Source organism: Neofelis nebulosa, chromosome 3 (genome assembly GCF_028018385.1).
Source record: "Neofelis nebulosa isolate mNeoNeb1 chromosome 3, mNeoNeb1.pri, whole genome shotgun sequence".
Classification (NCBI taxonomy): Eukaryota; Metazoa; Chordata; class Mammalia; order Carnivora; family Felidae; genus Neofelis; species Neofelis nebulosa.
In genome coordinates this window covers 29,423,368-29,559,077 of record NC_080784.1, presented here as the reverse complement: position 1 = coordinate 29,559,077, position 135,710 = coordinate 29,423,368, and the positions used below count along the sequence as shown (strand labels likewise).

Below are 135,710 nucleotides of genomic sequence, written 5' to 3'. Positions count from 1 at the left end.
AAGAGACCAGGAAAGTCTTTGTAAGGAGGTGACCTTTAGGCTCTCTATCCCCCCCCAGAAACCACAGCATCTATCATGATGGAAGCAAATAAACCTTTTTTGGTGGTGGTCATGATAGCTCCTTTAAGAGCTAATCATTTACTGGACACTGTGGTTAAGTTGTCTTCTCCTCTGTCTCATAATCAAGACTTGAAGCAGCCAGAGGCAGATGCAACATAATACTCCCACTGTATCTCTGGTTGGGAAAAAAAATTAGTGACCTTGTGGGCTTCTGTGTTTATAAGTTTTAATCACAATTTTACCAAGGATTCCCGAGGCTGGAGCAATGTGTTCTACACCTCTGTTAACCTGTATATGCCCCTAGTTTTGTACCCAGCACAAGTATATATTGTAGAGGTATGTGTTCATATTATGTCATTATATACTTGTGTGCTTCCCCCACTAATTTGAAAGCCCAGGGAGAAAAACTGTGACTTATTCATCACTGTATGCCTCTTCCCTAACAAAATGCCTGGCATACAATAGGAGAACAGCATATCTTTGCTAATTAAATAAAAGTCATTTAGTTAAACTTGCTCTGTCCCTGTAAGTTCTCATTTTGGATAATTTCTAAGAGCTGAACTTTTTTTTTTTTCACATTTTAGCTCCTCTGTAATTGGAGTATATATATATATATATATATATATATATATATATATATATATAATATTTATGGTTTTTTTTGAAAGAGAGAGTATGAAAAGGGGAGGGGCAGAGAGAGAAGGAGAGAGAGAATTCCAAGCAGGATCCACACTGTCAGCGCAGAGCCCAATGCAGGGCTTGATCTCACAAAACTTGAGATTGTGACCTGAGCTGAATTCAAGAGTCAGATGTTCAACTAAGCCACCCAGGTGCCCCTAAGGGTTGAAATTTTTTAAAATTTTCTTTAGTTTATTTATTTTTTGAGAGAGAGAGAGGGGGTGAGAGAGAATCCCAAGCAGGCTCTGCGCTAGAAGTGTGGAGTCCGATGCAGAGCTGGAACTCATGAACCATGAGATCCTGACCTGAGCCCAAATCAAGAGTCAAACTCTCAACTGACTGAGCCACCCAGGATCCCTAAGTTGAACTTTTTTAAACTATGGTTATGTGTGCGGCCATCTAAGATGCCTGTAAATCAGGACTTAAACTGGATGGGTGCTCTTCTGGAGTTCCTGGACCCAATTCCAATGTGTTATGGGGGTGGGGAGCTTCCCATACACAACACCTAGACATTTTTTTGTTGTTTTAAGATTTTATTTTTAAGTAATCTCTGTACCCAACATGGGCTCAAACTCACAATCCCAAGATCAAGAATCACATGCTCTACCAACTAAGCCAGCCAGGTACCCAAAATAGCAATTCTTGAACACCAACAAAGCGTCCAAGAATTCAACTCAATTCTGACACTATCTACCTAGAGATAGAATCAGATTCCACAGGTTAAGGGTTCAGTTCTATGAGATGCCCTTCTCTAACCCCGATCTCAGACACCAGTCACAAGTTCCAGGCTGTTATCTGTGTCTCTGACCAACAGGCTACAGATGGAGTTTCCAGCAACCTCCTTCTTAGGTTCAACTAATTTTCTAGAGCAGCTCACAGAACTCAGGGAAATATGTTTACCAATTTATTAAACGATATGATAGAAGATATGAATCAACAGACCAGTCAAGAGATACATAGGGCAAGATCCTAAACAAAGAAGCTTCTGTCCTCATAGAGCCTGGGCCTGACTCAGAGGCATGTGGAAATGTTATGGTTCCTGAAACTCTCTGAAAAGGACCAAAAAGTTATTCTCTTGGGTTTTTATGGAAGCTTCATTACATAGTTGTGATTGACTAAGTCATTGGCCATTGGTTGATTCAACCCCCAGCCCCTCTCTCCTTCCCAGAGGTCTGGGAGTGGTGGGACTAAAAGTTTAATCACAGGGCACCTGGGTGGCTCAGTCGGTTAAGTGTGTGACTCTTGTCATGGTCTCACGATTCATGGGTTTGAGCTCCACATTGGGCTCTGTGCTGACAGTGTAGAGCCTGCTTGGGATCCTCGCTCTCCCTCTCTCTGCCCCTCCCCTGCTCTGTCTCCCTCTCTGTCTCTCTGTCTCTCAAAATTAATAAACTTTTTCTTAAAAATTCAAAAGGTTAATCACAACCTTTAATCATAAGGTTGGCTCTCCTCACTTCCAACCTCTAGCCTTGGTGAGCTCCAAAAGTCACCTTCATTAATAACAAGACACTCATTTCACCTTTATGGCTCTGAAGCATTTTCAAAAACTGTGGATGAAGACCAAATATATCTGAGAAATATATTTTGGTCATCTGAATGATCGAGTGTATGTATTCTTATAAATCATTATATCACAGGTACTCATTAATTCTCAGATCCACATCCTGCTGTTCTATTTGCTTTGTGTTCCTATAAATAGGTATCGTGTAGAAATTTATCCACAGTGAAACAAAGGACAAGAATAGCCACATCCTTCCTTTATACTACTGTCACTAATGTGGGCACATTAATCCTGATGGCAATTAAATGAGGAATACAAGCATGTGCCCAGAAGAAACCTGCTAGTTGAAGAGTCACAAGGCACACACATACATACACACAAGAGAGAATTCTCATCTCATCAATTCAATAAATAGTGTAAAGGATCTACTGGTTTGGCTATGGTGTTGTCCAAATGCCTGTGGTTTGCTCTCCTCTCTCACCCAGAGGTCAAACTGTTACGGAACCTGGTCTAGATCACCCAGGAGAAGAACTAAGCAGCACTCGGAGATCTTGGAAGGCAGGAGGTTTATTTCACACCGGCGGGCTCAGAGGAGATCACTCTCCAAAGGTCTGAGTCCTGAGTGTAAGCATGGGGGACAATTTATTGTCTGTTACTTCTGCATTAGTAGTAATTTAGCACGCAGGAGAGGCGGGGCAGAAAGAAGAACCCGGAAGGGGAGTTTTTGGGTGGGGACTGGAATTTCCCTATCAGTCCTGTGGGCCATCTCATAACATAATTTTTCCCTATCAAAACTACCCAGGTAATGAGGAAAACCTCTTGGAAGAACTAAAAGATATACCTCTATGCCTCTTTGATCAGTGTAGTGGACATTTTTGGGTTTGTACCCAGATTCTGTTCAGGTTCCTTGAGAACCTTCTATTCTGCAGAAGTGGCCTCAGTGTCCCTGGCCAGAAGATAGCAGCCCACCCCTTGCCTAAAGACTATAGAAGGCTTCATGGGGCTTCTGGGTGGCTCAGTCAGTTAAGTGCCCAACTCTTGATTTCAGCTCAGGTCATGAACTCATGGTTCATGAGTTCAAGCCCTACATCAGGCTCTGAGCTGACAGTGTGGAGTCTGCTTGAGATTCTCTCTGTCTCCCTTGCTCTCTGCCCTTCCCCAGCCAACATGTGCTCTCTCTCTCGAAGTAAAGAAATAAACTTTAAAAAATAAATAAATAAAAATAAAGACTACATAAGGCCTCAAATGAAGCAGATGTCCTGTGCTCTTCAGGACAAAATTTGCCCTCCTCCTCCAGTGTGGCACCCTCCTCCCCTCCTGGCCACACTAAACCAGGAACAAGGAACAAATCTCACTGCAGCCTGATTGGAGAGGTACTGGCCTTGCCACAAAGAATATTTACTGAAGGAGATTCAAGGCCTGGCTAACCTATCTGGGAGTGGATGTTGAGGGTGCCGGACCTGAGTGGGGGACAGTATACTAACCTGGAGAAGGAAGAGTTTAATATGAAGTACTATTATATCACTCAGGATTTAACACCCTGACAATGGAACCAGTTCTAATGTGCTGCTGAGATGGCTTTTAGAAGTTTATGGGGGAAAATGGCCCACATTAAAAGAAGTGGAGATGCCAGAAATGCCTTGGCAGAGTGTTAAGGAAGGCATTTAAAGGCTCAGAGATAAGAACATGTCAGAATGAATCAATTATTTAAAACTCAAGGACCCACTCTGTTCCTTGTGAGGGCCCAAAGGACACTCCTTTCACTTATGCAATGAGGAATGTTCTAATGAGAGGGACATAGCACTCCTGAGACCTCCTCAGTTGTGATGTCCTCCATTACTGAGGGCTGATGGTTCCAGATGCTGTTATAGAACCATTCTCCTTAATGACAATGGGGATGGAAGGATTCCAGAATAGTAGACGTTGGGGGACAGATCTTAACCACCAGAGACAAGGTGAGCTCACTTACTATAACGTTTGGTCAGGTTGGAATAGTTCATGGTTGGTCAGCTCATTGGAGCAAGCTACAAATGAAACAGGCTGCACTATAGCCCACCGCATGAAAAGTGTTCTCAAAAGACAGCGGTGAGGAGAAATCCATTTAAAGGCCTGAGTTTCAGGTAGTGTGCCTGGCCACCCGCTAGTATGGAGAGAAAGGGGTAAGGATATCATGGTATCTTGGACAGATACTGTTGGGAAATACCACGTTGTGGGGAGGGACAGTGGGAGCATTCCACCCCAGCATGGAGGAATAGTTTAATACCTACATTGCTTAGAATTGTCACTGCACAGTGATAATAAAAAGTGAACTGAATTTTAGGCATTTTTATTATTGTTTGAAATTGTCTGCCAACAACAGATACCCCTTTTGCCTGCACAGGAGCGGACCATTTTTGCCACTGTCTCCCTACTTCACCATTGCTCATAGGCTGTGGTGAATAATTTGGTTGGTCGGTCAGAGCTCTGGAAGGAATAAGACCGTGGATGTGACAGCCTGGGGGCCTATAGGAGTGGGCCAAAGTGTGATGCCCGTCAGAGTGGATCCATTGCAGAAGAGGCATTAAACAGCTAAGGACTTGCCCAAAATGTCGGACTTCTATCACCAGCCACCTGGTGCCTGAACAAAGACGGCCAAAATGGAGCCTAGCGGCATAGACTCCCTTTCACCAAGGCTGATTTAGCGATTGCGATTGCGGCTGCTAAATGTGTCTGGTCTATCACTAGCAAGGACTGCCACTGAGCCTGCAATATGGCATTTTCCCTCAACAAGGAAAATCAGTGCCATGGTGGCAAGTTAATTACATTAGATCCCTTCCACCCAGGAAGGAGCAGCCACTCTCCTCACTGGGATTGACACATTTTCTGAGTTTGACTTCTTTGCCTACAATATCTTGGGATCCCACATAACAAAGCCTCACTCTGCATACAAAGGGAACCAATTAACAGCAAAGAAGTCACAGGAAGGGCCAACGGCCACAAGATCTATTGGCCCAACCACAGATGCCATCACCTAAGTACAGCTTGCCTGATAAAGAGGTGGGATGCTTTTAAAAATGCTCTTAAAGATGCAGCAATGGCACCAGCTTAGAGAGGATTTGCTCCAAGTTCAGGCCACTGCCCTTAAGAATGTTATTATACCTTCAACTAACAGCCTTGAATATGGTGCTGTGCGCAGTGGCTTTGTTCACTATCACTTCTGGAGACCCACTTGGAGAATTTATCCTTCTTATCTCTATAAGTATAGGTTCATTCAGTCTACATATCCTGGCTGCCAGAGAGGAAACGCTTCTGCCTTGGGACACCCTAAGGGTTCTAACAAACTTATAGCTATAGCTGTCACATGGTCATTCCATGTTCATGCCATTCAAACAAAAGGCAAAAAAAGATGAGTTACTACACTGGCAGGGGCAGGTGTCCGTGTTCATTATGAGGAGATAGAGCTAATGCCATAGAATGGGGCAGGAGAGGTGCCCTTGGGACTCAGAGGACCCACTGGGGCAAGGCATGCTACCCTCGTGCTCAGTTTTAACTCAAAATGGGCCAATTGCAGCAGAAATGGCATAAGGGCCTGGGAACCAGGGGCTGAACTAGCAAGGATGAGGGTCTGGGTCACTTCAGTAGGTAAGCCCCCTGGGACCAGAAGAAATGCTTGCTAAGGATGAGACAAACTAGCATAGGTAGAGAAGGGAGATGATGAGTATCACTTGTGACCTCCAGACTGACTGTACCAATGGGGCTTTAGCTCACTTCACCAATGCTTTTTCGGTAAGTTCTGCCCAAGAAACGTGACCAGTCTCCGTCTTGAAGGAGCCAAGACAGGATGGAATGAACTTAAAGCGAGACCCAAGTAGATCTGGGTATTAGAATGAGTGGATGGCAGTGGCCACTGTTGGTACTTTACTGGATCCCCTATAATTCTGTAATTCTTCCTGTGTGCCCATCTCCCATTTTCTGGGCTCTTTTGTTTTTAATGGCTTGCACATGCAACTTTATACAACTGACTTTATACATGTCTTTATACAACAGACTGAGAGCTACTGGAGCCTCTGCCTATACTTGCTGGGAGCCCAAAATACCTGGGAGTTTGTATCCCCTGGAGACGGCTTAACCAGTAACCAATTGGTGAGAATATGAAAGTCAAGCTTCCTTGCCTCAAGTTTCCACAAACTCTGAATGTAATTCATACTCCAGAGCTCCCCATGGGATCATGCTAAGACTAGTGATATTGCCTGTGGTAGGCAGAATTCTAGGATGGCTGCCAATGACCCACACCCTTGTATAATCCCCCCCCCTCAAGTATATACAACACCTGTGAATATTGTGGACTATCGCTCCCATGGTCATATTGTATTACATGGCAAGGTGAAGGGATTTTGCAGTTGTAATTAAGGCCCTAAATCAGAGGACTTTGAATTAATATAAAAGGAGATCATCTGAAGTGAGCCTGATCTAATCAGGTGAGCCTTCCAAACAAAGCTTAAGCCTTTCCTGAGAAAGGGAGCCTTAGTGAGGAGGTGACTGCAGTGGTTCAGGCAGGAGTTGATGATGGCCGCTGGGCTAGAGAGAGGGTAAAGGGAAGCGCTCAGTTTACAGATAAACTTTAGAGGCAGAATGATCAGCTTGCTGATAGCTTAGATAGGAATTCTCTCAAGAGCATCCTCATATATCATTAGACAACTCTAATTCAACTAACAGCTGATAATTCACTTTTTGGACAGCTGTAATTAAGAGAACCTTCTTTTCTTTGGTGCACTAAGTCAGCCTCATAGGACTCTGCCATTTGGTCTAGCTCCCATGAAATGTAAGCATCTGACAGTTGATTTTTTTATTACAATGGAAGTACCTGACATTAAGCTTTTGATTGTTGAAGCATCTACTTCAAAGACTACTTTCTCAGGGCCTGGGTGGCTCAGTCGGTTAAGCGTCCAACTTCAGCTCAGGTTATGATCTTGCTTTTCCAAGTCTGAACCCCCATCAGGCTCTATGCTGACAGCTCAGAGCCTGGAGCCTGCTTCGGATTCTGTGTCTCCATCTCTCTCAGCCTCTCCCCCCACTTGTGCTCTCTCTCAGACATAAATAAAAACATTAAAAAGAAATTTAAAGACTACTTTCTCAAATAAACACATTGCCAGCTATAAGACTAAAGAGCCAGACAACCCCACCTCTGAAGTTTCCTTTGTTTTAGAGATCTCTGGCTGACTTAGCTGATCATTTAACCACTTGTTTTTCTTTTTCCACTCTTTAATCCCCATTCTTATGTTTAAAATTCACCAATAAGGAGGCAGGTGCCTGGGTGGCTCAGTCAGTTCAGCATCCGACTTCAGCTCAGTTCATGATCTCACAAATTGGAGCCCCGTGTCAGGTTTTGTGCTGACAGCTCAGAGCCTGGAGACTGCTTCGGATTCAGTCTCCTTCTCTCTGCCCCTCCCCCATTTATGTTCTGTCTCTCAAAAATAAACATTAAAAAAATTTTTTTTAATTAAAATAAAAAATGAAATTCACCAATAAGGAGCAAAATCCTTCTCTCTGCCCCTCCCCCGTTCATGTTCTGTCTGTCTCTCAAAAATAAACATTAAAAAAATTTTTTTAATTAAAATAAAAAATAAATTCACCAATAAGGAGCAAAATCCTAGGCCCTCAACCCCAATAAAAGCAGAACTCCAGGCCCATGTGTACTCTGTCCCTGAGAATTTTCTGTGTGGCCTTACGTGTGCCAAGGACCCTCCAGGACCTGTGAGAAAAAACCTTGTTTTTCTTTCCAAAATTCCCTGATAGTTGATGCTGAGATGTGTCTTATAATCATAACAAGAATCACAAAGGCCATTCCAGACACAACATTGGCTCTGAAAGGGGGAATGTCCAGTGGGATCTCACCTCTCAGGCCTAGGTGAGTACCCGCAGGCACTGGCTAAATATCAGCCACCACTGACTCAGGTTGTGCCCTTGGCAGGCTCAGCCCTACCCATGTTTTAAACCCATGAAAACCTAGTGTGGTAAGAAATGAGAAGCTCTCCCCAGGGGCAAGTAGTGGGGAAATGGAAATTACTGGTAAACCAAAGGTGAAGAGAGTGCTGGAAGTCTGTGTAAACCCTGAGCCAAGCCTGCCTACAATTTCCCACCCCCTCACAAACAGATACACTCACTCACTCACCATTTCCAAATATAGCCTGTGTGTCTGATTTGCCTTGTAGGGTTCTCTGCCCCCAAGCAGCTTCCTCACTGGAAATAAAGCTTGGCCCTGAATTCCAGCATGGCAAACCATATCCCAGATTTCCTGGATTTATTCTACCGTCTTTCTTCAGAACTCTTGTTATTCCTTGCAATGACTCTACTCTGAGTTTCCCCTGACTTGTGATTTGCAAATGCACCTGCACAGCACTGTTCCCACTGCTCTCAGAATCAGGTTTTCCCTCTTGAAGAGCACTGCTGATTTAGAGCCACCTGGAGTTTGCCACATCCCCATGGACTTGCTGTTTGATTGCACACCTCTTCCTCAGGCTGAGCTGATGCCCCTGGGGTTTCTCCACAGCACTGCCACTTTTTGGTCCTCGTTCCCTGATCCTGCTTGTTAGAATGTCCCAGCAGGCCATGCAGCTCGGACTGTGAATTATGACATATGACTGAAAGAATGTTAGAACTCAAAGGAATCTTACAGATCATCTTGCCTGGGGCCTCTCAAACTTTTCTCTGAACCACGCGTCTCAGGAAAAAAACACAAATAGCAGTGAATACCTTCTCTTTACAGACAAGAAAACAAGCTAAGTGCCTCACCAAAGATCTTACAGCCAGTTATGATTAAGAACTAATTACCTGAGGAGCACCCTGGTGGCTTAGTCAGTTGAGCATCCGACTCTTGATTTTGGCTCAGGTCAGGATCCCAGGGTTATGAGATCAAGCCCCACATCAGGCTCTGCATTGAACATGGAGCCTGCTTAGGATTCTCTCTCTCCCTCCACCCCTCACTCACACTCTTTCTCTCTCTAAAATAAAACAAACAAAAAACTAATTACCTGAAATGTAGTATATAGCATTTATGTATCATTAAGAGTCACATTGATTTGGATCTTTTTTCTGCCAACGTGGGTTTATCACCAACCTGTAAGAACTTTGGGGGGTAGTATGTGCACAATTTAACTTTAAAAACAGCCATTGAGAGGCACTTGGGTTAAGTGTCCAACTTTGGCTCAGGTCATGGTCTCATGGTTCCTGGGTTCAAGCCCCACATCTTCTTTATGCATTTGTCAATTGATGGACATTTGGGCTCTTTCCATAATTTGGCTATTGTTGATAGCTCTGCTATAAACATTGGGGTGCGTGTGCCCCTTCAAATCAGCATTTTTGTATCCTTTGAATAAACACCTAGCAGTGCTATTGCGGGCTCATAGGGCAGATCTATTGTTAATTTTTTGAGGAACCTCCATACTGTTTTCCAGAGTGGCTGCACCAGTTTGCATTCCCACCAGCAGTGAAAAGATACCCTCTTTCTCTGCATCCTCACCAACATCTGTCCTTGCCTGAGTTGTTAATGTTAGCCATTCTGACAGGTGTGAGGTGGTATCTCATTGTGGTTTTGATTTGTATTTCCCTGATAATGGGTGATGTTGAGCATCTTTTCGTGTGTCGGTTGGCCATCTGGATGTCTTTGGAGAAGTGTCTACTCGTGATTTTTGCCCATTTCTTCACTGGATTATTTGTTCTTTGGGTGTTGAGTTTGATACATTCTTTATAGATTTTGGATGTTAACCCTTTATCCGATATGTCATTTGCAATATCTTCTCCCATTCCATAAGTTGCCTTTTAGTTTTATTTATTGTTTCCTTTGCTCTGCAGAAGCTTCTTATCTTGATGAGGCCCAATAGTTCATTTTTGCTTTTATTCCCCTTGCCTCCAGAGACATGTCAAGTAAGAAGTTGCTGTGGCCAAGATCAAAAAGGTTGTTGCCTGTTTTCTCCTCAGGATTTTGATGGTTTCCTGTCTTACATTTAGGTCTTTCATCCACTTTGAGTTTATTTTTGTGTATGGGGTAAGAAAGTGGTCCAGTTTTATTCTTCTGCATGTCACTGTCCAGTTTTCCCAACATCATTTGTTGAAGAGACTGTCTTTTTTGCATTGGATACTCTTTCCTGCTTTGCCGAAGATTAGTTTGCTGTACATTTGTGGGTCCATTTGTGGGTTCTCTGTTCTTTTCCATTGATCTATGTGTGTATTTTTGTGCCACTACCGTGCTGTCTTGATGATTACAGCTTTGTAATACAGCTTAAAGTCTGGAATTGTGATGTCTCCAGCTTTGGTTTTCTTTTTCAACATTACTTTGGCTATTCGAAGTCTTTTCCGGTTCCATGCAAATTTTAGGATTGTTTGTTCTAGGTCTGTGAAGAATGCTGGTGGTTTTACGATAGAGATTGCATTGAATGTGTAGATTTCTTTGGGTAGTATAGACATTTTAACAATATTTGTGCTTGTAATACATGAGCATAGAATGTTTTTCCATTTCTTTGTGTCTTCTTCAATTTCTTTCATGAGTGTTCTTTAATTTTCAGCATATAGATCTTTTACCTCTTTGGTTAGGTTTATTCCTAGGTATTTTACATAAAAGAGTCTTGAAAAAAGATGGTGGGCACTATATTAAGTCGGCCAGGCCTGCCATAATGGAATATCACAGTCTGGTTGACTTAAACAACAGAAATATTGTTGTTTAAGATCAACAGAAGGATCAAGGTGCTAGCAAGATTGGTTTCTGCTGAGGCCTCTTTTCCTGGCTTGTGGACAGATGCCTTTCTCTGTGTCCTCACATGGCCTTTCCTTGGTGTTTTCACACACAGCCAGAGGGAGATCTCTGGTGTCTCTTACTTTTCTTTCTGTCTTTTTTTAAATGTTTATTTATTGGGGTGCCTCGGTGGCTCAGTCGGTTAAGTGTCCGACTTTGGCTCAGGTCATGATTTCACAGTTCTTGAGTTTGAGCCCCGCATCAGGCTCTGTGCTGACAGCTCAGAGCCTGGAGCCTGCTTCAGATTCTGTGTCTCCCTCTCTCTCTGCCCTTCCCCTGCTTGTGCTGTCTCTCTGTCTCTTTCTCAAAAATAAATTAATATTAAAAAATTTTTTTAATAATAAATGTTTATTTTTGAGAGAGAGAGAGAGAGAGCACATCAGCACGCACGCACTCCAGCATGGGAGGTGCAGAGAGCTACGAGGACAGAGGATCCAAAGCAGATTCTGCACTGACAGCAGCGAGCTGCATGTGGGGCTCAAACTCATGAACGGCAAGATCATGACCTGAGCCAAAGTTGGACGCTCAACTGAGTCACCCAGGCGCCCCCTGTTCTTTTTCTTAAAAGGACACCAGTCCTATCAAATTACGACCTCACCCTTACAACCTCATTTAACCTTTACTACACATTCCTAGAGGCTCTATCCCCAATACAGCCACACTGGAAGTTAGGGCTTCACTAGAATGCGGGAAGGACACAATTCAGTCCATTAAAAGGCACTTCCTCAAGCTTTTCTCAGTATTATGCACCAACTCACTCCTTTGCTTGAAAGTTATTTCATGTGTTTACAGAAGAGACACAAGAATTAGTGTTTGTCAGGGTAACAGCTTTGCCTTTGTGATACAATGTTTATTGTGTGAGTAATGGCTTATCTATCTCCAGAGAGCAAGCAATACCTGAATTCACCTCCTATTCCATGTAAATGCAACGATGTAAATGCAAGGCAGAAGATTTGGCCACTCTTCATCTTCCTGTCACAACCCACTCTGCACTGATCAAATCAATTATTAACAACTCCCAGCCTTCGTCTTAATTTTGTTCAGGCCTTTGCTGTCACTGGGTAGCTTAGTTTTTTCTTCTCTGGAAATACTGCCAGTTTTCTCCATATAGTTACACTGGCAGCATATATATTAAAACTGGTTCAATAAATTGTTGATACCTGATACAGCAGAAAAGGAAAATATTATGAAAGCCATAGGTAAGTGCTGGACTAAATTTCTCCCTTGAACTCTGAAGTTAATGGTAATAATAGTGCTGGTTAATTTTGTTAAACTCTTTAGGTAAAATGCTTTCCTTTATTTTTAAAAAATTTTTAAATGTTTTATTCATTTTTGAGACAGAGAGAGAGAGAGAGAGAGACAGAATTAGTGGGGGAGGGGCAGAGAGAGAGGGAGACACAGAATCTAAAGCAGGCTCCAGGCTCTGAGCTGTCAGCACAGAACCGGACCCGGGGCTCAAACCCACCAACCGTGAAATCATGACCTGAGCTGAAGTTGGACACTTATCCGACTGAGCCACCCAGGCACCCCTATTTTTTTCCATTTATTTTAGTTGCAAAAGCAATGTATAATGTTGTTTAAATTTTAAAAAACACCCAGGAGTATAAAGTAAAAAATTAAAATCTTACCCACCTGCCTTATTGTTACCCCACTCACTCATTCTCCCCACTAGGGATAATCGCCTAGTCTGATGTGTTTTTTTCTAGATCTCTTACTAAACACGCACGCACACACACCATGCACACGTACACATGTACACATGCACACAAACATACACACACACTCCCTCTCTTTCTGTGTGTGTTACTTTTAAAATAAAAATTGGATGATACTTTGTATTCATGCGTTTCACTCCTCAATGTATCACAAACAGAGAGATGAAATGAAAATTGCAGGAGACTGATAATTGTTGAATCTGGATAATGGATACATGGAGCTACATTATTCTCTTTATTTCTGGGCTAAAAAAAAATCACAAATATTCTTCAATGTGAGAAAAAAAGAAAAGAAAAGAAACGTCATAGAAAAAAAGATCAGATGTAGCAGAGGCAGGGGTAGAGGGTGGAAGACTTGGATGAAAGTATTCAAAAGGTACAATTCCAGGGGCGCCTGGGTGACTCAGTTGAGCGTCTGACTTCGGCTCAGGTCATGATCTCATGGTCTGTGAGTTCTAGCCCCGCGTCGGGCTCTGTGCTGACAGCTCACAGCCTGGAGCCTGCTTCGGATTCTGTGTCTCCCTGTCTCTCTGCCCCTCCCCTGTTCATGCTCTGTCTCTCTCTCTCTCTCTCTCTCTCTCTGTCAAAAATAAATAAACATCAAAAAAAAATTTTTTAAAGGTACAATTCCAGACATAGATAAATTAGTGCTGGGGATGTAATGTACAATATGATTACAGTTAATGCTGCTGTATGGTATATTTGCAAGTTAAGAGAATAAAATCTAAGACTTCTCATCATAAGGGGAAACAAAAACATTTTATTTCTTTCTTTTTGTATATATATGAGATGATGGATATTTATTAAACTTATTGTGGTAATCATTTCACAGTATATGTAAGTCAACTCATTATAATATACACCTTAAACTTAAACAGTGCTATATGCCAATTGTATTTCAGTAAAAAATTGAAAAAAATAAAGTTCCATTGTATAATTTCATATACAGAAGGAGACTGCCGATGAGAGAATTGAGTTTTCCGTATACTATGCCAAATTATGTCTAATATCTCCCCTTTCCGCCACCGACTCCCTACCGTAAACCAGGACATACTTCATCACTAAGGTCACTTCCAATCTTTGGAAGACACTGAAGGAGTTTGAACCCAAAAATGTTGAACTTGGTACCATCACATATACACTCTCACACTTCTCATACTTTGCCTGAATTACAGTGACTGGCATTCTTCTGCCTTGCTGCACATTGCTTAATTCTAATCTTGGTCACCTTTCCAGGTCCACAGTCTTTTTAGGATTGGAGACCTGAATTCTTCTCAGTTGTTGACTCCAGTGGTTGATCTCTTTGGCTACCTATTTTTTTTAAGTAGGGTCTGTGCCCAACATGGGGCTCGAACTCATGACCCCGAGATCAAGAGTGGCATGCTCTATCGACTGAGCCAGCCAGGCACCCCTGGCACCCCTGCTTATGTGAATCTCTGATTTCCATTGCCTCCAGAATTCACCTTTGTTTATTCCCCAAGCCTCTTAAAGCACTCCCTACCTTACCTGTGGACTACCTTGAGATCAATATTGTTGATTTTCCCGATCTCTCAAAAACTTTGTTCTACCTGTTGGTCTGGACTCACTCCCCACCTCCCAGGACATGCCGAATCTGTTCTGCATGGCCTATTCCACCTCGTAGGTCTAGTTCAGGGTCTGCATAATCCCCTGTGGAACTGTGCTCTGTGCCTATAATAAGACTCTTCAAATGCTCAAAAGACCATTTTCTACATACCTGAGAAATTTTCAGACATTTCTAGAAATGGAAAGAAAGTGTAAACAAAGAGTTATTCTGAAGAGAGAGAAGCCAGTAAGAATCAAATTATAACCGTTCAGGTGAAACTGGGAAAGACCTGTACTACGAATAGAGATTATGATGGTGTGAGTAATCTCATGAGGCTAGTGAAAGATGACTTATTTTAGAATAAAGGAAATTGCATAGAGATTAAGGGGTCATATTGTCAATAAATAATAAATTCTACAGGGGCGCCTGGGTGGCTCAGCCGGTTGGGCGTCTGACTTTGGCTCAGGTCATGATCTCACAGCTTGTGAGTTCGAGCCCTGAGTCTGGCTCTGTGCTGACAGCTCGGAGCCTGGAGCCTGCTTCGGATTCTGTGTGTCCCTCTCTCTCTGCCCTTCCCCTGCTCATGCTCTGTCTGTCTCTCTCTCAAGAATAAATAAACATTAAACAAAAATTTTAAATAAAAAAAATAATAAATTCTACAAAGTAGAAATCTCTGCCCAAAATAAAATAATAAATAGAAGCTATCAAGAAAAAGAAAACTTTTTAAAAAATCAATTGCTTGGAAATGTTAAATGAAACCTCTAAATAACTCTTAGGTAAAGAAGAAATTAAAACTGAAATTACACAATAAAACTGAAAAATTCTGAAATTATAGATTATTTACAATATAACAACTGTGTCACACTAGTGATCTGAACTTTTAGAATATAGTTTAAAATCCTATTTAGGGAGGAGTGTCTGGGTAGTTCAGTCAGTTAAGTATCTGACTTTGGCTCAGGTCATGATCTCGTGGTTTGTGGGTTCAAGCTCCACGTCTACATCAGGGTCTGTGCTGACAACTCAGAGCCTGGAGCCCACTTCGGATTCTGTGTCTCCCTCTCTCTCTGCCCCTCTACCACGAGCGCACACGTGCATGCTCTCTTTCTCTCTCTCTCTCTCTCAAAAATAAATAAACATTAAAAAAATCCTATTCAGGGAAAATTCAATGATGTTTAGTAGTTATATTAATAAGTACAGAACATTGGTCATTATACATTTATCTCAAGAAACAAAAAAAAGGGGGAAGCACCTGGCTGGCTCAGTCAGTAGAGAATGGGACTTTTGATCTCAGGGTTGTGATTTTGAGCCCTATGTTGAGTATAGAGATTACTTAGAAAAAACACAAACAAACAAACAAACAAAAAAGAAGGTAAAATAAAGGAATGTTCTCAGTAGTACACCAAAATCAGAAACTGAAGGAAAACATTGACAAGTTTAACTACAAAACTTATTCTTAAATTTCTAGAGCAAAATACACCATAAATAACAATAAAATGCAAATGACAAACTGGGAAAAATACATGCAACATATGGTAGAAATATATTTAATACATCTAGAATTAGTATATCTTTCAGATCAATAAAAATCAAGAAACACTTCAGTAGAACAATGAATGGGGATTCAACAAAATTTGCAGAAACAGAAGCTAAGATAGTATTACCCAGATAAAAAGATAGTAAATTCACAGACCATCAGAGAAATGCAAATCAAAGAAAAAGAAAATATTTTGAATCTATGAAGCTGAGAAAAATTTAAAGGATCAATTTTGCCCAGAACTAGTATGGGAATGGGAAACTGGCATATTTGTCTACTACTGATAGAAGTGTGAACCGGTGCAAATTTTATTTTGGAAGGTTGATTTTGACAATATGTTTTGTATTTAAAATTTGCATATTAACTTGATGGCCCAAGCAGTATGCTTATCTCTCACACCTGCCAAAATCTCATTGAAGTGATGGAAAATACATCAAGGGAAGTTCTTGGGCTGTCTGACTAGATGAGTTGGTAGAGCATGAAACTCTTGATCTCAGGGTTGTAAGTTCGAGCCCCACATTGGGATAGAGATTACTTAAAAATAAAAATTTGGGGGGAGTGCCTGGATGGCTTACTTGGTTAAGTGTCCAACTTTGGCTCAGGTCATGATCTCACGGTTCATGAGTTCGAGGCCCGCATTGACTCTGCTGACAACTCAGAGCCTGGTGCCTGCTTTGGATTCTGTGTCTCCCTCTCTCTCTGCTCCTCCCCCACCTGCACTCTGTCTCTCTCTCTCTTAAAAACAAATAAATATTAAAATTTTTTTAAAAATAAAATAAAATAATATTTTTTAAAGAAAAGGATGTTCTTTGCCTGGTGGGGAAACCATAAACTAAGAAACCTGAAGCCCAAAATAGAGTCCTCATACCCAGCTTTCACCAGTGGTTTCTAGGAAGAACTCAAGTTCACAGTGAGCTGCAAGATGTCCCCTAGAAGGCAAAAATGCCCTGGATTGAGAACCACTAATACAGATATAGACATTAGCATGGCCTTACCTATATCAAGGTCTTAACAATGATCTTTGTGGGATGAGAATACAGAGTTTGACTTCTGATATGTTATTTGAATATATCACACACACACACACACACACACACACACATTTCCTTACAGTCATTATTACTCTCACTAAAAAAATTCTGAGGAGATAAAAGGATGAGGCACACCATTTTGTACCCATTGAATAAAGCCTCGGAGTAAATAAAACCTGAATATCTTACTCTGAGTTTAGGGGGAAGAATCCAAACTCCAAGTGAGAGAAACTGGACTGGTCAAACCAAACTGCATTTTAGGAGAAGATCAGAAATAACTCCTGAGAAAATATCCTGTGGTATTTTGTGAGGGACTTGTTTTCTGAAGAATTTCAGTGTGAGGTCATCTTTGATATTCACCTTTAACTTGAAGAGTTTTGTACTGTAGGTGAGCTAGGTGATGCTTTACTGAGGAGCCAGTGAGAGGATACATCACTGAGTGTATGTGTTACCCTCTCGTAGATTTACATTTATTTCTCTAGTCTCTTCCTTTGTAGATATGAGGTCTGATACATTTCCAGTGACCTATAGGTTGGACTAGGAATTAGAGAATCGATCAATACAACAAAATGTCTATCAGAACTCTGGAAAACAAAAATCACTCAGCTGGCAGCACCCATGAAAGTAGGCCTCTTTCCAAAAAACAACGCTGGGAAAAAAGAAATCCCGTGCTAAAATTTTAATAAATCTCATGTATTACTTTACCATGGTATTATATTTAAAAGGATAACATGCCTCAGAATAAGAAATGACTAGAAATTTAATTTTTTCTGCCTGCTTTTAAATTGATTCACACACCATGAAATTTACCTATTTATTTATTTAATTAATTATTTATTTATTTATTAAGAGAGAGACAGAGGAAGGGGGCACCTGGGTGGCTCAGTCAGTTAAGCCACTGACTTTGGTTCAGGTCATGATCTCACAGTTCATGAGTTCCAGCCCCGCGTCAGGCTCTGTGCTGACAGCTCAGAGCCTGGAGCTTGCTTCAGATTCTGTGTCTCCCTCTCTCTCTGCCCCTTCCCTGCTCATGTTCTGTCTCTGTCTCTCCCCAAAATAAATAAACATTAAAAAAGAGAGAGAGAGAGCACAAGTTGGGGATACGGGCAGAGGGAAAGAGAATCTTCAGCAGGCTCCATGCTCAGCTCAGAGCCTGACCCAGTACTCAATCCTACTACCATAGTATCAGGACCTGAGCCAAGATCAAGAGTCAGGAGCTCAACTGACTGAGCCACCCAGGCACCCCTAAAATTTACCCTTTTATTCTGTACACTGCAGTGGCCTTTAGTATACTTACTATGTTGTGCAGCTAGCCTCAGCTGGTAATTCCAGAATATTTGTCACCACCCCCAAAAGAAACCCATATCCAGTAATAATCACTCACCCTCCCCCATATCTCCTGGCAACCACTAATCTACTTTCTGTCTCTATGGATTTGTCTATTTTGAACATTTCATATAAATGAGATCATACAGTATGTGACCTTCTGTTTATGGTTTCTTTCACTTAGTATGATGTTTTCCAGCCTCATCTGTGTTGTAGCATGAGTCAGAACTTCACTTCTTTTAGGGGTGCTTGGATGGCTCAATCAGTTAAGCAATAGACTCTTCATCTCAGCTGGGGTTTTGATCTCAAGGTCTTAATCTCAAGGTTGTGAGTTCAGGTCCTGCACTGGGTCCTCCCATTGAGTGTGAAACCTACTGAAAAAAATAAAAAGAACTTCACTTCTTTTGATGTCTGAATACTATTCTATTGTATGGATATGCTACATTTTGTTTAGCATTTATTAGTTGATGGATATTTGGGTTTCTACTTTTTGGCTATTATGAATAACGCTACTATGAACATTTATGTACAAGTTTTTACCTAGATGTATGTTTTCACTTCTTTTGGGTATGTACCTAGCAGTGGAAATCCTAGATCAAATGGTAAGCCTATATTTAACTTATTGAGGAATTGTGAGACCTTTTTCCACAACACCTGCACCATTTTACATTCTCACCAGGGAATGTATGTATGAGGGTTCTAATTCTTCATATCCTCACTAACACTTATTATTTCAATTTTTTACAAAGAAATTTAACCTTAAACCTGTTGGATATGAATTTAAGACGAAATCTGAAGATGTGTGCATTCAAATATTCTTCAGGTATATACCACATTGCTCATAAAGAGACAGGATTTAGAAATAATGAATCCAAGCTAGTTAGAAGAGGTAAGTTAAACCAATCTTCAAACTGACCTTGGGATTACAGATCTGCATTTGAACTCTGCAAGGTCTGCGACTTGAGAGAAATTGTTAATCTCCTGAAACTCAGTTTTACTTCCCTATTATGGTAATAATTCCTATTTCCAGAATAGAAGCCAGGATTTGGGGTCCTGAATCTTATATGGTTTTGAGGGCCCATGTTTAAGGAAAAGAATAAAAAATTATGAACACAAAATTAGGTATGAATAAGAAAAAAATATCATTAACAAAACACAGATGTAAGCAGTTGGAAAATACCACAACACCATGAGATTCAGGAAAATAACACGATATTTTATTAACTACCTGATACACCTCTAATATATGTTCTCTCCATGTTTAGTCTTCATTTTCTCTTAAAACCTCTTTGTGTGATATGAATGTTGTAGTGCCATTTTCAGTAGTGAGAAAAGGAAAATAATGTAGTCTTCCAGCTTGGTTGGATAATTTTTTTATTATTGATAGTTGGGATATTGAAATAATGTGAATTTAAACCTATATATTACTGTTTGAAGCTCTATTACAGGTTTGTGTCCTACAAACAGAAATTCTGGTAAATATTGGTGCTGAGCACAATAGAAAACATTTATTTATTTATTTATCCATTTATTCACAATTTTTTATTAAAATTTTGTTTAATGTTTATTTATCTTTGAGAAAGAGAGAGACAGAGTGGGAGTGGGAGAGGGGCAGAGAGAGGGGAAGACACAGAATCTGAAGCAGGCTCTAGCCTCTGGGTTGTCAGCACAGAGCCTGATGTGGGGCTCGAACCCATGAACTGTGGGATCATGACCTGAGCCAAAGTCAGATGCTCAACTGACTGAGCCACCCATGCACCCTGGAAACATTTAAATCATGATGCAACTTCTCAGCATATACACTAGACACAGAAATGGCTGTTAAATATAAAAATTTATGACACAAATTCAAATTAAATGTATCCCCAATTCAAGATCCCCACAGTCACATCCTAAAATTGCCCACAGCCCTTTGAACACCACCCTAAAGGAGAAGGGAAGTGGAAGAGGGAAATGAAGTTGAATCCATGGTCTTAACCAATTGCCATTAAAATATATTTTATAAATTTTAACCAAAACATACAGCCATGCAAAGACACTGCTGCAGCCTCTTTCAGGATTTTGGGAGGGGTCAGGCAAATGAGAATCTTGAAACTTACATTTATCTTTTTTTTAAGTTTATTTAGTTTTGAGAGAGAGAGAGCAAGTAGGAGAGGGGCGGATAGAGAGCAAGAGAGAGGATCCCAAGCAGGCTCCACACTGTCAGTGCAGTCTGACATGGGGCTTCAACTCAGGAATAGTGAAATCACGACCTGAGCCGAAATCAAGATCCCAACACTTAACTGTCTGAACCACCCAGGCACCCCCTGAAACTTATATTTCACTGGCTTTGTGCTAACCTTGCCCCTGCCTATTTCATGGAATAGCTGTGAAGGTGAGTGAGATAACATGTTAACTATTTACTTGTGTTCTGCACAGAACTTTACAGAGTTCCAATCCCACCAGAATACCACATTTTTTAATGTCATAAAATTGGTGCATCTCAGTGGGTATATCTTTTCTTGTTGGAAAAACAAGAGAAATCATCCTTTTTCCCCCCCTGCATACTATATAAAGCTATAAGAGAAATAGAACACACTATGAACATGATCGCTTCTATTTTTTTCTCTGATAGGCAGTTTAGTATATGATATGAACCAAAAAATCATATGGAAATAATTTCTTTAAAGGTTATATTAATGTAATAAAGGGTGATGACAATACCTACAATATCTAGAATTCTGCATAAATATACCCAAGTACTATTGTTTAAAAAGAAAAGATTGCCTATGTGGATTTTTTTCCCCCAAATGTTTTCAGGTAAGAGAGTTCTGCATTTCTAATTTCTTTTTAACATTTATTTATTTTTGAGAGACAGAGAGAGACAAAGTGTGAGCGGGGAGGGGCAGAGAGGGAGACACAGAATCGGAAGCAGGCTCCAGGCTCTGAGCTGTCAGCACAGAGCCCGATGAGGGGCTCAGACTCACAGAGTGTGAGATCATGAGCCAGCTTAGCACCCAGGCGCCCTGAGAGTTCTGCATTTCTAAAGAAAAGACAGATTAAGATTTTGATTGAGATTTTTCAATAGAACAAGAAAAATTGTGCAGGATGTGTGAGTCTTTCTCTTAGACTGACTGACCTTGATTCTGAGTGTATGGGCACAAGCCCTAGGGTGGGGTGGGAGTGCTGGAGTGACGGCACTGCTATAATTAGAAAGTGGGAAGTATAGAATTTTTCAAGTACAGAAGGCTGGTTTCCTCAGTCCTGATGCAGGGATCGCTCTGTACAGTACTGTGTGCATAGCTGCCCTCTACTGGATGGAATGACAATTTGCCCAAGTTCATTGAAACTGGAATTCATTTACTAATATTTAACAAATATGACTTTCTTAAATATTGTGTTGAGTTTCAGGGATATAGATATGGGGAAAACAGTACCTTCCCTCAAATCGCTCATGGAAAGTTGGGGGCGACTCTAAGAAAATCAGTGATTGTACTATAATAGTGGTAGGCATAAATACTATCAGATAATAGAGAAAATACTATTTATACTCCACTTTAGTTTATTATCTAGTATGACCCCTGTTTTAGACCTCATCTGACAAAATTATGCAAGACATTCTGTAATTTTTACCTTAGGAGTGAGGATGACAGATAAAAACACACACAGTTTGAATTTCAGACGAAGATTACATAGAACATACTTCTATCATTGTTTCTTTTGCAGGTAAGCAACTTTCAAAACCAAAAGATTTAGAATTAAGTATAAAAGTATTTAAGAAAATTTTGGCTTTTTAATATGTCTGAGTAATCTTAGGAGTTTAGTTGAAATTGTATAGCTAAAATAATCTATATAGGCTATAATTTTAAGGTTAAATTTTAAGCTTACAGTATTGGAACCGTGAAAAAAAATCTCAAGAATTATGCTTAATTTTTTTGCATTATAAAAATTATTCAATACTTAGGAAAGTTTGTTCGTTGGACAACTAATACATAGAAAAAGAGCACTGACTTCATTAAATTTATAAGTGCAATTCAAAAAATAAGTTCAATTATCTAAGTTTATAAATGGGACCAAATATTTAGCAAGTGCCTTTGAAAGTAATTATTATAGCTTAATACATTTATAAATCAAATAATAGGATTTGCAAGGTGGATTTAAAAGCTTAAGGAAGAAACGAATTTTAAAATGTGTAACCTTAATAAATAGCACAATAATTTTACAAAAGCAAGGAACCCTAGAGTAATCTTTTCTGGGCATAAAAGCAATCCTCAAGGACGCCAAATGCATACATTGAAACCATTCATTCATTTGGTAAATATTAATGGAACATTTACTACCTGTATAGTGTCTGAAGACACAGTAGTTAACAAAACAAACAGGAATAGTCTCGCTTTTGTAGATAAAGCGTGGTGTTTGAGAGGATATGAGAATTATGGATTTTAGTTCAAGTCAGAAGACAACAGTCAATAGGTAGAAGGAGGGGGAAATTCTTCTACAAATGAAATAGCTGAGGGTTCCTATATGGAGGCCAAGGAAAGATCGTGTAATATGGAAGGAGGAGGTACAAGTCAGATTTTAGATTCAAAGGGAGTGCGTATATTTAAAAGAAAAACTGATAGAAGAAACAGATATAATTTTAGAAAACATCTTCTTTGTGCCTGGAAAACTCAGAAAATATAGACAAGCCCAGGGATGAAAGATGAGATTATAAGTCAATAGACTGTGATAAAAAGGAAGTAGGTAGAAACAGAAACTGAATTAGGTGCAGAATGGCAGAGTTAGAAAAATCCTTGCTTTGGGAAAATCACCATAAAAATTGATCAGACAAAAAAAAATCAATGGATATTAAAATTATTCAGTGAAAGTTTGATGGGAACAGCAAATATACACAGTCTCAAGATATTTCCTAACAAATCACATATTAATTGTAAAGTGAAAAAGTAACTTTATAGTGGAGAAATCTGGTGGACACTGCCTTGAGTGATCAAAGTTAAAATTGCCAGTTAAAAGGACAAATGGGCATAATGTTCTTCCTGGTGTGATAAATTGAGAAGGACCAACATCATGCATGTGGTGTTCCTGCCAAAAATGAATAACCTGATTCTAATTATAGCAAACCCAGGTTGAGAGACACACTGCAAAACAACTGGCCTACACTCTTCAAAAATATCAAAGTCATGAAATACAAAGCAGAGTTGAGAAGAGTTCTAGGTTTAAGGAAACCAAAGAGACACCACAACTAAATGTAATGTGTGGTTACCGATCGGCTTCTGTATTTAAGCATGAGTGGAATAAATGATGGATTTTGAATATGGGCTATACTGTAAGATAATAGTATTGTAACACGGTTCAATTCCCTAAATTTAATCCTGGACTATGGGTTATATAAAAAAAATTCCTCGCTTTGAGCAGATAGACATATCATGACATACTCAAAGGTAAGTCATGACATATGTAATTATTCTCACATGTCTCAGCAATAGTAAAAATAGTAATAGTAAAATAGTAAAAATAACATATGATACATACTGAGAGAGAAAGAGGGGATAATGGATTCAAGGATAGATATCCTATTAAAGCAAATCTATCAAAATGTTAATAATTGGTGAATCCAGGTGAATATACATAGAAGTTCATGTGTTCTTGAGATATTTCTGAGTTTTGAAACGGCTTTTCAAAAAAATTCAAGGTGCGCCTGGGTGGCTCAGTTGGTCAAGTGTCTGACTTCAGCTCAGGTCATGATCTCACGGTTCATGAGTTGGAGCCCCACATCGTGCTGTGTGCTGACAGCTCAGAGCCTGGAGCCTGCTTTGGATTCTGTGTCTCCCTCTGTCTCTGCCCCTCCCCTCCTCTCTCTCTCTCTCTCTCTCTCTCTCTCTCAAAAATAAATACATTAAAATTTTTTTGATTCAAAATAGAAAATTAAAAAAAAATAAAACAAAAACTGAATTCATGACAAGTAGAACAAACTTGAAAAGATCTCACAGATTACAGAAAAAAGGGACAAAGGAAAAATGATAAACAGGAAGCTAACAAAAATGAAGGACAAAGAACAAAAAAATTTGCATATCTGTTTTCCTGAAGAAGCAGGAAGAATAACTGTTATATTATGTATGCTATAATGAATGCTGTTATAGAAAAAGAAAATTGCTAATTGCAGGAAAGCCAGTCTGCAGGCAAAAGGGTCGATCAATTACCAGCCAAAATTAAGTTTTAAAAGACCAATATTCAAACAATTTGAAAGATGTAAAAATACAGAATTAATTCTGGATAACAGTTTTAACTATAATTAAAAACAGAAGAAAGCAATAATTATTGAAAATGAAAAATATAATAAATTAATTAACAAATAAACTCTGGGTCTAAAATTCCAGGTGATATCAACAACTGGTATGAAAATTATGTTAACCTCCTTAACTAATGATTAAGGAAATCAGTAGGTACTGTTGCTTTTGATACTGTTTCATTAAAGAGTATAGGTTTTATTATTGCTTAGTTAACAAAGGTATTTATACCTGCCAAAAAACTAGAGGAAAACAAGAAAATATAGTCCATGTATCAAAAGATATGATGGGGCGCCTGGGTGGGTCAGTCAGTTAAGCGGCTGACTTCGGCTCAGGTCATGATCTCACAGTCCGTGAGTTCGAGCCCCGTGTCGGGCTCTGTGCTGACAGCTCAGAGACTGGAGCCTGCTTCAGATTCTGTGTCTCCCTCTCTCTCTGACCCTCCCTCATTAATGCTCTGTCTCTCTCTGTCTCAAAAATAAATAAACATTAAAAAAATAAAAATTTAGGGGCGCCTGGGTGGCGCAGTTGGTTAAGCGTCCGACTTCAGCCAGGTCACGATCTCGCGGTCCATGAGTTCGAGCCCCGCGTCAGGCTCTGGGCTGATGGCTCGGAGCCTGGAGCCTGTTTCCGATTCTGTGTCTCCCTCTCTCTCTGCCCCTCCCCCGTTCATGCTCTATCTCTCTCTGTCCCAAAAATAAATTAAAAACGTTGAAAAAAAAAATTAAAAAAAAAATAAAAATTTAAAAAAAGATATGAAATAAAAGAAACAGCAAAGATGCATGAAAAGTAGTATAAAATGAGATGACTAATGTCAGTTATACCTGTAAAGGGTTTGCACTACTATTTATTTATCTATTTATTGTGCATGAATGATGGAGGGGCAGAGAGAGAAAGAGAAAGAGAATCCTAAGCAGGCTCCATGCTGCCTGCACAGAGCCCGATGCAGGACTCCCAACTCACAAAACTGTGAGATCATGACCTGAGCTGAAACCAAGAGTCAGATGCTTAACTGATTGTGCCATCCAGGCACCCCTGTTTTATTTATTTTTTAATGCTTTGATACAATTTTAACGTTAGGAACCTATTTTACATATATATTTACACATTTGCCAAAAGACAAATAGACACAAATCCCTGCTTGGGATTCTCTCTCTCCTCTCTCTGCCCCTCCCTTCCTCTCCAAATTAATAAAATAAACTTAAAAAAATATGATACTGTTTGTTAACTAACTTGAATTAAAATAAAAACTTAAACAATCTATCAAAGTAATATCAACATTCTTCACAGAGCTAGAACATACAATCCTAAAATTTGTATGGAACCAGAAAAGACCCCGAATAGCTAAAGCAATCTTGAAAAGAAAACCAAAGCTGGAGGCGTCACAATCCCGGACTTCAAGCTGGATTACAAAGCTGTAATCATCAAGACAGTATGGTACTGGCACAGAAACAGACACTCAGGTCAATGGAACAGAAGAGAGAACCCAGAAATGGACCAACAAATATATGGCCAACTAATCTTTGACAAAGCAGGAAAGAGTATCCAATGGAATAAAGATAGTCTCTTCAGCAAATGGTGCTGGGAAAACTGGACAGCGACATGCAGAAAAATGAACCTGGACCACTTTCTTACACCATACACAAAAATAAACTCAAAATGGATGAAAGATAGGAAACCATCAAAAGCCTTGAGGAGAAAGCAGGCAAAAACCTCTTTGACCTCGGCCTCAGCAACTTCTTACTCAACATGTCTCCAGAGGCAAAGGAAACCAAAGCAAAAATGAACTATTGGGACCCCATCAAAATAAAAAATCTTCTGCACAGAGAAGGAAACAATCAGCAAAACTAAAAGGCAACTGATGGAATGGGAGAAGATATATCAGATAAAGGGTTAGTATCCAAAATCTATAAAGAACTTATCAAACTCAACACCCAAAAGACAAATAATCCAGTGAAGAAATGGGCAAAAGACATGAATAGACACTTCTCTAAAGAAGATATCCGGATGGCCAACCGACACATGAAAAAATGCTTCACATCACTCATCATCAGGGAAATACAAATCAAAACCACCATGAGATACCACCTCACACCTGTCAGAATGGTTAACATGAACAACTCAGGCAACAACAGATGTTGGTGAGGATGTGGAGAAAGAAGAACCCTTTTGCACTGCTGGTGGAATGCAAACTGGTGCCAGACACTCTGGAAAACAGTATGGAGGTTCTTCAAAAAATTAAAAATAGAACTACCCTATGACCCAACAATTGCACTACTAGGTATTTATGCAAGGGATACAGATGTGCTTGCTGCTTTGAAGGGGCACATGCACCCCAGTGTTTATAGCAGTGCTATTGACAAGAACCAAAGTATGGAAAGAGCCCAAATGTCTATCAACGGGTGAATGGATAAAGAAGATGTGGTATATATATATATATATATATATATATATATATATATATATACATACACACGCACACACACACACAATGGAATATTATTCGGCAGTTAAAAATAATGAAATGTTGCCATTTGCAACAACGTGGATAGAACTACTAGAGTGTATTATGCTAAGTGAAATCAGAGAAAGACAAATATCATATGATTTCACTCATATGAAGAATTGAAGATACAAAACAGATGAATATAAGGGAAGGGAAGCAAAAAGAATATAAAAACAGGGAGGGGGACAAAGCATAAGAGACTCTCAAATATAGAGAACAAACAGAGGGTTGCCAGAGGGGTTGTGGGAAGGGGAATGGGCTAAATGGGTAAGGGGCATTAAGGAATCTCTCCTGAAATCATTGTTGCACTATATGCTTACTTGGATGTAAATTTAAAAAATAAATAAATTATTTAAAAAATGAAAAGAAAAACTTAAAAATGTTATAAAGAGATTCATCCTATATTGATAAAAGATCTAATATACATGAAAATATAATCCTCATAAAGCTTTATGTACCAAATAATATAGTTCTACATATATGAGGAAAAAACAGCCATAAATTTAAGGAGAAATTGATTGAAACATATTTCGCTGGGTGCACGATTCTCTGATTTCTTGGAAAGTTTAAAAGACAAACATTAAGTAGATTAAAAAAATCACAATTTTGACAGTCTGACTAATGTGAGTAGTAAGACAGATATAATATGTGTATGCTACATTTTATGCACTGTAGAAAATAGCAATAGAAACTTTATTAATATCACACATTTTAGGCTACATAACCCCCCCCCCCCAATATTCCCCAAAGCAAAATTGCACAGATCACATTTTCTGATTGTATTGTAATTAAATTGGGAAATAAGAATAGAAAAAAACAACATCTAAATCACTTAGAAATTAAAAAGGCTTGGGGTGCCCCGGTGGCTCAGTTGGTTAAGCATCCGACTTCACGATCTCGCGGTTCATGAGTTCGAGCCCCGCGTCGGGCTCAGGGCTGATGGCTCAGAGCCTGGAGCCTGCTTCTGATTCTGTGTCTCCCTCTCTCCCTGCCCCTCCCCCGTTCATGCTCTGTCTCTCTCTGTCTCAAAAATAAATAAAAAATAAATAAATAAAAAGCCTTTTCCAAAATAACTCTTGTCCTGAAGAGGAAATTAAAAATGTAAATACGTATTCTTTAGAAAATAATAATGGAAATACCAAATATAGAAAGCCATAGGATGAAGCCAATGTTTTCTTCATATGCAAAAGATAAAAATAAACTAACCAAACTAAGAAGTTAACAGTAAATGAAGTACAGGTGTATCTAAGAAAATGATACGAAATAAAATAGAAATCAATTTTCTAGATAATGGTAAATAAATGGTAGATTTTTTTTCTTCAGAATTTCAAAAAGGAAGCGAAAATGGGAATAGAAGAAATAGAAATTGATGTTGTAGGTTTGGTATCATTATATAGAGTTGCTCACAAGATAATTCTTCTGTTCAGTTTCATCATGGCATTTTACTTTTGACCTTTCTATACAGAGAACAAACTAGTGGTTGCCAGCGGGGAGGGAAGTGGGGGGAGAGGCTAAATAGTTAAAGTTGATTAAGAGGTATAAACTTCTGGTTATAAAATAAATCACAAGAATGAAAAGTATAGCACAGGATATGTAGTCAATAATATTATAATAACTTTGAATGGTGACCGATGGTAACTATGCTTACTGTGGTGAGCATTTCATAATGCATAAAATTGGCAAATCAGTATGTTGTACACTGGAAGCTAATACATGTCAACTATACTTCAACTTTAAAAAATAACACCCATTTTCTTCCCTACTAATGACATATGTCCATTGTAAGAAATTTGGAAGTTACAGAAAAGCACAAAAAAGAAAATAAAAATCACCTGTAATCCTGCAGCACACTTTCTTGGGAAACACTTTTTTTGCTTTTCTGTATACTTTAACCATGTAAATATGCATCCCTAGAATGAGTTTAGTTTTGTCTATTTTTGGCCTGTATATAAATGGCAACACACAATATGTATTATTTTCTGACTGACCTCCTTCCCTTACCATTGTGTATTTCATTCATGTTGTTGCATCTAACTGTAGTTTATTGTTTTCACTGCTGTTAATGAAATGATGGATGCTGCTAATGAAAGGTGGATGAATATGCCACTGTTTGATTTGATAGATATTTGGGTTGTTTCCAATATTTGGCTATTATGAATAGTGTTGGTATGAAATTCTTACACATGTCCTTGGGTGCAAATTCCTAGGAGTACAATTGCTGGGTACCTTAACTCTTAAGTGTAAAAGGAAGGATAAGGGAGACACCTGGCTGGCTCAGTCAGTAGAGCTTGCAACGCCTGATCTCAGGGTCATGAGTTTAAGCCCCTCCTTGTGTGTAGACATTACTTAAAAAAATAAAAACAAACGTAAGGATAAGGGTCAATGAAGGAGAAAATGAGAAGTAGGTCAATTATGAACTTTTGTTTATTTTCAAAATAGAGTATAAAAAGAGCAATAAAATTTTATTTCACAAATGGAGCAAAACTGGAACTTAAAATAATCTCTTGAAATACCAATGTTTTATAGGCACATAAACATAAAGCAGTTCTTACCACTTTGGGGAGTGTCACACATCTGAGATTCTGATAAAAATACAGAACCTTTTCTCACTAAACTGAACTTAAAACATTTTCATTTTCACATCACTTTAGTGTATTCACAGATCCCTGAAACTCCCCTTTTAATTTAAGGTAAGACCTTCAATCCAAGGAACAAAAACCTTACTGTATACTGATTTTTTTAAAAAAAATATCTGGGGCGCCTGGGTGGCGCAGTCGGTTAAGCGTCCGACTTCAGCCAGGTCATGATCTCGCGGTCCGTGAGTTCGAGCCCCGCGTCAGGCTCTGGGCTGATGGCTCGGAGCCTGTTTCTGATTCTGTGTCTCCCTCTCTCTCTGCCCCTCCCCCGTTCATGCTCTGTCTCTCTCTGTCCCAAAAATAAATAAAAAACGTTGAAAAAAAAATTTTTAAATAAAAAAAATATCTATCTCATGACATGCTACATTCCAGTTTCAAAATACATTTAAAATTTGCCTTAAATTAAGTGGCTATTGGGAAATGAAATGTTGTACCATTTGGGTTCCTTGTCCCAACATCTTTACCCATGAACGTGCAGGATGCTTCAAGCATGGACTGCAAAACTAAATCCAAGTTCCTCTACTGGAGTACCTGTATTCTGTCATCTACATAACCCTTGAATCAGGACTGTTAAGAGGCCATGCTACAAAGACATAATTTAGATCCTCCAAACTTGTGATGTGTTTGCCACCTCCAGGCTCAAGTTCTAGCTAAAGGCAGCTGGCCATTACCTGTGGAACATATATAAAGTCCTTCCAAAATTTTTAAATTATAAAGTGAACAAAAAAAATGTACCAGAATGACTGTTTCAGTAGAGTTGAGGATACCTGGAGGCTTACTTAAGCAAGGCCCATTCTGTTCAGTTTATGGAAGAAAACCCAGCTCTCCATCTGAGTCGAAAGGATGTCAGTAGCAAACACATTACATTCACGTAGTCATTCAACACACGTTTGTTGAGAGCCTATCATGTGCAAACGGAGTATGCACTGAGCACACGTTTCACGTTGGGACACCGAACTAGTCTACAAAGTCCACGTCCACCCAGTCCGCCATCCCCTTGCTCTTCAGGCCTTCCCCAATAGGACCTCTTGCTCCACCCAATGCGCACGTGCAGAAGCGACCGCCTCCGCGGACGGACGCCTCTGCGTGCGCACGTGCCTGCGAGCACCGCTTGTTCCTGAAGTTTCTTGGGAAGCAAGTGCCAGGAGTTTTGTTTCGCTGTGAAGATTTCGATTCTGAGGAACTGACTGGACAACGAAGGCTGCCTAAGGTTTGTGGGGAATGTGGTGGCGACCGTTTAGAAGCTGGCAAGGTTCTTGGTGAATTAGGGAAAGCATGTTAATCATCGAAGTTCAGGGATTCTTAACTTGAGCCCCGCCGGCCAGGTTACTGGCTAAATATTAGCTTCCCTTGGATGAGCTACTTCCCACGCTTGCGCGTCCTTCGCCCCCGTGCAGAGGTATCCCGACACCACGGAGATTCAGGTACCGGTAACCGGGAGGGGAACCCCACAGTTTGGACGGATCCCCGACCTCTTGATTCTCAGTTGCCACAAGGTCGAAGGGAGCAGTGCGAATGCTGTGTGCCTCGCACGGGGCCAGGCTCCAGGGTTGGATTAGCCTCCTTGCGGTTTCCCTGGGGGCGGGGCGGGACCGCGGCGGGGCTTCAGGATCCGGGAGGGCGGGGGTGGGGGTTGCCGCCCTCTCCCGCCGCAACTTGGCACCTACGCACAACCCAGCGACTCCCGAGCGTGGAGGCGGGGAACGCCGCCCGGGTGACGGCTGCTCTCGCGAAGTCGCGAGGCGCTGAGCCGCCCGGGCCACCCGGGGCATCCGCGCGCCGCATCGCGGTGGAGCAGAGCCCGCGCGCTCGGACGATGCCCGCCGGCGCTGGCCGCCCGCTGTCTCGCTGCAGGAGCCCGTGGAGCTCGGGTTGGCGAGGGCGGCTCGGGAGGCGGGCGTGCAGGGTGAGCCCGAGGTGAGCATCCCCCGACGGCAGATCGGGCTGGCGGGCGGGCGGACCTTCGCGCCCGGGGAGGCGGCTGCCGCGTGTCCGAGGCGCTTTGGCCGTTGTAAGGGCTGAGTGGAGGCTTTGCGAGACTGCTTCGCTTTGATCATTCTTGACTTCTTGGTTCAGTTCTTTGAACGTACTGAAACTTTTCGGGTCCCACCCTGGCGTGGGTGCAGAAAAAGCCTCCTGACCTCAGGTAGTTTAGTATGAGCCACTGCCTAAGCCCATTCCTACTCCACTCTTTTAAGGCAGTTTCCATCGTTTCCGCTCTGGGGTTGAATTTATTTGGAATGCTCGGTTTGAGGTACACGGCCGCCCTGGTGGCTGTGTGGAAAGCAGTTTAGGAAGGATGGCACAGAAAGTGGAAAGGTCGACAGTTCCTGGGCTTTTCCAGTGCACTGGACAGTTCCAGTGCTCCTCAAGTTTTAAAAATTGTGGGCTCCAAGTGCAGTGTAAAGCACCCCAACACGTAAGTGCAATGCTTGCCTTTTGGGGTGACAGATGAGTGTGGGACTATTTCAAAATATAAAGTGGAAGTGACACAAAATTGTAATTCGCTTATTTACGTTTTTGAATTTGTTTTTTTTGTCACTTATGTGCCAAGTGTGTATGTGTGGAGGTACCAATAGAAATGGTACAAGCTTTAAGAAAAGTGTCATTGAATTCACATTTTAGAAAATATATTAGGTAATCTAAAAAGGTTTTAGACTTCATTCAAAAATATGTCAGTGTTTGGGCGCCTGGGTGGCGCAGTCGGTTAAGCGTCCGACTTCAGCCAGGTCACGATCTCGCGGTCCGTGAGTTCGAGCCCCGCGTCAGGCTCTGGGCTGATGGCTCGGAGCCTGGAGCCTGTTTCCGATTCTGTGTCTCCCTCTCTCTCTGCCCCTCCCCCGTTCATGCTCTGTCTCTCTCTGTCCCCAAAAAAATAAATAAAAAACGTTGAAAAAAAAAATTTAAAAAATATGTCAGTGTTCATTGGAAAGGAGGACATTTTAACAGAAGAGGCCAAGGGAACTGGAGGACTGAAATCAGTATTTATAGGTATTTTCAGTGCTTTGTCATTGCTCATTTTCTTAAAAGCTTCTAATTTAAACACACACATAGAAAACTGTCTTTATCTTATTCCCCAGATATTTTAAAATCTGAGTCTAATCATAAAGATGTCAAAATTTTGGAGACCGTGCCTAAATGTCTTGAAAACCTATACGTATTTTCTTTTTAAAAATTTATTGAAGAATTTGGGGCGCCTGGCTGGTTCAATCAAAAGAGCATCTAACTCTTGATCTCAGGGTCATGAGTGTGAGCCTCACGTTGGGTGTAGAGAGATTACTTTTCATAAATAAATAAATAAAACTTTTAAAAAATTATTGAAGAATTCGTATGACTAGGGGAAAATTGCAATTATCTTTAGAGGTTGTTAATCAACAGGAAAAATAAGCATGTAAGTTTTATTTAAATTTTCTGGAAATTTAACACTAGTGATAATTTTAGTGTGTATTTCAGCCTCATTTTATTTTTATAGCTTACTACATTAAAAAGCTTTTATCATTTTGCAGTATATACATATGAAATCATGTTGCACACCCGAAACTAATAAATGTTATATATCAATTATGTTTACATTTTTAAAATGCTTTCTACAACCAGTAAAATATAATTAGACTACTTTTGTTAATAAAATATATTATTATGGTACTTGTACTCAATTGCAAGTGACTTAAGGATTACCTTTTCTCTCAGTACAACAGCTACTAAGGCACTTTTAAGTTATAGAGTTATTTTTTATTATACTTAAACATGATATAGTTTACCTGGATTACAAAATTTTTAAATTAGGGATAACAATCACCGTTTTTACAATACCTGAAGATTAATTTTAGAAAATTGGCAATTCTGATTTTTGGTAAATGTGTTGCTTTGGTCAGCTTTTGCTATGTTCCTATTTTTTTATTTATTTGTAAATGTCTTTGCTTTGAAGAAGAATGCTTTAAGGAATATGAAGTGCCTGCTTGTTATCCCGTTAGATGTGATGGAATCTGATTAACTGCAAACCCTAAATGTGTTGCACAGTTGGGATTAATTTTCCTTTAACCCTTACCTTTTTCCATTCATATTTGTTACGTACTTTTATCAAAAAGGAACTTTTTGGTTTAAAAAATATTTTCAGAATACCAGTGTTTTATTCATTGATTTTTTGTGTGTTTATAAGTGATATTCTAGGCTGATTTGTTTTTACTTTGTGATATTTTCAGTTATATGAAGTTAGTCCAGAGGTAGGCTTAGATTGTCAAAAAATAACTTTTTAAAAATAGCTCTATTTTACAAGGTGAAGTAAAGATGCATAGTAAGCTGAACAAACTTAAGAGAATTTTTGAAAATTTACACAAAAGTAAAAAATATAGTAGAAAAAAATTAAAGAAAAATATTTTTATTAAATGAAAATAAAAATGAATTTTTTCTCTTTCTGCTGAATTCTGTGGTTCAGGTTGTGCAGATTGTTGTGTTAATCCTCAGATCAGTTTTCTAAGTGTGCAGGATGGTTTAGTGTTCGTCTGGCTGTATTTCATGGACCCGAGACCCACAAAAAAACTTCCATGCTGTTCCACCATCTCGGCTCCTCCCCCCAAACTTAAGAGAATTTTAAACTCATTAATAGAGTAAATTTGATGATTGCTTTAATGAGCAATTTTGCCTGTTTAAGATAGTCTCTGAAGTCTGGTAGCAACTCTATATCCTTGGAATGTATAATCCACATAATGCAAAGCCTTTGTAATTACTGCCCTGTGAAACTAACGATAGTTAGTTGCTCCTGAGAGTCTGTCTTTAATTACCACAGCTGAGACTTTGGCAAAGCTGCAGCTGCTGCTGTCATTAGTATGGCTGTGGATATATGTGAACAATTAAATCCTTATCAGAACATCATTTTCATATTGGATGGCTTTGGTAGTGCTTATTAGACCCTATATATATAAAGCCATTTTGATTTTTAAGTGTTTCTGACAAGTTTAACCTACTATAACTCAACTTGAGGATATGGAGGACAAGGTCGCAAGAGAGAAAATCACTGACTTGAGTATCTAGCTTCTCAGGATACAATCTGAAACTGGCTCACACACCTCGAGTTGGGGGGCATACTTACTTTTTGCCAGTGAAGGTAAAACTTAATTTCTTTTTCACTTTTATAAGCATAAGCTTGTTAGCACTGCTGTGTTTATAGGTTGAACAGCAAAACTGCAAAGTGTGTGTGTGAGAGAGAGAAAAGGAGGGGAATGAATAAATGGCATTTTTGTATATTAAATCAGCAGAAACCATTGTAATCCTCTTGTCTAGAGGTTCTTAATTTAGGACACATGGACTTTGGTGATTACTTGAAGCCCCTGATTGTTTGCAAAAAAAATGTGTGGATTGTGATAACTTTTGCTGAGGAAAATATATAGCTTCATCAGACTCTAAAAGATGTGAGCCTCTCTCCCCCCAAAACAAATTTAGCAATAATAAACTTGAAGTAGTTGTACAGGAACATGTTCCCAGTTTATAAAGCGTAATAGCTGGATATTAGCAGAACTGGGATTCAGACCTAGGTTTTGACTGCCAGTCCTTTGCTGCTTTCGTTAGTCTATAGTTATTGGACCTTGTAGTGGCCTCTTTTTTGATAAGCCAGTGTTCTATACTCTGTGGCTTACAAGTAAAGCTTTTAGAGGGACATTTCAAGTTCATGTAAGCATTTTAATGACAGGTCTTAGCAGAAACTATGAGCAAAAAATGAAATGAAGGAAGACATGAACAAATATTTCCTAATATCAGTAGATGAAAACATTGCCATAATTTTGTACCATTAGTATAAAAGAACAAATCCTGGGGCACCTGGGTGGTTCAGTCAGTTGAGTGTCCAACTCTTGATTTCTACTCAGGTCCTCATCCCAGGGTCATGGTCTGTGCTGAGTGTGGAGCCTCCTTGGGATTCTCTCTCTCTCTCTCTCTCTCTCTCTCTCTCTCAAATAAAATAAAAAATAAATAAATAAAAGAACAAATTCAAAAGGGACTAAGCTTTTATAAAATCAAATTCTTTGCTAGTAGAATTACATATCATAATGGTGGTCAGGAAAGTCTGTAAGCCCTTTGACCTTGGATTTATGCTTTCTTTTTTTTAAGTTTCCTTAAAAAAATTTTTTAATGTTTATTTATTTTTGAGAGAGAGATAGAGCACAAGCAGGGGAGGGGCAGAGAAGGAGGGAGACACAGAACCCAAAGCAGGCTCCAGGCTCTAAGCTGTCAGCCCAGAGCCCGATGTGGGGCTTGAACCCACAAACTGTGAGATCAGGAGCTGAGCCACCCAGGTGCACCATTTTAAGTTTCTATTCAAATTTCAGTTAGCTAACACACAGTGCAACACCATTTTCAGGTGTGCAATATAGCGATTCAACACCTCCACACAACACCCTGTGCCCATCAGAGGAAGTGCACCTCCTGAATCCCTATCACCCACTCCACCCCCCACACAACCACCAGTTTCCTCTCCACAGACAAGAGTCTGCCTCTTGGTCTGCTCCCTCTCTCCCCCCTCCCCTTGCTCATTTGTTCTGTCTACTAAATTCTAAATATGAGTGAAACCACATGGCATTCCTCTGTCTCTGACTGACTCACCCTGCCCAGTACAACAGTCTCCAGGTTTATACATCCTTTATACTCTGTGGGGTATATTGTGTATAATGAAATAGTCAAGGAATAAGAAGCAACTTCAAAGAGCAAAAGAGCAAATTTTTAAAGGAAAGTTTCACAAATCCATCTTTCTCTCTCAAAAACCCAGCCTTTTATATTTGCAGTTGTCTTTAAAGCCCGTTTCAATCAATTAAACCTAGTATTTTAGTTTTTCCAAGTTTATTATGTGCCTGCCTATCTGAGATATTTAGCCCATACAAGTACATGCACTTTATATATTTTTGTTCTCATGTTTTTGAAGGATTTTTTAAAGTTTATTTATTTTGAGAGCACAATTAGGGTAGGGTCAGAGAGAGTTCGAGAGAGAGAATCCCAAGCAGGCTCTGCACAGTCAGTGCAGAGCTGGACATGGGGCTCAATCCCATGAACTGTGAGATCATGACCTGAGCCTAAATCAGGAGTCGGACGCTCAACCGACTGAGCTACCCAGGCACCCCTAGTTTTGTTCTCTCTTAAAGCTAAAAAGAGAATAGGGCTTCACAGGTCAATAAATCATATGAATATTTGAAAAAGAGAGGATGAATGTTAGATGATTAACATTAAACTGTAAGAATTTAAAAATTTTATCTCATTATGTGATCAAACACTAATAATAATAACCAACACTGAATAGTGCTTTGTTCTGTAAGTCAGTTGTATATATTGCATATATTAATTTAGTTACTCATACAGCAGGGGAGTATTGATCAACTGAATTAACTTGAGTAGATATTTGTTAATTTTCCTATTTTTAATATATGAAGAAATTGAGGCACAGAGAGATTAGGTAACTGGTCCAAAGTTGCATAGTTAGTAAGGGCAGAACAGGATTTGGAACTAGGTGATCTGGCTTTACCATACTGCCACCAGAACTATTTATCTCTGATCTAAGTCATGAATGAATCAAATAATTTTCCTTTAAAAATAATTTATCTGAGGGCACCTGGCTGGCTCAGTAGGTAGAACATGAAACTCTTGATCTCAGGGTCATGAGTTCAAGCCCCACACAGGCATGGAGCCTACTTTAAAAAATTTTTTTTGCAAAAAACCAACAATTTATCTAAATTACTTACGCTAAATTTTTTAAGGAAAATTATTTGCTGCAGATTTTCTGAGTCTGAAGAAAGCTAATGGCAAATTGGTCTGTTTTGTTCACCTCATATTTGTGGACTATTTAAAAATGGGACTAAAATTTTTAGTCTAACAGAAGACTAGCATCAGAAAAGCCAAGAAAAATGATGCAAATTAATTTCCTTGCATAGGGTGTTCTGGTTAGTTTTCTTCTGGAGACTCGATAATACTCAAATTTTGCCTACAGGTTTATTGGAATTCTCCAGTCTACTTGGTGTAATCCTCACCAGGTTTATTTTAGTATTTCAGACATGGCTTCTACAGAATTTTTGAGAAGTCTTGTTATTACAGTCAGGTAGACTCTTAAAATGAGTATGATGTTAGAAATAGACAAATTATATTGAAATCCATTCTTGATGGGATAAGGGTGCATATTATTATTGTTGTTAGCTTCTCAAATTTAAACTTAAATATGGAAAAAAATTAATTTTAAAATGAACATCATGCCTCTTCTATCAGAAGCATCTATAATTAGATATATTTATTTAAGAATTATAATTGCATATTAGTGTTTTCTGGGTATGACTCCTTTACAGATATACATGATCCAATATTAAATAGTTATCTTTTGGGACACCTGGGTAGCTCAGTCAGTTGAGCGTTGGCTCTTGATTTTGGCTCAGGTCATGATTTCACTATTCATGGGATGGAGCACTGCATCAGGCACTGCACTGACAGTGCAGAACCTGCTTGTGATTCTCTCTCCCCCTCTCTCTCTGCCCCTCACATGCCCACACATGCTCTCTCAAAATAAACCAGCATTAAAAATTTTTTTACTTTGGGGCGCTTGGGTGGCTCAGTCAGTTAAGCGTCTGACTTCAGCTCAGGTCATGATCTCACAGTTCATGGGTTCGAGCCCCGCATCAGGCTCTGTGCTGACAGCCTAGAGCCTACTTTGGTTTCTATGTCTTCCTCTCTCTCTGTCCTTCCCCTGCGCTCTCGTGCGCTCTCTCTCTCTCTGTCTCTGTCTCTCTCTCTCTCAAAAATAAATAACATTAAAAATTTTTTTTTGCTTTATCTTTCTGGCCTCAACCTTGCATTTCTTTTAGGTTCAGCAGACCAGAATAGGTAACTAACAATTGATGGCTGTATTTTCCATACAAGATGTTGAATTTTTTGGACCAACACAGAAAGATAGCTTAATGTTTTAAAATGAAAACAACACCTTGAATAGCAAGAATGATTCAGTACACTATTCATTGACTTTGAAGGGCTATCTGAGGAATACTGTTGGTTTTTAACTAGAAAACAATCCAATGCAAGAGGAAAAGTTGACTCATTGTTGGTTCAGTCCTAGTTAGAAATTTATCAAACGATGCTTCATCTATTACCTGTATACCTATATTAATAAAAATGAATTGTGTGGGTTTTTAGGTAAGACCAATTTTAGAGATTACTTTGTTATTGGGGAAAATAACTGATAAGTCTTCTACAAGGATTAAATAAGGAGCTCTTTATTATTATTTTTTCTCTTCCAAGAGTTTCATGTGTTTAACTCCCTTGAAAATTGTATGTCATTATCTTTAGTCATTTGATTATGCCTTTGTATTTCCCTAATATGTTTTTAAAAATCTCATAGCCGTAATAGATTAGCTACTAATCTCATTCCTGTGCTTTTACAACAGTTCCCTAACTCCTTTTGTATGTAATTTTCTTCTGCCACACAGAGAATGGACTCAGTTTGGAGTTCTATTGATTGATATCTTCATCTTTGACAGCCTGGTAGCACAATACACATCCATATTTTATACCCTTCGAGCAACACATCTGCTTTCCAGAACTTTGGTCAGGCAATCATCTCTCTGTTTATATCTGCATAGGGAGGAAAGAAGTGGCTTTAGGCTGGCAAGGGGGTAACTTTCCTGCTGTTTCATTTGCTTTTCACTCGTTTTCAATACAGTAACTTAGAGGAAGGCATTCTTTGTATTTATTAATTGGGCTCACTAAGTAGTAACAATCTCTCATTATGTTCACCTATAAATTATAAAACAAGGTTGATATATAGGAGGAGTGTAGGTAATCCAGGTTTTTTTCCATGTAAAATAGGTTGCAAAGTATCCTTTGCTAGTTTACTTCATGGTAGAGTGTTTCTTTTTGGTTAAGCCTGTTAGAATTTGGGCATTTGAGAAGGTTGAAGGAAGAACTAGGACTGGAGGATTGAGTTAATGAAGAGTTGACTTGTTTTCTCACCTTTCTCTGTGGCCAGGATGACCGTGGCCTCTTTGTGGAACCTGATCTATTTTTACCAAAGCTCCTGGACTCCAACGGGAAAGGAAGCAGGGGAGTCCTAACCCTTGGGGGCCCCTTAAGTTTAATTATTCCCCTGATGAAAAGCAGCTGGACTAGGAGTACTCTTTCCCATAGCCTAGACTCTTGGGATAGTCTTTAAAGCATATAAATTAGTTTTAACTTTACTCTCATTTGACTGTGTATAATTAAATAGATACAGGATCCTCCTTGGGACTGAAGGGAGAGCCTGCCCCCAGATTTTTAGAAAAATCCGTTCATACACTATAGGACATCAAAACAAAATTAGGACTTCTGAGTCACCACAAAACCATGGAAATGTTTGAATACTGGCTTTTGCTTCTAGTTTAAGAAACCCTCATACTGTAGATTGATTAAGGCAACATAGTCAACTGAATTTGGGTTGTGATAAAATAATTAAACCACATAGTTTAAAAGATAATCCGTCCCTCTTATTCTCTTTGCCCTCAGGGAGACAGACTAAATCTTAGCGATAAATACAAATGAGAAGGCCTTGAGAAATGAACTGGTAATTCTTAGACCTTTCCTTCCTGGAGTGCCCAAATTTAATGATGCCTGATCATCTGGATTGGTGGTTATCAAAATGTGGTCCCAGTACCATCAGCATTACCTGGTCATTTGTTAGGAAAAAAAAAAAAAAAATTCTGGGGTGCCTCGGTTGCTCAGTCTGTTAAGTGTCCGACTTCAGCTTAGCTCATGATCTCACACTGAGTTCAAGCCCCGCTTCAGGCTCTGTGCTGGCAGCTCAGAGCCTGGAGCCTGCTTCAGATTCTGTGTGTCCCTCTCTCTCTGCCCCACACCCCTGCTTGCGCACTCTCTCTGTCTCAAAAATGAATAAATGTCAAAAAGAATTTTTTTAAAGAAAAAAAAAATTCTTGGGCTTCAAGCATAGACATACTGAATTGGAAACTCTAGAGATGTGGGACCCAGTAATCTGTTTTAATAAGCTCTCCAGGTGACTGATATATGTTAAAGTTTGAGAACCACCAACTCTAGATCATCAGGAATGAACCTTGTTTGTTTGTTTGTTTTTTGCTTTGCTAGTCCATTGCTTCAGTGTAAAAATAATTATTACTTATTACTCATTTGGTATTTTGCCTGTGTACACACCTGGAATAGGCATCCTGTGTTAATTACATTGAAGATATCCAAATTAAAATTGTTGGTGGCTTTTAGAGTTCTTTTTACTACCTTGTCTTTCCTTCTTGCTGGGTACCTGGAACAAGGTAGCTGCTTGATAAATACTTGTTAAATGAATTGATTGCCTACCTCCCTTTCCACCCCAAAAGAGCAAACCCACAGTCTTTTTAAAAATTTCTTTCAGATTCTTCCTTGCCAGGAGCATTAGGCCTGAAAGTGACGTTTCTAATTCAGAACATTTCTTTCTCCTAATAGTGACTCTGGTTGAAAAGAATTGCTTGCTAATACTAAAAATGGAAAAGAAGACGGGGGGGGGGGGGGGGGGAAGAAACCATTCTTATGTAGCTGATTGGATGCTTTCCTCAGAATTACCTACCAGTAGATTTCAAACCTAGCTTACATCAGAATCACCTGGAGAACTTGTCCAATCACAGATTGCCGGGTCTAATTCCTAGATTTTCTGATTCAGAAAGTCTAGGATGAGCCCAGAAGATTTGCGTTGCCAGCAAGTTCCCAGGTAATACTGATGCTGCTGGTCTAGGGACCCCAATTTGAGAATCACTGCCCTTCGTTCACTAAGACCAGAAATACAGGTAATTTCCTGAATGTGAACATTAGTTGCTGGTGCTTGTGTATCTAGGGAACTATAATTGGAATGTATAGTATATAACTCGGTAACAAACTTACTGAACAGTATTTTTTAGAGGTGTCTGTTAAAATCTTTTTCAACACAAAGCTTTTTTCAGACCTCTATAAAAATTGATTGAAAACTCAGCCACCTAAATATCTGAATTTACGAGGAATAGATTCTTTACCCAAATCTTGCCACACTGCTCATTTCCCTGCTTCTTTTCACTTCAAGCTTTGTTGAGAGTTTAGCTAAGCTCCTCCACAGTACAGCTGCCTCAGCAGTCATTTTGTTTGGCCAGGCAGCCTTTGGTGACCTGAAACTGACCCTAGCTCCCTCATGCAAATGCATGCCCTAGATATTAGCCCTCAGAGTCACAAGTAAATGGAAGTTTCTGAAATGACTTCCCCAGCAGCCCTTTTGATCACCTGTCTCTCCTGCCTCCCACTGCCTTTCCCTTACGCGCCCCTTGGTTAAGACCCCTGTGCAGCTTACCAAAACCCTGCTCTTTTGTTTTGAGTTGACCAATCCATCTTAGCCCAGGAACCCCAAAGCACTCCGTTCACAGACCCTAATAAGGGCATGTGCCCAGGTCCTGCCTCTGCGTCTTCACTCTGCCTTCATCTCCTGTGTAGTCCCTTGAGGTGTGTCCACTACTTCCTCCAGGACCTGTAACAAATTTCTCTTCAGTTCTTCTTGTGGTCTGTTGTTGAGCCTTGGTTCACCATCCACACCCGGTGCTCCAGTTAATATGTGTCAATTTGACAAATTCATAACAAGCTTACTTAATTTTCCAATGTAATTTTATACCCAAACACGTGTTGTTTGTTCATCTTCTTAAGTTGACCTGTTTCTGTATTTTCTGGCCTTAAATACAAGTTCCTAAAGAATAGAAAGTTGACATTTCATGTGTTTTTTTTTTTAAGTTTATTTATTTTTGAGACAGAGAGAGACAGAGCATGAACAGGGGAGGGGCAGAGAGAGAGGGAGACACAGAATCAGAAGCAGGCTCCAGGCTCTGAGCCGTCAGCCCAGAGCCCGACACGGGGCTCGAACTCACGGACCGTGAGATCATCACCTGAGCCGAAGTCGGCCGCTTAACCGACTGAGCCACCCAGGCGCCCCCCCATGTGGATTTTTTTCTCACAACTAAACAGTTTTGTTGACCTGACTCTCTGCCATTTGAATTCTTACATAATACATTCTTAGCTTCTCCCGAAACAGGTGAAAAATGAGGTGAAATTGAGGTCTTTTCCCTTTTTCTTGGTAAATGGGTAGTTCTAAAGAAGAAAATCTGACATATATCAATGAATATAGAATTCTCATATTTAATAGAAACTTTAGTGAATATTTTCAACCATACCCATACAAACATACATTCCTCTGCAGATTAAATTCAGAGTTACTGTACTACATAGGTTCTAGTAGAGAAAAGTCTTGAAGGCAGGTTTTCTTTATTTTTTTAATGTTTATTTATTTTCAGAGAGAGAGAGAAAGACAGAGAGCACCCACACAAGCTGGGGAGGGGCAAAGAGAGAGGGAGAGAGAATCCCAAGCAGGCTTCATGCTGTCAGCACAGAGCCTGACGTGGAGCTAGTTCTTATGAACCATGTTATCACGACCTGAGCCAAACCTGAGAGTGGGACGTGTAACCAATTGAGCCACCCAGGCATCCCTTAGTTTCTCTTTTAATGAAATGCGTCCCATGAATTTGTGGAAAGGCTTACCAAATCAGTACCTTCTTTATTAAATTTGTAGTTGGTGTTGCTTTTTTAAACTTAAATTTTTTTAATATTTATTTTTGAGAGAGAGAGAGAGAGAGAGAGACAGTGTGAGCAGGGGCAGGGGAGGGGCAGAGAGAGAGAGGGAGACACAGAATCTGAAGCAGGCTCCAGGCTCCATGCTGTCATCACAGAGCCCAATGTGGGGCTCAAACTCACAAACTGTGAGATTATGAGCTGAGCTGAAGTCGAATGCTCAACCAGCTGAGCCACCCAGGTGCCTTAGGTTGGTGTTGCTTTTTAATTTCAGTGTCCCATAGCCAGTTTTTCCCCTTATTTCAGGGGTTTGCCACTGTTTTGCTATTCCAGAAAGTCTGAAACGGCTCTGCGCAAGGGTTTTTGTGTTTTGTGCTTTCTTAAGCAACTTCTATGATCAAATTAAGAGTATTGGTAACTTTTACATCTTCATACATATTTGTTTTTTATACACCCCAGTTGTCTTAATTTACAAGTTTGCTTTGGATTCTTAAGTGTACTGACTTAAAAATTATCCTTTAACTTAGTACAGTTACAGTAGACAAGCAAATGCACTAATCGTTGATTTCCAAATGTACATGTCATCCATCTAATTATTACTAAATATTTCATACCATTATTGATATTCTTATGTGAATGCCAGCTCCAATCATGGGAATTGGTGAGTGATAGACTATCATTAAATTCTCAGAATTTTTAGTTTCCAAATTAGTTGTCATTTTATTTTTATATGTCAGTCTCTTATCCTTATTGCCTTGATATTCTGTGACTATACTGACTCTGATTTTTTCTGTGTATTTTTTCCACTTTTATTTCTTTGGGTCCTTTTGGCAATAACACTTCATTAAAGCACTTCACTAAAACATTGGCAAAATAATCAGTAAAGGTTAACATGTTCTTTTGTTTTTACAGAGTTTTAAAATGTGTAGTAATGACGTTTTCTTTTCAAAAGTAGATCTACAATGTCTATTTTATTTTTTTAAGGTTAATTTATTTATTTGGGGGTTGGGGAGCAGAGAGAGAGGGAGACGGAATCCCAAGCAGGTCCTGTGCTGCCAGCACAGAACCTGACACAGGACTTGAACCTGTGAATTGTGAAATCATGACCTGAGCCGAAGTCAGACACTTAACTGACTAAGCCACCCAGGTGCTCCTACAATGTCTATTTTAAATACTTTTTTTATTTTCTTGAATGCTTAACTTGGAAAATAGAAAAACTCTAGAATTTGGAGTTCAAAATTTTGCTGGATGTATCAGTAATAAAAACATACTTTTTCTTAAAGAATGTGTAGCATTTTAAGGTATGGAATAGCATCATATAGAGATTATTATGTAACCAGTAGTACTATCCTGAAATCAGGGCATAAATTATATTTTAATATTATCCTGAAATCAAAGCATAAGTCTGTTATCCTGAAATCAAGACATAAATTTGAAGCTAATTATAAACAGGTCATTAAGATTTGGACATATTTTATAATTGCTTATTGTTTCCATGGTGCATACAATTAGAGTTATGGCTTAAATGTCTCTAGAAAGAAACTTAAAAAATGGTTAGGATAGTTTAGTGGTTTAGAATCCAGATATCAAGATTGGACTTGAAAACCAACTTAGCAATTGGATAACCTTAGGCAAGATTCTTAAATTTTTTGATTCTCCCTGTTCTCATCTGGAAAAAATGGTAATACTGCTAATCAGTGCAGATTAAATGAGATACTGTATATAAAGTACCTAGATGGTACATAGCATATACCATAACTGTTTATAGTGACTTAATTAAAATTTTGGTATAAAACTATCAGTGTTTGTGTTTAGTGTTTTTTGCTGTATATAAAAATCCAAGGACAAGCTCATCTGCTATGTCACAATGTCATTTTCTCTGCTAGATGGCTGCATAAAAGTGGTGAGCTGATTCTGAATAGCAGATGAGAACGTACTAAAGCGAAGAGAAAGACTTAGGAAGAGGAGAGGAGAAAAGAATGCAAGGGTGTAATAGAGAAGGTACTGAGACATGCAGAAAATGGAACCTACCCTCCCCCAAAATGAAACAGGACTAAAAGGAAAGCAGAATTCACGAGGAAAAAAATGGCAGAACAAAAAAGAGTTTATTCGTGATGGAGAATGTGACCATAATTTTCTTCACCTCTGCCTTTTCTTTTTTGTAGATACTCCTTTGTCATTTTTCATGTATGGACTGAGTCCTGATCATAACTGTATGATGGTAGATTCCATTGAGGAGTGGTAAGTATTTCAAATAATGGTTTTGTTACTTCTGTTACTTATAATACTGTATTGATTTTTTAAACTCACTGTCAGTAATCTACTTTATAATTGACTTATAAATAATTTCACAATAAAAAAGATATGTGAGGAATATGTGTATTTTTCCACACATTGAAATACTAAAGTATCCTTTGCAGGAAATTTTATTGGGTACTTATGAGGATCTGTGATTGGTGCTGGAGATTTAAAAATGGGTAAATTATAGTCCAGTGGAGAACATTGACCCATACAAAATTGACCTTAATTTACCATAAGTATTGAATCTTTGAATAACTAAATTGGGAGGTCAGGCCAATATGCAGATATTGCTTGGAATATTTGTGTTATTTGAGGTTTGGAATTACCTTTGAGCTAGTACTTAAACAGAATAAGACATTTATTTTGTAGCCAGATTGTTTTTGTTTCTCCATTTTTAATCAAAAGTGTTATTGTCACATGTGGTCACCCACATATTAACTGGATGGGTTTTAAATGATACTTGTTTGATTTTGAAAACAAAACATGTCAGAGGATGGAAATTGGGCCAACTGTTGACATTTAAAAAAATAAAAGTGCCATAGTCATACACAGATGTACTCTGAGGAAATAAGTTTTCTAAGTAGTTTAAAAGTAAGGGTATCAAGGCTCTTTAACTTCTGAAACTGCCAAACTTTTATGACATCAGCTTGCATACACAGTACAGTTTTTTGCACGTACCTGTGTGTGGAACCACAGAGAAAATGTAAATAAATAGAGCTTGGTAGTGGTAGAGAGTGGGATAGGAATAGGAGGAAGCAAAACATTTTACGGTTTACAGCTTTAAGCCTTACTGAAAACAGATGAGAAGAGTAAAGCTTAGGAGCAGGTGGTTAGTGAGTGGCAGAATCAGGACAAGAAATCCAAGTCTGCTGACTTCTTGTATAGAGTCCTTTCCTTACTATGTCATAAATACTTCAAAACCATTCTTTTTCAAGTTAATTTCATAAAGACAATTTGGAAGGAAAGTGAAAAGTTGGACTGTTAAGTTGCAGGAGTTTGAGCTCTGTAGCCAGGTTAGCCTCAGCTACTTGTAACTGGGCCTGAGATTTTAAGATATTTTTCTGCCAATGTTTTAACTAGTCACTGTGATCAGTTCCAGACTTTTTTTTGCATTTGGGGAAAAAATTGCTTGTTCAGTCTTAGCAAAGTCTTCAAAACAAACCTGAGAGCTTCTCTTAATTTTTTTGGGTAAATCTCAGGTTTTTATTTGGTAACATTTCATAATCTATTTATTACATCCACCCCCGGGGTAGTAAGATTTTATTCTTCCATAATCATTCAAATTAGTACAGTTTTACTCTAAATGTCCAGGAGTTTAGATATATAGTGCATTCTAATGTATGACGTTTTCTTTTGATACACCACATCTTTCTAGAGAAGTGGTTGATGTGGGCACTGATTTTCAGAAGCACACAGGTTCTGCTTATCTAACTCTTTAAACCTAAGTAAAACAAGTATCAATGGAGGAGAGTTGTTCTCTTGGGAATTATGTTTGCTTTTTTTTTTTTTAATCTTCCTTGTTATTTTCTGTAGTGAGTCCAGGTAGCTACTGGAATTACTGTGTAGTTATAAGCCCTTGTCTCTGACTCACAGTAACGCCCTCCAGGGAAATAGGACTCAACATATGGCTCATCTTTTCCAAGAGGATTTGATAAGCTTCACATGGTGCTTTTCCTAAAAGATTCTGGGATTTGACAATAGCAGAATAAACAAAGATTATCAGAAAAGAAATAAGATAGTCCTAATGTCCATCTTAAATACAGTTGAAAGTGTAAGAAAACTACATGAGCTTCCTTTGCTATTTTGTTTCCAGTTTCTGTTAATTTTATATGAAAAATGATCTAGAAGCATCTTTTGTTTAGTAACTTCTGCCTGTTGTGTATAAGACTAGGAGGCAGTTTGGGTTTTTTGGGGTCTTTTTAAGTTTATTCATTTAAGCAATCTCTGCATCCAGTGTAGGTAGGGCTTGAACTTATGATCCCAAGATCAAGAGCCACATGTTCCATTGACTGAGCCAGCCAGATGCTCCTAAGGGCCAGTTTAAAAAAACAACAACAAAACGACTATTTGTGATTATCATTGTTCTTCATGTAGGCATTCCCAATATCACTGCCTCCCCCTAAGCCAAACCTCAAGTTAAAGAAGAATTTGAGAGAGAGAGTTTAGGGTAGATTTCTGAGACACTACAAGGATGAAATTGAGCTTTCTTTCTTGTGTCTTCACAAAGTGTTGACATGTAAACCTCTGGATAACTTGTAAATTTATCTTATGAGATATGTGTCACAAAAAAATGGCTGCATAGATGTTGAATCTGAAATCAGTAAGAATAAACGATCTGATACTCAGCCAGATGCTGTTGCTAAAATTGATAGACAAAAGTCAACAACATTCTGTAAGTGAAACAAGAGAATTAATAGATTTTACTGGTAGCCGCTAAGGGGCATTCTCTGCCCCTTTAAGGGGTTACAAGCTTCTAGTCCATGAAAAATAATGGATCATTTAACTTTACCTCTTCAGTTCCCCCCCCCCCCCCCGCCTTACTAATTCAACAGACATTTATTGAAAATCTGTGTGAAGTTAGGTGTTAACCCTTGAATCATTAGGCTGTATGTTTTTTGCTTTTGGGGTTTTTTTCGGTATGAGCTTTTTTTCTTACCACGATACAGATCATAATCTTGCTCTTTTATGACCAATTCAACCTCACCTTTTGGGAGATCTTTCAAAATTCCTCCAGTATTCATTTTTCCCTCAGAGTGTTCTGTTTGTTTATGATGACATCAGAAGGAATTTTTCAAGACCTTCCATTTTTCTGTCACCACCCCATTCCTTTCCATGGGGCTGGATCTTTCTGCCTTTGGTCTCAGTGTAATGTTTCACTCTCACTTGGAAACTCCACATTACCAGAAACAAGTACTAGTCACTGTGTCTGTGTTGCAGACACTGTCTCTACCTTTTTGACTACAATGTCTTTTTGTGTTTTTTTTTAATTTTTAAGTTTTTTTTAAATTTTTTAAATTTTTTTAATTTTAATTTTGAGAGAGAGAGGGTGCACGCACAAGTTGGGGAGGGGCAGAGAGAAGGAGAGACAGAATTCCAAGGAGGCTCTGTGCCATCAGCACAGAGCCAGATGCAGGGCTCGAACTCACAAACCGTGAGATCATGACCTGAGCCAAGATCAAGAGTCTGATGCCTAACCGACTGTGCCACCCAGGTGCCTACAATCTCTTCTTGACATGGCTCCCATTCCATCTTTACTATTGTGCTGTTTAGTTTTATTATAATCTCCTTCTCTTTAACCAGCGGGGGTTTTTTTGTTGTTTATTTTTTTACCAGCTTCTTTACCAGCTGGATTTGTCCTGGTCACTTATTTCATTAATAATTTCCCTAAGGTTCTAGATTTCCTTTCCCCGGAAATGCCTCGCATTTCTAGAGAGTATAATGAATGATTATACTGTACATTCATATCCAACTTGAAATATTGTATTATATTCTCAATTAGGATCTTATTTCATTACAAATATTTAATTTATGTTGGCACCATTTAATAAATAAACCATGCCTTTCAAGTACCTACTCATCCACATTAATTTTAAAATCATTTTTATCTAACTGCAAGAAAGAAATCTTACTGGGATTCATAAAGGAATTGCCTTGAATCTGTATCTTTTTTTCTCCTTCATCAGTCTCAGCACAGTTATTGTTCGGGGTTTTTTCGCTGTTACAAAGAAGCAATTTTGGTCTTTTGTTCATTTTCTCTATTATAAATGTATTTTCTTATTTTAATTAAATCAGACTTTTAATAATTAAGAGTGAATTAAAAGTTACGAAATCCGTAAGAGATTCTACTCCCCAGCAGATTGGGAGGAGGCAGATTAGCAGAGCACAGTGGTAGCAGTTATTGAAAAAATAGTTGTCAATGTTAATAGGTCAATGAGTTGAGACTTCACCAAACCAAAATTAATTATCCCTCTGTCTTGTTAGCCTAGAAATTAAAACATGTATGTGTAACTAAGTCTAAAGTTAATCAGTATATTCACCCTTCTATGGGACCTTAGAACACTTTTTCTATGGGTCCTTCTATGGGACCTTAGAACACTTTTTTTTTTTTTAAGTAAGCTCTTAGACCCAGTGTGGGGCTCGAGCTCACAACCCCAGGATCAAGAGTTGCATGCTCTTCAGACTGAGCCAGCCAGGCTCCCCTAGGATCTTAGAATGATTTTAATGCAGTCCCTTTGAGATAACATGGTAGAAAAATACAAAAACAGAAAGTAAAAAGGATAGTACCAATAACTCAAGGCATAATTATTATTGAACTTTTGCTGTGTTTTTGCCAGGTTTTTTTTCCCCCCCCTGCTGAATTTACTTTATGACCCATGGTATTTTCTTCCAGTAGAAACAGGTCAGTTCCTGCTTAAAGTATCTCAGACTGTCTCTTCATGCATTCTGTTTAGTGAAGAATTGTATGATAACCCAAACCCTGAGTTCAGTGTTACATATTTACATTAAAAAGATGTTACTCACAGTGAGAAATAGGGAGATGCCAAGAACATGTCCTTTCCAGGCACATGTCTAGTGAGAAAGGACTTTTTAAAACTTTCTTCACACTTTATCTAATCCCTGTTTCTTCAATATTTTAACCTCTGAATATTTATTTTATATCTTTGTAAGCTTAGAGTTACTGTTCTGTTAGCCTTAATTTCTTTTCATATACAAAATATCACCACTTTCTATATAGTATTCAGTGAACTAGCCAATTCCAAATCAAAGCACACACTTCACTTATAAAAATGTCAAATTATAAAAATGTTATAAAAACCGAATGATACAAATAACCAAGTAGGATTAAGAGTGGAAAAGGATTAAGAGTGGCTCAGTCCGTTAAGCATCTGACTCTTGGTTTCCGTTCAGGTCATGATCTCACAGTTCATGAGATCAAGCCCCACATTGGGCTCCACACTGACAGCAGGGAGCCTGTTTGGGATTGTCTCTCTCCCTCTCTCTCTGCCCCTCTCCTGTTCCTATATGTGCACGCACACACACTCTCTCTCAAAAAAAAAACAAAAAAGCTGTAAGTGTAAAAGGACTTGGAACATTTGTATAACAATAACTACCACCACCAACAAAAGCAAACTTTCCTCCATATTTCTCAAGATGTTACCTAGATCGGTAAGAACTTTTTGACATGTGATACCAGAATTCACAGATAACTTCTGATTTTTCCATTTATGCAAATCTCTGTGAAAGGTGTTAGAATTTTCTTCCTAGATATTCTGATTCCTAGCAAAGTTTTTGCTACATGTAATGGCATAGCCTTACAAGTTATTTTTTATCCTAATATGAAGGATATTCTACTTTCTTAAAATATCCTAATATGAAGGATATTCTACTTTCTTAAAAAATTAACTTTTGTGGTTTTTTTGTTAAGATAATTTCATTTTATTAAGTTTTTATTTTAATTCCAGTATACTTAACATATAGTGTTATATTAGTTTTAGATGTACAGTATAGTGATTCAGCAATTCTGTACATCATTACTCAGTGCTTATGATGATAAGTGAACTTTTAATTCCCTTCACCTGTTTCATCCATCCCTTACCCACTTCCCCTCTGATAGGCTTTATTTTAAGTGAGTACCCTCAGTTAAAGTTATTTTTTTCCAATAAGAACATGTTTTACCTGAAGCATACTTCTGAATACATGATCTAAAATACATATATGCACCACAGGAACTAGGGAAAAAAAATTAACTCTAATTTACTGGAGGAAGGAAATAACAAAGAAAAATCAGAAATAAATAAAATAGAGACCAGAATAAACAATAACTTAACTTTTCAAGTAATGATCAGTTTTCCAAAAAATAAACAAAATTGGCAATGATAAAAAAAGAGAAAAGACTCAAAAACCAATATGAGAAAACACAGAAATACATAGTGTGATAATAGATTACTATAAACAATTATATATTAACAAATCATGTAACTTAGGGAAAAAAGCAGATAATTCCTAAAAATGTACAAGTTAACATGACTGAGTCATGAATCTTGAGTCCAAGAAATAGGAAATCTTCTTATACCTATAATAAGAATGAAAATTGAATTTGGAATCAAAAATCTCCCAGCACAGAAAAGCCCAAGACCATATGATTTCATTGGTGAATTCTACCAAACATTAAAGAAAATAACTAATGACAATTTTTCTCAAAATCTTACAAATAGTGAAATAGAGGGAACACATTCAAAATCATTCCATGAAGCCAGTACTATTCTGATACCAAAGCAGGATAAAAACAAAACAAGAACAAAAAAGTGTAGTTCATCTGATAGAAGCATTGCTACTTGCACATAATTTCAAAAAGTCATAATACTAAATATATATAATGAAAGACAGTTGTCTGTTGTCCCATTGTCTTCTGTTCCTAGTTATACTTCCTAGGGGCAGCAACCTTCAACTTCTGTAGTTACTTTCCTAGGTATTCACCTCCACACTTCTAGGTAATATGCTTTTACTAGTGTTTCTTGATTTATCAATGATAGAAATTATCCATTGATTTTGTCATCATTGTAGATAAGAACATAACTCCTAACCACCACCATCTCACTACCTACCTCCATCCTTCCAACATATTTATAATTTTTTGTTAGAAATCAGTGCTCACATTATTATGATCTACATATTGTTTTCTACAACTGTGATTGTCTAACTTTTTTCCTTAGAATTAATAATAGCTTTTTTAGCCTGCTTTTAAATGTAACATTTTTTCTGCAAATGTGCTAGTACTTGCCAGTAATGGTTTTTGGGGTGCTGAGGTACATAAGTTCCTTTTTCTTTTTAAGTTAGAGAATTTTTTTTTAATTGAAGTATAGTTGATGTACAATGTTATATTAGTTCCAGGTGTGTGGGGAATTCTGTTCTGGAGCCCTCCATTGTCCTGCTTCAGTCTACACTGAGGGTTTCCTAGAAATTGTGTGCCACTTTCATCCATCCTAAGGTCACTACTCTGGGTTGGATTCATTCTTTTTTTTTTTTTTTTTTAATCCCATGTCATCTTTATTTTAGATTCATTCTTTTTTTTCCCACCCCAAAGCACATCTTCCAGTAGTTTTCTAAGAAAGGGTATATGTTAATACTTGCATGTATGTTAACCCTTGCACACCTGCCAAAGACTTTCTCTTACCCAAGTACTGACATCATGTGAGCCAGGCAGGGTAAAAGAGTTAAGGATTCTATAACTTTCTACCCAAGTCCTGTTTTTGCTGGTGTTACCTGAGTTGTGAAACTTCAGTCTTACCAATACGAGCAGCTGTATTCTGGTTGCACAATCCTCATCTCTGTCTATACCAGTTTCATATTTGGAATATTCATATAGCCAAAACTATCAAAGACAACAATATTTGATCAAAGCATCCTTTGTCTACCAATTGTTATTATATCATTTGATAGCAGTGGTCAAATTAAAGACTTGATTTCACCTTCTCTACATTTCACCTAATCAGTGAATTTTAGAACACTGAGATGGTTCCAGTTAGAATGAACACAGTCTAATTATATTACTATTTTAAAATTTATTATTCTTTAATAAAGTTAAGAACTCAGGTTGATAAAAAATTTTAAGCTCATTTAAATCATTAAAAGCCAAGTTTCAATATAGTAATATAATTCTGGTTGTACAAGTTCCTCTTGAAACATTCAGGCCTCTGTTTTCTTTGTCAGTAATGGGCTGGGTATTAGGTCAGGATGAGTGCCAGTTTGATACTTTAGGAATTTTTTGTTTTTTACTGTAGGAAATTTATGAAGTGTAATAGTTACAGTATGGAATGCTAAATGGAGAGTATTGGGATTATTGAAAAATAGCAAATGTTTGGTGGTCACATATTTTTTGTTAGCACCATTCAGCTGCCTGCCACTCAGTTGTGTAACATGTCTATCATATTTTTTCTGTTGTAGATTGCCATACTTTGGCATACTATTGTCAACTTAATAGTAATCTTTGGTGGGGGAAATAGTAAATAGTACATTAAAGTTCATAATTGGTAGTTGTTAATTTTTAAAAAATTCATATTGATTTTAATAAATGTCCTGAAATCAGAAACATTGAAATTTGAAAAAAATATGTTGCCTAGAAATGATATAACACAATTGTTATATCAGTCTTCAGTCATACACACATAACGAAACCCCGTGAATGAGTGGTCGGAAAGAGGGAGGATATTACTGTAGGTATGTGAAGCACGGATTTGTCTAAACCCTCTGTGTGTATTTTTTTCTACCCTCACTTATATGTTCACCTGGTATAGAATTGAAAGTTTTCCTTTGAAACTAACAAGGTTGTTACACATTGAGCTGATGACTTGCCTGCTATCTATCATATTTCTTCTTTCCTAAGTTGTTCAGTTTCGCGTTTTTTAAACTTCATATAAATGGCATCCTACTTTACTCTTTCACAACTTGTTTTGACATTACGTTTCATGTAGCTGTAGTCGATTCATTTTCATTCATGTTGTATTCCCTGGCATGTTGTATACCACAGTTTATCCATCCTGCTGGTTAGTGATGGACATCAGCAACAATGCTGCTCTGAACACTCCTCAGTTTGCTTTTAGGTGTACGTGTACAGGAGCTTCTCTAGGATAATGGTTGTCAGAGATGTTGGTTTTAAAATTTGACATTTCCACCCTAACTGCAGTGCAATACAATCGAGTTCAAATGCTGACCATCTGTATTTAGTGTCAGACTCCATTAGAACTAAGTCTTCCGCAAAACTGTCCTTACTTCAGATGTCAGTCACAAGTGGTTCCCCAAGCCACCCATACCTGTGACCAACTGCTTACAAATTCAGAGGTTCCCACGAACCCCCTCAGTTTCAATAATTCACTAGAACAACACCCAGAACTCGAAAAGCACTGTACTTAAAATTAGTTTTATTACAAAGGACATACATAGAATGCAGTCCTGGGAGGGTCCTTAACAGTCCATGTCTTCCCTCCGTGAAGTCTGGAGGCATCACTCTTACAGCACATCATTGCGTTCACCAATCAGTTAGCTCCCTTGAGCTGTAGTGTCCAGTGTTTATTGGGGTTTTATTAAGGAGGTGCAATTGATTAAATCATTGGACATGTGATTGAACTCATTCTTAACCCTTCTCCCGGGTGGAGCAACTGAAAGTCCTAGCTGTCTAATCACGTACACAGTTTTCTGGTGACCAGCCCCGATTTTGAAACTATGTAGGGGCCCACCATGAGTCACCTTTTAGCATAACAAAGTCACTCCTGTCATTTAGGACATTCCAAGGGTTTTTGAAACTCTTTGCTGGGACAAAACCAAATATATTCTTTATATAGGATCCCTTTAATCACCCTTCAAATTTAAGACCGTAAAGAACTTTTGTTAATGAGGATTATATCTCCTGTACCTAGTTAAAATCAAGAAATTTTTAAACATATTAATTTTTCATTTAGAAATAGCAACACATCATCATATTGACATAAGTAATATTTTAATGAAAAATAACTATTTCCCAAAAAAGTGCTGTTGTTTTCTATTACTGCAAATCAGGCTAATAGAAATCAGGTGTGGGGCACCCTGGGTGGCTCACTTGGTTGACTTGTGATTTCAGCTCAGGTCATGATCTCACAGTTCATGAGTTCAAACCCAGTATCAGGCTCTGCGCTGACAGCATGTTTATTTTTGAGAGAGAGACAGAGTGCAACCAGGGGAGGGGCAGAGAGAGAACAGGAGACACAGAATCCGAAGCAGTTTCCAGGCTCTGATCTGTCAGCACAGAGCCCGATGCAGGGTTCGAACTCAAGAACCACAAGATCATGACCTGAGCCAAGTCGGACACTTAACTGACTGAGCCACCAAGGCACCCCTAAAAAATAAACAAACATTTAATAAATAAATAAATAAACTTAAAAAAAAAAGAAGTGAATTCTCACACCTGCTTCTGCATTTAGTCTTCTGCAATTTTTGTTGTTTTGGTTGAAGAATATGAAGATAATATGACCTCACAGATATGTAGGTGGAAAAGAGGACCTGCTGACACCTTGAAATGCTCTTAAGGACTCCCAGAAGTTTTCGGATCACACTTTGTGAATTGCTTCTTGAGTATTTATACCTAGAGAATGGAGTTACTAGGTCAGAAGATAATCCACATCTTCAACCTTACTAGATAATGCCTAGTTGTTTTCTAAAGTGACAGTACCAGTTTACACAGTCACCAGAAGTATATGAGAGTTCCACTTGCTCTGGCACCTTTTTAAGCATTTGATATTGTCAGACTTTAATATTTTCAGATCTGAGAGGTATGAAAAAAATATTTCATTGTAGTTTTAAATTTGTGTTTTTGTTTTCCATATGGCTAGGTTCTGTTTGAAACTGTAGATTGCCTCACTGATTTGAAATACCATTATTAACATCTGCAAAATCTTGGGGACTTTTGGTCTTTTTTCTGACTCTGGTATTCCATTGTTTATTTTTGTGTCGATAACTACAGTTTTAAATTGCCTATTATTTACTATCCTCTCTCATTAATAAAACCTAAATTTAATTGAGTGATATTACCCAGCTAATTATAATTGCTATAATTATTGAATAAATTATAATATTTAATAGTGCCAGTTTTCTTCCTCCAGTAACTTTCTCAGAATTTCCTTGATTGTTTCTTTTCCATATAACCTTTAGTATTATTTTTGTCAATTTCAAGATTGAATCAACTTTAGAGGCTTAATGTAGGACAATTTTAAATATTCACCATAATAAGTATTCCTCAAAAATAAAGTATGCTCATTCCCTCTTTAAGCAAGTCTTTTATGACCTTCAAGGTTTTTAGAAGTCTTCCTATCAGCCCAGATCATTTCTTCAGTTTATTCTTATGTATTTTATATTTTTTGTTGCAATAGTGAACAAATTATTTTCATTTTTAAGAGTTTATAAATTTATGAAGATAAAACTTAAGGTAATAAAAATGTAAACTGATAAATTCCTCCACATTCCTAAACCACCTAGTATTCTTTCTCCATAGACAGCTAACGTTATCGATTTCTTTTAAAGATAATTTCAGGGTGCCTGGGTGGCTCCGTCTGAGTTTGGCCCGGGTCATGATCTTGCAGTTTGTGAGTTCGAGCCCCACATCAGGCTCTGTGCTGACAGTTCAGAGCCTAGAGTTTGCTTTGGATTCTGTATCTCCTTCTCTCTGCCCCTACCCTGCTCACACTTTGTTTCTCTCTCTCTCTCAAAAATAAGTTAACATTAAAACAAATTTTTAAAGATAATTTATGCACATTTAGCCACTTTTATGCTTCTGTTTTTATTCTGGAAAGTTCCAAAATATATGAAAATAGAATACTATGAGTCCCCAAGTACCCATTTTCAAGCTTCAGCAGTTATTAACTGGATAATTTTAAAGCAAGTAACCCAGATATTATATCACTCTTTGTTGTGTGTGTGTGTGTGTGTGTGTGTGTGTGTGTGTTAAATCAACTATTGATTTTAAATCAACTTTATTGAGAATGCAATCTAGGAAAAAGAGATGAAATACATGAATTAAGTGTTAAGAAACATGAAAAATAAAGGTGTAGAAGTTTAAACACAGGTAACTAAAATTTCTATTCTAAGGAAATAGAACAATGCCACAACAATATTCAGAGATAAAGTTGCAGAAAATTTCACAAAAATGTCAAAGATACCAAACCTTAAATACAAGTCCATGAAATATTTACACTAGAACATTATAATGAAAATGCAGAACACCAGAGATGAAGAGATTTTAAAAGCTGTCAAAGAAAAAAGATTTGCCCTTAAATGAGTGACAATTATATTGGAGGTGATTTCTTTTTTTTTTTTTTCAATATATGAAATTTATTGTCAAATTGGTTTCCATACAACACCCAGTGCTCATCCCAAAAGGTGCCCTCCTCAATACCCATAACCCACCCTCCCCTCCCTCCCACCCCCCATCAACCCTCAGTTTGTTCTCAGTTTTTAAGAGTCTCTTATGCTTTGGCTCTCTTCCAATCTAACCTCTTTTTTTTTTTCCTTCCCCTCCCCCATGGGTTTCTATTAAGTTTCTCAGGATCCACCTAAAAGTGAAACCATATGGTATCTGTCTTTCTCTGTATGGCTTATTTCACTTAGCATCACTCTCCAGTTCCATCCATGTTGCTACAAAAGGCCATATTTCATTCTTTTTAATTGCCACGTAGTATTCCATTGTGTATATAAACCACAATTTCTTTATCTATTCATCAGTTGATGGACATTTAGGCTCTTTCCACAATTTGGCTATTGTTGAGAGTGCTGCTATAAACATTGGGGTACAAGTGCCCCTATGCATCAGTACTCCTGTATCCCTTGGGTAAATTTCTAGCAGTGCTATTGCTGGGTCATAGGGTAGGTCTATTTTTAATTTTCTGAGGAACCTCCACACTGCTTTTGGAGGTGATTTCTTAACAGGAGCAGTGGGTCACAGGAAGTAGTGGGATAGTATCTTAAGAGAGCTGAGAGAAAATAGCAGTCAGTCTAGAATTTTATACCCAGGAAAATTTAACCTATACAGGATGTCTTTCAAAAAAAAAATAGAATTTGTCATTCAATTGTAAAAGATTTAAAACTTCCCCTTTAGGTTCAGGGAAAAGACCAAGGCACCTGCCATTATCACTTATATTTGACATATGTTAGAACTTCTAGCCTGTGCAGTAAGGCAAGCACAAGAAATAAATGGTGTAATAATTGGAAAAAAGAAACATGCTGAAAATCATTATAATATGCCCTTCCTCATTCAGAAAGGTTATGATTGTTCATGAAGACAAATTATTAGAATCAATAGAAGCATAGCAAGGTTGCTGGCAGTCAGTGTACAGAAATCAGTTTCAATGAAAGTCATTTTGCCTAACAGTTGAGTGTATTCATGCCAATGTCAGACTGCCTGGCTTTAAATTCCAACAAACACTTCCTAGCTTTCTGTCCTTGGGCACATTATTTAACTTACACTTTTTTCCCTAATTTAAAATAAGGGAATCTTATAGGGATATGATGATTAAGTGGATCAATATATATCTAAAGCACTTAGATAAGTGTCTGGTTCCTAATAAGTGTTACAGATAAATATTGTCATTATCATGAACACCACTTTAAACATTAGCAGTGAATAAAATACAACTTTTTAAAAAGATAATGTGTAGTGATTTAAAAATTATGACAAACTTAGAATAAATCCTTTATTTTTTTAATGTTTATTTAGTTTTGAGAGAGAGAGAGAGAGAGCAAGGGAGGGGCACAGAGAAGGAGACAGAGGATCCAAGCAGGCTCCAAGATGTCAGCACAGAGCCTCACGTGGGACTCAAACACCATGAACCATGAGATCATGACCTGAGCTGAAGTTGGACATTTAACTGACTCAGCCACCCAGGCACCCCAGAACTTACAATAAATTCTTTAAAACATGTTATACCCTTGTGGAAAAAAGAAATCTTTATTGAAAGATGTAAAGGACCTGAATAAATAGGAAGATAACCCATGTTCAAGAGAGGAAGACTCATAAAACAATATCATTGATCAGTAGTAGATCAGTGAAATTCCAATTAAAACCTAAACAAGATTTCTTATTAGACAAACTTATTTTACATTTATTTATTTATTTATTCATTTATTCATTTATTTATTTATTTACATCCAAGTTAGTTAGCACATAGTGCAACACTGATTTCAGGAGTAGATTCTTTAATGCCCCTTATCCATGTAGCCCATCCCCCTCCCACCGCCCCTCTAGCAACCCTCTGTTTGTTCTCTATATTTAAGAGTCTCTTATGTTTTAGACAAACTTATTTTAAAATATGTGTGTAAGAGCAAAGGTGTTTCAAAAAACAAGATTTGTTTTTTATTTTCTTTTGGTTTTATCCTAACATATATCAAGATTTATTATTGTGTGGTGTTGGTGCAGGAATGCAGAAAGACACCAATAAAACAGATCAGAGAGCCTAGAAATCATACATATGTGGAAAGTTGATTAATGTCAGAGATACCAGAGATAAATAGGGAAAGGAAAGATTTTTCTAATGCTACCATGGTTTGATACTCATATGGAAAAATTGAGCCCTTCTTACCTCAGACTAACATGAATTTCAGGTTATTTAAGGACTTGAAGGTAAAAGGCAAAACTATAAAACTTTTCATAGAAGAGAATAGAGAGGATATTCTTTATGATCTTGGGGAGAATTATTAAAGTTTATCAAAAGCAAAAACAAAATATAAGGAAAAAGTGTATAAATTCAACCACATTAAATATTTTTCAAAAAAGTGAAAAGATAAGTTTAAAAAGTGAGGGGAAATTATTTGCAACAAATATGATTGATGAAGTGCTCATATCTCAAAAAGATTTTTTTGGGGGGACGCCTGGGTGGCTCAGTCGGTTAAGTGGCCTACTTCGGCTCAGGTCATGATCTCACAGTCCATGAGTTCAAGCCCTGCATCGGGCTCTGTGCTGACAGCTCAGAGCCTGGAGCCTGTTTCAGATTCTGTGTCTCCCTCTCTCTCTGACCCTCCCCACATTCATGCTCTGTCTCTCTCTGTCTCAAAAATAAATAAACGTTAAGAAAAATTAAAAAAAAAAAAAAGATTTTGTTTTGGCAAATACATAGAGTAGAATAAATAGCCTCATAAAAAAGTGGGTAAAAAACATGAACAGGCATTTCACGGGTTTGAAAACACAAATGACCAATAAATATACACAGTCTTATGAAAAATCAGACATGCAAACTAACCATAGTGAGATAGCATTTGCAGATATTGAATCGGCAGGAATTAAAGTCTGGGCCAGTATTATGTGAGTTGAAAATATGGAACAACTGGAACCCTCCTACACTGCTGGTGTTAAGATAAAAATCCAGTGTAATAAAAGGTTGAGAAATTAAACTACACAAAAATTAAAATTTTGCTATGGGATACAAATGCCATAAATGAAATTAAGACAAAAATATTGCAACCTTTATTATGACAGACAAAAACTAATATCTCTGTGTATAAAATCCTTACAAATCATTAAAAACCATCTTACTTGTAAAAAAGAAAAAATGGAGAAAAAGATAGGAAGAACAAGTGACAGGAAAAAAATGACTCAACCTCACTAGTAATGAAAGAAATGCAAATTAAAACCACAAGATTTTGTTTTTGTTGTTGGCTAAAATTAGTTTGATAAATACTACTTAAAAAATCTTCAAAGAGAATATTCTCTTATTTCCCTTATAGAAGTAAACATTAAAACAATAATGTTTTAGTGTTGAATTATTAAGAGACTGAGAAAGGACCACCTGAAATCAGGATTATGAAGTCACAGCAATCAGGGAAGAGTGGGGCAGATTGGTCAAGAGTATCAAATGTAAACAGGCCAAGTAAGTTATGAGCCAGAAGTGTGCTTACGTGAGTGAGAGACTGATGTGAAAAAGGTAACTGAAGATTGCTGTTGAGGTGGAGTTGAAAATCAAAGTAGATTGAGGAGGAAGTAAGGTGATCTAGATAAAGACATGTATAACCCTGGTAGAATCCTATTTTGGTTTTGAAATGATCAGGTTTGAGCCTGTTTAAATGCTGTTGGGCAAGATGCAGAGAAGCAAAGTGAGTAGGGATTCACTCACTTTGAAATTCATAATACAGTAGAGAGATAATTGAGACAATGGGAGTATGGGAGAAAGAGCCCTGAAATGGAAATCATAAGACCTAGTTTTTATTGTCCCAATTAGTTGTGTTGCTTCATTTTTGACAGAGGTTGGCAAACTCTTTCTGTAAAGGGCTAGGTAGTAAATATTTTAGTCTGTGGGCCCCAGAGTGTCACATTTACTCAGCTATGCTTTTCTAATAGTAAAGCAGCCATAGACAATAGATAAATTGGTGTGGCTGTGTCCCAGTAAAATTTACTTACCATGGACCCTTAAATTTGAGTTGCAGATAATTTTTTAAGCGACAAATACTATTCCTGACTTTTTTCCAGTCATTTAAATTTCAGTCCCTATGAAAACTAATAGTGGGCCAGCATTTGCCAATCCCTGATCTGTAAAATGAAAGATACGACAAAAATGTATTTTATTTCTCCATTATATAGTCTTAATTAAGGGATTCTTGGCTTAATATCACTAAGTGTATATGCAGTTTATCATATGTGTGATCTGATTTAACTATTTGCTTATCAAATAATTCTTAGTCTGAACCATTTAGAACTCTGCAGAAGAACTCAGAAATTACTTTTGTGACTTAAATTCTGAGAGTATTCTTTATTCATCAGGAACTCTTTCTTGAGATTACTAGAAGAGGAATGAATGATCTTTGCCATATCTGCATATCATCATTACAGTAACTTCTGTAATATTCTAAAGTAGACTTATTTTTTACTTAAGTATATTTTGGGATGGAAAATGAATAGGAAGTCAGTATTATTTGGCACAAATAGAAGGTAAGTGTAAAAATAAGTTAGAACAGTATTATTTGCCAGAAAATCCTGAAACTGAGGCATTGCTTTTGTTGTTGTTAAAGAACAGCAAAGTTTTAGAGATTTTAAAGATAAATTAATAACAAGCTGATTCATACAAAAGTTTGAAAGAGAACTGAAAAAAAACTTTCTCATTAATGCTTTTGTGTATCTGCAGTCATCCTGAGTTACCTTGTATAAGGACTCAACTGATAGCAGTTGAGTCTCATTAAAGAAACTCTAAGGCTAAGTTTTTCACTTGAAACAGGTTCTGTTATTAAGACTCTTTGACAATCAGGTTAAAGATTTTGCAGGTTTATTTAGTAATCTCTAATCTCCCAAACATGCAAGTCCTTAATGTTTGATGATGGTCTTCGGAAACCCAATACAAATATTCTTCTAAAATGGACTTCAAGGGGCGCCTGGGTGGCTCAGTCGGTTAAGCGGCCGACTTCAGCTCAGGTCATGATCTCGTGGTCTGTGAGTTCGAGCCCTGTGTTAGGCTCTGTGCTGACAGCTCAGAGCCTGGAGCCTGTTTCAGATTCTGTGTCTCCCTCTCTCTGACCCTCCCCTGTTCATGCTCTGTCTCTCTCTGTCTCAAAAATAAATAAACATTAAAAAAAAAATTAAAATGGACTTAAGAGGATCAAATATTTAGCCTGACTATTTGACATAAAAGATATCTATTCTTTGGCCATTACTTGTCCCTGAAAAATGTAATACGATTCGTAATGCACACAGAGTAACACACTGCAGAAGTTAGTGAATTGTTGGAGGTTAGTTGAGTAGTTGCTAGTATTAGAGAGCTATTAAGAGCTAGTATTAGAACCAACATCACTTGACTTCTAAGCAGGTTATCTTTGCAGTCCTGTGTTTGACAAATAGTGTAACTTGGTTCCATAGGATAGACTTTAGGAATATACAAATAGTTAATTGTGTCCATGATAGCATACAGGTGCTACAACCATGTGAAATATTATTGATATTATCAGTCTCAGAGAAGTTAGGCATTTTGCCTAATATAACATTGTTAATTAATGGTAGAACCAAAATTTGAAACATTATGATTTTTTTGCCTTTCTAAGTAAAATTCATTCTTCATCTAAAACTTCATCTAAGTTTTCTCTTACAAGCTGAAACACTTTTACTCCCAGAAATTCCCAAGCCCTTTTCTTTTTTCCCTTTAACTTGCCTTTATACCTTTTATTTCTTGCCATTTGCCCTTGTGAGCACCGCCAGCCCACTGTTACAGGGAAGCAGAGATAAAGGAAACAAAGTCATTCTTATTTTATTCTTAATTGAAAAGGTAGTGCTCCTGATATTTAGCAATTTGCTATAAATTTTTGGTGTTCGTTACCAATTTCTCTGTCGCTTCCTCTTTCCTAAGATGTTTTTTAAAAAAAAAATCATAAGTCTATGAGATAATCATAGTCTGTTGAGAGAATCACTTGATTTTTCTTTTTTAGTGTATAGGCAAAATACTTTTAAAAGGTTTATGTAGTAAATGAGGTGTACATATTTCCTATTGATAAATCTCCCTTGCATTTCTGGGGTGAACTCAGATGGTTTGTGATATATTAATATCATTTTTACTTTAATTTTTTTATTTTTTAAGTTTATTTGAGAGAGACAGAGCACGAGCAGGGGAGGGGCAGAGAGAGAATCCCAAGCAAGCTCCACATTCCGGCTGAACCCAACATGGGGCTCGATCTCACAATTGTGAGATCATCACCTGAACTGAAATCAGGAGTTGTATGCTTAACCACTGAACCATCCAGGAGCCCCATAATATCATTTTTACTTTTAGAATCAGTTTGTAACTTCTAATTTAATTTCTTCTTGACAGTACTAAGATGATGAATTCTTGTAATTCCTTCTTAAATCAGTTTTAATAATTTTTTTCCTAGAATGTATTATTTTGTATAATCTTTAAGTGTGTTAGCTTAACATTGATCATAATATACATACTTATTTTTTAAGTGTTTATGTATTTACTTTTGAGAGAGAGAGCATGAGTGGGAGAGAGGCAGAGAGAGAATCCCAAGCAGGATTCACACTGTCAGCATAGAACCCGATGTGGTTCTTGATCTAACAAACCACGAGATTATGACCTGAGTGAAAATCAAGAGTCAGACACTCAACCATTTGCATACATATGTAAAAACATATCCTGTTATGTACTACAGAACAGGATATGTTTATGGGACTGTGAATATGAATATAAAGATTTATATGAATTTGTTATCACTTTAATATGGCTAAGTTGTTTAGGCTGAAGTTTTTCAAGTATTATTCCTACTTGAAAAATTGCTGGGTGCAACTTAATAAAGAACATTGAAGGGCGCCTGGGTGGCTTAGTCGGTTAAGCATCCAACTTCAGATGCTCAGGTCATGATCTCACAGCTTGTGGGTTTGAGCCCCACATCAGGCTCTGTGCTGAAGGCTCAGAGCCTGGAGCGTGCTTCACATTCTTTGTCTCCGTCTCTCTCTGCTCCTCCCCTGCTCATACTCTTCTCTGTCTCTCAAAAATAAACAAACATTAAAAAAAAATTTTTTTAAAGAACATCGAATACCATTGTGCCCTGAATATTCATTTTTCACTACAGTTTTTAACTTAGCTAATTTGTGACTTAGTGTTATCCTAAGCACTAAGGAACAAAACCAGTGAATTTCAGAGCCCCACTTTATTAGTAAATTGTACTAGAGGAACATTGTATAAGAAACCATACAGCTATAATAGTATCCACCTTTCCTGAAAATACAGTTTAACTATAGTTAAAGGCAGTATTGAGGATTGTTGCAGCACTTGGCCCTTCAAGTATATTCAAGTGATGGTAGTATCCCTTTGTGTACAGTAGGTATAGATCACGATTAATTGAAAAGTTTTCTTGTAATTTAAGTCATTAAATAAATTATTCTTCCTTCTCCCCCTTACCAGATGAATATGGCTATCTTGACAGCTATCTCTCAGGCTGGTATATCTTGGCAACAGTATTTCTTTTGTTGTTGTTAAAGATTTTATTTTTACATAATCTCTGCACCCAACACAGGGCTCAAACTCACAATGCCAAGATAAAGAGTCACGTGCTCTACCAACTGAGTTAGCCAGGTGCCCTGACTCAAGATAGTGTATCTTGTGGGTGTTCTTGTTAGGTGACAACACCACTGGTGTCTGTCAGTGAAGCTAGATGAGAGAAAGGCTGATTTTCTGTTTCTAGAGATTTCTGTCTATTCAGATTCCCTATTCTGATCCATGTTTGGGAGATTGTAAGATTATCTCCCATAAAGGGTGGAGTGGGGATTGAAGGGAAAATCTTTTGTGAACCTTCTGTAGAATTTTATCCTTTATGATCCTTCTGTAGAATTTTGGCAGCTCTTAATGTAGATTATGAGCTAAGTTGGAACTAAGCAGTTAATAGCTATCAGGAGGTCCATGAACCATATTATGAAATGGTATGAAAAAATCCATGTCTACATATATTTCTGTGTGTAGACTCCATAACTTTCCTTCAATACCTAGTATGAGTTCTACTTGAAAGGTTAAGAATTAACTGTATGTGTTGGGTGGGAGGGGAGGGAGGGTTGGAGAGAGAAAGAAGGGAGGAAAAGAAATCTGTTATAGTATGACAATATATGAGGTCTTAATCCATTTATAGAGTGATACTATGGAACATTAGCCAATGATTGACTGTTTAGGCAATCCACTGTAGGGATAGTCCTGTAGTAGTTGGTTTACAACTTTAGGTTTTTCCCACAGGCAGAGATTCTGATTTAGAGAATTCATTCTGTTCACAGAAGTGTATAGACAAAATGCTTTTTAAAAACATAGTATTTGGCAAGAATTTTACCAAATGTTAATAAAAAATTGTTGTTCAGAGGTGACTGGGTGGCTCAGTCAGTTGAGCATCTGGTGTCAGCTGAGGTAATGACTCACAGTCCGTGAGTTTGAGCTCCACATTGGGCTCACTGCCGTCAGCATAGAGCCTGCTTCAGATCCTCTGTCTCCTTCTTTCTCTGTCCCTACCCCATCAAAATTAAATAAACATTTTTTAAAAATTGTTTGGAAGTTATTAAACTTTTCAGGAACACACACTTTTAGTTACCCCATTACAGTTTTATAAATTACAGAGAAAAGGTTTATTAGAAGCTAACAAAATAAATATTTAAAACATTATGTAAAAGCTAAAGCTGTTAATTTTTTATTTTGGGTGACCTGAAAAATTGTGATTGGAACCTGTTGTGAGTGTGACCAAGACAGTGTGTTCAATTCCATGTAAGAAATTTTAAAGTTTTACTGCCATTGCCTCTTACTTATTAATTGACCTTTTGTTTAATAATTTCGGGTTGATTTTAGGCCACCAACAAAATGGAAATGAAAGATATTGCTAAACACAAGACACTATGGAAAATGAACTCAACCAGTGAGCCTTTATTACTTGCTGGTGTAGAAGTCAATCCTTTGAAGAAATTCACTATTCCCAAGATCAGGAGGGCAGCTGGGAAAGGTAATATTTACTATTTCCAAGGAAGGCGGGGTTATTTTATAACTATTACTGCATTTTTCTGATTCTTAGTTTGTGTTCATCTTCTGTTTTGACTATATAAAATTAGATGAAGTCATGCCTTTAATTCCTTAAACACACATGTACCTTTGGTTCACACACAATGAAACAGACATGACTCCTATCCCTTTCACTAAGTACACTTAAAATTGCTGGACATTATACACAAAACAAATAGTAGAAGACTTTGGAAGGTGTAGAGAAGATGGACCACTTAAAAACCCTGGGACGCAAGGAATGTCACTGCAGTAAGTTCTCTGGATTTTATGTTTGTGTTTCCTCCATGTCTCAGATCATATGCCAACAGTCCAGGAATACCAGCTGGAATAGACACAGAAAGCCCCAAGAAAAGTGTCTTCTCCCTTGAAAAGGACTAGGAAGGGCACATCCTAGAAAAATAGAAACTTATTTGACAGTATATCCCTTACTCCTACAAAAAACTAGGGGGGAAAATATAGTCGGTACACCTTTGTTAGCAAAAGCTAAGTGGAGGGCTTAGACTTCTATCCACTCCTCTCCCCTTCATGGCAGTAACAGGTTCCCCTCCCTGGCATCCCCTCCCCTGCAGTGTCAGTGGTTTTCCATCCCTGCCCAGTGGTGATGAGCCACCCCTTCTCACTTGGAATAGAGTCCATGAAGACCAAGTATGGAGCCTGGACTGCTATCACAACTGTCAGTTACAAAACACCTGTCCCTTTCCCACATTGTCATTGGAGGCTGAGTCAGGAGCAGTGACTTCTACCCCTTTCTCATGGTAACAAAGCACCCCACCCCCCCCCCCCACACACACAGTGTTGTTGGAGACTCTTTAGGGAGCCAGGATTTCAGTCCAATCTGGTGGTAAAGAAATCAGTCCCTCCCTTTTCTTACTGGCAGTTTCCCCTGTTAGCTCAATTTCAGTAGAGGCTTGGTAAAACCCAAGATTAAATATGATCCAGAATATCTTAACAATATCCAAAATGACCAAAATAAAATTTTTTGAAATCACTCATTTTCTACCAACCAGGAAAAATATCAACTTGAATGAGACAAAGTAATCCATAGATGCCAATACTCTGATGAAACAGATGTTGGAATTAATCTGACAAGGCTCTTAAGGCAGCCATTATAATGGTGTTTCAGTAAGCAACTATGAACACTCTTGAAACAAATGAAAAAATAGAAAATCTCAACAAAAAAATGCAAAATGTAATAAAGAACCAAGTAGAAATTTTGGAACTGAAAAATACAATAATCAAAATAAAAACTCAAAGGATGGATCCAGAGAAGAGTTGAGAAGAAGACATTGGAAATAGTCAGTGAATTTGAAGATAATAACAATAGAAATTACTCAGCCTGAATGACACGGGAGAACGTACACATGCACACACAGAAAAAAATACCAGAGCTTCAGGAATGTGTGGAACAATAATATAAGATTTAACATCTTTGTCCTCAGTGTCCCCAAAGAAGAAGAGAAAGAGTGTAGAAAAGTACTTGAAGGAATATTGGCTAAAAAATTTCCCAAATTTGGCAAAGGGCATAAACCTGCATAGTCAAAAGGCTGAAGGTTCCATAAACCCAAAAAGTCCATGCTATAACACAGCATAATCAAACTTCTGAAGACTAAGGACAGAAAAATCTTGAAAGCAACTAGAGCAACCACATATCTATAAGGGAAAAAAAAAATTTTAAGTAAACTCTATGCCCAACAGGGGGCTTGAGCTCATGACTCCCAAGAGTTAAGAGTCATGTGCTTCAACCAACTGAGCCAGCCAGGTGCCCCTATAGGGGAAAATTTTTTTGAATGACAGAAGATTTCTCATTAGAAACCATGGAGCCTAGAGGAGGTGGCATAACATTTAAGTATAGAAGGAGAAGAACTGTCAACCCATAGTTCTATCCCTGGCAAAAATATCCTTCAGGAATAGAAATGAAGTAGACATTTTCAGATGAAGTAAATTAAAATTTTTTCATCAACACATGGCTGAAAGAATGGCTGAACAAAGTTCTCTAAACAAAGCAACAGAAGAAGGAAGCTGGGAACATTAGGAATTAAGGAAAGATTCAAAATACAGGGAAATATAATGAGCCATCCTTCTCTTGAGTTTTATAATTATGTTTGACAGTTGGAAAAAAAGTTGTAACATTCTCTGATGTGATTCTCAGTGTATATAGAGGAAATAATTATAAAGTGAGATGTTACCTTTGGAAGGAACTGGGCGAATGGGAATATAGGTGCTTTCTGTATTGTATATTACAACTACATGTGAATCTACAGTTACATCAGAATTAAAAGATTTTTATAAAAATAGATCAAAATGGATTTTTTTAAATGTTTGAGTAACCCATAGGAAGTCAGGAAAATGAAATCAAGAATTGAACAGTGGAGGAAAAAACAGATAAATGGCAGGCTTAAGCCCTAACATACCAATTATATTAAGTGTAAATGATATATACCAATTAAAAAAACGGGTTGACACAATATATTTTTATTTATTTTATTTTATTTTATTTATTTTTTTATTTTTTATTTTTTTTAATTTATTTTTGGGACAGAGAGAGACAGAGCATGAACGGGGGAGGGGCAGAGAGAGAGGGAGACACAGAATCTTAAACAGGCTCCAGGCTCCGAGCCATCAGCCCAGAGCCTGACGCGGGGCTTGAACTCACGGACCGCGAGATCGTGACCTGGCTGAAGTCGGACGCTTAACCGACTGCGCCACCCAGGTGCCCCTTATTTATTTTTTTTTAATATGAAATTTATTGTCACATTGGTTTCCATACAACACCCAGTGCTCATCCCAACAGGTGCCCTCCTCAATGCCCATCACCCACCCTACCCTCCCTTCTACCCCCCATCAACCCTCAGATTGTTCTCAGTTTTCAAGAGTCTCCTATGGTTTGGCTCCCTCCCTCTCTAACTTTTTTAGAGTCAATGGGGGAGTTCTCCTCCCCCATGGTCTTCTGTTAAATTTCTCAGGATACACATAAGAGTGAAAACATACAGTATCTGCCTTTTTCTATGTGACTTATTTCACTTAGCATAACATTCTCCAGTTCCATCCACGTTGCTACAAAAGGCCATATTTCATTCTTTCTCATTGCCACGTAGTATTCCATTGTGTATATAAACCACAATTTCTTTATCCATTCATCAGTTGATAGACATTTAGGCTCTTTCCATAATTTGGCTCTTGTTAAAAGTGCTGCTGTAAACATTGGGGTATAGGTGCCCCTATGCATTAGCACTCCTGTATCCCTTGGGTAAATTCCTAGCAGTGCTATTGCTGGGTCATAGGGTAGATCTATTTTTAATTTTTTGAGCAAGCTCCACACTGTTTTCCAGAATGGCTGCACCAGTTTGCATTCCCACCAACAGTGCAAGAGGGTCCTGTTTCTCCACATCCTCTCCAGCATCTATAGTCTCCTGATTTGTTCATTTTGGCCACTCTGGCTGGTGTGAGGTGGTATCTGAGTATGGTTTTGATTTGTATTTCCCTGATGAGGAGCAACGTTGAGCATCTTTTCATGTGCCTGTTGGCCACCTGGATGTCTTCTCTAGAGAAGTGTCTATTCGTGTTTTCTGCCCATTTCTTCACTGGATTATTTGTTTTTCGGGTGTGGAGTTTGGTGAGTTCTTTATAGATTTTTGGATACTAGCCCTTTGTCCGATATGTCATTTGCAAATATCTTTTCCCATTCCATCGGTTGCCTTTTAGTTTTGTTGATTGTTTCCTTTGTAGTGCAGAAGCTTATTATCTTCATGAGGTCCCAATAGTTCATTTTTGCTTTTAATTCCCTTGCCTTTGGAGATGTGTCAACTACGAAATTGCTGCGGCTGAGGTCAGGGAGGTTTTTTTCCTGCTTTTTCTTCTAGGATTTTTATGGTTTCCTGTCTCACATTCAGGTCCTTTATCCATTTTGAGTTTATTTTTGTGAATGGTGTAAGAAAGTGGTCTAGTTTCATTCTTCTGCATGTTGCTGTCCAGTTCTCCCAGCACCATTTGTTAAAGAGACTGTCTTTTTTCCATTGGATAGTCTTTCCTGCTTTGTCAAAGATTAGGTTGGCCATACTTTTGTGGGTCCAATTCTGGAGTCTCTATCCTATTCCATTGGTCTTTGTGTCTGTTTTTGTGCTAATACCATGCTGTCTTGATGATTACAGCTTTTTAGTAGAGGCTAATGTCTGGGATTGTGATGCCTCCTGCTTTGGTCTTCTTCAAAATTACTTTGGCTATTCAGGGCCTTTTGTGGTTCCATATAAATTTTAGGATTGCTTGTTCTAGCTTCAAGAAGAATGCTGGTGCAATTTTGATTGGGATTGCATTGAATGTGTAGATAGCTTTGGGTAGTATTGACATTTTAACAATATTTATTCTTCCAATCCATGAGCGTGGAATGTTTTTCCATTTCTTTATATCTTCTTCAATTTCCTTCCTTAGCTTTCTATAGTTTTCAGCATACAGATCTTTTACATCTTTGGTTAGGTTTATTCCTAGGTATTTTATGATTCTTGGTGCAATTGTGAATGGGATCAGTTTCTTTTTTTGTCTTTCTGTTGCTTCATTATTAGTGTATAAGAATGCAACTGATTTCTGTACATTGATTTTGTATCCTGCGACTTTGCTGAATTCATACATCAGTTCTAGTAGACTTTTGGTGGAGTCTGTTGGGTTTTCCATGTATAATATCATATCATCTGCAAAAAGTGAAAGCTTAACTTCATCTTTGCCAATTTTGATGCCTTTGATTTCCTTTTGTTATCTGATTGCTGATGCTAGCTCTTCCAACACTATGTTAAACAACAGCGGTGAGGGTGGATATCCCTGTTGTGTTCCTGATCTCGGGGGGAAAGCTCTCAGTTTTTCCCCATTGAGAATGATATTAGCTGTGGGCTTCTCATAAATGGCTTTTATGATGTTCAAGTATGTTCCTTCTATCCTGACTTTCTCGAGGGTTTTTATTAAGAAAGGATGCTGAATTTTGTCAAATGCTTTTTCTGCATCAATTGACAAGATCATATGGTTCTTTTCTTTTCTTTTATTAATGTGATGTATCACATTGATTGATTTGCGAATATTGAACCAGCCTTGCAGCCCAGGAATGAATCCCATTTGATCATGGTGAATAATTCTTTTTATATGCTGTTGAATTTGATTTTCTAGTATCTTATTGAGAATTTTTGCATCCATATTCATCAGGGATATTGGCCTGTAGTTCTCTTTTTTTGCTGGGTCTCTGTCTGGTTTAGGAATCAAATTAATGCTGGCTTCAGAGAATGAGTCTGAAAGTTTTCCTTCCCTTTCTATTTTCTGGAACAGCTTGAGAAGGATAGGTATTATCTCTGCTTTAAATGTCTGGTAGAATTCCCCAGGGAAGCCGTCTGATCCTGGACTCTTATTTGTTGGGAGATTTTTGATAACTGATTCAATTTCTTCACTGGTTATGGGTCTGTTCAAGTTTTCTATTTCTTCCTGTTTGAGTTTTGGAAGTGTGTGGGTGTTTAGGAATTTGTCCGTTTCTTCCAGGTTGTCCAGTTTGTTGGCATATAATTTTTTATAGTATTCCCTGATAATTGCTTGTATTTCTGAGGGATTGGTCATAATAATTCCATTTTCATTCATGATTTTATCTATTTGGGTCATCTCCCTTTTCTTTTTGAGAAGCCTGGCTAGAGGTTTATCAATTTTGTTTATTTTTTCAAAAAAACCAACTCTTGGTTTCGTTGATCTGCTCTACAGTTTTTTTATATTCTATATTGTTTATTTCTGCTCTGATCTTTATTATTTCTCTTCTTCTGCTGGGTTTGGGGTGTCTTTGCTGTTCTGCTTCTATTTCCTTTAGGTGTGCTATTAGATTTTGTACTTGGGATTTTTCTTGTTTCTTGAGATAGGCCTGGATTGTAATGTATTTTCCTCTCAGGACCTCCTTTGCTGCATCCCAAAGCATTTGAATTGTTGTATTTTCATTTTCATTTGTTTCCATATATTTTTTAATTTCTTCTCTAATTGCCTGGTTGACCCATTCATTCTTTAGTAGGGTGTTCTTTAACCTCCATGCTTTTGGAGGTTTTCCAGACTTTTTTCTTGTGGTTGATTTCAAGCTTCATAGCATGGTCTGAAAATGTGCATGGTATGATTTCAATTTTTGTATACTTAGGAAGGGCTGTTTTGTGACCCAGTATGTGAGCTATCTAGGAGAATGTTCCATGTGCACTTGAGAAGAAAGAAACAAGGGCCCTGAATGATACAATATATCTTTTTCTTTTTTTTTTGATACAATATATTTTTTAAGATGACTGAAGTATATAATGTTGATAAATCCACTGCAGATGTAGTGATACACATTTTTTAAAGTAACATAGGCAGAAAGGCCATGGAAACAGCCAAAATAAAGCAAGACTAGCTTTATTCATATCAGATAAAGCAGAATTCTGAGGAAAGAAAATTACCAGGAACAAAGAGGGATGTTGCATAATGATGAGAGAAAGGGTCAATCTACCCATACGACATAGCAAACCTTAATGTGTATACATCAAACAACAGAGCTTCAGTATGCATGAATCAAAATTATTAGAAATTAAAGAAGAAATGGACAAATTCAGATTTACAGCTGGAGACTTTAGTATACCTCTGTCAACAATTGGTAGAACTGAACTATTAAGGCAGAAAATCAGCAAAGATACAGAAGAACTTGACACCATCAAACAACAGAATCTAATTGACATTTATACATGACTTCACCCAACAACAGCAGAGTAGATATTCTTTTCAAACGCTCATTTGACACTTATCAAGATAGACAATATGTTGGGCCCTGAAACACATCTCCCCATATTTAAAGAATTGAAGTCATACAGAATATGTTCTTGGACCATATGCAAAGTAGAAATTCATAGAAAGTAATAGGTCTCAAGACACATGGAAAATAACACATTTCTAAATATTCATGAGATTTCAAGAGAAAATGCATTGAATCAAAATGAAAATGCAACATAGAATTTTAGGGACACAGCTAAAGCATTGCTAACAAATTTATAGCACTGAATACTTAACATTAGAAAATAGAAAGGATTTCATATGATCTAGTAATTCCACAACTGGGTATTTATCCAAAGAATACAAAAACACTAATTCAAAAACCTGTGTGTTTATTGAAGTATAACTCACAATAGCTAAATTATGGAAGCAGCCCAAATGTCCATTGATAGATGAATGGATAAAGAAGATGTGGAATACTCTCACTCTCTCTCTCTCTCTCTCTCTCTCTCTCTCTCACACACACACACACACACACACACACACAGTGGAATACTATTCAGCCATAAAAAAGAATGGAATCGACATTTGCAACAACATGGATGGATCTAGAGAGTATAATGCTAAGCAATATAAGTCAGTCAGAGAAAGACAAATACCATGTGATTTCACTCATATGTGGAATTGAAGAAAATTAATGAACAAAATTAAAAAGAGACAAGCCAGTGGGGCACCTGGGTGGCTCAGTCGGGTAAGTGTCCGACTTTGGCTCAGGTCATGAATCTCCGTTTAGGAGTTTGAGCCTCCTGTCTGGCTCTGTGCAGACAGCTCAGAGCCTGGAGCCTGCTTCAGATTCTCTGTTTCCTCTCTGCTCCTTCCCTGCTCATACTCTATCTCTCTCAAAAATAAACACTGAAAAAATTATTAAAAAAAGAGAGAGAGAGACAAGCCAAAACTAGACTCTTAACTATAGAGAACTGACGGTTACCAGAGGGGAAGTGGGTAGAGAGATGGGTGAAATAGGTGAAGGGGAGTTAAGAGTACATTTCTCTTGATGAGCACTGAGTAACGTATAGAATTGTTGAATCACTATATTGTACACCTGAAACTATATGTTAACACCGTATGTTAACTGTTCTGGAATTAAATTTTTTAAAAATAGGAATGATTTCATAACAGTAACTTCAGCTTCCACCTTAAGAAAATAAGAACGGAATAACAAGCCCAAAACAAGCAAAGAAGGAAAATCAATGAAAAATAAGTTGGTTGATTGAAAAAATAAAAAACTTGACAAACCTTTAGCAAGACTGACAGAAGGGACAAATGTTACAAATTACCACTATCAGGAATGAAATGGGATATCACTTCTGACCCACAGCATTAAAGGTTAATAAGGGAATACTATGAACAGATCTACTTACATAAACATAGATGAAATAGACCCATTTGTCCAAAACTACAAAGTAACAAAACATTGTTGGAAAAGAAATCTCCAGACCCAGATGGTTTCACTGGAGAATTCTAAACATTTAATTAATTAATTATTAATTTAATTATTTTATTTTTGAGAGAGAGTGAACACAAGCTGGGGAGGAGCAGAGAGAGAGGAGGACAGAGGATATGAAGTGAGCTCTGCACTGGCAGCGGCGGACACAACGCAGGGCTCAAACTCATGAACCATGAGATCATGACCTGAGCCGAAGTAGGACACTCAACCGACTGAGCCACGCAGATGCCCCAGAATGCTATACATTTAAAAAAGAGTTAATACAAATTCCACAGAACCTCTTCCAGAAAATAGAAAATAATTTTATGATATTACAAGCAGACAAATGCAATACAAAAAAAGAACAACACATGCCAATATCCATCATGAATATTGGTGCAGAAATCTTATACAAAATATAAGCGAATTCAACAGCACTGTATATAAAATGAATTAGACCAGGGGCGCCTGGGTGGCGCAGTCGGTTAAGCGTCCGACTTCAGCCAGGTCACGATCTCGCGGTCCGTGAGTTCGAGCCCCGCGTCAGGCTCTGGGCTGATGGCTCGGAGCCTGGAGCCTGTTTCGAATTCTGTGTCTCCCTCTCTCTCTGCCCCTCCCCCGTTCATGCTCTGTCTCTCTCTGTCCCAAAAATAAATAAAAAACGTTGAAAAAAAAATTTTTTTTATAAAATGAATTAGACCAGAGTACCAAAGAAAATTTATTTGAGGGATGCAAGCCTGGTTTTGTATTTGAAAGTGAATCTATATTTGCAGGATAGAGAACAATTGCATAATCATATTAATTAATGCAAAAAAAGCATTTGACAAGTTTCAACACTCATGACAAAGACCCAGCAGACTAAGAACAGGGCAATTTCCTCAACTTGATAAGGAGTATATTAAAAATGACTGTAGCTAACATCACACTTAATGATGAACAACTGAAGTTTTCTCTGTAAGAGAAGAAGGCAAGAACATTCTCATTTACCATTCTTATCAACATAGTGCTGGAAATTGTAGCCAGTGCAAAAAGTGAATGAAATTGATTTAAAAACAGAGATTGGAAAAGAAGAAATAAAACTTTCTGTTTGAAGATAACGTAGGGAAACCCAAGGAATTAAAAAAAAAAAAAAAGTCCCCAATTAGTAAGTCCAGCAAGGTCACTGGATGCATGATTAAAATACAAAAATCATAGAAGCAACTAAGTGTCCATAGATGGTTGAATGGATAAAGAAGATGGAGTATATGTGCACACACACACATACACACAGGAATATTAGCCATAAAAAAGAATAAAATCTTGCCATTTGTGACAACATGGATGGACCTAGAGGGTATTATACTGTGTGAAATAACTTAGAAAAACACAAATACCATATGATTTCACTTAACATGTGGAATCTAAAACACAGAACAAGTGAACAAGAAAAAAGCAGAAATAGACTCATAAATACAGAAAAGAAACTAAGGGTAGCCAGAGGGGAGAGAAGTTGGGGGAATGGGCAAAATAAGTGAAGGGGATTAGGAAGTACAAACTTCCAGTTATAAGTTAAGTCATGGGAATGAGAAATACAGTCTAGGGGATATAATTAATAATATTGTAGTGACTTTGGATGGTGACATATGGCAACTATACTTACTGTGGTGAGCATTTTGTAAAGTATATAATTGTTGAATCACTATGTTGTATACCTGAAACTAATATATTATTGTATACCAACTCAGCTATGTCTCAATTTTTAAAAAATGGAAGAAATCAATTAAATTTTTATAGATTAGCAAGGGGCACATGAAAATTAACACGAATATCAAACATAATGCCATTTATAACAGCTCAAAACATGAAATACATATGTAGAAGTCTAACAAAAACATGTATGGTGTTTTTATGCTTTAAACAATAAATGCTGATGAAAGAAATCAAAGAGAATCTGTTACTGGGGAGGTGTACTTACATTCATGGATTAGAAGACTCAGCATAATGAAGATGTCAGTTCTCCGCAAATTTAGATTTATTGCCATTTCTCTCAAAATCCCAGCAAGTCTTTTTGTAAATAAATTTATTCTCAAATTTGCATGAAAAGGCAAAGAAACTAGAATAGCTTAAACAATTTTGAAGTAGAAACACAAAGTGTAATTACTCTGCTCAATACTAAAAGCTTACTCTGTAGCTACAGTAATCAAGACAGCGTAGCATTGGCAGAAGAATAGACATGAGTGGAACAGAATAGAAACTCCAGAAATAAACCCATATTAATACGCTTGTTTGATTTTCTTTCAATTAATTTTTATGAAAGTATATTCAATGGAGGAAAGGTAGTCTTTTCATCAGATATTGCTGGAGCAATTGGACAGCATCCATAGGCAAGAAAATGAACTTCTCCCTACTTCACACAAAACATAATTACAGTTGAATCATGGGTGGGGCCTGGCTGGCTCATTTTGTAGATCATGCGACTCTTGATCTCAAGATTGTGAGTTCAAGCCCCAAACTGGGTGTAGAGATTACTTGAAACTAAAATCGTGGGAAAAGAATCATGGGTTTAAATGGAAAATGTGAAACTAAAATTTTTAGAAGAAAACATGACAGAATATCTGAAGAATCTAGAACAGTTCTCAGAAGTGATGTCAAAAGCACAAGGTATATAAATTTGAGCCCCACACTGGGTATAGAGATTACTAAAAAAAAAAAATAAACTTTAAAAAAAGAAGGAAACGTTGATAAATTGGCTTCATCACAATTAAAAATTTTGGAAAAGACTGTTAGGTAAGTGAAAAGACAAGCTTAGTGGGAGAAAAGGTAGGGTTTTGTTTTTTTGTTTTAAGTATAGTTGACACACAATGTTACATTAGTTTCAGGTGTATAGCATAGTGATTCAACAACTCTACATTATGCTGTGCTCCCGACAAGTGTAGCTGCTATCTGTCACCATACAATGTTCAACACTGTTAAGTACCATTGACTATATTCCCTATGCTGTACCTTTTCTCCCGATGACTTATTTATTCCATAATGGGAAACCCATATCTACTCCCCTTTACCCATTTTGCTCTTCCTTCCACCCCCCCTTCCCTCAGGCAACCATCAGTTTTTCTATTTATGGGTCTGATTTTTACTTTTTGTTTTTTATTTTCCACATATAAGTGAAATCATATGGTATTTGTTTTTTCTCTTTCTGACTTATTTCATGTAGCATAATATCCTCTAGGTCCATCCATGTTGTTGCAAATGGCAAGATCTTATCCTTTTTTGTGACTGAGTAATATTAAATTGTAAATATATATACCACAGCTTTTTAAAAAAATTTTTAATGGTTTTTTTTTTTTTTTTGAAAGAGAGACAGAGCATGAGCTGGGGAAGGGCAGAGGAGACACAGAATCTAAAGCAGCTCCAGGCTATGAGCTGTCTTCACAGAGCCCAACGCGGGGCTGGAACCCATGAGCTCTGAGATCATGACGTGAGCCGAAGTCAGACACTCAACCGACTGAGCCACCCAAGCACCCCTATATACCACATCTTTATCCACTCATCTATCATTGGACACTTGGGCTTCTTCCATACCTTGGCTATTGCAAATAATGATGTGCTAAACATAGGGGTTCATGTATCTTTTCACATTTGTGTTTTCATTTTGGGGGGTAAAAACCCAGTAGTGGATTACTGAATCGTATGGTATTTCTGTTTTTAATTTTTTGAAGAACTAACATTCCCGCCAACAGTGCACAAGGGTTCCTTTTTCTCCACATCCTCGTCAACACTTGTAAATCATGTATCTGAGAAGAACTCAGATCTTGAACATGTAAAGTGCTTTGCAAATTCAATAGTAAGAAAAAGACATTCCAATAGTAAGGAAAAAAACATGAACAGACATTTCACTAAAGAGGATGTACAGACAGCAAATGAGCATATAAAAAGATGTTCAACATCATAGCCATTAAGGAAATGGAAACCACAATAAGATACCACTACTCATTTGATGAAACAGCTAAAATTAAAAGAATAACAATGCCAAATGTTAGCAAAGATATGGAGAAACCAAATCAGTCATATAACCAGTGGAAATGTAAGATAGCTCAGCCACTCTTTGAAAAACAGTTTGATAGTTTCTTAAAAACACCAAACGTGCAAGTATCATATAACCCAGAAATTGCACTTTTGGGCATATCCCAGAGAAGTGAAAACTTAGGTCCACACAAAAACCATACACAAATGTTCATAGCAGCCTTATTTGGAATAGCCAAAAATTGGCTACCACCTAGGTTTACAGTGAGTGGATGGTTAGACTATGGTACATCCATACCATGGAATACTTAGCAATAAAAAGAAACCATCTACTGAAATAACAACTTAGTTGGATCTCAAAGGGATTATCTTGAATGAAAAAAGCCAATGTCCATAGGTCACAAATACAAAATTCTACTTAACAAAACATTCTCGAAATGACAAAGGTATAGAATATGGAGAACAACAGATGAGTAGTTTTCAAGACTTAGAGGCAGAGAAGGGGAATAGGGTTATCAGTATGATTCTGTTTATAAAACAGTAAGGGAGATCTTTGTGGTGATGAATCTTGATTATAGTGGTTCCCATGAATCTATATATATGGTAAAATTGCATAGAACTATACACACAAATACAAGTATATGTAAAACTGATAAAATCTTAAGATCTGTGGATTGTACCAATATTATTTTTCTGGTTTTGATACTATAGTTATATGTCATTGTGTAGATGTACAAAGATGTAATTTTAAAGTCAAATAACCACTTGCCCTTTTCTTTATCTTTAGCTTACTTGTCACCTTGTTGCACCAACACTAGAGAGTATAGTTTCATACATGATACTCTTAACCAGTGCCGGCTTGATGTAGGCTGTGATCTACAATCATCATGGCAGTTTGGGGATACAAAACTGGTTCACAATGAGGATCTGGAAAAAAAATTTACTTCTAAGAGGTAAGTTATTACGACCTAAAAGTTGAGATTTTTTTTTCATTTTTACTATAAAGTTTTATATAAATTAGTAATTTCTACCATTTGAGATTTGGTAAGTACCACTACAAAAATAAGTACAGAGATTATTTATTCATTATTTTATTGGCTTCTCATGGCCTTGTGTAATAGTGAAGAGCTAAGTGTGATATTTTGGTTAATAAATTTTACAGGTTAACGTAGCCAGATTTCAGACACTTGTAGTTTTTTAATCCTGATAAATTTTTCAGAAGCATATATCAGCACATTTATTGAGCAGCCATTTTATAGATTCTTTGTGCCTCCTGCATAATATAAAACAGCAGTTAAAGAATTCAGAAAAATGGGGGCACCTGGGTGGCTCAGTCAGTTGAGCATCTGACTTCGGCTCAGGTCATGATCTCACAGCTTGTGAGTTTGAACCCCGAGTCAGGTGCTGACAGCTCAGAGCCTGGAGCCTGCTTCAGAATCTGTGTCTCCCTCTCTCTACTCTTCCCCCCACTTGTGCTCTCTTTTTCAAAAATAAACAAACATTAAAAAAATTTTTTAAAGAATTTAGAAAAATAACTTTTTTTCCCTTGACTCAACCATTCACAGACTTAGTTGATGTTTTAATTTGGCAAGATTATATCTGGCTATTTCCAGCTATTCCACTAGAGCCACTATTTTTTTTCTTCTGAAAAACTTTTGAGTGTAGTTAACACATAGTATTTACATTAGTTCCAGGTATACAACTATTTCTGATACTAATTTTTCAAAAGTACTACTTGTACTTTTTGGGAAGGCATAATCCATTATGTTGTTTTGATAAGAAAGCAGAAAAGCATATGCAATTTCTCATAAACATTTTGCATTTATAGGTCTAGATCTTATGTGAATACAATATAGCTTTTTCATTTTCTGAATTTTTCTCCTTTATCAATTTGCATTTAATGTAAAACCTAACTGTAGTTTGATGCAAGACCCATACTTAGAACTCATTTTGGAATGTTTTTTGTTTCTTTTTTTGTTTTAAAATTAATTACTCTTGACTCAAACATACATACCCCCTGGTATCACTTTGAGAGAATTGGTGGGAATGACAGATATAGTTGATAGCATATTCTTTCATCTAGAAACCACAGTTTTGAGCAAAAGTAGAATGGACCGGATATATCCTGCCACTTCCAAATTGAAGTAATAGTTTGATCAAAAATTAATTCCTGGTATTCCTCTTTGATTTTGGTTCTTTTAGGCTTTTTAAAATTTTACCCTTTTTTGTAATGCCCCCCCTGCCCAACACTTAATTTACAACCTCTTAAAGTTAGCAGAGAAATTAGAACCATGCAACAAGACATGTAAGAACATTGCAAATAACCAACAATATAGATTTATTGGTTTCTTAGGTATTTGCCCAGTTAGACAAACTCATTTGTTTCCCATAGTACTTTATACTCATTTTTCTTACTATAAATATTGGTTTTGTGAGATTCTCCTGTATTGTGAGTTTTATCTCATTTGTGTTTATGTCCATAGCATGAAACTGGCAACACAGTGGGCACTTAATTGTCAAATTAAGTTAAATTTTTCTTTCTTTCTTTTTTTTTAAGTGGAATGTTTCACCAATTTGCATATCATCCTTGCACAGGGGGCCATACTAATCTTCTCTGTATCATTCCAGTTTTAGTGTATGTGCTGCTGAAGTGGGCACAAATTTTTATTTCATTTTTTAAAACTCCATAGGTTTTAAAGGGCCCTTAATTAACCTTAAGGCACAAGTGGGAATAAAATAAAAGGAAAAATAAATAAGAATGGTTAGCAGAAATCAAAAAGAATGAAATCTTGCCATTTACAACTACGTGGATGGAACTGGAAGGTATTATGCTAAGTGAAATTAGAGAAAGACAAATAAATGACTTCACTCATATGAGGACTTTAAGATACAAAACAGATGAACATAAGGGAAGGGAAGCAAAAATAATAAAAAACAGGGAGGGGAACAAAACATAAGAGACTCCTCCTAAATATGGAAAACAAACAGAGGGTTACTGGAGGGGTTATGGGAGGGGATGGGCTAAATGGGTAAGGGACATTAAGGAATCTACTCCAGAAATCATTGTTGTACTATATCCTAAGTAACTTGGATGTAAATTAAAACAATAAAAATAAACTTTAAAAAAGAATGGTTAGCAGAAGAAAATAATAGAATGAAAAGAAAAGGTATAGTAACATTGACTGCTTTTGGCTTTTCTTTTTATCACTCACCTTGGAGGAGTTAATATGTCTATGGGCTCAGCAAAAGCAAGTATCTCCAAAAGGACACTAATTTCCACTTCTTATCTCCATTCCATCTATCACTTCTTAAATCTGAAATAGGTGAAAGTGCTAATAATCTAAACATCTATGTATTCGATCATTCATTAAACATCTGAGTGCCTATTGTGTCAGACACTATTTTTGATACCCTCAGAGAAAATGAGTGTTTTTTCCTCAGCCTTAAAGAGTTCACATTCTAGTTTAGAACACATTCAGCTAAATATAAAATACAGCGTTATCATAAACATACAGGTGCACAGATGAGGGACTGATTATTCTTAAGAATTTTAAGAGATGCTTTAAAGAATTAAACTTGAGCTGGTATTTATGGGTAAAAGAGAAACTGAATTATTCTTAAGGCCATTGCCTTATTTGTATCAGTTTGACCCTTTTTGTTTTAATATTACTTACTTTTAACCATTTCAAATTTATTGAAAGGATGTCATTTTAAAGATTGTCAGTACCCAACTTAATGTTATCGTTGAATTAGTACTTGACATCTCCATTTCTGTTTCACCCCAGATGTAGTCTGAGCCGTCCGTGGTTTACTTCATTTACTTTAACGGTAATTGATTCCAAGGGTGGGCTGAACTAAATCAGTTTGGGTCAGTAACACACTGAAGATGGATTGACGTGGGGGTCTCTAGGAAAGAGAAGCCAATCTGATGTGAACAAGGAAGCATTTTGCTTAAGCTACTGATAGCACCACTGAGGTAATAAAGAGACTAGTGTTAGGACGACCCTAAAGCTGAGGACAGCAGGATAAAGAGATGGAAAAAACCTGGATCCTTGATGACATCTGGAGCCACAGAATCCATCAACCCTGATAAAAGCTGCAAGATTTCTGAATTTCTTTTTATAAGAAGTCAACTTATTTTTAAGCCAGTTTGAACAAGTTTCTCTGCTTGAGGCCAACAGCATTCCAGCTGATACTGAATTTCGTACTGGGACAGGGGTACTTGCAAGTAAGAGATTGTATACTATGGATTTAACTTGGAGAGAGGGCAGTAAGGGTTCCAACTTGAGATGTTGGTGATATTCCCTTATACTTTGGGGCATAACCATTTGCTTCCTGAGGCTGTGGTTTGGAAGGAAATTATACAGAAATTTGAGGATATTGAAGTGCCCTGACCGTGTCCTACTTAGACCCAAAAGACCTTACACATTCAGATTACAGATTTGGTAAGAAAGATTCTTTCCTCATGTGGTTTCACAGGTCAGCCTCATAAAATTAGATTGAGGTAAAGAATTCATCTTTTCTGAAGTTAGTTTGAATTTGGGATTAGAAAAGAGATTTAACAGGAGATAAGTATGCTATAGAGCACATACTTTCAACCTTCCCGATACCTTCTTTAAGGATTTTCTACTGGGTAAATGGAAACTACTCAGGTTTATACAGTAAAGGTATTTTTTAAATGCAATTTGGGGGAAGAAATGGATAGTTTCTAATTGGAATGCAGTAGGTAAAGGCCATTCCAAATTCACAGCCTTGGAAGATGGGAAGATTTAGAGGCTTGTTGCCAGGAGACAAAGTCCTAATTGGAACCATTGTCTAACCGTGATCTTGCTATGGTTACTAGCCTTTAGAATTTTGAGGGTAAAAAATACTAGCTGCTTCTTTTCAAAAGGACATACTGTGTGCTAAGGGCCAGTTAACACTGACCACTGCTGTATCATGGTTTACTTTTCTGAATTTAATTGTAGTTACCCTATTTTTTTCCTTTTACCAATGTATTTTGGGTGTAGATAATAATCTTATAGCTGTATTACCTTAATGGATGTTAACTATAGGGATCTATATCCAGACCTGTTGGAAATGAAGGCATGTTAGTCAGATCATGGATCTGAAGTTAGATGCAGTAACTGGATGACATTTTGGCTTGTTCCCTTTTTGTGAAGTAGGTTGAAGGGTTTTGTGTGAGCCTAAGCATTTTTGAAAGTGTATGTGTTAGAAGAAGGGTGTGTGCAAAGGGTAACCAAGTTAGTAGACTATAGTCTTTCTAACAATTCCAAATCATCTTACATAATTTAAACTATTTTTTTTTTGTCCTATTCTCCTTTATTGGTTTACTGATGTACAGGCCTGGTCTGTATGGTTCACTAGGATACTGTATGAGACCTGCCTGGAAATCCTGAGATGAAGGCAGTGTCTCTATTAAGGACCGCAAGCAAGGAAGCTATAGGTCTAGTTGCTGCTTGACAGCCTTCTTAAGACTTAGAGGAGCCAAAGATAAAAGTAAAGCTATAGACAGCAGTAAGGAGAGTCAAAGCAAAGAAACTTGAATCCTTAATATTTTGGGGGAACTGAGTAAATTCAGAATCTGCCTTCAGTAGGCAGCACAGTGCATCCCCAAAAATGCCCACATCTTGATTCTTAGAATCTGTGAATATGTTATTTTACATAACAACGAAGACTTTGCAGATCTGATTGCGATCACAAACCTGCAGATGGGCGATTATCTTGGATTACCTGCGTGAGCGCAGTTTCGCAATATGAGCTCTTAGAAATGTAAGAGGAAGGCAGAATGGGTCAGAGAGGAGACAGGAAAAATTTCAGAGGGATTCAGCCTGCTTTTCCTGGCTTTCAAGATGGAGGAAAGGTGTTATGACTCAAGGAATGCTGGTAACTTCTAGAACCTGGGAGCAGCATTCAGCAAATAGCTAGAAAGGAAATAGGATGTTAGTGCTCCGTCTGCAAGTAAATTTTGCCAACAAGTGAAGAGATCCTCCCCCAGAGCCTGAGACAGGAACACAGTTCAAATGCCACCTTTATTTTAACCTGATGAGACCTACATTGGACTTACGTCTTACTTAACTATAAAATAAACTTGATTTGTTTTAATCCACTGAGTCTGTGGTAATTTGTTCGAGCAGCAATAGAAAACTAATACCTGCCTTTATCATCTCCAGACTTCTTGTGTGAGTTAGAAATTATTTTTTCCAGGGCTCCTGGGTGGCTCAGTGGGTTAACCATCCAACTCTTGATTTTGGCTTAGGTCATGATCTCAGAGTTTGTGGGATTGACCCCCACTTGAGATTCTCTCTCTCCCTCTCACACTGCCCCTCCCCCACTCACACTCTCAAAATAAATATTAAAACATTTTCCCTCTAGCTTTACTGAAATATGATTAACATATAACATTGTGTAAATTTAAAGTATATAATGTGATGATTTAATACATAGGTTATGAAATGTTTACCACAGTAAGGTTAGTTAACTCCTTTTACCTCACATCATAAACCATTTTGTTTTGTTTTTATGGTGAGAATATTAAAGCTCTTTTCTCATAGCAACTTTCAAATATACAATACAATATTGTTAACTGTAGTCACCATGCTGTCCCATAGATCCTCCAAACTTATTAATCTTCTAACTGAAAGTTTGTACCCTTGACCAACATCTCCCCATTTCCCCTACACCCTAGGCCTGGCAACTCCCATTCTATTCTCTGTTTCTATGAATTTGATGTTTTTAGATTCCACATGTAAGTCAGATCAAATGGTATTTGTCTTTCTCTGACTTACTTCACTTAACATAATGCCCTCAAGGTCCATTCTTACGTCACAAACTGAAGGATTTCCTTTGTTTTATTGGTGAATAGTATTCTATGGTGTGGGTGTGTGTGTGTACCCCATATTTATCAATACATGTGTTGATGGATACTTAAGTTGTTTCCATGTCTTGGCTATTGTGAGTAATGCTGCAGTGAACATGGTGGATACAGATACCTCTCTAAGATAGCAAGTTCATCTCCTTCAGATACATACCCAGAAGTGGGATTGCTTGATCATATAGTAGTTCTATTTTTAATGTTTTGTGGAATCTCCATACTGGTTTCCATAGTGACTGCACCAATTTATGTTCCCATTAACAATGCATCAGGGTTCCATTTCCTCCACATCCTCACCAGCACTCTTTGTCTTGTCTTTTTGAGAATAGCCATTCTAACAGATATTAGACAGTGTCTCATTGGGTTTTGATATGCATTTCCCTGATGCTTAGTGATGTTGAGCACCTACCTTTTCATGTACTTGTTGGCCATTAGTAGATTTTCTTTAGGAAAATGTCCATTAAAGTTCTATGCCCATTTAAAAAAAATTTTTTTTAATGTTTATTTATGTTTGACAGAGAGAGAGAGACAGAACATGAGTGGGGGAGGGGCAGAGAGAGAGAGGGGGACACAGAATCTGAAGCAGGCTCCAGGCTCTGAGCTGTCAGCACAGAGCCCGATGCAGGGCTCGATCTCATGAACCTCGAGATCATTACCTGAGCTCAAGTCAGATGTTTAACTGACTGAGCCACCCAGGCACCCCGCCCATTTTTTAATCAGATTGTGTTTTTGCTTTTGAGTTGTTACGTACCTTATGTATTTTAGGATATTAACCCCTTACTAGATACATGGCTTGTAAATATTTTCTCCTACTCCGTAGGTTGTCTTTTCCTTTTGTTGGTTCTTTCTGCTGTGCAGAGTATTTTAGTTTGATATAGTCCCACTTCTTTATTTTGCTTTTGTTGCCTTTGCTTTTGGAGTTAGATCCAAAAAATCATGGCCAAGACTGATGTCTAGGAGCTTACTGCTTATGTTTTCTTCTGGGAGATTTATGGTTTCAGGTCTTACAGTCAGGTCTTATACCTGTTTTGAGTTAATTTTTATGAGTGGTGTAAGAAAGTAGTCTATTTTGCATATAGCTGTCCAGTTTTCCCAACACCATTTATTGAAGAGACTGTCCTTTTCCCATTGTATGTTCTTGACTCCTTTGTCATAAATCAATTGACCACATATGCCTGGGTTTATTTCCAGACTCTATTCTGTTCCATTGATTTATATGTCTGTTTTTATGCTAGTACCATGCTGTGTTGATTACTATAACTTTATATTATCATTGAAATCAGGGAGCATTGTGCTTCCAGCTTTGTTCTTCTCTCTCACGATTACTTTGACTATTTGGGGTCTTTGTGGTTCTGTATAAGTTTTAAGATTATTTATTCTATTTCTGTGAAAAATGCCATTGAAATTTCGGTAGGGATTGCATTGAATTGTAGATTGCCTTGGGTTGTATGGACATTTTAAAAATGTTAATTTTTCTAATTTCATGAGCGTGGAATATCTTTTTATTTGTGAGTTCTTCACTTTGTCTTAATAGTGACAATAGTGTCTTAATAGTTTTCAGTGTACAGGTCTTTCCCCTCCTTGATGAAATTTATTTCTAGGTATTTTCTTCTTTATAATGTAGTTGTAAATGGGGTTTTTAAAAAAAATTTTATTTATTTTTTAATTTCATTAGAGAGCATGTGAGCAGGGGAGGGGCAGAGGGAGAGAGAGAGAATCTTTTTTTTTTTTTCAATATATGAAATTTATTGTCAAATTGGTTTCCATACAACATCCAGTGCTCATCCCAAAAGGTGCCCTCCTCAATACCCACCACCCACTCTCCCCTCCCTCCCACCCCCCATCAACCCTCAGTTTGTTCTCAGTTTTTAAGAGTGAGAGAGAGAGAATCTTAAGCAGGCTCCATGCTCAGCACAGAGCCCCGCACTGGGCTCCATCTCACAACCATAAGATCATGATCTGGGCCAAAATCAAGAGTTAGATGCTTATCTGACTGAGTCACCCAGGCACCCCTCTTCTCTTCCTGTTAGTTGTTTTTAGCTTATAGAAGTGTAACAATTTTCCATATATTGATTTTGTGTCCTGCAACTTTGCTGAATTCATTTATTAGTTCTGAGAGTTTTTTGGTGGAGTCTTTAGGATATTCTGTATATAATATCAAGCCATCTGCAAATGTGACAGTTCCAATTTGGATGCCTTTTATCTCTTTTTCTTACCTAATTCTTCTAGGTAGGACTTCAATACTATGTTGAATGTGTAGAGAAAGTTTGAATTCTTAGTAGGGCAAATTCTTTATCTCCATTTCTTTGTGCCAGTTATTAGAAGTTTACTAGATACCTTTGGTGGAGTCCTGTTTCCCTGATTCTTCATAATCCTCATAGCTTTGCATAGGTGTCTGTGAATTTGAAGAAGTGGTCACCTCTTCCAGACTTTATACATTGAACGTTGGTAAGTGTAGACCTCACCTGCAAGTGGGGGCAGGGTACCACGGCTTATGGTAGCTCCAGATCTGAGGGGGTGGATGGGAACTCATTGGATTAGGTCTTGGCCTGCGGAGTGTTGGCAGTTTTGTGGTCCTTGGTGAGTGTTGCCAGACATTCACATGACCTGCATGAGCTCTTGGGGTTCTCATGTCTTCTCCTGGTCTGTCAGCTAGGGACCAGAGCAAGCAGCAGTAGTGGCCTGAGTCTGTCATGCGCACACACTCAGTTGCAGGTGCCTATGTTGTAACAGGGGTCAGCTGCTAACACATGTAATGGTGGAAGTCAGGACAGGCAGCACAGGCCAGCCACCAGCATGTGTACCGGCAGCTGGATCTGGCTGTGTTCACTACCATGTCGGTTGGATCTTGCCCTGGACACATAGCAATGTGGAGGTCAGTGATGGAGATTGGGCCAGAGGGTATGCAGGTGCATAGTTGGGAGTGGCTATAGGCCAGCGACAGAAGACAGGGCTTAATCTGGCCCCACATGCAGCCGTAGGAGCCTTCACTATGGATGTGGTCTGATGTGGCTGCAGGATCTCTGCATGGTGTGCACACAGCATTTTAGGCTGGTGACAGCTGTTTACCCAGTAGCATATAAGTACACAACTGGAGGGGGCTTGCCCTGAGCACCTGCATGTTGGTGAATGTCAGCTGCAGGAGTCTGCATGGGTGTGTTACACTCTCGGAGCCAGAGGGTCTTTGGCTGGCTGCTGGCAGAAAGTGGGTAGAGAGACTTGGGCAGCTGGTGTCAGCAAATAGAAATAGGTGGGTCTGAAACTAGTGAAATTTGCAGGGGTATGCCACAGCTTTGTGGCCATTGGTTTCTTCAGTAGTGAAAGCTGCTAGTGTTTGCTGAACAAGTCAGTAGGAAGGTGGTTGCTCCTGTTGTATGGCTGCTACAGGTAGCCTCTGCTTTTCTTCCTTGTTCCCAGCAGTCTCTGTATGTCTCAGCTTTGCCGTTCTCTGGTTGGGTAAAACCAAAGCAGATCCTTGATCCTTCGTGAAGTGCCCCAGAGGGGTAGGGAAGCTGGTTACTCACCTCATTCTCACTTTTCTGGTGAGGGGAACTCTTTTTTACCTGGGAAATACCCTTTTGGGACCGAGCAATGCCAGCTTGATTTGTGCGCTGATACAGGCAAACTGAAGCTGTTCGTCCTTCCCTTTTTGTGCAATTACTCTCAGTTTTTTTTGTGCCACCATGTTGCTGCAGTTTCTTAAGTGAACGCCAAAGCTCTGCCAGAGCTGTTTTTGTTTGTAGGTAGCTATGTAATTGTTGATCTTTTCTTAGGGGGCCAGAGGGTGGGGTCTGCTACTCCACTGTCTTTGTGACATCACTACCCTTGAATCAAAGATGTACTTCTGTAAACTTAGTTAAATCCCCATTTTTCTTAGCTTGACTATGCTTCATTTCATGTATTCTGCTTTTTGCCAGCTAGACATTGATCACCTGTCAGCAATCTGATGGATTTGAAAACATTTAAATTCTTTTTCCAGCCCTCCAAAACCAGTTACTTCATTTTATTTAAGTATTTCCTAAAGCACATACTTAACTGAATACTCTCATTCTCTCCTCCACATACCCTAGTAGCTAAGTAAATAGCATTCTTTTATTTCCACTTAAACTTTGAGATAATGATATACTTAAAGTATTTCATTTACTCAAAAAAATTCACTACCTATTATATACATGGTATCTTGGAATCTGTTCTGTATAATGTAATTAACTGTGACTTGGGCATCTGTCTGAGGCACTTATACCTTGTACTCTGTAGTAGTTAATTTCAGTAGGTAAACATCATGGTAGCACACCATCAGTTCTAAGTTCATGGTCTTCCAAAAGATATCCAGATCATATCTTGTTTCTACCATTCATTTGTTGTGCTGTGTTAACTTATACATCTCTATCCATGTGAATTTTCTTAGCTAATAAGTCTTTTACATTTATTTAATTAATGTATAATCAAATAGTGGCTAAAAAAATAATGATCAACCCACAACCAAGAGTATATCTGCAGATTTAACATTTGACTACTGAGTTGTTTTTGAACTTTGCACTTCAGGGCTTTAAGTATCTGTAGGGTACAGGGGCTGACAGATTGTGACACTTCTCCCTCATCAGCATTGTGGCATAAAAACAGAAGAAAATATTTCTGGAAAATTATTCTTAACTGTTAGGTATTTTTTATATTTAAGATAATATAAATATCATGTTGGCATAGAATCTGCCTGCTTCTTGGTAATGATGCAGGCAGGCTGGGTCCTCAACCCTGGAGAGGGGTCCTGCAGGACCATCCAAGAGGATGCTTGGCTTTGGGCAGGATGGAAATCAAATGTCAGCCAGGAAGTGAAAAAAAGAGTTTATTGAATAGCATTAAGTAACAGGCAGAATACAGCAGATGGAGAATGAGTCTTATCCCTTGGGGTTAGCATTTATACTGGAAAGGGGTAGAAGGTATATTTTCTTACAGGAGTCCAGGGTAGGATTTAATCAAAGGCAAGTGACAGGTGAATAATAGGTGTTATTTTCTGATCATCGAAGGTAAGGATTTTTTTTTCATGTGTTTATTTATTCTGAGAGAGAGACAGCACAAGCAGGGGAGGGGCAGAGAGGGAGAGAGAGAATCCCTAGCAGACTCCACACCGCCAGCACAGAGCCCGATGTGGGGCTTGAACTCACCAATTGTCATGACCTGAGCCAAAACCAAGAGTCAGACACTTCACCAACTGAGTCACCCAGGCACCCCAAAGGTAAGGATTTTGATGCCAAAATTTGGCGAAGGTTTGTTTGAAGCTAATGTCCTGGAACGTGTTTAGGATCTGAGTCTCAGATGTAATCAGATGTTTGGGGGCCTAGGACAAAACTCCTAGAATGATTAACCTTCTTGTTTCCCACTTAGGGTGGGAACATAGCTTCTTTGGTTTATTGAGATGCAAAAATATAGAACATGAGTAAATGGGGCCTCGCAGAAAAACAGCAGAGGCAGATCCTTTCTAAAAATGGGGTCTCATGGGGCGCCTGGGTGGCTCAGTCAGTTGAGTGTCTGACTTCGGCTCGGGTCTTGATCTCACAGTTTGTGAGTTCGAGCCCCACATCGGGCTCTGTGCTGACAGCTCCGAGCCTGGAGCCTGCTTCGGATTCTGTGTCTCCCTCTCCCTCTGCCCCTCCCCCACTCATGCTCTGTCTCTCTCTTTCTGTCAAAAATAAACATTTAAAAAAATGGGGTCTCTTCAGCTTCTCTCTCTCAGTAATAAGTCACATTGTATGTATTAGATCTTTATATTCTTATTTGATTACATGTTACTACAAACACAAAAGACTATTCAAATTTATTTAACCTGTGGTATTTGAAATGGAAGTCTTGAGACTCAGAGCTTCTGTCATTTAATAAATTGACATAGCTCCTAGTGTCTGATAACTCTGAAGAACCAGCCTTTTAAAAAACTTCTAAAGACACTGGAAAAATAAATAATCCAATTTAAAAATGGGCAGAACACATGAACAGACACTTCTCTAAAGAGGACATATAGCTGGCCAACAGACAGATGAAAAGATGCTCAACATCACTCATCATCCAGGAAATGCAAATCAAAACTACAATTGAGATATCACCACACACCTATCAGAATGGCTAATATCAACAACACAAGAAACAGGTGTTGGCAAGGATGTGGAGAAAGGGGAACCCTCTTGCACTGTTGGTGGGAATGTAAATTGATGCAGCCACTCTGGAAAAATGGTATGGAGGTTCCTCAGAAAGTTACAAATAGACCTACCCTACAATCCAGCAATTGCACTACTAGGTATTTACCCAAAGAATAGGAAAACATTAATTCAGATGGGTATATGCAGCCTTTGCTTATTGCTTACAACAACCAAACTATGGAAGCAGCCCAAGTATCCATTGAAAAATGAGTGGATAAACAAGATATGGTGTATATACAATGGAATATTACTCAGCCAAAAGAGTGCAGTCTTACCATTTGCAGCAACATGGATGGATCTAGAGAGTGTAAAGCTAAGCAAATTAAGTCAAGTCAGAGAAATGATACCATAGAATTTCATTCATAATGTGGAATTTAAGAAATAAAACAAACAAATAAAAAAAAAAAGACAAACCAAAAAACAGACTCTGAACTATAGAGAACAAAAACCAGAGGGGAGGTGGTGGGGGGATGGGTGAAATAGGCGAAGGAAATTAAGAGAACACTCATCTGAGGTGCCTGGGTGGCTTGGTCAGTTAAATGTCCAACTCTTGATTTCGACTCAGGTCATGATCTTGTGGTCGTGAGATCAAGCCCTGCGTCAGGCTGCACACTGAGTGTGGAGCCTGCTTGAGATTGTCTCCCCTACCCCTCTCTCTGACCCTCCCCCACATGCATGCATGTGTGCACATATACTTTCTCAAAATAAATAAACATTTTTAAATGAGTACACTTATCTTGATGAACACTGAGTAATACATAAAATTTATGAATCGCTATATTGTACAGCTGAAACTAATACAGCACTATATATTAACTACAGTGGAATTAAATTATTTTTAAAAAACTTCCATAGACTAATTTTCTATTGCTCACCTTTATCTAAATCATATGTAATCCTAAATGTTTTTCAAATGTAATTTTGAAAACAAGAAAGTATTTATCAGTATTATAACTAATACAAGTGGGGCCTCAGTGGCTCAGTCAGTTGAACGTCTGACTCTTGATTTCGGCTCAGGTCATGATCCCAAGGTCATGGGATTAAGCCCCATGTCGAACGTGGAGCCTGCTTATGATTCTCTCTCTCCCCCTCTCTCTCTAAAATAAAAAACAACAATAAAAAAATAACAAATACAAAACTTGGGAATATTTTCTACTTTATAAAGGTTTTTAGAGTCCTGGGTCAAATCTTTACTAGGTTATATTTTTACATTTTAGTCAGACCTTTAAGAGGATATAATGTTAAGCCGATACGATGACTAGGTAACACAAAGAATTATTCAACCCAAAATGTCAATGGTGTGTGCCACTTCTGGGAAATCCTGCTCTAGGATTTACACGGTATACCTTCATATAACGTTATATTTGTGTGTAGTGTTAAGAACCTTGCAACAATGAACATTTCCTTCCTTCCTCCCATCCTTTGTGCTGTTGTTGTTAGTACGCCCATGTGGGAATTCCTTCTAGGTATGCTCAGAAAGCTTATGATGTTCCAGATTCTAGGAAAAACCAGTTGAAAAATTGGGAAAACAAAAAAGTAATTCTTCTGTGAGAATTAAACCTTATCAACATGGAGATCTTAGTGTTTCATAGAATCTACTGATATCAAGTTGAAAGCAAGAGCAGGAGATGATGATACATGGAGTTGAAAGTTAAGGTTGCCATTTCCAGGACCTGGGACAGAGTGGTCATGATATAATCAGTCAGTCTTGCTTGTAACTGTTGCCATGTGTTTTCTGGTCCTGTGTAATGTAAACAGTTATTCATACAAATAAAATCAACATCAATATGCCAGTGTGCTTGGCATACTTTGTACAGACTCTGTGAGTGCCATTCCAGAGAACTGTTGGGAGCATGTGGTATTCAAGAATAATTTTCTTTTTGTGGTATACACATTACTTTTTAGGTTCTGAGGTTCTCCACTGTGATGATCATTTGGAATCCCACTTCCATTCTATTCTAGTGATCAAACCTCTTTATTATATCACCGATTTGGCAGTTGTTGCTGCTGCTACATCTGAACAAGCCATATAAAATTCCCTTTCGAATCTGCCAATTGGGAGATACAAGTTTTCTATGTTTAAGTAGTTCTTGTTGCAGAGTACAGTCAAAATTGCAAGAATGTATATACTTCAGGGGCACCTGGGTGGCTCAGTGGGTTAGGCGCCTGACTTTGGCTCGGGTCATGATCTCGTGGTTCATTAGTTTAAGCCCCACGTCGGGCTTTGTGCTGACAGCTCAGAGCCTGGAGCCTGCTTCCGATTCTGTGTCCCCCTCTCTCTCTGCCCCTGCCCAGCTCACACTCTGTCTCTCTCTCTCTCAAAAATGAATTTAAAAATTTAAAAATTATTGAAAAAATGTATGTACTTCAGATTACAATCAGTTTTGAGTAGGATTCATAATTTTCTTCTGTGATAGGAGTACACTATAATCAAATCCTAGATTATTTTTTCCAGCTGTTATATGAATCCCTGAGAAATAGAGAATGTCCCTAATAATTTACCATACATGTGTCTCTATATGTACTTAGGAAATGCATGTTAAAGAATCTTTATAAAAAAAGAAAAATGTATGTTCTTTCGTCCATAGCACAAATAGGTGAGACTTTGAGCTCTGGAACTTAACAGACAAGAGTTCCCATATATAATTGCAACTGTGTCATCTTGCTGCTTTGGCAAGTTTAATTCTCTGAACTTCATATTCCTCATTTTTAAAATGAGTATAACAGGGGCTAGGGAGACTAGGGAAAAAATGGGCATAACAACAGCAATTAAAAAATAACAATAGTCAATTGCTCAAGGGTTCAGAAAAAAATTACGAAAATGCATGTAAAAGTTAAGTCTTAACATATTGGGCATATTAGCAGCATTCAAGAAATGTTAACCCTTATTATCACTGGGCTATACGGAATATAGTCCATTATCCTGGATGAGTAGTTACCTACTTCATGAATTCTTTCCTTAGATGATTTTCAGCCTAACTTGTTACAATAGAATAGTGGTGCTTCTTAAATTCTTTTTTTAAATGTTTATTTTTGAGAGACAGAGTGCCAGCAGGGGAGGGGCAGAGAGAGAGGGAGACACAGAATCCAAAGCAGGCTCCAGGCTCTGAGCTGTCAGCACAGAGCCTCATGCAGGGCTCAAACCCATAGACCGTGAGATCATGACCTGAGCCGAGCTCGGACACTCAGCCGACTGAGCCACCCAGGCGCCCCAGAATAGTGGTGCTTCTGAATGTTATCAGTGATTCTCTTGCTTTGTAACTGCAGTAAGTCGAAATGTTTATTTTCTCCTTGAAAATTCTGTCAATATTCTCACTTAACTTACACACAGTTTGTTTTGCTTTAGGTCAGAGATGCGTGAGAGTGGAAGACATGGCAGAGAACTTGAAGAACATTTCTGCTTTTTAGCACTTACTCAGAATGATGTGGCTGAAATATATCAAAATGGGATAAGTACCAGAGCATCTACATTCAAGATATTAGGAAATCCTCTTCTTGGAATTTATGTATTTAGACATGTTGACATTGCTTTGAATTATGCTCACAGTAAAAGCATTACTGTAGAAAGTATTATAATTTTTAAGGTAGGTAGCATAAAACAAATACTAAATGTTATATTTAGTTGCTTTAAATTGACCCAGACATATTCTCCTTTCAGTCTGAATTATTAGTGTTCTTAAGTTGCATTATATAAAATAAATCATACGTATATTATTGTCATCATCGTCATTTGAAATTTTCCCCTATTTCTGACTTTAGTTGGGTATGCAGCATAAAACAAAACTCCCAAGTAAGCAAATTCAGCCTGTATCATCTTTGTCTTTATTTTTTTCTCTGTCTTAAATGACGCTTTTCTCTTTCTTCCTCTTGTTTAGACCATAATTAATACCACAGTGCTTTAAGTGTTTTTTTCACAAAACATTGGTTACAGAATTCTGACTTAAGCTAAAGTTACTAAATTCCTACTGTTAATTTTTTTTAAGTTTTTATTTATTTATTTTTGAGAGAGAGACAGAGAGCACAGAAGGGGCAGAGAGAGAGGGACAGAGAGAGAATCCTAAGCAGGCTCTACACTGTCAGCACAGAGCCTGATGTGAGGCTCAGACTCACAAACTGTGAGATCATGACCTGAGCCAAACACTTAACCAGCTGAGCCACCCAGGTGCCCCACTAAATTCCTACTCTTTTAGTTAATAGTGTTACACAATGTTAATTTCTTTTTGTTTTATTTTTTAATTGAAGTATAGTTGACACAGTGTTACATTACTTGCAGATTACAACATAGCAGTGTTTAGTTTTGCCATGTTTATTTAAGGTTTAACATTTGGAAAAACTGGGGCGCCTGGGTGGCTCAGTCGGTTAAGCGTCCGACTTCGGCTCAGGTCACGATCTCACGATCTGTGAGTTCGAGCCCTGCTTCGGGCTCTGTGCTGACAGCTCAGAGCCCGGGGCCTGTTTCAGATTCTGTGTCTCCCTCTCTCTGACCCTCCCCCGTTCATGCTCTGTCTCTCTCTGTCTCAAAAATAAACAAACTTTAAAAAAAAAAAAAATTTGGAAAGACTGGATACACGTATATATAAGACCTCTGAACTAGTTTCAAAACTAACAACTTTTCTGAAAGTCTAAAATTACTCAAAATTGAAAAAAATAAGTCTTTCCAAATCTTAAGCATCAACAAATTGGTTAAGATAGACTTTTATGGTTAAATTTAGCTTTGCCAGGACTACTAAATTCAGAGTAGGTAGTCAGGATCCTCAGATTTGTAATATAGGATGTGTATACACATAAAACCAATGCTTCCTTTGGAATAATTCCTTATGTGCTTAGGCCTCGAATATTATCAAATAAATAAAGCATAATTTATTTTTATATTAAAACAATACATCCTGATTTTAGAAAATCTGGTGCATACTAAGAAACTCCAAAGAACTCATTAATAACCAGTTAATTTTCTTGTATATCTATACCTAGTCTTCTGTTTATGTGTGCAAATATGCATGTATGATTGTAATTAAAATGTATTCTTTACATACTATATCACTTTTTTCACTGATTATAAGGTAAACATTTTTAATTGCATTAAATAAGTATTTTTCTCTAATAACCTTTTGAATAACTACCCAGTATTCTACTATATAGCCTTACCATTATTTGCACAACAAATTTTAAAATTTGGGGCTATAAGTTACTTGTTTTTGTGTGTGTGTGTGTTTTACATACTACTTTGATCATCCTTGTAGGTATATTTTTATGCCTATGATTATTTGCTGTGAATTAATTGGTTAATTCCTACCTAGGAATAAGATTAGGAGCTGTAAAAGCTTTTGATATGTAATGCCCAGTTATCCTGAGAAAGGTTGTACTGATTGACATTTCTATCCACAGTGTGTCAGAACATCTGTTATATATAGTATACTTTTTTAAAAAAGTCTTTGCCAGTCTTATATGTAATAGTTTCTCATTGATGATTCAGTTATTTTTGCAGTCACTGCTGAGTTTAAACATTCTGCATATATTCATTAATAATATTTAGTGAGTTGGCTATATCCTTTGCCATTTTGGTGTTTTCTTTTTTTTCTAGTTGATTTGTAGACATTATCAATTCATTAAAGTATATTGTGTGAGCTAGGCTTTTCTCTGAACAATATTTTATCACTTAATGTTTTCTTTTTTAAAAAATAAACTTTTCCAATTTATAATAAATTTAAATGTACAGAAAAGTTACAAAGAAAATACAGAAAGTTCCTGTATACAGTTCACTCAGCATCCCCCTATTGTTAGCATTTCACATCACTATGACACATTTGTCAAAACTAAGAAACTAATATTGTATTTGTCAATTATATTTCAGTAAAAAAGTAAAAGTTAAAAATAATAAAATAAAAAGACTAACAGAGACTAACATTGGTACAGTACCGTTAACTAGGCTACAGACTACCTTTTGCCAGTTTTTCTATTGTTTTTCTTCTCTTCTAGTACCCAAATGCAGGATACCACATTATATTTAGTTTTTTAAATTATGAATGAATGTATTATTATATTAAAAAATAACAATAATAGAATTGCTGAATTTAAATGTTTATTTATTTATTTTGAGAGAGAGAGAGAGAGCAGAAGTGGGGCAGAGAAAGAGATTGCCAAGTAGACTCCACGCTAAGTACAGAGCCCAACACAGGGCTCATTCCCATGACTATGAGATGATGACCTGAGCCAAAATCAAGAGTTGGACACTTAACTGACTGGGCCACCCAGGCACCCCTTGAATTCCTGACTTCAAATAAAATGTGTACTTTTTGTCATATGAATTATATGTTCATCCACCTTTTATCAGTTAATTGTATTCGTTTTTTTAAATTTTATACTTGTTTTGTTTTCCATACATGACCACATAAATGTTTCTTTGTATATCCTACTCAATGCCAATATCTTCCCTGATCCAAATTAATATATTAATATATTGTGTATATGCTACATCTTAGTCTTATATTGTATATGTTTTATACATAAAGGAATTGATTCACATAATTTCTGGGCTGGCAAGTATGAAATCCATAAGGCAAGATTTCTATGCTGAAGTCTTGATGAAAAATTTCTTCTCTGAGACACTTCCCTTTTTACTCTTAAGACCTTTAGCCAATTAAATAAGGCTCACCCAAATTATCCAGGGTAATGTACTTAAAGTGAACTGATTTTTCATCTGGGAATTTTTTTATCATCTCAACAAAATACCTTCATAGCAGCATCTAGACTAATGTTCAATCAAACATTCAGACACTATACCCTAGCCAAATTGATCTATAAAATTTACTATGACATATGCTATCTATAAATTATTATTAAAATATATTTCCCAGGGCACCTGGATGGCTCAGTCAGTTGAGCATCCAACTCTTGATTTCAGCTCAGGTCATGATCCCAGGGTCATGGGATCAAGCCCCATGTTGGGCTCCATGCTGAGCGTGGAGACTGCTTGGGATTTCTCTCTCTCTCTCTCTCTCTCTCTCTCTCTCTCTCTCTCTCTCTCCTCCTCCCTCCCTCCCTCCCTCCCTCCGTTGCTCTCCCCCACTTGTGTGCTCTCTTTATATAAAATTAATTAATTAATTAAGAATCCTTAAGATTTGTTGGTAAACAGTGATATTTTTTTTAATTTTTTAATTTTAATTCCAGTATAGTTAACATACAGTGTTATATTAGTTTAAGCTGTACAATATAGTCATTCATAAGTTTCATATATTATTCAGTTCTCATCAAGGTAAGTGTACTCTTAATCCCTTTCACCTATTTCACCAACACCCCCCCCCCCCCCCCACCTCCCCACTTGTAACCATCTATTCTCTATAGTTCAGAGTCTGGGGTGGTTTTTTTTTTTAATTTTTTTTTACGTTCATTTGTTTTTGAGAGAGAGACAGAGCATGAGTGGGAGAGGGGCAGAGAGAGAGGGAGACACAGAATCTAAAGCAAGCTCTAGGCTCTGAGCTGTCAGCACAGAGCCTGATGTGGGGCTCAAACCCACAGACCAGGAGATTAGGACCTGAGCCGAAGTCAGACACTTAACTGACTGAGTCGCTCAGGCACCCCCAGAGTCTGTTTTTTGGTTTGCCTTCCTCTCTCTTTTTTTTAACTAGACTCCATACCCAATATGGGGCTTGAACTCATGACCCTGAGGTCAAGAGTTGCATGTTCTACCAACTGAGCCAGCCAAATGCCTGTCTCTTTTTTCCCTTTGTTCATTTGTTTTGTTTCTTAAATTCCACATGTGAGTGAAGTTCTTTGGTATCTTTCTTTGACTGGCTTATTTCATTTAGCATTATACTGTCTAGATTCATCCATGTTGTTGCAAATGGCAAGATTTCATGCTTTTTAATGGCTGATACTATTCCATTGTATATGTATATATACTGCATCTTCTTTATCCATTCATCTTTCAATGGACACTTGGGCTGCTTCATAGTTTGGCTGTTATAAATAATACTGCTATAGAATAAGGGTGCATATATCCCTTTGAATTAGTGTTTTCATATTTTTTGGGTAAATGCCCAGTAGTGTGATGGCTGGATCATAGGGTAGGTCTATTTTTAATTTTTTGAGGAACCTCTATACTGTTTTCCAGAATGGCTTCATCAGTTTGTATTCCCACCAACAGTGCACGAGGATTCCTTTTGCTCCACATCCACACCAGCACTTGTTGTTTCTTGAGTTTTTTATTTTAACCATTCTGACAGTTGTGAGGTGATATCTCCTTGTGGTTTTGATTTGTATTGCCCTGGTTATGAGTGATGTTGAGCATCTTTTCATCTGTCTGTTAGCCACCTGTATGTCTTCTTTGGAGAAAAGTCTGTTCATGCCTTTTGCCCGTTTTTTAAAAGTTTTTATTTAAATTCCATTTAGTTAACATACAGTGTAATGTTAGTTTCAGGTGTACCATTTAGTGATTCAACAACTTCCATGCAACAGCCAGTGCTCACCACATGAGCACTCCTTAATGCTCATGCTCCTTAATCCCCACCACCTATTTAACCCATCCTCCCACCCACCTCCACTCTGGTAACCATCAGTTTGTTCTCTATAGGTAGGAGTCTGGGAGCACCTGGCTGGCTCAGTCAATTTAAGTGTCTGACTCTTGGTTTCGGCTCAGGTCATGATCTCATAGTTCATGGAATTGAGCCCCACACCAGGCTCCAAGCTGACAGCACAGAGCCTGCTTGGGATTGTCTCTCTCCCTCTCTCTCTGCTCCTCCCCTGTTCACTCTCTCTGTCTCTCTCTCTCTCTCAAAATAAATAAATAAATAAAACTAAACATTTTTTTTAAAAAAGAGTCAGTTTCTTATCTTTCCTCTCCCCCCCCCCCCCCCGCCATGGTCATTTTTGTTTTCTTAAATTCTACATATGAGTGAAATCATATACTATTTGTCTTTCTTTGACTTATTTCACTTAGTATAATACTCTCTAGCTCTACCGATATCATTGCAAATAGCAAGATATCATTCTTGTTTATGGCTGAGTAATATTCCTGTGTGTGTGTGTGTGTGTGTGTGTGTGTGTGTGTGTGTGTGTGTGTACACCTCCTCTTCTTTATTCATTCATTAGTCGATGCACATTTGAGCTCTTTCCATGATTTGGCTATTGTAGATAATGCCTCTATACATCAGGGTGCACATATCCCTTTGAATCAGTCTTTTTTTAATTCTTTGGGTAAATACCTAATAATGAAATTGCTGGATTATAGGGTAGTTCTATTTTTAACTTTCTGAGGAACCTCCATACTGCTTTCAAGAGTGGCTGTATCCATTTGCATTCCCACCAACAGTTTAAGAGGGTTCTCCTTTTACTGCATCCTTGCCAACACCTGTTGTTGTTTGTGTTTTTGATTTTAGCCATTCTGACTTGTGAGTTAATATCTTGTAGTTTTGATTTTCATTTCACTGATGATGAGTGATGATGAGCATTTTTTGATGTGTCTGTTGGCCATGTGTATGTCTTCTTTGGAATGTCTGTTCACATCTTCTGCCCATTTTTTAACTGGATTGTTTGTTTTTTGGGGGTTGAGTTTTAGAAGTTCTTTATATATTTTGGATACTAATCCTTTATCGGGTATGTTACATGCAAATATTTTCCCCCACTCAGTAGGTTGTCTTTTAGTATACTCATTGTTTTTGATGTACAAATGTTTTGTAATATTTTACAGTTTTTTGTTTTGGGTTTATGGATTCATGGCACATATGCTTAGAAAATAATTCTCACTTTGAGATTAGATAAATACTGACTTTCTACAGTGTTTGCATTATTTAAATATTTAACCGGTTTGGCATTTATTTTGGTGTATATGTTAAGGTAATTTAATTCTTTCAATTGTTTTATACTTATTTATTATATGTTTTCATTTCACTTATTTCAAATGGTACTTTTAACATTATACTGTATTTTTATAGATGCTTGGACTTACCTGGGGCTTTTTATTTTGTTCTTTTTCCCCACTGCCTTTTTTTGTGGTAATACCATCCTTTAAAAAAAATACTTAATACTGAGGCACATGGGTGGCTCAGTGGGTTAAGCGTCCAACTTTGACTCAGGTCATGATCGCACATTTCGTGGGCTCGAGCCCCATGTCAGCAGAGAGCCCACTTTGGATCCTCTGTCTCCCTTTCTCTCTGTGCCTCCCCGCTCATGCTTTCTCTCTCACTCTGTCAAAAATAGGTAAATATTAAAAAAAATTTAAATATATTTAATACCTTTGAAGTGCAAGTCGCCTGCCCTGTTCCATAATTCTGTTACCTCTGACCCAAAACTTTCTTCTAAAAACATTTTTTTGAAATTTTCTGGGCTGTTGTTTATTAGTATTCCAAATAAGTTTTTAGACTAAAATTCATTTCTATAAATAGGTTTTCTAAAATTTTAATTACAGGTATTATAGTCCTAAGTTTAATTTAGAAGGGGAATTGATATGAATACAGTAAGTCATCTTATTCATCTGGGATATGGATTATCCATTTGTATTTCTTCCCTTAAAAAAGACGGCTTTAATTTATGTTCTGTATGGGAGTTTAAAATGTTCTAATATATTTTTATGACCTGCTTTTTGCCTTTTTTTTAGGTTCTCTTTGGAAAAGTGAAGAAAATTCGGCCTTCATTGGATAAAAACAAAGTTTCTTTGGATCCTTCTCCTAACTTTGATTGCCACATGTCAAGAAGTATACCTTCTCTGAAAGATGCCATTGAGTTACAAGCCTGCAATTCAGCAGTATGTTAACTTTTGGGTTCATGTGACTACTTGAAAGTGACATGCTTCACACTATATGATACACAACTTAAAACAGCTTCTTGAAATATTAAATGAAAATCCCTTATTTTATTCAATATAGTAAGACATTAAATAAATAATGAAAGCTCTTTAATATTTGTGATTTGGGAATGTAGTAAAGAAGTTTCCAAATTTGCATTTAACCTTGTTCAAAATACAGTGGCTGCTTTCTTTTATTTAGTTGTTCCATAGATTAATTCCTAACTTGCAAAACATGCCAACTTTTTTATAACAAGCTATTTTGAAATCACAACAGGAGAAAACGCTTATATGTTCATCATTACATGTGAAACAGTAATTTTCCATCATAAATTGCTGAGATACTTAGTAGACCTTTCCTCTTCTGTAGAATATTAAATTATATGTGGTAAACATTGCATATCATCATCTATATGACTAAATGAAGATAAATTTTCTAGAAGTATGTATATGCTCCCACATGTAAAATGTATCAAGCAATTATTATTTTCCTAATTAACTTTCTCTTCCAAATAAAACTTAGGGGTTAACAGCATATGCAAAACATTGAACTTTTTTTAATTTTTTTTTTCTTTTTGAGAGAGTGAATATGAGCAGGGGAGGTGGCAGAGAGAAGGGGACAGAAGATCTGACGGGGACTCCACACTAACAGCAGAGAGCCAGATGCAGGGCTCGAACTCACAAACCGTGAGATCATGACCTGAGCTGAAGTTGAACACTTAACCGACTGAGCCACCCAGGCACCTCTAAAACGTTGAACTTTTAATGGAAAAAAATCTTTTTTTAAAAACAAATAGTTTCTGGGGCACCTGGGTGGCTCAGTTGGGTAAACGTCCGACTTCAGCTCAGGTCATGATCTCACCATTCATGGGTTCAAGCTCTTCATTGGGCTCTGTGCTGACAGTTCATAGCCTGAAGCCTGCTTCAGATTCTGTGTCTCCCTCTCTCCCCTCACACTCTGCCCTCCCCCACTCATGCTCTGTTTCTGTCTGTCTCAAAAATAAATAAAACATTTTAAAATTTTCTTTAAAAAAGAAGAAAAAATAAAAACAGACTGTTTATGCTGCTGCCCACACTAATAACATACCAAAGAAAATATGTGTGGTTGGGAGAAAAAATTTATACCTTAAAAAAAACTAGAGTTAAAGAATGTGGGGAGAAGTGGGTATATGGAAGCAGGTGAATAAATAACAAACATGAAGTTAGTTACATAGCTTTTTAAAATATGAGCTTATTCAATTCTGCTAACACTAATTAGTTTAAAATGTTTTTTTTCCTTTGTTTTTCAGGTATACTTCTATGAATACAATGTTCTTTCAAAGCCAGTAGATAAACCTAGGCATTGTCTTCCATATGCAACAGTAACTGTAAAATTTATTGGCCAAAAAGTAGATAGTGGACACCTTATTACATCTTTGAGGTTCCTTTCAACAGGATTTCCTAAGAGGGCTGGTAAGATAACAGACATTATTATGCTTCCGTAGCATGTGTGCTGGTAGTAGAACTTCTGAGTATTATTTTCTAATACGTTATCAAACTGTAAGCAAAATAGTTATGCTTTAACTTTTTAATTTTATGTATCTGGAATTATACTACAGATGTTTTTGTGACTCCTTTTGCTCAGTATTATCTTTGTGTGATTCTTCTTTTTTTTTTTTGAAGTTTATTTATTTATTTTTAGAGAGAGTGATTAGATAGAGCACAAGCAGGGGAGGGACAGAGAGTGAGACACAGAATCTGATGCAGCCTCCACACTCTGAGCTGGTCAGCACAGGGCCCACTGTAGGGCTCTAACCCATGAACCGTGAGATCATGACCTGAGTCAAAGCCAGATGCTTAACCGACTCAGCCACCCAGACGTCCCATTTGTATGATTCTTCTATGCTGATACGCATACCTGAGTTTCTTCATGTATATGTATTCACACACACATTATTCTGTTTTTTGACTACACACTATTCCTCTGGGGATGTTTGGATACTTGCCAGTTTTCTTCATATTCCAGACATTGCTGTTTTAAACATTTATGTAAGTGTCTCAGTGCATATGGGCAAGAGTTTTGGTATAGAGTAATATAATGTCTACATCAGAAACGTACAACTTAATCCAAAGATAATATCAACTAGTTTTCAAAAGTGGTTGCATCAGGTTACATAATTACTCTATATCTTTGCCAACACATACGCTTTTTAAAAAAATGTCTGTTTCTGCCAGCTCAGTGAGTGTGATATGTTATCATCATCGGTTCAAAAAGAAACTATACTCTTGAAAAGCCATCATATCCCTTTCCCCTCAGGCCTGCCCCTAAACAGTCGCTAATCTGCCTTCTGTCTCTTAGTACCACTGACCCTTGGGTTAGAGGTGACAACGCCCATGCAGTCGCAATCTATGTTTAACTTGTAACTCCCTGAAACCTTCACTACTAATAGCCTAGTGTTCACTGGAAGCCTTACCCAGAACATAAACATTGATTAATGTGTACATTGTATGTTATATATTCTATATACTGTATTCTTACAGTAATATCTAACTTTTTCTTAATTTTTATTGACATTTCTAGGCTATGTGGTTCATCTGTGAGATTTTTTAAATTGTGGCAAATCTCCAAAAAATTTTCCAATATATTACATGAAAAAAATTCCATTTATGAGTGAACCCATGTAGTTCAAACCCATATTGTTCAAGGGTCAACTGTATTTGTCAATTCTGGGCATTTCATATAAGGGAATTCATAAATATGTGAAGCAAAGTGGCCTTTCATGAGTAGTGACTTTCATTTAACTGTTCTTAAGGTTCTTAAATGTATTAATACTTCATTCCTTTTTATGGCATAATATTACATTAAATAGAAACTATATCAGTTGAGGACATTTGGGTTGTTTCCATCTTTTAGCAATTATGAATAATCTTGCTATGAATGTTCTTGGACAAATTTTGGTACAGACCTGTGTTCTCATTTCTCTTGGGGTATATAGTTGGGAGTGGAATTGCTGGGTCATATGATAACACTGTTACCACTTGAGGAATTGCCAAACTGTTTTCCGAAGTGGCTGCACCAGTGACATTTACACCAGTAGTGTACGAGTGCTAGGATTTTCCACTTCCTATGTTATTATCTTACTTTTTGTTTATAGCTACCCTGGTGGAGGAAGTAAATGTTTTCAGGGTGTAAGTTTTATCCTTCTTTTGTTAAATTTATTTCAAGTATTGTATTTTTGGATACCTTTGTAAGTAGAGTTTGCTCAATTTCACTTTTTATGTTCCTCTTTGAAGTATACAGCAATAGTATTTTTGTGTATTGATCTTGTAAATGGTCTTGCTGATCTCATTATTAGTTCTAATAGTTTTTCAGTGATTTCTTTAGGATTTTCTATATAAAAGATCAAGTCATTTATAAATAGAGTTAGTTTTACTTCTTCCTTCCCAATCTGGGTGTCTTTTATTTCTTTTTGTTGCCTAATAGCCCTGGCTAGGACCTCCAGTTGAATGTTTAATAGAAATGGTAGGAGTGGACATTCTTACCTTATTTGTAAACTTAGGGGAAAGTATTCATCCCTCACCAGTAAGTATGATGTTAGCTATGGAGTTTTTTGATGTCTTTTATCATGAGGAAATTCCTTTCTATTCTTAGTTTGTTGAATGTTTTTATCATGAAAGGGTAGTAATTTTGTCAGATCCTTTTGCTGCATTTATCAAGATGATCACATGATTTTTAGTCTTCACTGTGTTACAGTGCTGTGTCACACTAATTGATTTTCAGATATTAAGTAAACTTTGCATTTTTGAGGTAAATTCCATTTGGTCATGGTATGTGATTCCTATTATATGTTGGTGGAATCAGTTTACTAAATTTTTGAAGATTTTCGTGTCTATATTTATAAGATACATTAATCTGTAGCCTTCTTGTGATGTTTTGGTATCAGAGTAATACTGGTCTCATAGAATAAGTTTGAAAGGGTTTCCTTTTCTTCCATTTTTTGGAAAGAGTTTGTGAAGAATTGACATTAATACGTCTTTATACATTTGATAGACTTGACTATTAAAGCCATTCAGGCTTTTTGGGGGGGGTAGTTTTTTATCACTAAGTCAGTTTCTTCACTTACTGTCATTCAGATTTTCTGTTTCTTCTTGCATCAGTTTTAGTGGTTTGTGTCTTTGTAGGAATTTGTCCATTTCATCTAACTTACCTAATTTATTAGCATCCTGTCGTTCCTAGTATTTCTTTATAGTCCTTTTTATTTTTGTAAAGCCTGTAGTAGTATCCTCTCTTTAACTTATTGTTCTACTAATTTCAGTCTTCCTTCTTTATTTTCTTGGTCAGCTTGGCTAAAGTTTTGTCAGTTTTGTTATCTTTTTCAAAGAACCAACTTTTTTGGTTTCATTATTATTTTTTCTATATTTCTGTTCTCTCATTTATTATTTCCCTCCTTTTTGCTTTAGGTTTAGTTTACTCTTCTCTTTCTTGCGTCTTAAGGTGGAAGGTTAGGGTATTGATCTTGCTTCTTTGATAATGTACATATTTACAGCTATAAATATCCCTGGTTTTCTTTTTTTTTTCTTTTTGAGACATAGAGAGACAGAGCATGAACAGGGGAGGGGCAGAGAGAGAGGGAGACACAGAATCTGAAGCAGGCTCCAGGCTCTGAGCTGTCAGCACAGAGCCCTACGTGAGGCTCAAACTCACAAGCCCTGAACCAAAGTTGGAGGCTTAACCAGCTGAGCCATCCAGGCACCCCTGAAAGTACTGTTTTAACTGCATCCCATAAGTTTTGGTATGTTGTGTCTTCATTTTCATTCATCTCAAAGTATTTTCTAATTTCCCTTTGATTTCTTATTTAATCCATTGGTTTTTTAGAAAGTGTTTTATTTCACTTATGTGTACATGTGAATTTCCCCCAAATTTTTTCTGCTACTGATTTCTAATTTTATTCCATTGTAATTGGAGAATATAATTTGTATTATCTTTATCCTTTTAAATTTATTGACCCTCTCATGTGGTCTGTCCTGAAGAATGTTCCATGTATACCTGAGAAGAGGGGAAGTTTTGTTTTTGTTGGGTAGAGTGTTCTGTAAATGTCTGTTAGACCTAGCTGATTTGAAGTTTGCTCAGTTTTCTGTTTTCTTGGGGCGCCTGGGTGGCTCAGTCGGTTAAGCGTCCGACTTCGGCTCAGGTCATGATCTCGCGGTCCGTGAGTTCGAGCCCCGCGTCAGGCTCTGTGCTGACCGCTCAGAGCCTGGAGCCTGTTTCAGATTCTGTGTCTCCCTCTCTCTCTGACCCTCCCCCATTCATGCTCTGTCTCTCTCTGTCTCAAAAATAAATAAAAATGTTTAAAAAAAAATTTTTTTTTTTAAATTTTCTGTTTTCTTGATGAGCTTCTGCCTAGTCATTCTATCCACATTATCCCTCAGCCAGATGGCTTAAAATGGAGGCAATAAAATAAGGATCTTTCCTTACTTTCTACTCTCACCCACCCATAATCTTATAGCTAATTACTTTAATCAAAGAATGATGGATAGTAACTAGACTTACTGTGATGATCAGTTTGCAGTGTATTCAATATTGAATCATTATGTTGCACATCAGAAACTAATTAATATAATACTGTACATCAATTATACCTCAATTGAAAAAAAGGGAAAAAAGCAATAAACAATGATGCCTTTCAGACTGATAAAGTTTGAGGAACACCTGTATTATGCCCAAAGTCAAGGCCACATGTGTTGGCTATCAGTGTACTCCTCTCCCTCCAGAGTAGTCTAGATCTTTGCTATCCAGTACAATAGCCTTTAGTCACATGTGGCTATTTAAACCTAAATTAGTTAAAATTAATAAAAATTTTTATTCCTCATTCACACCACCCCTTGTTTATGTACTTGCCCACATTCCAAGTGCTCAGTAACTACATGTGGCTATTGGCTACTGTACTGGATAGCATAGATAAAGAACATTTCCATCATCACAGAATACATGGTGCTAATAACTATTTGGTAGTTTGCTTTGTGATTGTAATTTCATTTTCTTACAGTTTCTTATATTATGAAGATGTTGGGTTTTTTGTTCTCCTTTTTTCATGTGTTGTTTGGTGAGACTGCTAAAAATGGGAATAAATTTAAAGCACCTTCATCCAGTTTAAGTGAATAATGTAACCTAGTGATTAAGGTTCTGCTGCTTATAAATTGTGATCTTGGGCAAATAATTCTTTATTTCCTTATCAATAAAATGGGAATGTTATGAAGATTAAATTAGTTAATGTGTATAAGACATCAGAAAAACCATACCTGGCATTCCCATTAAGTACTTTATTAATTAATATTATGTATATGTTAATATGCATTTATCATACATTTATGAAATTCAGGTTATTAAACTGATTTAAGTTTCTTTTCCCATGTTGCTTTGTATTAATTTGTCTTAATCTTTTTTTTTTAAGTCTATTTATTTTGAGAGAGAGAGAGACTATGTGTGAGCAGGGGAAGGGCAGAGAGAGAGGAGAGGGAAAATCCCAAGCAGGGTCCACACTGTTAGTTCACTCATGGTGTAGAGCCCAGCACAGGGCTTGAACCAAAAAATCCGTGAGATCATGACATGCACCGAAATGAGGAGTCAGACACTTAACTGACTGAGCCACCCAGACACCCCTGTCTTAATCTTTGTAACAGCTCCATAACATTATTTTTCTAGTGTATTTGTATAGTACATACATACAGTACTTTTATAATTCTTGATATGCCGTATTTATTTAACCAGTCCCATTTTTTCAAGTTTACTTATTTTGAGAGAGAGTACAAGCAGGGGAGGGGCAGAGATGGGGGGAGAGGATCGAAAGCAGGCTCCATGCAGTCAGCGCAGAGCCCGATGTGGGGCTCAAACCCATGGGATCATGACCTGAGCCGAAATCAAGAGTCAGAGGCTTAACTGACTGTACCCTGCAGGCACCCCTACCCAGTCTCGTTTTTAAATTTTTTTTTTTATTTGAGGGATGCCTGAGGGGCTCAGTCAGTTAAGCATCTTACTGTTGATTTCAGCTGAGGTCATGATCTCACCATTGTGAGCTTGAGTCCCATGTCAGGCTCTATACTGGGCATGGAACCTGCTTAAGATTCTCTCTCTCTCCCTCTCCAGAGACTCTGTCACTCCTCTGCTTCTGCTCTCTCAAATATTTTAATTTGCCTATAGGTGACACACAATGTTACATTAGTTTCAGGTGTACAACATAGTGATCCAGCTCTTCTCTATAGTATTCTATGCTCTCCACAAGTGTAGCTACCATCTGTCACCATGTAACGCTGTTACAATATCATCAACTGTATTCCACCCGCTGTGCCTTTTACTCCCTTGACATATTCATTCTATAACTGGAAGCTTGTGTGTCTCTTTATGTGCCAGTAACATACTGTTTTGATTACTGTAGCTTTGTAGTAGATCTTGAAATCTTAACCAGTCTCATATTGATAGTTAGGTTTCTGGCCTCCAGCTGTCTTGGATTATGGTACTAAAAATCCTTGTGTATATGTTATTTATGCAAGTATATCAGAATAATGAATGCATAAAAATGGATTTACTGGAGGGGCACCTGGGTGACTGTCAGTTGAGCATCTGACTTCAGCTCAGGTTATGATCTTGTGGTTCACGAGTTCAAGCCCCACACAAGGCTCACTGCTGTCATCCTGTCAGCACAAAGCCTGCTTTAGATCCTCTGTTCCCCTCTCTCTTTGCCCCTCCCCTGCCTGTGCCCTCTCAAAAAATAAGTAAAACATTTCTAAAAATAGATTTACTGGGTATTATGTATTACATTTTGCTGAAAACTGTAGATTTACTTCCCAGGAAATTAGTACCGGTTCATACTCCCATGAACAGTATAAGAGTGTTTATTACATCTGCAGAATATTAATTATTCTTTGTAGTCTTTGCCAGTCTAAGCAGTTTTTAAATATGGCTCTGTTTATTTAGTGGAGTTGGACATCTTTTTGTGTTTGTTGACAATTTTTATTTGTGATTTTCCTGTTCTTACACTTGCTCACATTTCTATTGCAGTATCTGTTTATTAATCTTTTGAATGTGTCTGTATACTCTTTATGCACTCTAATATATGTGTAATGATGTACAAAGCTTGCTCATTCAGAAAATACTTCGTACCAGTTTGTCCAAGTTTTGTTTATCATGAGTTTTGACCTACTAAGGTATTTAATTTACATGTAATTGACATCATTTCTTAATTTCTAGTTTTCTGATCTCCAGACATTCTTAAAAAGTACTTTTCTACCTCAGGATTATAAAACCATCTGTTTTTTCTTCTAATACTTTCATGGTTTTATTTTTTTTTTCAATGAATTTTATTTTGGAGTGAGTATAGGGATCCACCTTTTCTTCTGTCCACTGCAGCTCCTCCTCTTAAGAACTACATCTCTGTTATGGTCAGATTTCTACTATAGCGTATTATAATTAAAAAGTATAGTTACAGGTGCACCTTGGTGGCTCAGTTGATTAAGCATCCGACTTTGGCTCAGGTTATGATCTCACAGTTCGTGAATTCCAGCCCTGCATCGGACTCTTTTGCAATGTTGACGCAAAGACTGCTTGGGATTCTTCCTCTTTGCCTCTCTCTACCTGTCCCCCACTTGCACTCTCTCTCTCTCAAAATAAATAAATAAACTTTAAAATGTATATAATTACAAGTGGTTATAGAATTTAGAAATCTTCAACAAAGCTATCTTTCAATATATCGTGAAAAAGAATCTCATGGTACTTCCCAGTAATATGATTATAGTTTCGTATATGTCATAAATCTCACAATTTCTCATCATTAATTTGTTTTAATAAAGATATTTTTATGGTGTTATCTATGAATTTATGAATGGCTTACTTGGTAAATATGCATTCTTATAAGTTCCTTTGTTATTATATGTAGTTATTTGTGAAATTTTAGGAATAAATTTCTATAAATTATAAGAGAAAATTTGCTTTCATTGTCAAGATTTTTGTTTGTATATATTATTTGCAGGAATACTTATTTTAGTGGAACAGGGGTAGTGCTTTGCTTTTGCTCCTGGGAAGGATTTTTTGGGTCCTTTTTGATCTGTTTCCCCACCTCATTCCCGTTTCCTTCCTGTTTTCTTTCTCAAGGTAACAGTAGATAAAAGGGGGAGACAATTTTGCCTATTAATATGTAGATTCTATTATTAAGTATCTGAATATACGAAATTAATATAAGAAATACCTAGTCTTTGAGCAACATGTTTTTATTCCTTTTTAATTTTTCTATTCTTTGTATTTGTCACAATTCAAAAAAATTTATGGTAAATACTTTCTTAGTAAGGCCTCTAGGACACAGTTTCCTGGTACATCATTTATATTTTATTGGTTTGTCTTTCATCCTCTTCTCACCTTGCTTTTTCTGAGACACATACTTTAATCATCATTAGGCTATTTATCGAACTTTCATTTAAAACCACTTATGACTGGGGTGCCTGAGTGGCTCGGTTAAGCATCCAACTTCAGCTCAGGTCATGATCTCATGGTTTGTGAGCTCAAGTCCCACATCGGGCCTGTGCTGACAGCTCGGAGCCTGGAGCCTGCTTTGGATTCTGTGTCTCCCTCTCTCTCTGCCCCTCCCCCATTCATGCTCTGTCTCTCTGTCTCTCTCTCAAAAATAAATAAGCATTAAAAGAAAAAAAGAAAAAACCACCTATGACATAGTTTATTTGAATTAAGGGTTGAATGTAGAAACCCTTTCCTTCCTATTTTTTCTTAATTTTCTTATTATTTCTACAGAAAGAACCTGCTCTCTGAATAACTGTACAGTTGCCAAAAGAATTGGAAAAGGAAAAGATGCTACTGTCATCTTTGAACATTTCAGGAAACCTGTAGATCCATTTGTTCAGGAAAACTGTTCTTGTGGCTCACTAAATTCAGAGATAAATCCTTCCAACACAAATATTTCTAATTCCTATGGAAATGTGAAAAATGGAAACATTTCTGTATATGAAACATACGGTGGACAGATGGAGCACAATTTAGCAGAATGTAGAGACACTTCTCATATATATGATTCAGGTCTTTCATTTATTCCCAGTGATACCAGAGAAAGTGTTAATGGTGACCCCATGTTAAATTTGGCACATCTCAAAAATACTTTAAGTGGTCTTTCTGCTGCTTTCCCCCTTCATAACAATACTGGCTCAAGCACAGTTATTACTTCAAAACTCATTAAAGACCCAAGACTGATGAGGAGAGAAGAAAGCATAGGAAAACATAATAATATTACAGATTTAAATGAGATTTTGCCACTTGAGAAGAGTTTAGATTTTGTGAATTCAGAAATAAATCTATCATCCATGCCAAATAATTCTGCCTCCTCATCTGAAGTTGTGCCTGGTGATCATTCTGTTCTTACTAATTGTTTGGATGCCCCTAGCTTCAAAATTTCTTTTGATGGTTCACAATCTCAAGCTCACAACTTGGACTTTAACAACTATGATTATACAATTCCCAGTAAAATTACCCCAGCAGGACAGCGTAAGGGCCAAGATAATTTTTCCTTTCCAATGTGTTTGCCAAATGTAGTTTCAGAAGTTGAGAACCAAAAACACAATGAGGAAGAAGCCCAGAGATCTGAACTGAGAAGCAACATCCCACTTTTAATTGAAGAAAACAGTGAAGCACATAACTCTTATGAATCAGTGAATATTTGTACAAAAGGGCACAGTAATCACATCTCTCTGGAGTCATGGTCTTCTAATTTAGAAACTGTATCTCAGACTGGTCAGCAAGTGTCTACAGCTTTTCCTCTCCAAAGGAAAGAAAGCATACATGAGTACACCCAAAATATTGGAGAAATGAGAGACTTCACTGGCCCCGAAGATAATTCCAAACATGGAGAAAAGCAGGTTTTGTGGAAGGAAATTGATTTTACTAAGGAAGCAAAAGTCAGTCCAGTAGATAATTATATTTCTTTGTACCAAGAATACAAAGAGGATGAGAGTCTTGATTCTTATGGGAAAAATTGTGATCAAATATTAATTGCTCAAGAATTAGAAATACAAAAATCTTCCACATCTACCACAAAGGATGAATATGAGCTAGATCATCTAAGTTTGGAATTACAAAGAGTGGAGAGCCTTTCACAGAAGCATCCTCAACTCTCTTTAGATTATGAAGATAACATTCATACAAGTTTTGCAATTTCTCAAAAACTAATGGAACTAAAACTGGAAAAACCAAATCAAAACTGTGTTAGCATTGTGACTGATGCTTTCCAGGAAGCAAAAGACATTCCCCAGGTCAAAGAACTGCCAATTGATACAATTATTTCATCTCATGACATTAAACCAACTCATGACAACTCAGATTATAACATAACTAGAGAATATGTATGTGTCCATGGAAGAAATGAAAATGACCCAGTGTCATTAGAGAACATACAAAGAGACTGTGGAGAAACTTTTCAAATTGATGAAGGTCATACTCTGTTCTGTAATGCAGAGTTGCACAGTGATACACACCTGAATATTGATTTCAGAGAACAAGGAGATAATGATAAAGAAAATGAAAATGAGGCTAAAGAGGAAGACATTGCCTTGTCTACAGAAAGCAGAGAAAATATATATGGAGAGGAGAAGCAGGGTTTTCATACAAACCAAAGTTACACCAACATAGATGAAAGAAGGGAGAATGAAAATTACAACAATGTAGAAATTCTTAGTTCTGAAGAATGTTGTACATTTAATTTGAGTTCGGGGGAAAGACATGTGTCAACAGAAGCTACATTGTTAGAAAATGAAGACACTATGACTGCCACACAACAAAAAGATGCTCCAAATACTGGCAGGACTGTAGAGCATTTGGCTTACACAGCATTTCCCAAAGTTGAAGGGTCTTCAGAACATGAAGCCTCAAGTACTGCAGTGCAGACAGCTGGTGCTACGGTGCCTACGTTGGGCACAGATCGTGAAGATCACCAAAGATACCAGATTAAAGAAACTTGTTCTTCTGAGAGTCTAGATTTTGGGTTGTTAGTAAAACATAGGGTTTCTGATTGTGAAATGGATATGGATAACAATAAATTACATGACTCATTTCATCAGTCAGTAAGTGATACTTCAGTTCTTCAGAGTTTCAAATTGGAAAATAAGATTGAAGTAGGATTGGAACAGTGTGATGATGCTTTTCTAATTCAACAACATAGCCATAGAAATGATCCATGTGAAGAATTTAGGGCCATATATGAAACTCTGAAGTCTCGTATTGATTGGGAAGGTCTACTAGGAAGCAATAATGGGGAGAGGGAAGTTAGGAAAAGCTCCAGAAGAAACGAGAATAGTGATCAGCATTACCCTAAGAAAAGTATTTGTTTTTATCCCTCTACACAAAAAAACAAAGGAGAGCTCAATCCAGTTTTACTTCCAGATTTACAAATTAGAATCACTAATACATTAATGCCAGGATTCAATCCCACTTTTGAATCCCTTGCATTGAAAGATAATTTTTGCAAATACATAACTAAAACCACAGGACCAGAAATAAATGAGGAGGGGAAAGTGTCAGGATTTGAAATGTATTCCCACTGCTCTGGTGAAAATTCAGGTTATCCATGTGAAGATGAATTTGGTAATAGAAGGCAAGAATCAGGACTAGTGAATAAGTCTGAAATTGCTCTTTCTCTTGATGTGAGTCATAATACACAAGTGAATCATGTGTCTGAAAAACAAAACAGTGGACCTTTGCCTACTGAACCCTCTAATGTCACAGCATTAAATAATGAAAGCAGATGTTCCTTGACAGGGTCAAAAACTGATTGTAATGATATTACAAGTAAAAAGGACACACAATCAAGAATTAGCAAAAGAAAGCGACGTATGCCTTTTAGAGACCAGAACACACCACATAAGGATGTAAGACGTCGTGAAATTTATGGGAAGAAGAGGAGACTAACCAGTCTAGACTCTTCTGAACATTTTTCTTCATTATCCCAAGGACGAATTAAAACCTTTTCAAAGTCAGAAAAACACATCAGGAGTGTCCTTGATATTCTAAATAGTGAAGCATCTTTATGCAAAAGCAAACGTCTTTCCAGAAGACTTGACAGAGCTGTTCTTCATTTAAAAAAAGCTCATAGAAGAGTTCACACGTCTTTGCAACTTATAGCTAAAGTAGGAGAAAAAAGAAAAGGCCCATTACCAAAATCATATGCAATAATATGCAATAATTTCTGGGAAAGTTGTGACCTTCAAGGTTATAGCTCTGTGTCTGAAAGAAGATATTATTCCACTAAACATTTTTTGTCAAAAAGAAAATACGGCAAACCAGGAGAGAAAAGAGCTTTGGGATTTGAAGTGGATAAATCATTAACTCATGTATCAAAGCCCAAGTCTTACAAAGCAAGTAAAGCAAGAATCGCAGAGTGCATTTCTAAGAGAAATATGGCCGGCAGTGTCTCCAGAAGTCACACCACCATTCATGTAAGGGAATTTTGTGATTTCGAGTATCCTGAGTCACAGTTAGCCCTGTGCTCCACATCCCAAAGTGCCAGTCGTTCTGCTTATAACAAGAGCCGGATGAGAAATCGAAGATCATCAGAACTTCAGCTGTTTTCTGGAAAAACTGGATGTCTATTTTCCCCAGCCTGCTCAGATGAGAAAATAACTGAAAAAGAAAATCAAGTTGGCATAAAGTTTTTATCAAACATTAATAAATATGAAAATCCTGAGAACCACTCAGCACACAATATTAAGGACGCAGAAAACAATTCCGAGACTAATAAAGTAATAAATAAGAGTAATTCAGTATCATTAAGTTGCATAAAAGAAGACAAAGTAAGTTTTAGCACAGACACAAGTTATAATGCAACCTGTATAACACACACAAAGGTAAAAACTGACATAGTTATTTCAGTTTTAGAATCAGATATCAACCACCTTTTAAATGTTGATGTCTGCACACCAGATAACCTTATTTTATCTGATTGTAAAGGCAACCTGGAAGTAAATTTGCCTGTAGAAGAACGGACAGCTGCTAATCAGAGCTCCAAACCAGGCACTGTTCCAGAAAACTTCCTTAAGGACCCATTAAATCTAACTCTGATAACACACAAAAAGTCTGACAGTATTCCTCAATTGTTATCAACCACAGCAGTGACAGACAGTGAAGGAGAATCTTCAGAATCTTATTTGGATAAACAGAGAGTTTTTGCTGTAGATTCTTTTACAACATCCACCAGTGTACCACACTGCCAGCCAGGATGTGGTGGAAAGGAACTTCTAAAGACAGAACAATGTTCTTCAAGTAATTGCTTCCATATAGATGGGAATGAATCACATGTTCTTGAGGATTCTGAGTTGGGTCTCAGATTAGTAACTGAAGAAAGTAAAAGTTGTAGGAAAAATACAATGAAGGAACTATTTTCCAATGATAGTTATTTGCTCTTAAAAGATAATATGAAGGGTTCTTCTTCAAAAAAGTGTATGGCAAATAAAGACATTTGGGACAGAAAAATGTGGAAAGTTAAACAAGCAGAAAAAGCAAGAGATTCACTTCACAAAAAAAGCATGACTGAAGGATGCACTGTTAAGACTCCGTTCAAAAATCAAAAGAACAAGATCTTAGAAGAATCCTCCTACTTAAGCAAGAAAACAATTAAAAATAACTTGATTGATTCTCATCTAAACGTTGAAAACATTACTGAGGTAGTCGCTTTGAATAACCCAGTTTCTAATCATCTTAACAAAAGAGAGAAAGAAGGGGGAGTTAAAGTTAGTAATGACCCTCAGTCTGACTCTGCATTGCATTCGGAAATAGCCTGTAATTCCAAACCAGGGATTATAGGAATGAATCCTATTCCTGTTTTACATACTGACTCTCAAACTTCCAAAGTCTCTACTCCTGAGAATAAGGCTGCATCATACACGAATGGATTAAAAGAGAAACATTGCTCAGTTAATCATTCAGCTCTTACAGCCAGGCTAGCTCAGATTTTGAGAAGGGCAGATGAAACATCATCTTTGCAGATTCTACTGGAAGAAACTAAGGCCTGTCAAAGTATTCTCCCTTTATTTGTTGAAGCTTTTGAAAGAAACCAAGAATGTTCTCTCGAACAAATCCTGATTTCAAGAGAACTATTAGTAGAACAAAACCTGTGGAATAATTGCAGACACAAATTAAAGCCATGTGCTGTTGACTCCTTGGTAGAACTCCAAATGATGATGGAAACTATTCAATTCATTGAAAACAAAAAAAGGCTCTTAGGAGGTGAACCAACCTACCGAAGCTTGCTCTGGTATGATGAAACACTGTACGGTGAGCTGCTTGGTAGACCACGTGGATTTCAACAACAATCCAACTTCTATCCTGCTTTTCAAGGAAGATTGAAGTATAATGCATTCTGTGAGTTACAAAACTATCATGATCAGTTAATTGAATTATTTGAGGAAACCAAAAGGGAAAATAATTCATACTATGCATTCTTAAAATACAAACGACAGATTAATGAGTGTGAAGCAGTAATGAAGCATTGTTCTGATTGCTTTGACTTTTCTCTTTCTGTTCCATTTACCTGTGGAGTTAACTTTGGAGATTGTTTAGGAGACCTAGAAACCTTAAGAAAAAGTACTTTAAAGCTGATTGGTATGTATGGGGACTCTCCTAAAGTTGATTCCTATCCAGGAAAACAAGACCATTTGTGGATTATCATAGAAATGATCACCTCTAAAGTTAATTTTATTAAGAGCAGTGAGGCAATAAGTATTAAAATATCTCTTTATGGTCTGGAACATATCTTTTTTGATGCTGCAAAAAGTCTTATTTGGAAAGAGAAGAGAGAATCTTTCAGCAAAATATACTCAGGAGAGAATAGAGAAATGCTACTCAAAATGAATCAGTGTGCTTTTTCTAAGTTGAAAAAGATATATGATACATTGTCTAAGGATTTAAGCAGTGAACAAATTTCTAATACTGCGCTTGAGAATATGGAGATTGCTTCCAGAAAGTCAGATGATCTAATAAACAAAGCACCAGTTACCCTAGAAAACTGTGGGTTTAACAGTACTTTGCTTTCACACCCAGATATCTGTTGTATTAGCGAAATACTAGATCAAGCTGAATTTGCAGACTCTAAGAAATTACAGGACCTCACTTTGAGATGTACCGAACACCTAGAAATTTTAAAAAAATACTTTCAGATGCTGCAAGAAGAGAACATAGATAACATTTTTATCACAGAAGAAAACGTTTTGGACATGGTGAAAAACCACAATCATGGGGCCATAATTTTAAAGCCTGCAGCCATTGAAACCTATATTGAAATTGTCATGCTTTCAGAAACCATTCACTTTCTTAAAAACTCAATGGCAAAGAAACTAGACAAACAGAGGTTTCGAGGTATGCTTTGGTTTGATTTGTCACTTCTTCCTGAGCTGGTTCACTGCCAGGAACAAATGGCTTCTTTTTCATTTCTTAAAGATAACTCAACAGATTGCCTTTGGAAAGTCATAGAGACTGCTATTTCTGAACTTAAGAAAGATCTGGATATTATTTACAAATACAGTGAAGCTGTTAATTGCTCATACGCTCTTCATTTGCTCTCAAGAGAACTTCAGGAACTTACAGAAATACAAAAACTTCTAAAGAAGTCTCAGTATTCCGTTTCCACATATATTGACTTTGTGCCATGTATAGCATCCATAAATTACGGAAGCACAATGACAGAGTTGGAATACAGCCACAGCCAGTTTTCTGCACTGCTCGAAAATATAATGGCTGCCCCTCGGAAAGATTTAGGGAAAATGGCCCATATTATGAAAGTAATTAAAACTATTGAACATATGAAGATAATATGTACTAAAAATGCTGAATTAACCATTTCCTTTATTTTGTGCCAAATGCTACATAACAGAAAGAAGACTTCCCAACTGCAGGGAAAAGAAAAAACGAATATGCATGTAAAACCTAGGAAGGATAGCAATAAATCTAGTATTTATATGAAGGTGCCCTCAATTTCAGAGTGCATAATGAAAACTGTTTCAAATTCTTCTGAAAAACGATCTATCACTGTAGACAAATGTGGAGACCCTCAAAAACAACAGAAAAACACTACTGTTTCCAGCTGTAAAAAACAAAAGGTAACAAATGTTTTAAAACAAAAGCCTATGTAAGTAAGTATTATTTTTGAGAACAAGTCTACTCTTCAAACAAGTAGTTTGCAGATTGGTAAAAATTGAGAATGCTTTGAATATTACCTTGCAAAATGAATTTACTAACTATAGAATTGGATTAGGGGTGCCTGGCTGGCTTAGTCGGTGGAGCATTCACCAACGGTGGAGCCCCATAATGGGCATAGAGCTTACTTTAAAAAAAGAATTGGATGAAACAGTTTTTATTATCTTTATAATAAAGTGAAATGTTTCTCTATATGAGAAATACCTTGCAAATACTTATTTTTAAACGTACAATTAAATTTTTTAATTTGGAAAACATTTCTTGGAAGAATGTAAATTTATATAACTTCTTAAGGAATAGTCCAATGTGAATGTGAGTAAGTTAGTAATTTATTGAGTAACTCCTATATAACAAGGCTATACTTGATGTAGTAAGTATTAAAAGTTGGCTAATGGAACCTGTGTTCTTGACCATTATCATCCACATGGAAAAATAGAACAGATTTTTTTTCTTAACTTTAGAGAGAGCATGCGAGGGAGGGAGAGGGTCAGAGGAGGGGCGGGGGGAGAGAGAGAGAGAGAAAGAGAATTTCAAGCAGGCTCCACGTTGACGTGGGACTCAATTTCAGTACCATGAGATAATCATGACCTGAGCCAAAATCAAGAGTCCGACGCTCAATTGGCTGAGCCACCCATCCACCCCAGGACAGATATTTTTCAATAGATGATTATAAAGGAGTTACAAGAAGTCCTACATAAACAAGTTTTATTTAACAAATTATAGAAAATATTTATTTTATACCTGGCACTGTTGTAATAAATGCACAAGTATTAACTCTTTATTCTTCACAAAATCTTTATGATGTAGGTACTGTTACTACCTTATGTAAAGGTATGAAAACAGACACATAGAAAGGTTGAGTCACTTTCCCAGGGTTACAGAGTTAGTAAATGGGTAAGTCCAGATATAAAACCAGGCAGTCTAGCTCCAGAGCCCATAATAAACTGATACTTGCCTCTACTCTACCCTCAGAGGCTTCTCTTAAAATAATTTTTTGGGAATTTCAGTTCAGAAGAGAAACCTATATGCAAAATGAAAAATGGGATTTTTTTTCTCAGCTTACTGTAATTGTATTTGTTAGTTAAACTAATTCTAGACACCAGGAAACCAATCATTTATTTCACTGTGTTTATAGGAAAATGTTTAATAAACAACCAGTTTGTAAGCATACATCCAAAACAACAGTAATACTCCACATCAAGAGTAAAATGAGAATAATAAAAAGGTGTTGTAAGTATTGAGAAGAAAAGTAACAACAACAAAATTGTGTTTTTTAATTTCATGGAAGAGCATAGGCCAAAGCGTTGCCTTAAATTAGGAAAAAATGGTATTTGATGAAGATTAAAATGAAGCGGGGGTATCTAAGTTATGAAAAATAATATGAGCAAAGATACAATGTTTATTGACATTATTTGAGAAATGAGTTTCAAATTAAGTCTGGAACAAAAATTTAATTTAGTGGACAAGTAGTAAGCTAAAGATGGAGACAAATATTGTTTCAGATTATAGAATGTCTTAAATATAGGCAAAAAGAGTTTGAACTTCATTCTGTATTGAAGCGTAACATCCTGTGAAATGTGTTTTTCAGTGATTTAAAGGGTAGAGATTCTGAGGACAGTTGGGAGTAGCAAGTCACCCAAGGCTTACAAGAGGGTGCTGTCTGACAGACTGAAAAAAGAAAGTCCAGGGGCACCTGGTTGACTCAGTGTGTGAAGCATCCAACTCTTGATTTCGGCTCAGGTCATGATTTCATGGTTCATAAGATGGAGCCCCATGTCGGGCTCTGCACTGGCAGCACAGAGCCAGTTTGGGATTTCTCTGTCCCTCTCTCTGCCCCTTCCCCACTTACGCTCTCTCTCAAAATAAATAAACTTAAAGTCCATATCTGGCAATTATTTAACAATGGAGCTTAAAAACCGGCTTACTAAAAAGAGTATGTATTTAAAAAAAAAGGCAGTGATAAATGGACCCCAAGATCTGTTGTGAGATATGGGGATAAAAAAAATATTGTAAATTGTTTATTTCAAAGTTTCTCCAAACATTTAAGACATAATGGGAAGTCCAACAGAATCACTGGTTTTTGAAGGTAGGAGGATCATTAATGAATGTTGTTTTAGTGCATTTTAGATGATGACCAAACAAGCAATTGTAAGTACCTGTGATGAAAATATGTATGTATTGTATTTTATAACATTGCCAATGTCGGTTCTCTTTGTAACTTTTAAACACAGGTTGACATAAAAGATGTCACAAAAATCAACAGAGAAAAGGCAACATTCAAGGATTCCAGGTAGGTTCCCAGCAGACCTACGTAAAGAAAAACTAAACAGAACTAAGCACATACTAAGGAACAATACTAAGACATTTATGTACATACCTCTATTGGATCATACCTGTAACTTAAAGGACAAGAGTAAATTTAGGAGGGGGAGAATAAGGTTTCAGATTATACAGTGCTTTATTAAGATTTAAAGACTTTGAACTTCATTCTGTAAGTATTAAAGGGTAATGTCCTGTGAAATGTATTTTTTAAGTGATTTAAAGATAAGGAAGTTCTGAGTAGAGATAGAAATAGTAAGTTAGAGAAGAGTGATTTTTTTAGAGGAAGAAAGTAAAATTCATACTTGACAGACATTACTTAAAGAATTGATGGGGATTAGTAGCTGGTTGGCTAAAAAAGGAGATGAAATAATATAACAAGTGATTAGATTGAGTTTTTTAAACTTGTAATTGTTACAGACCAATCATTTCAAAATTGGTTAAAAGAAATCGCTGACTTATATTACTAAGAATTTGGTCATAAACACGCATACGTATATTATAAATACACAACTTTTCATGAAAGGATGCTTTAAAACCTTTAATGAATTATTTTTATTATTTTTGAACTGAATTATTTTTATGAAAAATTCACTACACTGTTTATATTTTTTCATTTTGACATGAAATGGTCCCACTGGACATGTGGACCATCTCTTATTTCATTCAGCTCTGTAATATTTTCAGTTTATGACAAGCTTCATTTTTTTTCCATGTTTTTTTTTCTGTTTTATGAAGGAGAATGAGTAATATGGAATACAAAAGATTAGCATTCTCATTTCTGTCTTACTTGGTTTTGCTCTTTTCGATACACATTTTATTTACTACATTTCTAGAATCGTTTTCTAGATTCTTGAAATAATTGCATAGTGGCATAAAGATGAATAGGTTTGTAAAGGGTTAACATAAACCACTTCTATAATCATCTTAGTTTTGGTAACTAAATCTAGGTGGTATTTGCTACTCAGAGAATCGAACTTTGTCTCACATAGCAGAAAATAAGTTCAAAGATAAGTTTAATACAGGGTGCTGTCTTCATGGAAGAATATCCTCTAAGAGAGTACATAAAAGAATGACCATACAGGCTGCTGTCAATCTATAGGGTTGAGACATTACTGAAACTTCATTGGAAATGTGATAAAGTCCAAACTGTAGTCTCTGCAAAATGTCAAAGTGTTACATGGGATTGGATGATGATGTAGGTTGTCACTCAGCTGCCTTTGAGAGAAGCTGGATTAGGTAAACTACGAGGCTTTTAGTTTCATGAATTGGATATATAAATTCCAGGCCAAAAATTAATTTCTCTTGACTGGGGAGCAGTGATTACTTTTTTCTTTTCAACATGTTCTTTTCCACATGCAATTCAAAGAATTTGATGAGACACCAAAAAAATATAATTATCCTGGGGACCTATATTAGCTATCTGACTCTAGACATTTCCCTAGTGGATACTTCCTTCAGCCTGCTTGAAATTGTCTAAATTTAGGTAGAAATGTCAAGGATATTAAATTGGCATGGTATTCTGGAGGTCTGTGTTTCCTATTCTCAACCTTGAGCAGACAAAATACCTTAGTAGCTCCTGATGACAGAAGGTGGTCTTTTGGCAGGGGTAGGGCACAGCTGGTAGTTTCATCAGTTACATATAACCATTTACAAGTAACGAAGATCATCAACAGTTGGAGGTATATGTATGCAAAACTACAGTAAAATATTGGACATAGTTGCCTACTTCTAAACACCTCTGCTAGGAATTGTCCAATGCATAAAGTAATTACAATATTGACTGCACTATATATATTTCAAAATATATTAGAAATACATTTGAAACGTGGAATATTATCACCGTCAGCAGGAAAAGTAGCTAAATTCAAGGCAAGGGAGTAAAACTGGGTAAATAAGTTACATATATACTGCTGATAGAGAAAATGTAAATCTTAAGAATTCTTCTGAATAAAAATTTCACATACATGTTTATATTAAAATTGGGGACTCCATATATTTAAAGTTGTTTGTATATATGTGTTACACTTAATAGGACTACAAGATCTCATCTCGAAAGTGAAAGTGAAATAGGACCAAGTTCATCTGACAATCTGAAAAGAAACCATGTGTCTCCAAAAAAGGCTGAAATGGAAAGATCACTACTTGGCTCACTTTTACCTTTAAAGAACTTAAAAGACACTTGCATATCAAAGTCAGAGGGCAAAATAGATTTAACTAATATTTCATCTCATACTTCAGAAGATTTCACTGGACAACAGGGAAACTTAAGTAGCATGAAGAAAAGGGATGTGAATTTTAGTGCTGCTGAAACAAAGAGTGATAAGAAAGATTGTTGTTTTGCGAGTTATGAACAAAAAAGTGTAGATGGCATATTTAGGGACATCCCTGCCAATTTAGAAACAAGTAACACTGTCTTTGAACTTCAAGATCATGAAATATTAAATTCATCTATTAAAAATTCTGCATGCACCAATCCTTCAGAATCCAAATTTATCCAGGACAAATTTCCTGTTCTTCAAGTAAATAAAACACAGCCTGCAAAAACTGAGTTAAAAGGAAAATGCATGAAGGATACATTCAGTCCCAATACTATACCTGTTGGAGCATCTGGGAACATAACCCTCAGTGTAAATCAAACCACAGAACACTCTTTTTCTGAACAACAGAATAATGAAAATTCCAAAGTCCTAACTCAGAATGCTGCAGCGTGTTGGAACGAACTTCCACAGTCTGCATGTACCCCAATATATAATTCTTCTCAGCACCCGTTTGGAACTTCATATCCTTACTACACATGGTGTGTTTATCATTACAGCAACAGCAGTGGCAGCTCCATTACCCAGACATACCATGGGATAACATCATATGAAGTACAGCCGCCTCCTTCTGCGATGTTGACTGCAATTGCAAGTACCGTCCAAAATGCACATTCTAATCTTTTGTACTCTCAATATTCTGGTTACTTTTCTGGGGAGCCACAAGCAAACGACTTGGTGCCAGTGAATGGGCATTTTCAATCTCAAATGCCTGTTTCTTATCATTTTCAGCAGCCGATTTTTTCACAGTATGCTCCCCATCAAGCGTTCCCACAAGCTGCATACCCTTACCCTCCTGATTCAGGTGTGCTTCCACAAGTTCCTTGGACTTACGGTGAGTTTTATACGTTTTAGCGTTCACTTTATTGAGTTTTTACTTTTATTTTTGTACATTTATGTAAATGGAATTTACAACAGATGGTGATATATATAGCAGTCATTTTTCTGTGTAGATTTGTAGTCTTGTTCCTATCTTCAGCAGTTGAATTATGTTGTCACATGGGAATCTGGCTGTCAAAGACTAGTAATATCACAAATATGTCCTTTAGTAAAACCCAACTTTGGGAAATAGTTAAGTAAGTTACAGTTAATCCGCACTGCAAAATACAATGCAACAATCACAGAGTTTATAAACATTTTCAATGGCAGTTTTAAAAACTATGTCATATAAATATACCTGTGTAAATAAATGACTAAGGGTGCCTGGGTGTCTCAGTCAGTTAAGCATCTGACTCTTGATTTTGGCTCAGGTCATGATCCCAGGGTCCTGGGATCTAGCACCATGTTGGGCACCATGCTGACAGCATGGAGCCTGCTTGAGATTCTCTCTCTCCCTGTGTGTGTGTGTGCCTCTCTCTCTCTCTCTCTCTCTCTCTCTCTCTCTCTCTCTCTCTCTCCCTGCCTCTCCCCTACTCATGCCCATACTTGCTCTCTCTTAAAAATAAATAGACTTAAAAAAAATGCCTAGAAATACTGAAATGAAATGCAACAACATTTTAATCTGTTTGCTTCTGCATAATAAATCAGGGGATTGTGGAGAGTGCTTTTTATATTTTCTAGATTTCCTACTGTGAAAATACATTGTATTGATAAGTGGAGGAAAAAAAGAGTAAAAAACCAATTTGGCAAAGAAATTTCAATCTGATAAAGCAACCTTTCTCTTTTTTTTTTTTTTTAAGAGAGAGAGTGAGCTGGGTAGAGGGGCAGAGGGAAAGAGAGAATCTTAAGCAGGCTTTATGCTCAGCATGGAGCATGATGCTGGGCTGGATCCCATGACCCTCAGATCATGACCTGAGCCAAAATCAAGAGTTGGGACATTGAATCACCTAAACCACCTAGTCGCCCCTCTTTCTCTTGGTATTCTAATATAATATTTGGGCATACGTGAAACGACTTAGTAATTTGCCACTAGAAGTTGTAATTTTTTTCTCTTAAGCACAATTCTATTTATAAAATATCATGATTAGGGGTGCCTGGTTGGCTCAGTTGGTTTAGCATCTGACTTCGGCTCAGGTCATGATCTCAAGGTTCTCATGAATTCAAACCCCGTGTCAGGCTCTGTGCTGACAGCTTGAAGCCTGGAGCCTGCTTCGGATTCTGGGTCTCCCTCTGTCTCTGCCCCTTCCCCATTCGCACTCTGTCTCTCTCAAAAATAAACATTAAAAAAAAAATTTTAATATCATAATTAGAACATAAATTTTTAAAATTAAATTAAAATTTATATACACCAGTATTAAATCAAATTTTAAAAACAATTAATAATTCTGCAAAAACTACAATTTTTCACTAACACCCCAGTATTCTACCATCAGAGGTAATGTGTATCATAAGTAAAGTTAACAATCTTTTAAGGTCTTAAATAGAGAAATGTAAGAGAATTTTTTTCAAATTAAAAAGTTATTTCCCAGGTCTCCTGGCTAGCTAGTCAGAAGAGTATGCGACTCTTGATCCCAGGGGCATGAGTTCAAGCCCCATGTTGGCTATGTAGAGATTACTAAAAATAAGTAAACTTCAAAAAAAATGATAATAGGGGCACCTGGGTGGCTCAGTCAGTTAAGTGTCTGACTCTTGATTTTGGCTGAGGTCATGATCTCATGGTTTGTGAGATGAAGCCCTGAATCTGGCTCTGTGCTGACAGCATGGAGCCTGCTTCGGATTCTCTCTCTGCCCCTCCGCCTCGTGCCCTTTCTCTCTCAAAATAAACATTTAACCAAAAAAGGAAATTTTTTTTGTTTAAAAAAAATCATTGGAGTTACTACTGACGCTCTGTGACCTGTAGGATAAAATTCAAAAATTTTAGCTTGGAATGCAGGGTCCTTCACAGTATATGCAGCCTCATCTCCCACCACTTCTACCTTTGTGTTGAGGCCACATTGAACTTCTTGCTGTTCTCCCATATGACAGTTCCTCTTATACTATTTGTGCACGTTTCTCACATGATACGGCATGTGAGTATTATATGGTATTCTAATTATCTCTGTGTCTTTCCCTTCCCACCTGGCCCACCAAATGAATTTAAACAGGACTGTAAATTGTTCATCTAAAACAGAACCTGAAGAAAAACTATACAGGAGAGGAGAAAGAAATAGGAATGGAAGTGGGGAAGTATATGACTGCCCTTTTTCCTTTTTTTTTTTTAATTTATTTTGAGAGGAAGTACACACGTGCTAGGGAGGGGCAGAGAGAGGGAGAGAGAGAATCCCAAGCAGGCTCTGCACCATCATCACACAGCCAGATGCAGGGCTCCATCCCACGTGAGACCATGACCCAAGCTGGAATCAAGAGTTAGTCACTCACCGGACTGAACCACCCAGGCACCCCATGTGCTTTTTCCTTTTTGATTAACTTGATGTGCTGCCGCTCCTGTAAGGCTAACCACCCAACCTATAGTAGATGTGGCAAACCTACGAATTAAAGTAGAAATTTTCATTTCAGAAGAAGAAAATCTTGAATACAGTTGTTTCACAGAGGTTCTCAGTTTGAGCTTTCTTGTGTTCTTTTTTTTTTTTTTTTTTTTTAACATTTTTTATTTATTTTTGGGACAGAGAGAGACAGAGCATGAACGGGGGAGGGGCAGAGAGAGAGGGAGACACAGAATCGGAAACAGGCTCCAGGCTCCGAGCCATCGGCCCAGAGCCTGACGCGGGGCTCGAACTCACGGACCGCGAGATCGTGACCTGGCTGAAGTCGGACGCTTAACCGACTGCGCCACCCAGGCGCCCCAAGCTTTCTTGTGTTCTTAAATAAAAAGATCTCTCTGGAATCAAGTCCAGCTTTGATTCTCAAAAATCTTAATTGTTAACCTGCTTAGTTGTATTAATCAAGTGAAAATAAAAGGAAAAGAAACAATTATTCAAAAGCAACTCTAACAGTGTTAGGCAATAAGCACAACACTCAGTTTTCCTGAGTGCAAATAATCTAGAGATCACCTCTCAGGCTTTCAGGAACTACCTCCTTCTAAAGGTGTGAAAATCCTTGTGACTCATTTATTGATGTTTTTGCTCATGGTGCTTGTATTCAGCGCCATAAATGGAACTAAGGGAAGGGGCCAAGTGAGCCCTGTGTGCAAGTCACAGTGAATCCTTTACTCCATTTAAATCTCCCAGAATACCTACGAGGGATGAAGAGATGTTACTGTTCTTTACAGATAAGGAAAGTACTTCTTGAAGAGCCTTAAATAACTTTTTCAGGATCCCATGGCTATCAAAGGGCAGATGTGCAGTTTGAACTCTAATATCTTGGTTCTTTTTTTTTTTTTTTTTAACGTTTATTTATTTTTGAGACAGAGAGAGACAGAGCATGAACGGGGGAGGGTCAGAGAGAGAGGGAGACACAGAATCTGAAACAGGCTCCAGGCTCTGAGCTGTCAGCACAGAGCCCGACGCGGGGCTCGAACTCACATACCGCAAGATCGTGACCTGAGCCAACGCTTAACGACTGAGCCACCCAGGCGCCCCGACTAATATCTTGGTTCTAACTTAACTCAGGTCTTCCACTAAACTATTGTGTGCCATTAGTCTGTATTGTTAACTTATCTCAAATCTTTGTGGTTTTTCTTCCAGTTCCATGGCAACAAGAACCGTTTCAGCCAGGACAATGAAAAAAAGTCTTCTGTCTACTGAAATAAAGGGGATTTAACAAGTTTTTCCAAGCATTTTTTACTTAACAGTTTTTTATATATGTAAATGTGGTAGGAAATATAAACCATATAGCCCTTTATAAAATGTTCAAATGTAACAGCATATCATAGAATGCAATTGGAAATCGATTTCTGACATCTAAAATACCAAAATTAGTTCCGTGCAATATTTTAGTGAACTGTACTAGGCTATTTTCAATACCTATATTTTCAATAGGCTAGTATTTTCAATAGGTTAATGTTTCAATATCAGAAACATTAACAGTATTTTGAAATGTATATTTTGAAGTGTTTCTATCACAACTGTTAACAGCTTATATAAAGATTCTTTTGAGATTAGTCTAATGGAGTAAGGAGAGTAAATGTAACATTTAATATGATTAAAGTTAAGCAATAGTAGTAAAATCTTTAAAATAAGATTTTTGTAAAGTCTGATATTTTTTGATATATTATTTATGGTAACATTGTGCCATTTACCTTAGATTAAAAAAGGATTTTTTTACTTTAATTGATCGATCAGACCAATAATTTTATAATTCTTGATACTTCATATAATTTACAATTCTGTGTCTAATGCAACAAATTCCTTTAATTTCAATATTTTCAATTTTTACTTACAATCTATATTTTAATAGGGAATTTGGTTTGCATATTTTCTGTGTTTGTCCTTGAGTAGAGATTTTTTAAGTTTTTATGTTTGAAGTAGTTTTATATCATATTGAAATTAAAGCACATTTAGCATCTTTTCTAGTGAGCCCTTTCCACAAGATTATTTCTTTTGTATTGTATTTCACAATCCAAACTTTTTTTAAAAGTGATTTTGTAGCAAATAATAAGGACTAATTTCTTTAGCTTATGCCATTAGTTTAGTTGTATTTTAGTGATTTAAATAATGCAGCACATAGAGTTTTTTAATCCTGTGGTCATAGATTTTTTTTCTTTTTCCAGCACTCCACAAAAGCAAAAAATGTCTCAGTAATAATCATCGTAGAATAGGGGTGTAGTGTATAACTATGGTCTTCAGCACTCTCTCTGCCCACTGACATCCATTCCTGTTTTCTGTAAGATTCCAGCTAGAAAGATCCCTCTCGACCTGACCTTTCCCCAAGTGCTAGTGGGCCCAAAAAACGTGACACAGACTTTGCACTGACTAAATCTAATGAACAGACAGCAGAGCCTCAGAGTTTTCTCAGACTTTTTATGTGAGCAAACTTTTTATGCTATCTAGCACAGGCCTCCAAAAAGAGTATAATTCAGCCAAATTTATCATAGAATAACTAATTTTTCAATTTAGAAAAACAGTAAGAACTCCCAGGGTAAGCCTCCCAGAGTAACCAAATAGAGAATTCAGATTACTTAGGGTTCTTTTCTAACAAGGGGAAAGTAAAGAGGAAAAGTCCAGCCAAGACTGCAACTGAAAGAAAGAAGGAATCTGGAGACTACAGAATTAAAGTAATATCAAAATAATACAGGTGGGGGAAGGGGGGTGTTGTCCATACAGTTGTTTTATTTGAAAATAGTCTAAAATTCTGAACTCCTGAACAGGTATTAAAACAGTAATACTAACACTTATTCAAAAAATGACTTTGTCTCAGTCACTTGATTTATGCTTGGTTATTGAAAGATGTTACAAATTTATTACTAAAAATGTCTCTATTAGGTAAACAGGAAGTTAAATGTTAAAAGGATGCTTTCTTTAAACAACATTCAGATTCTGTTGATACTGTCTTGTGATATTTTTATTTCATGAGTTTTAATTTCTTCCAAAAAAATGAAAAACACATATCTAAACATTCAGTTACATTTTAAAATCTGCACTTTGAAACAGAGCATGAAAAACTGTAGCATTTTCTTTTTTCCCTTCTCAAATATGTGCTTTGGTCCTAAAAGTAAAAGAGCAAATTAAAATTTGAGCAAACATTGTAAACAAACAAAAAACGCTGCTTATTTGTCAATATTATTGTTTTTTGGAACTTAAGAGTTATCTGAATAAACTGAATTCCTTCTAGTTTCAGTGTTTTGGGGTTTTTTTCCTATTTTGTTTCTTGACTAATGAGCAAATACATAGTTGGTCCTTGGCTTACACATGGCCATTACATGAATAACAACCCACAAAGAACTGGCTGAATTAGATGACTGAAGTGCTGGAGCCCTCCATCCACTGCAGCTGGGTTTGCCTTTATCACCTTCCTTCCTTTCCCCTCACTCTACAAACTTCTTTACTGCCTGGAGTTTTATAGGATAAACCAGAGTCCCTGCCTTCATGCAGTTCTCCTGCTGTTCAAGAGACACAAGTAATAAACGTGTGTTTATCACATCATGAGAAGTAATATGGAAGAAACAAAGTAATGGAATGGGGAATGACTGGATGACACGTATGTAAGCTGAAATATTCAGTGAGGTAATCAACCTAACTTCTATATTCTTTTAATTATATCACTCTGCCTTCCATTGATGTAAAAGTGCCTCTACAACCTAAGTTCTGAATCTAGCCAAAGATAAGACTCTACCTCCACTTCCCCAATGAGATTCCCAAAAGTGTTGTTTAGTGAACTTAAATAAATATATAAACTTTTTAGACCTACAGATACATGTTTAAATACCGATTGGATATTATATAAAAATATTTAAAATGCTTTTTTTAGCTCATTTTGTAGAACAGTTTTCATTGTATCCTGTCATGTATCTTCGACATCAATGTCTTTGCCATCATTAGAGCCAATGACAGAATTTTCCAAGGCAGATCGTCCTTACTTACAAGTCGTTTGAGGTGTATGCTTTTTAAATCTGTGTACATATCAAAATTACTTTTCACTGAGGTCATTTCAGGCTAATTTCTTCCCCAAAGACATTCTTTAAAGTAATGACTTAAGTCTTTGCAATAGAGTAAGGCTCCATACATACTCCTTTTTTGTTTTAATGTTTGTTTATGAGAGAGACAGAGCACAAGCAGGGGAGGATCAGAGAGAGAGGGAGACACAGAATCTGAAGCAGGCTCCAGGCTCTGAGCTGTCAGCACAAAGCCCGATGCAGGGCTCGAACCCACGAACCATGAGATCATGACTTGAGCCAAAGTTGGACGCTTAACCAACTGAGCCACCCAGGCGCCACATACATACTCCCTTTGACAGGTGTAATTTTAGGGGAAAAAATATGTTCAGGTATATGTGGCATTTTAAAACTATTAAATCTTTTTTTTTTTACAGGCATAGTTCGATTTCAATGTTTACAATATTGACAGTGCTTGAGTACCATGATAAACTCCCAGTTTTTCATGCAGCTTAAAAAATAGCATATTGTGGAGGAAGAAAATTAAATTATCTCTGATGAATATAATTGTAAGAGCAGTGACTACAGATTCTTAGCTAATGACAAGAAACTGAGAAAGTAAGAAGTTGTTGCTTAGTAATGCAATGTGGAAATAAGATTTAAAAGAACTTGTTAGAAATTAAGACGAAAATTTTGTAAGGCTATAAATCCTACTCATTTCTTGAGGTGTAAACTCTGCCGCCTGCTTTATTGTTACTATCTTATTTCTGAATCTTGTAACCATTAAAGAACCCCTCTGGTTCTTTAATTTGTAAGAAGCTTCCTCTGAAATATTCTATGGAACTCTTAATCTCTTAATACATTGCATTCTAATTTGTCACAGGAAGCTGCATATATCTTGGGATTTGTAACTCCTTTCATTTTTAAAGTGTATTTTCCTTTATTTGATAAGAATAATACTTAGGTCTATGACAGGTTCATTTTTTTATGTGAAAACATTTGTTTTGAGAAAATTAGTCAATTGAACATGTTTGGTTAAAGATTTCATTTACATTTAGTCAACAATTACTGATCATGTGACTTGTGCTAAAAGTATGCTATTCTGTTTGTGCATGCATCAACTAATCTTTATGTCAGTCCCATGAAGGAAAGCATTATTTGCTTATTTCATAATGAATTCATTCAGAGGACCCTTCAAGATATTTTCATACCGCAGGTCGTCTTTGTGAACGTCAGTTAAAAGTTTCCAGTATTGTTGGATTAAAAGAATGTAAGATCTGTCTTAAATTTCTCTTCTTTGACATGTTACCTGCATTTTTAATTCCATACATCAATTTGTGTACCTAATACATAATCCCTTTTAAATTTTGAATTACAGAATATGCAGAAAGCATTACAGTAATCTTAGATTTTTGCATGTTCAATTAAAAAATAATTGCTCTATGTGCATAAAATAATTATAATCCTTTGGCTAATATTTTAGTTATATTAAGAAGTGAGTGTGTTTTTCATGTTGGAAGTTCTAAGTCAAGTAATTGATGACTCCTAATCCACTGATTCCCAACCAAGGTGTTTTAAAACCATGTCTGAATATTAATGAGAATATTACTACTGAATTGTAAAGTTAAAAAATGGTTAGAGTGGTAAATTTTGTTATGTATTTCACAATTTAAAAATAAAAATAAAAAGGAAGAGTCCTGCCAGGAATACTTTAACCAGGGATATGTTCTATAGGATGTGCTTGTACTTCCCTTCACTCCTGTGGTAAACCAAGGGTTCGGCCAACAGATAATGCCAAGTTACTATGCCAGATTGAGATCTTGTCAAGGATGTTAAGTCTCTTGTTCCTCTTCATCAACTTAAATCATTCCATAGGAGACTGATGGTGTGATGTGTATCCCTCTTACTTCCCCATATTGCATAGACCCACACACATAATGTCAGTGGAATGCTTTAAGTTATGCATTCACGTGTGTCTCCTCTGTCTAAAGACCTCTTGGGGCTCCTGGGTGGCTCAGTCAGTTCAGCATCTGACCCTTGATTTCAGCTCAGGTCATGACGCGGTGTCGTGGGATCAAACCCAACATCACACTTTGTGCTGAGCATGGAGCCTGCCTGAGATTCTCCCTTTTCCTCTCTCTGCCCCTCTCCCACTGATGCTGTCTCTTTCTCTCTCGCTTTCTAAAAATAAAGACATCTCAACTTTTCAACATGTATAACTCAAAAAAGATTGTTCAAGACTCATCTTTGGGTTGCCTTACTCTTACAAGTATTCCTAAATCCCAGTAGGATGAATTATATAGTCTTCCTCTTAAGACCTATTAACACCAAGCAGAAGCATTTTTCACATTATTTACCTCACTTTGTTTTAATGGCTGGTTTCTTGCATGCGTCTCCCACTCTTACAAAGACTGTAAGCTCCTTTCAAGCCAGAAATGTCTCATTGATTCTTTAATTCCAAATGTCCGGCATATGGCTGAGCTCAGCAATAAAAGATGCATGATACACATTTGCTATTTGTAACTTGGAGTATATTTATACTGAGTGGAATGGATTTTCATTTTGTCTTTAGGAAAGCAAGAAAATTTTTGTCATTCCCACCCTCAAATCTTGGGGTTGGTTTGTTTTTTTTTTACTATGACTGACATCTAAAGGGAGCACCCATGGGGTGCCTGGCTGGCTCAATCAGTAGTGCATGAAACTCTTGATCTTGGGGTTATGGGTTCAAGCCCCACACTGGGAGTAGAGACTACTTAAAAAAAAATAAGGGCACCTGGCTGGGTTAGTCGATAGAGCATGCAACTCTTGATCTTCAGGGTTGTGAGTCCAAGCCCCACATTGGATGTGGAGATTACTTTAAAAATAAAATCTTTTTTTTTATAGTTTAAATTTTTTTTTCCATTTATTTTTGAGAGACAGAGCACAAGTGGGGAGGGGCAGAGAGAGAGGGAGACAGAATCCAAAGCAGGCTCCAGGCTCTGAGCTGTCAGCACAGAGCGTGTGATGTGGGGCTCGAACTCACAAACTGTGAGATCATGACCTGAGCTGGAGTCAGATGATTAACCAACTGAGCCACCCAGGCGCCCCAAGAAATAAAATCTGTAAAAAAATCTTTAGAAAAAAAAGTAACACCCAGGATATTCACTAACAGATTGTTTTTACTTTGCCATTTGATGAGTACTCACAGAAGGTTGTAGGAGAAACTTCTTATTGCAGGCTCCTAGATCAGGAACCCAAAAAGCAGGGTGAGAAAACTAGTTTTTAGTCTGTCCCAATGTTTTGCCCTGAAAAATTGGTGGAAGACCACACGGGTAACACAGCGGGCTCAGCAGGCTATATGTGTGCATTTGCAATAGATGACATACTTGAAACATTACTTTGATTGATTTTGTATAGTTGACCTGTGAGAAAGGTTTGAGGATGGGTATAGGTCCAGGAAACTATCACAGAAGTAAATAGTCTTGGGATAGCTTTGAAAAGGTGAGAGGGAAGGAAGGTAGAGAGCCAGCCTCCCATAGGGGGTATGGAGCAGAAAAGGCTTCAGGACAGCATTTGAAGAGAAAAAGTGGGGACAAAGTTTTGAAGAAAGTGCCACCCATCTCCAGAACTTTCACATTTTGCAAACAAACCCATTCAACAACTCCCCCTTTCCCCTGTCTCTTCCAGTTCCTGGCAAACACCATTCTACTTTGTCTCTGTGATTTTGACTCCTCTGGGTACCTCAGAAATGGGAGTCTTACAATGTTTGTCCTTTTTTTGACTGACTTATTTCACTTAGCATAAAGGCCTCAAAGTCCATCCATGTTGTAGCATGTGTCACAATTTATTTCCTTCTTAAGGCTGAACATGCCATTGTATGTAATACATTTTCTTTATCCATTCATCCCTTGAACATTTGGGTTGCTTCCATTTTTTGG

General features: G+C 37.3%; 1 protein-coding gene, 1 long non-coding RNA gene and 1 other non-coding gene across 10 annotated transcripts; 1 reads left to right on the top strand and 2 right to left on the bottom strand.

Annotated features, from left to right (window-relative positions):
* Positions 1-30,694: 30,694 nt before the first annotated feature.
* Positions 30,695-131,032, top strand: TEX15 (testis expressed 15, meiosis and synapsis associated). Of its 8 annotated transcripts, none has more exons than XM_058720209.1 (12): positions 30,695-30,794; positions 45,322-45,397; positions 66,265-66,415; positions 79,488-79,653; positions 95,109-95,346; positions 102,354-102,500; positions 103,829-103,991; positions 112,312-119,651; positions 121,980-122,038; positions 124,886-124,976; positions 125,118-125,220; positions 128,948-131,032. In XM_058720209.1, the coding sequence occupies exons 3-12, from the start codon at positions 66,277-66,279 to the stop codon at positions 128,983-128,985; spliced, it is 8,484 nt and encodes a 2,827-aa protein (XP_058576192.1). In that variant the 5' UTR covers positions 30,695-30,794; positions 45,322-45,397; positions 66,265-66,276; the 3' UTR covers positions 128,986-131,032. The 8 variants fall into 8 exon arrangements, with proteins under 8 accessions (XP_058576192.1, XP_058576193.1, XP_058576189.1 ...); XM_058720210.1 differs by having other exon boundaries at positions 124,886-124,980; XM_058720206.1 differs by having other exon boundaries at positions 124,103-124,976.
* LOC131506527 (uncharacterized) lies at positions 38,809-48,211 on the bottom strand. Its single transcript, XR_009259001.1, has 4 exons — positions 48,162-48,211; positions 41,970-42,281; positions 40,742-40,847; positions 38,809-39,175 (listed from the first exon to the last, which is right to left on the bottom strand). It is a non-coding gene; the product is annotated as an uncharacterized LOC131506527 (long non-coding RNA).
* Positions 81,251-81,358, bottom strand: LOC131508186 (U6 spliceosomal RNA). Its single transcript, XR_009259898.1, has one exon. It is a non-coding gene; the product is annotated as a U6 spliceosomal RNA (small nuclear RNA).
* Positions 131,033-135,710: the final 4,678 nt, after the last annotated feature.

Excerpts from the sequence above, each read along its gene's own strand:
- TEX15 (XM_058720202.1), top strand. The coding sequence starts at position 66,277 with ATGGAAATGAAAGATATTGCTAAACACAAGACACTATGGAAAATGAAC. Across the intron at positions 103,992-112,311 it reads AGGATTTCCTAAGAGGGCTG|AAAGAACCTGCTCTCTGAAT; the intron begins GTAAGATAACAG and ends TTATTTCTACAG. Across the intron at positions 119,652-121,979 it reads CCAGCTGTAAAAAACAAAAG|GTTGACATAAAAGATGTCAC; the intron begins GTAACAAATGTT and ends TTTTAAACACAG.